The sequence below is a fragment of the Spermophilus citellus genome (genome assembly GCF_964194105.1).
Source record: "Spermophilus citellus genome assembly, chromosome: 10".
Classification (NCBI taxonomy): Eukaryota; Metazoa; Chordata; class Mammalia; order Rodentia; family Sciuridae; genus Spermophilus; species Spermophilus citellus.
In genome coordinates this window covers 35,604,954-35,749,132 of record NC_138197.1, presented here as the reverse complement: position 1 = coordinate 35,749,132, position 144,179 = coordinate 35,604,954, and the positions used below count along the sequence as shown (strand labels likewise).

The 144,179-nt window shown below is 34.6% G+C and overlaps 3 protein-coding genes and 2 pseudogenes across 8 annotated transcripts; 2 read left to right on the top strand and 3 right to left on the bottom strand.

The window, feature by feature from the left end:
* Positions 1-52,830: 52,830 nt before the first annotated feature.
* LOC308658009 (killer cell lectin-like receptor subfamily F member 1) lies at positions 52,831-89,732 on the bottom strand. Of its 3 annotated transcripts, none has more exons than XM_081310386.1 (8): positions 83,638-89,732; positions 64,845-64,910; positions 63,876-63,974; positions 62,538-62,669; positions 57,856-57,998; positions 56,963-57,075; positions 55,193-55,342; positions 52,831-53,370 (listed from the first exon to the last, which is right to left on the bottom strand). In XM_081310386.1, the coding sequence occupies exons 1-7, from the start codon at positions 83,675-83,677 to the stop codon at positions 55,204-55,206; spliced, it is 732 nt and encodes a 243-aa protein (XP_081166512.1). In that variant the 5' UTR covers positions 83,678-89,732; the 3' UTR covers positions 52,831-53,370; positions 55,193-55,203. The 3 variants fall into 3 exon arrangements, with proteins under 3 accessions (XP_081166512.1, XP_081166513.1, XP_081166514.1); XM_081310387.1 differs by lacking the exon at positions 83,638-89,732 and adding an exon at positions 80,311-83,629 and having other exon boundaries at positions 64,845-64,893; XM_081310388.1 differs by lacking the exon at positions 83,638-89,732 and adding an exon at positions 72,534-75,770.
* Positions 75,779-109,688, bottom strand: LOC308658008 (C-type lectin domain family 2 member E-like). Of its 2 annotated transcripts, none has more exons than XM_081310384.1 (5): positions 109,080-109,688; positions 101,986-102,111; positions 97,126-97,304; positions 96,458-96,564; positions 75,779-79,905 (listed from the first exon to the last, which is right to left on the bottom strand). In XM_081310384.1, exons 1-5 carry the CDS (start codon positions 109,156-109,158, stop codon positions 79,650-79,652), a joined length of 747 nt encoding a protein of 248 aa, XP_081166510.1. In that variant the 5' UTR covers positions 109,159-109,688; the 3' UTR covers positions 75,779-79,649. The 2 variants fall into 2 exon arrangements, with proteins under 2 accessions (XP_081166510.1, XP_081166511.1); XM_081310385.1 differs by lacking the exon at positions 75,779-79,905 and adding an exon at positions 93,226-94,981.
* Positions 109,689-112,697: 3,009 nt separating this feature from the next.
* Positions 112,698-120,329, bottom strand: LOC308658175 (poly(rC)-binding protein 2-like; annotated as a pseudogene). Its single transcript has 2 exons — positions 120,258-120,329; positions 112,698-113,716 (listed from the first exon to the last, which is right to left on the bottom strand). The product of its transcript is annotated as a poly(rC)-binding protein 2-like (transcript).
* Positions 120,330-129,166: 8,837 nt separating this feature from the next.
* On the top strand, positions 129,167-140,295 carry LOC308658541 (killer cell lectin-like receptor subfamily B member 1; the record flags this gene model as incomplete). Its single annotated transcript, XM_081311296.1, has 6 exons — positions 129,167-129,251; positions 135,347-135,445; positions 136,125-136,199; positions 136,836-136,990; positions 137,359-137,474; positions 140,157-140,295. The coding sequence occupies 6 exons, from the start codon at positions 129,167-129,169 to the stop codon at positions 140,293-140,295; spliced, it is 669 nt and encodes a 222-aa protein (XP_081167422.1).
* Positions 140,296-140,947: 652 nt separating this feature from the next.
* LOC308658174 (ribonucleoside-diphosphate reductase subunit M2-like) lies at positions 140,948-143,095 on the top strand (annotated as a pseudogene). Its single transcript has 2 exons — positions 140,948-141,011; positions 142,456-143,095. The product of its transcript is annotated as a ribonucleoside-diphosphate reductase subunit M2-like (transcript).
* The last annotated feature ends 1,084 nt before the right edge of the window (positions 143,096-144,179 follow it).

The window sequence follows — 144,179 nt, the reverse complement described above, 5'->3', positions numbered from 1 at the left end:
CAGTGCCCAAAGTGGGCCTGAAAGCCACATGCCTGCTAAATGATTGCCCCACGGATGGTCACTCCAGAATCTTGTGATAAAGTATTCATAGTAAGAAAAGCCTAGAGAGAAAACTGCCCTCTATTCTCTTTTATTTATTTATTTTGGTACCAGGGATTGAACCCACAGGTATTTAACCACTAAGCCATATCCCCAGTCTTTTTCTGTTTTATTTTGTTTTATTTTATTAGTGTTGTTGTTGTTATCTTTATTATTTATTATTTTGGTACTGGGAATTGAATCCAGGAACATTTAACCACTGAGCCACAACCTTTTTATATTTTATTTTGAGACAGCATATCACTAAATTGCTTAAGGCTTTACTATGTTGCTAATGCTAGCTTTAAACTTGTGAGCCTCCTGCCTCAGCTTCCTGAGCCACTAGGATTATAGGCATTTGCCACTGCATCACTCCTGCTTGTTTATTTTCATGAGACAGGATCTCACAAAGTTGATAAGAGTCTCGTGAAATTGCTGAGGCTGGCCTTGAATGTGGCATCTTCCTGCCTCAGTCTCCTGGGATGCTGAAATTACAGGTGTGCATCACCAGACCCAGTTATATATTCCCTTTTAGCTGGATCTGTCTGTAGTCAACTTCTCAGAATTCTGTATTCTTTGAGGTTATTAGTGTATAGAATAAATGGTCAAAAAAGGGCCATCTGTCATTACCAGAAGAGCAGCTGGAACAACCTAAATTTTTAGAAAGTCCTCGAGGGCCTTAGAAAAATCCGACATAGAAGGGAAAGTGGAAGCACAGGAGTAAACAACAAAACTTCCTGTAAATCTATTGTTAAACACCCTGGGCTAGAGGATTTTCTTGTTACATGAAGACAACTACATTCCTGTAGGTTATTAAAAGAGCAAACAATGAATAAGTTCTAACACAGGTCTTATACTGAAACATCAATTGCTAGACTAGACTTATTGACCATGGCAGTTAGATAATACAGAGAATGAACTGTCCTTATAAAGGGCAGAAGTGAATGACAAATGTAAGACAACAAAGAAAGGAAAACTCAAGAGTGCCAGAACTTTCCTCTTTCAGTCCTTTTATAATGCAACTAACAAAAGAGTTTCATCTCTGTGCCAAATTCCCTGGAAATTTTCCAGATAGTTCTAGTAACATGGCTATATATTTCCTACACCTGTTGTGTAGGAAAATTAAAGAAAACAAAACAAAACAAAAAGAAATAGTTCATATCTACCTTGTCCCCACATATGTTGTGTATGGTGATTAAAAAGAAAATTTAAAAGTAATACAGATGTTCTCCAGCAGATGGAGTCATTAAACAAAGGTATTACATAGGTGTCAGAAATTTTCTTCTACATTGTTTCTGGTTTTCTGAGACACTGAGACCTACTATTAACAACAATAGCCTATTTACCTAACATAACATTCTGATAGGGAATAAAAATTTTAAAAATGCAACAAGTAGACTCTACATAGGAAACGCAAAAATAAAATGAGTTTTTTGCCTCTTTTAAAAACTCTGATGTCAGCAGAGGCAAACTTATATGAAGATAGAGCATAAAAACATGAGCTGACATGTCTTCGGGTCTAGGTAGGGCACTATGATCCCTAATGACAGACAGAAATAAATGAAGGGTGATGCACCTCTTGGCGTTTTGGAGGAGGGTGGTTAGTGAAGTGGGAGGAGAATCCAAGATTCCTGTAGGAGGCAAGAAAACTCAGAAACTAAAAACTAGAACATATGAGGATTCTCAAAGAAGTCCACAAAATTCAGTGGAAGCACAGAAGCATGCCAACACAATTTTGTGTTCTTTTCCTTCACAGCATTTCTTAGGCCTATTCCATATTGCTACACAATGTCAATACTTGACATTTTACTCATATTAGATGAAAACCAAAACCTTATATTACCATTAATTTATTTTTTGAACCAGCAAATAAATGGTTCATCTAACATTCCTTTCAAATATGAAAGTGTTTTTGTAAAAATAAATGACAAATGGAGATAAGGAGAATGAATAACTGAAACTCAATAAATGGATACATAGGTTATGCAAGGTAAATCCAATGTTTTATTAATAACTTGAGAGAGATCCAGAGCAAAATAATAATATTATCTCCATGCACAATTATATGAAATATCTGGAAGTGTGAAGCTGAAAAACTTCTGCTTTTGGAATCTGACAAGGTCAAATGGCAGCCTGTAAACATGAGTGGCATCATTTGGGGACATTCTGGTCATACTATACAATGATAAAATGGATCTACTTTTAAAGAGAAAATGTATTTCCAGGAATGTGCCAGTCAGTATCTTTTGTATCCTACTTTTCAAGTTATATCTGCTACAAAAGTTGTCATTTTGAAGGGGATTTCTAAGGATTACTTGCTATTGAGATTTCAGTGTTTAGTGTATGGCTTGTATCAAACTGATCAATGCATAACTCTCAACCTTGATAATTAAATGCTTAAAAAGCTCTCTGATTATAATGGACTACATACAATGGCAGCATGTCTACCACACCACAGCATGCTATGCTTTATCACACATCACCCTTGTTTTTGTGGATGGAAAAGTTTCAAGCATAATAGGAAAAACAACGAGTTTATGATGGAACTAAAGTAGTGATCATCAAATTGTGGATCCATGTTCCCCTGGAAAATGACCCCTCTTTGAGACCAGAAAGGTTGTGGGAGACTTTATGTCATACTCATACTTGACTAAGTGCAGGTATGAATTCTACTCATCTATCTAACCCTATTATGGAGGACCTAACAGTTCTTTATTCATTCACTGGTCCATGGACTTAGGTTGTTCCCATATGTCAGCTATTGTGAATAATGCCATAATGGACATGGGGTTATAGATATCTCTACAAGATGCTAATTTCATTTCCATCAGTTTTATGCCCAGAAGATTAAGTGCTGCATCAGGTGATAATTCCATTCTTAGTTTGTAAAGGAGCCTCCATAATCTTTTCCACAACTTATATTCCCCCAAACAGTGTGCAAGGATTGCAGAATTTTCTCCATAAACTCCTCAATATTTATCTCTTGACTTTTTGAGATTGGCCATCCTAACAAGTGTGAAGTGATAATTCGTTGTCATTTTAATTTGCATTTCCTTGATGATTCATGACATTGAGCACCTTTTCATACACCTCTGGTCATTTGTGTATCCTCTTTGGATAAATATCTATTTTATTCAAGTCATTTACTCATTTTTAAGAGCAGTTTGTTTTCTTCCTCCCAAGTTGTGTGTGTCCCTCACTTATGTTGAATAGAAACCTGTTATCCAAAAATGGCTTGCAAATATATTCTTCTGATCTAGAGACTTCCTTTATATTTTGCAGTTTTCTTTGCTGTGCAGATTTTTATTGTGATGTTGTTCTTTTTTTTAGTGTTGTTTTTGTCTAAGCATTTGGTGGCACATAGATTTTCATCTTGTTGAAGTAAAATAACAATTCCTTTAAAGAAAATAAGAAAATAGTTTATTCTTTTTATTTGTTCTAATTAGTTATACATGACAGAAGAATGCATTTCAGTTCATTGTACACAAATGGAGCATACCTTTTCATTTATTTTGGTTGTACATGATGTAGTGTCATACCATATATGCAGTCATACATGTACCTAGAGTAATGATGTTCATTTCATTCCACCATCTTTCCTACCCCCTGCCCACTCTCCTCACTCCACTCTGCCCCAATCCAAAGTTACTCAACTCTTCCCATGCACCCCCCCATTATGGATCAGCATCCATATCAGAGAAAATATTTGGCCTTTCGTTTTTGGGGATTGGCTTATTTCACTTAGCATGATATTCTCCAACTCCATCCATTTACCTGTAAATGCCATAATTTTATTTTTTAATGCTGAGTAATATTTCATTGTGTATATATAACCTCAGTTTCTTTATCCATGCATCTGTTGAAGGGCATCTTGCTGATTTTAAGTTCTTTGGGTATAGACTAAGGAGTGGGATAGCTGAGTCAAATGGTAGTTCCATTCCAAGTTTTCTTTTTTTTTTAATTATTGGTTGTTCAAAATATTACAGCTCTTGACATATTATATTTCATACATTTAATTCAAGTGGGTTATGAACTCCCATTTTTACCCCGTATACAGATTGCAGAATCACATCGGTTACACATCCACATTTTTACATATTGCCATACTGGTGACTGTTGTATTCTGCTACCTTTCGTATCCTCTACTATCCCCCCTCCCCTTCCTTCCCATCTGCTCTCTCTAACCCATCTACTGTAATTCATTTCCCTCCCTTGTTTTTTCCCCCTTTTCCCCTCACATCCTCTTATATGTAATTTTGTATAACAATGAGGGTCTCCTTCCATTTCCATGCAAATTCCATTCTCTCTCACTTTCCCTCCCACCTCTTGTTCCTGCTTAGAATTGCTTTTGCTATTCTGGGTCTTTTATTTTTCCATATGAATTTCATGATTGCTTTATCTATTTCTACAAGAAATGCCATTGGGATTTTGATTGGCATTGCATTAAACCTATAGAGAAATTTTGGTAATATCGCCATTTTGATGATGTTAGCTCTGCCTATCCATGTACAGGGTATATTTTTCTATCTTCTAAGATCTTCTTCTATTTCTCTCTTTAGGGTTCTATAGTTTTCATTGTATAAATCTTTCACCTCTTTTGTTAGGTTTATTCCCAAGTATTTTTTTTTTTGAGGATATTGTGAATAGGGTGGTTGTCCTCATTTCCATTTCAGAAGATTTGTCGCTGATATACAGGAATGCTTTTGATTTATGCGTATTGATTTTATATCCTGCCACTTTGCTGAATTCATTTATTAGTTCTAGTAGTTTCTTTGTAGACCCTTTTGGGTCTTTTAGGTATAAGATCATATCATTCACAAATAGTGATAATTTAAGTTCTTCTTTTCCTATTTTTATGCCTTTAATTTCTTTTGTCTGTCTAATTGCTCTGGCCAGTATTTTGAGAACTATATTGAATAGAAGTGGTGATAGAGGGCATCCCTGTCTTGTTCCAGATTTTAGAGGGAATGCCTTCAGTTTTTCTCCATTTAGAATGATGCTAGCCTGAGGCTTAGCATAGATAGCTTTTACAATGTTAAGGTAAGTTCCTGTTATCCCTAGTTTTTCTAGTGTTTTGAACCTAAAGAGATGCTGTACTTTGTCAAATGCTTTTTCTGCATCTATCAAGATGACCATATGGTTCTTATCTTTAAGTCTATTGATGTGGTGAATAATGTTTATTGATTTCCATATATTGAACCAGCCTTGCATCCCAGGGATGAATCCTACTTGATCATGGTGTACAATTTTTTTTTATATGCTTTTGTATCTGATTTGCCAGAATTTTATTGAGGATTTTTGCATCTAGGTTCATTAGAGATATTGGTCTGTAGTTTTCTTTCTTTGAAGTGTTTTTGTCTGGTTTCAGGATCAGGGTGATGTTGGCCTCATAGAATGAATTTGGAAGAGCTCCTTCTTTTTCTATTTCCTGAAATAACTTGAAAAGTATTAGTATTAACTCTTCTTCAAAGGTTTTGTAAAACTCCACTGTATACCCATCCAGTCCCGGGCTTTTCTTGGTTGGAAGTCTTTTGATGGCTTCTTCTATTTCCTCCTTTGTTATTGGTCTGTTTAAATTGTGTGTATCCTCCTGACTCAATCTGGGCAAATCATATGACTTAAGAAATTTATGGATATCTTCACTATCTTCTATTTTTTTTTGGAGATAAGGTTTCAAAATAATTTCTAATTATCTTCTGTATTTCTGTAGTGTCTGTTGTGATATTGCCTTTTTCATCCCGTATGTTAGTCATTTGAGTTTTCTCTCTTCTTCTCTTCATTAGCATGGCTAAGGGTCTGTCAATCTTATTTATTTTTTTGAAGAACCAACTTTTAGTTTTGTCAATTTTTCCCATGCTTTCTTTCGTTTCAATTTCATTGATTTCCACTCTGATTTTAATTGTTTCTTGCCTTCTGCTACATTTGCTGTTGTTTTGCTCTTCCTTTTCTAGGGTTTTGAGATGAAGTGTGAGCTCATTTATTTGTTTTTTTTTTTCTTTTTTTGAGGAATGAACTCCAGGCAATGAATTTCCCTCTTAAAACTGCTTTCATTTTTTCCCATAGATTCTGATATGTTGGGTCTGTATTTTCATTTATCTCTAAGAATTTTTTGATTTCCTTCCTTATGTCTTCTGTAACCCATTGATCATTCAGTAACATATTGTTCATTTTCCAGGTGATGCAGGATTTTTCCTTCCTTCTTTTATCATTGATTTCCAGTTTCATCCATTATGATCAGATAATATGCATGGTATTATCTCCACACCTTTATATTTACTAAGAGTTGTCCTATGGCATAATATATGGTCTATCTTTTAGAAGGATCCATGTGCTGCTGCGAAGAACATATACCCACTTGATGATGGTTGATATATTCTATATATGTCAGTTACGTCTAGGTTATTGATTGTGTTATTGAGTTCTATAGTTTCTTTATCCAGCTTTTGTTTGGAGGATCTGTCCAATTGTGAGAGCAGTGTGTTGAAGTCACCCATAATTATTGTGTTGTGGTCTATTTGATTCTTGAACTTGAGGAGAGTTTGTTTTATGAATGTTGTAGCACCATTATTTGGTGCATACATATTGATAATTGTTATGTCTTGTTGGTGAATGGTTCCTTTTAACAGTATATAGTGTCCTTCTTTATCCCTTTTGATTAACTTAGGTTTGAAGTTGATTTTATTCGATATGAGTATGGCCACTCCTGCTTGCTTCCGAGGACCATTGAGTGGTATGATTTTTCCCAACCTTTCACCTTCAGCCCGTGTATGTCTTTTCCTGTCAGATGAGTCTTCTGAAGGCAGCATATTGTTGGGTCTGTTTTTTTAATCCAGGTTACTAGCCTATGTTGCTTGATTGGTTAGTTTAAGCCATTAACGTTTAGGGTTACTATTTATATATGGTTTGTACTTCCAGTCATGTTTATTTATTTATTTATTTTAATTTGGCTTGTTTTTTCTCTTTGCTTATTTCCCCCTCCCCGTTTACTGAGTTACCTCCCACTGTTAGTTTTGGGTGCTGCTTTTAATTTCCTCTTCTTATAGTGTTTTGCTCAAAATGCTTTGCAGTGCTGGTTTTCTGGCTGTGAATTCTTTTAACTTTTGATTATCATGAAATATTGTAATTTCATTGTCAAACCTGAAGCTTAATTTTTCTGGATACAATATTCTTGGTTGGAATCCATTATTTTTCAGCATTTAAAATACATTGTTCCAGGATCTTCTCGCTTTCAACGTCTGTGATGAAAAATCAGCTGTTAACCTAATTGGTTTACCCCTGAATGTGATCTGCCTCCTTTCTCTTGTAGCTTTTAATATCCTCTCCTTGTTCTGTATGTTGGATATCTTCATAATATTGTGTCTTGGAGTTGGTCTATTATGGTTTTGTATGTTTGGGGTCCTGTAGGCTTCCAGAATTTGGCAATCCATTCCATCTTTCATTTCGGGAAAGTTTTCTAAGATTATTTCATTCAATAGGTTGCTCATTCCTTTGGTTTGAACCTCTATACCTTCTTCTATCCCAATGACTCTTAAGTTTGTTTTTTTTTCATGACATCCCATATCTCTTGGATGATTTGCTCATGGTTTCTTACCAGCCTTTCTGCATTGAATATAGTATTTTCGAATTGATAAACTTTGTCCTCATTATCTGATGTTGTGACTTCTATTTGATCTAGTCTATTTGTAATATTCTCATTTGAGTATTTGATTTGGTTTATGGTTTCCTGCATTTCTAGGATTACTGTTTGGTTTTTTTTAAATCTCTATCTCCTGGTAGAGTTCATTTTTTGCTTCTTGAATCTGCTTATGTAATTCATTTTCAAAGTATTCTTTCATTGTTTGGATTTGCTGTCTAATGACTTCTTTAAGATTCCACTCCATCTGAGTCAGGTATGCTTTGAGTTCTTTCTCTGTCCATTTTTCTGATGCCTCTAGGTTCTCCTGTAAATTTAAGTTATCCTGCATTGTCTGTAATCCTTTTTTCCCTTGTTTTTTCATGGTACTCACATTACTTTCCAACTCTGTTTGACTGCTGTGTTTCTGTTTTCTCCTATAAATTTGTTTTGGTTTTGTATAGCTCCAAGATCTCACCTTTGTGTTGGGAGACAATTTTTAGAGATGTTGGATTTAATTGTGATTTAAGATAAATTCATTAGTTTCATTAATGGCCTACAGATTTTGATGGCATATAGAGACTTGAGGTTTGAATTTAGGATTTTATGTTAAGGTCGGGCGATTTGATGATATGGAGGTTAGTATATCTTAGCTTCTTTGGGGGGTTGCTCTAAGGCAGGCGGATATTAACAAGAGAATAGACAGGAGTACTTGGGGGTAATTAAGGGCTTAGGCAGACTATAGACCATTTCGTAATATTCATCTATTTGCATTCAGTAAATTTCACGTAATCAGAGTGGTCATGCTTGGGAGGAAAGATAGGGAAAAGGTAAGGAAGCAAACCAAGAAAGAGAGAGGGAGAGAAGAAAGAATGAGGGAAAAAAAGGAAAGAAAAAGAAGAAATGATAAAAAATAATAAAATAAAGTAAAATAAAAGTTACAATTTTAAAAAAAAAGAAAAAAGCACTGTTAGGCTTCTATTTTCTTTGCTTCCAGTAGGTGGAGCTGTGCCTTCCGAATCAAGATTTTACCCTTGGGCTGTAGGAAACAATACTTATGAGGCCGCTCCCTCCTCCCCCACCTGTGTCTCTCCAATCCTGTTCACTTAGGTTTTTTCCCAGCCTCTAGTCTCCTTGCTTCTCCTGCCAGACAGGCCTTCCCCAGTGTGATACCTCTCCGCAGTTCAAGCTACACTCTGGGCCTGCAGTTTCCTGGATGTGGAGCATGGCTATTGGGAACCGGCCCCCTATTGTTTTGATTCCCTCTGAGAGCCACGCCTCTGGGAGCTGGCGAGACAGGTTTTGTTTTCGCCTCTGGTAGGATGGGGCATTTGAAGGTCAGGTGCCTTTACCTTTCCCCACGCCTCTATTCAGGCTCACTCTGATAATCACACCCCCGGAAAGCTGGGGAGAGATTTTATTCCATTTCCCCGCTGTATGGAGAAGAGCTAAATGTCACACACCTGTTCTATCACTGAAGTTGCTGCAATGGGGTCGGATCTGTTGGAAACTGGCGATGGTGACATCAGCTCTCCAAGATGGTGGCCGCTGGCTTCCTCGGTGGGGTGTCCGGTGTGGAGGGCAGATCTGGACTGTTTCTCTCCCCCATCTCAAACCCAGAACTCAGCCTGGAGCACTGTGAGGGCACAGTTGGCAGGACCCCACAGAATCCGTAGCACCGTTTCTCTGCGTTGCTGGCACTTTGGCTCACAGGCTCTGGCTGTGGGGCTGGCCACTGATCAATCAGCCTGAATGTCCAGGTGCATGGTTCACTCTCGATTGAGCCACAGTAACTGATCCTTGGGTGTTGAAATCCTTCCTCTAGGTTTCAGTGCACCCCAATTTTGCTGGAAATTCCTAATAAGATAGCTTCTGGCCATTCCAAACTCACTAATCCCCAAGTTTTCTAAGGAATCTCCATACTGATTTCCAGAGAAAATAGTTTATTCTTAACCAAATATAAAAGATCATAGTCCAGAAACAGAAATTTAAATTACCCTAAAGGACACATTCCACTATGGAAGAGGTTATGTGAATTTTTGTAGTCAATACTAAAAAAAAGTAAGGAATATATTTATTAAATAGATAGGTAGAGTCATCAGGTAGACAGGCTACAACAAGGTGAGAAAATTCCTTCTATAGGACTCACATGCTGTTCTTATCAAAGCAGGGTAATTTCTTCTACAGGTTGCAGGTGTTATCTTTATCAACGAGGGAAACTCTTGTATAGGATTCAGATATTCTCTTTCCCGCATTCTTAACTTGTGTTGGTGAAGGATAGAGGTCTAGTGTTGGTCCAGCTTAGCATACACTCCAAAAGTTTTATTTAGTTGTCCTGAGGATGTTAGGTCAGATACTGAGGTTGTAGCAGATGAATATTTAAAGGGACTAAAGATAGACCAACATAACTTTTGCTCTTTTCTTGCAACATTCCATCTCTCCATGATCACAATATTATAGTCAGCCAAAGCCAATCCATCTGTAGGCCCTTGAATAGAGATGTGGTTTCTTCAAAAGACTTGGTTAAATATGTTCCTAAAACTTTTTATTTTATTTTATTTTTTTATGCCATGAAAAAATGGAATTGAGGTGCTAAGGGTAAAGCTTAGTGATAGAACACTTGCCAAGTACAAGTACAAGGCCCTAGATTTGATCTCCAGATTTGAAAAAAAGAAAATGAAATTAGTCTTCTAATTTTTTTCAGATAGATTGCTAGGAGTGTACAGAAATCCAACTTGATTTGTGTTGATTTAGTATCCTTCAATATTGCAACATTATTGATTTATTAGTGTGTTAGTCAGCTTTTCATTGCTGTGACCAGAATACCCAACAAGAACAGCATAGAAGAAGAAAAGCTTATTTTGGCTCAGTCTCAAGAGTTTCAGTCCATGGTTGCTCAATTCCATTATTCTGACCTAAGGTAGGCAGAATGTCATGGCAGAAAGACATGGTAGAATAATGCTTCCTTTTTGATTTGGATGTCATTTATTTCTTTTCAAATATTTCTTGCTATTACTTGGGAGTGGATAGTTTGGCTTCATCTGAATCTTATTGGAGAAATTTCTAGTTTTTCTTCAATGATTGTAATATTAACTATGGTCTTTTCATTAATTACTTTATTATATTAGGGAATTGCCTTCTGTATTCAAATTGAGAGATTTTGTCAAGAAATGCTATTGAAATTTGTTAAATGCTTTTCCTGAAACAATTGAGGTAATTATTGATTTTTATCTTTAATCATTTTATTGCATTTTGTTAATATGTCACATTGATTGATTTGCATTTGTTAAACCTACCTTGCATCACAAGGATAAATCTCACTTTGTCTTGATGTATAATATTCACATGAATATTCATATGAATTTCTAGAAAACTTCTGATAGAAACTTGCTCTTCAGTTTTCTAAAATATCATCAAAATGTGCCTTATTACATTTGGGACCTGTATCAAGTCCAAGTCCCTCCTGACAAAGTTATAACAGTAAGCTGGTAAGTTTAGATAATATTAGACAAGTACAGTAAATGTAAATTATTATCTAAGACTGAAACAGAGAATAAAGTATTTGTGAGAGCAATCACTGAATACCAGTCTCCTTCAGCATATTGCATTTTTGTACCGTTGAAAACAAATCTACAACTGCTGGAGCTTTGCACAGTACAGCTTCATCTAATCCGTAATTGGTTAAATTCATAGATATGGAACCTGTGGGTATGGAGGTACAAATGTACTGTTCAAAAAACTCCTTTTTGGCTTGGGGAATTCTACTAGTTCCCATTTAGCACACCTATTTAGGAGTGGCCTGAGGGTACATTTGCATGTCTTCTGTTCTATCATAATAATTATAGAAACCAATCCTGAATCTGATGTACCATCCATCCCATATATCAAGGTAAAGGAAACATAAGTACCTCACATAAAGTCCACTTAAAATTCCCAATTTTCATCCAAACTTGCATCTAACCCCACTAACAATTATATCTCCATAGCCTCCCAATAAAGACTTGAACAATTTGTTTCAGTCATAGGATCTCATGACAAGGAGTCCCATGAAAGTCCCCACCAACTGCCACTTTACCCATATACATTAATATACTCTCTGGTCACTAGTCAGGGCTTAAACAAGAAGACCCTTTACTCCTCATCAGTCTCTGTCTTGATTTGTGTATTTAAAAGTTTCTCTAGGTGTCTGTGTAGGATTTTTTATTGTAGTCTTTGCCTTTCCACTTTTTAAATTTCTCTAAACTGGATTAAGTGGGGCATATTTGTTTAGAGATTTTTAATGTTGAGAGAACAAGAGGTGGCCCCATTGATACACCCAACTTCTGAAAATGCTGTATTGACACCTTAGTTTTGATACCATTAATGTCTGTCATATTCTCCCCATTTTGCAATACATTTAAAGATTCCTACACTTCTAGAATAAGTCCTTTAACTCTCTACTCTGTTTCCTATTTTATTGTTAGTTTCCTTAATTGCTTTAACATCAGCAAACCCCCTGCTAGAAAACTGAGACGGCAAATCCAATAATGCTTCTTGGTTAGTTTTTTGATTTTGCAGTAGTAAGATCACACTGAGTTTCCTTGCCAAAGCTGTCCCTTAATCAAGAATTCACCATTACCTGAGTAAGGGGACTACTTACTTACTATGTAGTGAATGAAACATATCATTTACTACATATCAGGATGTTTCACTTGGCATTTTTAGAAAGAATTGAGCTATCAGCCTTCTCAGGGTAAACACACTTTATAGTATGAATTAAAGTGGCTGGTTGTTACATTAGAAATAATCTATATATCTAGGTCATGTATATCCATCTGTGATTAGTTAGTGGTGAACTGTGGTCTTGTATCAACCCAAACTACAACACTTAAAATCTAAGCTACTGTCCCTAACTCAGTCACTTCTACAATTCATTTATTGAAGTTTCTTCCGGAATCTTTTCAGACCAATACATAAATGATTCAACCCTTTCACACTACACCATCTGGTTTCAGTAGTTTCCTGGTTTTGATCTTCTGCTATAGGACTACCTTCTCAGTCACCCAAAACTCTGGAAATAGTTTCTGTTGTCATGACGTAATTTTTTCTTTTGTGGGTGGCTTTGAGGCTAAATCAACCAAAATCTGAGCTTTGAGGATAGACTGAATCTAAGCTTAGTCCGGCATCAAGATCTGATCCAGAACTTTCTTTTACTTTCACTTTAGAGAATAATAATCAAGGGACTATATGTTCAGAATGCCTTTTATTATTTTCATTTTTTTGTGTTTCCAATGAACCATTTTCTCAGGAGTCAGGTCTACCCTAATTCTAAATTTCATTGGCAACTTTTACCTTTAGAAACTTATCCTAGCACAGCTGCAGTTTCGCATCATTTAGTGACTAGGTAGCCTTCCAGGGATCAAGGTTCCTCATTCTCTACCTCCTCTTCCCTTCTCTTCCCAAACCACAGGTTCCTGTGAGCCTAGACCAATCTCACAAATCTGACTTCTGATAATACTTATGAACAATTTTTACTTCCAACACTTCTGATACCTAATAAAAGAATTGTTTTACACACAAATGACCAGTTCTCCAATTCTTTGGACATCAACTGGATGTCCAATGACCCAATTTAATTCTGACACTAGCTACCTAAAATTAGTGTTAAATTCCACATTATAAGTATCTTAAAGGCTCAGCCTCACAAAGCTTCAGATATAAATTGCAAATCCCAGAGCTCCCATACTTCTATCCAACTGGGGTTAGAAGAATCAAGGATTTGCAGCATCCCTTCTTGGCTTTGAAAATTTGCTAGAATAACTCATGGAACTCATGGAAAATAATTTACTTACTATTATCAATTTATTATAAAATATTCTAAAATAACATAAATGAATTAACAGATGAAAAGATACATAGAGCAAGGTCCGGAAGGATGCTAAGCTTAGGAGCTTTGTTCTGTCTCTGATAGTTAGTTACACCACCATCCTGACACATAGGTAGCTCACCATTTCGGAGGTTCTCTGAACCCCATTGTTGAGGAGTTATATAGAGGATCCATTATGTTAGCATGATTGACTAGATCATTGATCATTAGTGATTAACTCAATCTCTACCCCTCTCCTCTCACTTGAGGACAAGGGTGCAGGGATGAAAGTACCAACACCCTAATTTCATAGTAGGTTCCTCCAGCAAACAGCTCCTGTCCTGAAGCTATATAGGGCCCATCAAGAGTCACCTTTTTAGCACAACTCATATATGGTGGAAAGGGGCTCATTGTGAGCAACAACAGATAACCCACTCACCTTTATCACTAGTGTCGTTCTGAGGGTTCTAATAACTCTCATGTTAGAAATCAGGGACAAAGACCAAATATAACACAGAGTTCTCTTTTCAACCTTATTAGTCAAGAAATTAAAAGAAGTTTATGAGCTCTGCGCAAGAACTGAGATGAAGAATAATTATATTTTTCTTATTATGTCACAATAATACAGGATGTATAGAAGAGTTAAAATGAACAATATCTTAGATTAATTGAAAACACAAACAGAAAATAACAATGCAAAAGAATCAACTGTGCACACTTCAGATAGAGCTCTAATCTCCAGAGTATACAAAGAACTCAAAAAATTAAACAACAAGAAAACAAATAACCCAATCAACAAATGGGCCAAGGATCTGAACAGATACTTCTCAGAGGAGGACATACAATCAATCAACAAATACACAAAAAATGCTCACCATCTCTAGTAATCAGAGAAATGCAAATTAAAACCACTCTAAGATACCATCTCACTCCAGTAAGAATGGCAGCCATTATGAAGTCAAACAATAATAAGTGCTGGCGAGGATGTGGGGAAAAGGGTACACTTGTACATTGCTGGTGGGACTGCAAATTGGTGCGGCCAATTTGGAAAGCAGTATGGAGATTCCTGGGAAAGCTGGGAATGGAACCACCATTTGACCCAGCTATTCCCCTTCTCGGACTATACCCACAAGACCTAAAAAGAGCATACAACAGGGACACAGCTACATCAATGTTCAGAGCAGCAAAATTCACAATAGCTAGACTGTAGAACCAACCCAGATGCCCTTCAATAGATGAGTGGATAAAAAATATATGGCATTTATACACAATGGAATATTACTCAGCACTAAAAAACAACAAAATCATGGAATTTGCAGGGAAATGGATGGCATTAGAGCAGATTATGCTAAGTGAAGCTAGCCAATCCCTAAAAACCAAATGCAGAATGTCTTCTTTGATATAAGGGGGGCGGCTCAAAACAGACCAGGGAGGAAGAGCATGAGAAGAAGATTACCATTAAGTAGGACGAGAGGTGCGTGGGAATGGGAGAGAGAAGGGGAATTGCACAGAAGATGGTAGGAGACCCTCATTGTTATGCAAAATTACATATAAGATGGTGTGAGGGGGAAGAAAAAAGAGAGAGAAACGTGTCACAGTAGATTGGGTAGAAAGAGGGGAGGGAAGGGGAGGGGGGATAGGAAGGACAGAACAATACAATAGACACTAGTATGGCCCTATGTATAAACGTGACTGTATAACCAATGTGATCCTGCAATCTGTATACGTGGAAAAATAAGATTAAGATTATGTACCCCATTTGAATCAAATGTATGATATGTCAAGATCATTGTAATGTTTTGAGCAACTAATAAAACAATTAAAAAACAAACAAACACAGGGGCATGGGGTAATTAATGATAGTGGAATGTGATGGTATTACTATCCAAAGTACATGTATGAAGACATGAATTGGTGTGAATATACTATGTATACAACCAGAGATATGAAAAATTGTGCGTTATATGTGTAATAAAAATTGTAATGCATTCTGTTGTCATATATAAATTTAAAAATTACATAAATTTTAAAAAGAAAGAAAAAAAAGAATCAACTGTGCTTTAAACAAATCACTATCTGGGGCCACAACCTAAATAAAAACTACCACTTTTATAAGCACTTAATATTTGTTTAACATGATTCTGTGTGCCTAAAACATATATTTGAATCTCATCAAATATAACCAAGTAGATGATAAAATATTCTCATTTTAAAGATGAAGAAACTTAGTATACAGGAGAATCTGAATAGTTCTTTTCAAAGTTTCACATTTAATAAATGCAGAGCTGAAATTTAAATTCAAGCCATCTGTTTTCAGAGTCCATGTTCAGTGCCTGAGTTATATTACTCCTGGGGGCCAAATAGAAGAGTGAGTTCAGAGAAGATGTGGGTTTTGGGAGACATTAAAATCAGTATTGGTCTTTTCTGTTTATCTTTTTGTGTGGAAAAAATCACAACATCACAGACAAAATACACTGCCTATAAAATCTTCCTTCCAGAGCATTGTACATGCATGCATGTATACACACACACACACACACACACACACATTTGTATCTTAGTGCACTGATTTTCAGTGCTTTATTATTGCACTATAGTTACTCATAATGGTTGGGTTCATTTGGACATAACCATACATGCAAGGGATTTGATTTGCCCCATTTCAGTTTCTAGGGTCTCCTATTTTCCTCCCCTTCTTCCTCCCTTATTTTCCATATGCTCTAATCTAGTCTTCCTTCTATTTATTTATTTTTAATTGTTTCTTTATAGATATACATAAAGGTGGGATTCAATGTGATATATTTATACATGGACATAGTGTAATTATGCTAAATTCATTTCACATTTCCTCCTGTTTCCTGTTCCTCCCCCCCCAACCTCCTCCTTCAACTCCACTGATCTTTCCTCTGTCCTTATGATATCTGATTCTCTCTCCTTTTACCCTTACTTTCTTCTAGTTTTTGCATTGATTTTCTGAGTCTGGCTCATTTCATTTAGTTTGATGGTCTCCCTTGCCATCCATTTAACAGAAAATGTCATTATTTCATCCTCATGTATGAATTGAGTAGAATTCTTTTGTGTACATATACCCTTGTGACACAGTTTTTCATCCATTTCTCTATTGATGGACACCTGGACTGGTTTCATAACTTGGCTATTATGCGTTGTGCTGCCATAAACATTGATGTGCTGGTATCACTAAAATATGCTGATTTTAGTTCTTTTGGATAAATACTAAGATGTGGGATAGATGGGTCATGTGGGGGTTCCATTAAATAGTTTTTTGAGGATGTTCTATATTGCTTTCCAGAGTAGTTGTACTAATTTGCAGTCCCACCAACGATGTATCAGTGTACATTTTTCCCCAGATCCTTAAGAGCATTTATTATCTGTATTATTCATAATTGCCATTCTGACTGGAGTGAGACGAAATTCCAACATAGTTTTGATTTGTGTTTCCCTGATTGCCAGGAAAATTGAACATTTTTTCTTTTTTTTAAATTTCTTTTGAGAAGTGACTGTTTAGTTGTTTTTCCCATTTATTGATTGGGTTATTTGTATTTTTAGTATTGTTTTTTGAGTTCTTTATGTATTGTATATATTAATCTCCTGTCAGAAGAACAGCTGGCAAAGATTTTCTACCCTTCTGTAGCTCCCTCTTCATGTTCTTAATCATTTCCTTTGCTGTGCAGAAGCTTTCAAATTTTATTTTATTTAGGCCTAAGATATTTGTATCTGTACCAAACATGTAAAGACATAATTTTCTTGTGATTATTCCCTAGGCAATGATATATAACAACTATTTATATAGCATTTGCATTATAGTAAATATTATAAGTAATCTAGTCATGATTTAAAGTATACAGGAGGATATGATATGCAAAGTTATATAAAAATGTTACTATTATGTTTTGTGTAAGGGAATTGTCCTTGTGCAATCCTGGAATCAATCATCTGTGGATACTGAGTGACAACTGTATAGACTTCTTGATTATCAGAAAGAGATTATGATTCTGCTAGAAGCTGATGTGCTGGTACTAATGAACTCTTTGTACAATCTCTCTGTTGGGCCACTGAAAAAGGCAAATGGTTTAAAGACTAACAGTAGACTATTCTAAGGCTTAAATGAAGCTGTACTGTCCAAAGCTCTAGCAGTTATAGATTTGTATTCAACAGTACAAAAATGCAACATGCTGAAGGAGACTGGTATTCAGTGATTGCTCTCACAAATGCTTTACTTTCTGTCTCAGTCTTGGATAATAATTTACATTTACTGTAGTGCTCCAACATTATCTGAATTCACCAGCTTACTGTCATAACTTGGTCAGGAGGGACTTGGACTTGATACAGGTCCCAAGTGTAATAAGGCAACATTTTGATAATATGATAGAAAACTGAGGAGCAAGTTTCTATCAGAAGCTTCCAAGAAATTCATATGAACTAGTTATTATAAAATCAGGCAAATTACCAATTTATAGTCTCTTAGTGGAAAACCACCCCTCATTTTATGCCCTGCTGGAATGGATATAATATCTGTAAGTATTACTTCTTTGCCTGCTGGCACAATACTATATTTTGTGTGTGGAGGGTACTGGAAGTATTCTGGAAAAGGGGGCTTCTTTTTCTGATCCCAGTGTGTTTTGCTCATCAGACTCCTGCACACTTTTTGTTTTTGAGTACCCCATAACCAGAAATACATAGGACCTTTTCCTGGGCAGCTCCCAGTGGCACCTGCTCAGGTGTTTTCATAGTGGAATAGTGCCAACAGCTGTGGTACCTTCCTGTGAACAATTTTCCCAGAATTCATGGGGGCAGACTTGCAGATTTCTGTTGATATGGCACTTTATGTAACTTGTCCATGTGAGCTATTCACATTCCCTCTCTAATGAGGTGTGGACCTCATTCCTTGGTTTTGTCTAGAAACAGGCCTCTCTCTTGAGTGTTCTATCTCAACGTGGTAGTGGCTGCTTCCGGTATTTGTTGTTCCTATATGTTTTACCTCCTTTTAATGAACCTTTTATTACTCTGATGCTCTATTGATAATTTTATATTGAATATTTCAGTTCATATGTGGTTTCAACTTCCTAATTAGACTCTAACTAATAGTGGAATTAAATTACTTTAAATGGAACTTTACTTGATCCATTTCTCACTCTGATTTTCCTCTGATTCAGTGGTATTTAAACTTGTTAAGTTTAAAAAGTGTCCTTCTTTATTCTACATATAATGTCAATAAATATAACCCATAGGTAGAAAGATGCTTTGATTTAAGCATAAACAGAGATAACCCCATTCCCTACTATAAAGAGAGCTATAGTGAAAGAATATTTATCATTTTCAGACTATGCTTTATTTTCCATTTTAAATTTCATAGTTGAAAGGAGAAAGAGTTTTCTGATTACAGGCAGCATTAAAACAAATGATCTTAAGATTATCAACAGAGATCTCTACCAAAATTATGTGTAAAAAGATAAAGAATTTCCTCAAGTTTTATAATTATATTGTCATAGTCCTTACAGCCAGTATACAGTGGATTGTTATCAAATTGCTGTCTTATATGAGAAATAAAATGATGTCCTTTTAACCTGACCCAGTTATCTAATTGTGAAGCAGTAAGATGTACCTGGAGGAATTTAGGAATGAAGTGCCCTTATTTCTAACTAAACAAGAAAGTAGATACACAGTGAGGAAAGATTATGAGAAAGGATATGTATTGGATAAGATTTCTAGTCTCAACTCTCAAGATTGAGGAAAACACACTTCTTCTTTCATTTCTTGTTTGGAAGACTAAAAATCTGCTGTTGTCGCTTTGGAATGCCCCTGTTCTTACCAGGTCTAAGAGGGAAACAATACCAGTGGAACAGCTTCTCCTTTCAAAGAGGACTGTTCACTCAATAGTAAACCTACCTTCTCAGGCATCCTCCCTATGGAAATTCCTCATCCTAAATATTCTCATTAACTTAAATTCATCTAGCCTTTTACTTCAGAGAATGATCAAATATGAACTATGTTGCAGAGGTCTCCAATTTACAGAATTAATACAAGAGGATTGCATTCAGAAAAAGCTCATTAATGGGGGCTGGGGATGTGGCTCAAGCGGTAGCACGCTCGCCTGGCATGCGTGCGGCCCGGGTTCAATCCTCAGCACCACATACCAACAAAGATGTTGTGTCCGCCGAGAACCAAAAAAAAAAAATATTAAAATTCTCTCTCTCTCTCTCTCTCTCTCTCTCTCTCTCTCTCTCTCGCTCTCGCTCTCTCTTAAAAAAATAAATAAAAAAAGAAAAAGCTTATTAATATACGAAAATAAAGTGGAATAAAATTAGCCATTTATCTTCAAAAAATATTTGCTTTCCTGACATCAACACTGGTTATAATCTGATTTTCAAAATGGACATGGAGAGAGCTGAGCATATGGTGAGCCTACAATATAAGCTCTATGTTCTATAATAATTTCATGGAAGAGGGAAAATATAACATGAATACAAAATGCCACAAAAATAAAATATTATTCTCCTGAGCCTCCCAGGTGATTACTTAGTACCTGAAAATGATATATAAAAAGGTGTCATCTTGTTTATTAACAGGCTTATTATTTATATAAGATTCACAAAGCAGACCAACAGGAAAAATACTTTCCCCCCATTCCCTACTATAAAGAGAGCTATAGCAAAAGAGTATTTATCATTGTCAGACTATGCATTATTTCCCATTTTAAATTTAATAGTTGAAAGGAGAAAGAGTTTTCTGATTACAGGCGACATTAAAACAAATGATCTTAAGATTATCAAACACAAAAATCTAAAATAAAAGAAAGGAATGGGGGATATGAAAAGGAAAAAACAGGAGAATTAATTTGAAATAATTTTTCTATGTATCTATATGAATACACACAGTGAATCCCACCGTTGTGCACATGCACAAGAATGGGGTCCTAATTAGAATAAGATATATTGCATGCTTGTATAATTATATCCAAATGAATTCTACTGCCATGTGTAACTAGAAAGAACCAATACAAAATAAAATGATAGGGGAGTTTATGAGTTAAAAATATGATTAAACAGAGTTTAACATCTACAAAACTCAGGAAAGAGGAGTGTGGAAAACTGAAGAAATAACTCCTGTATCAGTGGCTATATAGAAAATTAACTGTGTCTGAGCCTCTGCAGAGAACAGGGGAGTGTGTCTATTTAAAAATGAGAGGGTTTCTAAGCATCCAGGCCTAATGATTGCTGTATTTTTTCCATTCCAGCCCTCAGATTTCATAAATTGTAAGGATGGATAATAAACACTAAAGAACAGTGGATTTTCTGCATTTTAGAACACTCAGCTTTTTATATGACAGTTTCTGATTTTCAAATATTATCAAATGTTGCAAAAATGTTTTTAAAGCATTATTTGGACATGTCTTAGGCTGAATTTTATTCACAGATTGCTGGCTAGTAATTTCTGAATTGGAGATTTTCTTCCCAAAAGAGACATAAAATATTCAAATGGAAATTTGACTTTTGAAGAGAAATGCAATAGAAATAATGTGATAATCAGAGAATTTCATCTCAGATATGTAAAGCAGTTATTTCATTTTTGGTTTCTTGTCTTTAAGATGGATATGACCTACCTATAAAGACTGAATTTTCACGATTATAGATTTTCTGGGAAACCACATTCAATTGGTTATAGCATCAGGCTTAGTTGAGGGACTCAACTGACTTCTTTGTGGCTCTGTAATTGTCTCTATCTTTTTATTCTCTTTTACTGTCTGCCTGGGCTTCATCTGCAAGTTGCTATCTCCATGAGACCAGAAAATTTCTGCAACATTTAGGCTGTTTACACCTTTTGATCCTAGTGGAAGAGAGGTATCTTTCTTCTTCCTGTGTCTGTATGCTAAATATAAGATAAGACACTAAAGAAAGACCTAGTTTTAGTACACCATCTTTTTCTGATATAATTTTTTGTTAGAGGTCAGAGAAAAATCTATTTGGTGAATATCTTTTATATGTATAAACTTTGGGCAATAAAAGGGGAGGGAGCATCATATTCAACAGTCCCAATGAGTCCAAATTAAGTTTGGGAGGGAAAAGTTTTCCCAAAGGAAATAGAAAATGCTGGAAAGCAACCAAAATTTTGCAGGTTCAAATTATTATTACCAGATAAGTTGAATCTGCCAAAAAAAAAAAAGGAGAAAGGGAGGAAGAGAGATTTATACAGAAAATAATTGAAGAAATGGCTTCAGACACTAGATGTGAAAAATAGTATGTATCCAAGATTTTCTATCATACTTTCTATGTCTACTAATAAAAAAAACAAAAGCAACTAAAATAAAATATGGAGCTTGAAGAAGAATAATTTTTTATATGAAGTATTCGTGTTAAATGAGTTTCTCTGAAAATTCGACAAAAATTTTTTAAGTTTTAGGTAACACCACTTTTGACCGCAAACTTACTTTCCTCTTTAGAAAAAGAGGAAGATGTAATGAGAAAAATCAATGGTGATGCAAGCCCGTTTCTTAACATTCAAGGCCTATTAACATCTGGACCATCTTACCTTACACTTGCACAATATAAAACTATAACCACTAGGCCAGTCAGTTTCATATTAATTTGAATAAATGTAACAATAATTATTCCAGAAATAGGGGTGGTGGTTGTCTTTGCTTGAGTCTGGGTTGAAAGAGCAATTGTCCCAGATAAAGGAAGAAATTGTTATTCATAATCAAGTGGCAGGAACATATGTTCTCCAAGAATAATGCACAACAGGAAACAAAGAAAAACTGAAACCATGAAAGAAGATTCACTGAGGAGCCCTATACTCTGTGGAACATTAATGTTAGGGTCCTCCACAGTATATGTTAGTGCTAAATTTGGGAGCCCACCAAGTTATTGAAGGAAGCAGGTTTTGGGAGAAGTGTAGGGCTTTACTGGTAATATAGCATTACAGCCCCCAGATATGAAGCAACTCAGGATGGGGAAAATAACAGGAAGAACAAAAATGCTGGTTACTTTCTCATGAAGGATCCACACATTTTTATCTTCCTGCACATTGCTGTCATCTGGTAGAATAATTCTAACTAACAAAACTCCCTGGTATAGTCAGAATCTACCCCTTAAGATAACTCAGAATTATAATATTCCATTCTTCCATCTCTAATCATGAAAACAGAAGGCTGAATCCTTGATTGTCCAAACAACAATGCTTTGTGGCAAGAAATGCCAGGAATCTGTACTAAAGAGGCAAAATTGACTCTCACTATATTACATAATAGGAAAAAATGTCTTAAAAATAAAAATCAAGCTAGTTTTTGTTTTCTTCCAAATGTATCAATTAAGCAATTTAGTGTCTTAAGTGAATTGGTAAATAGCTCTTTACACAACAAATATTTTAATGTATACTATTGAATTTCTAAAAAGTACTATAATTACTATGCAGGATGATAACTTTGGAAATTAAAGAAAATCAAAATTTGATATTCTATGTATGAGGTTTAAAATGAAATGCAGAAGAAATTACTTTACAAAATTTTTATGTGAGGAATTTATTTATGTACTTGTTTATTCTTAAATGTATAAATTAGAATTATATAGGAAAATTGCTTATGTAAAAATGATTAATTCCATATTAATAACAATTATTAAATATATTTAATATAGAGACAAAATTACAAATAAGTATATCAAAATGGAAATATTAATTATATTGTACCATAGTTATTGAATTATGTTAATGAGGATTCAACTTTCTTTATGTGCAGCTGCTTTGAAAGATTCTACAGAGCCAATAAATATAAATAAGTGATGAGATATGTGTGCTTTTTTTAGAAGAAGATTCAATTCATTTACAGATTGGAACAGAATTTTTAGAAAATATATATGGTTTAACTGTTGTTGAGTAGAAATTAGCCTTGTCCTAGTATTCACATGGAAGAAGAAATCCATACTACCTGATAAAATAAATGAGAATATGAAGAAAGAAAGACAAAAAAAATAAGACTTTGCAACATATTTGTGAAAATATGGATAGAATTTTCTTAAAATGTGAATGAAGCAGTCTTTGAACAAAAAATGTTAATTATAAAATAAGAATAATATGCTATATTATAAATACTTCCTTATTTTGCATTTTTGTTCTGCACACTATTTTCATATAATTTCTTCTAAGCCTAGAGTGCTACAGATTCAAACATACTGAGATTGTAAGTCTTTAACTTTCATTAATGTTTGTGCCTTGAGATATTGAATTTATATTCTGAACAACTACACCTCCATCTTGAGAAGAATTTCAATCTAGTACAGTTTTTACTGATGTCTACCATTTTTATATCATTATAAAGTTGAAAAAATATGAACTGAATCATTGTAAAATGGGGACCATCTGTATATGGTTCTTGAATACCTTGATATTTATTTATAATATATATTTTGTTTGGTAACTTTCTCCTTTTTAAAAAAAAATCACAATACCTAAAATACTACTAAATTGTTTAGTCTTTATTCTGGTTAGATATTAGGTGTCCCCCAAAACCTCATGTGTGAGATAGTACAAGAAAGTTTAGGAGTGAAATGATGACAGCCTCAACCCAATCAGTGAATTAATCTCCTGATAGAGATTGATTGAGTGGTAACTCTAAAGGCAGGTAGGGTATGGCTGGAGGAAGGGGTTCTCAGGGGCATATATTTTATATCTAAGTGGTGTCTTTCTCATTGCTTCTTAGTGGCCATGTCCTGACCTGCTTTCCTCTACCATACCTTTCTGCCATGATGTTCTGCCTCACCTTGGATCCAAAGGAATGGTGTCAGCCATCTGCGGACTGAGACCTCTGAAAATATGAGCCCCAAATCAGCTTCTCCTCTTTAAAATTGTTCTTGTCAGGTCATTTAGTCAGACCAGTGAAAAAGCTGAATAAAACAGTCCTCAAAAAAAGTTTGGTCTTGACTAGAACTTCCATGTTCAATATTGATGAATTTAATTCCTCTATAAAACAAAAAAATATTATCACAAATTAGAAGTATTAAAATAAAATGTCTTTGTGTTTCCCATGAACAACAACAACAACAATAAAACCCCATTCTCCACAGCAATGATTGGGCATAGTAAGCAAAGGCATTGTTTAGTTTGAAAATATGAAAAAAGCAATGTAACAAATATTAAAATTACCTCTTCTAATATTAAAATATACTTCTTATGTTTAGTAACTGGTATCTGTCTAACACAAAGGGAAGATGGTGTGGACAAACACTTCAAGAGCACTGATCTTTTTTCCTTAACATTTAATAGAAATTTTACCTGGAAGATTTAAATGTTCATTCTCTCAAGCCCTATGCATCTAGTAAGAGAACAGAAACATCTGCATATAAAAATACAAGTCATAATAAATGCTTATAAAGGATTCTAAAGATCTATTCCCACACTGAGAAAAGTTAAATATTTTAAAGTCAGATTTGAAGGAAGAAGAATGACATTCTTAATGGGATGCAAGTGAGCTGAGGTTTATGTTTCAGCTTTTCAAGGACTTGTGCATTGTCATGCTCCTTGTGCCTCCCCACTTCTAAACCATGCACTTGCTTTCATTAGATTACTATGTTTTGCCTTCTTCTTCCCATGGGCATTTAGGGCTCGGAGTTTTCTAAATCCTGAGGTTTTTGTTTGCAGGCTGTGGTCTACCTCAGAACTTCCAATTCTCTAATATGGCTTTAAGTGTGAGTCATTTCTTTACTGAAGGTGAGATCTGTAGAAGAGAAGGATCCCAAGAGTGAGAGGCTGCAGATCAAACAAAAATTTCCAGAGTGAGCATCTTCCTTTTGCAAGGTCAGTGTTCTGAACGTCTCTGGTAAGTTTCAAATGCCTGATAAAGGTATCACTGAATCAGGTTTAGTTTAAGCAGTGCTGGAAGGATCAGACAGAGGACTTACATAGAGGTAAAGGATGATTTGGAAGGAAAGTCTGTTGGATAGTTTTCTCTCAAATTTTTTGACATAATCATTGTCAAAGTCTGGGTTGAATGCATGAGCTTAAAGTTGATTTATGAAGCAGTTTCAAAGTAAAAACTGTAATAATAATGGGTAATTTCAGAATATATATATCAAGATGGGTGTTGTGTGGTGACTCAGTGATAAAATTAAGCTTGTAACCTAACAATTATTAAGTGTTTCTGGTCATTCTTTATTTAACAAGATATAATTTTCTGGCTCTTTCAAGAGAGACAAAATTTGGGATATGTCAGGAAACAATAGATCAATGAAAAATCCAGACGACTTTGTGAAAAATGAAGAGCAAGAGGAGAAAAAAAAAAACATTAGTAGGGGAGAAAATTAAAAAAAATAGTTTGATCATATTTAGGGAAACATTATCAATAACTTAGTCTATAAGAAGGCAAATGGTTGAAAACAGGATAAACAGGAACAAATCTTTATTTTGAAATTAGAACAGGTTTATTAGAAGAAATGGATAAGTCCAGCAAGACTGAATCAGAGATTATGGAAGAAGTAACTAAAATATTGATTCTGAAGACATGGGGTTTAGAAGTTTGCCACATAAAAATGGTTAAATAGATTTATTTTTCTCCTAGAACTTACAGTTTCTTAAAAGAGAGCTGAGAAGAAGCTACAGAATCTTAGTCTAGCCTAGTGAATTGAACATACATGCTGGAGAGAAAATAAACCACCATATGAAGAATCAGTCCTATAGTAACCTGTTGAGTGATCTTGAATAACTTATTTATGCTTGATAACTTTTTTAATCTATAAAATACAATAAATAGTTGGAATAGGTGATTTTCAGTGACTTTGCATCTCTGAAATCATGAATCTACTTGTATGTAATAACTTTGTATTGTGACATAACTTTATTCCTGGAAAGGTAAATTATTGTGCTCTGAGACATTTGATTTTGAAAAGTAGGATAGAATTAGTATGAAAGGATCCAGAGGAACCGAAAATGGAAAAAAGAAAGTGGTATCTTAGGAGAAAGCCTTTTTCTGGGTAACTTGGCACTTCCTCTCAGTGGGAGTAAAGGGCATTCCCCGACTCCTTGGAGGCCAGCCAGGATGTAGCTTAAGCCAATATGATACTGTTAGCAGTGATGTGCAGGGAACTGAATTGCTGGAGTCAATTTCAAGAAGCAAATAGATTACAAAACAACACTGGGTAGCTTTAACACATCTCTCTCACCATTGGGTAGATCTTCCAAATAAAAGCTAAACAAAAAAACTATAGAACTCAATAATATAGTCAATGATTTAGACTTAACATATATAGAGTATTTAATCCATTATCAAGTGAATTCACCTTATTCTCAGAAGCACATGAATCCTTCTCTAAAATACACCTTATATTACACCACAAAGTAACTCCCATCAAATACAAAAAAAAAAAAAAGATAAAGATACTACCCTGTGTTCTAGCAGATCATAATGGAATGAAACTAGAAATCAATGATATGAGAAACAATTTTCTGTGTCTGAGAAAAAACTTTTTAGTTTGAATTCATCCCATTTTTTTATTCTTGACTTTATTTCTTGCACTTTAGAAATCTTGTTGAAGAATTATGGGCCTAATCTGATGTGATGAAGATTTGGGCCTACTTCTTTTTCTATTAGGTGCAGGGTCTCTGGTGTAATTCCTAGGTCCTTGATCCACTTGGAGTTGAGTTTTGTGCATGAGATAGGAGTTTAATTTCATTTTGCTACATATGGATTTCCAGTTTTCACAGCACCATTTTTTGAAGAGGCTATTCTTTCTCCAATGTATGTTTTTGGTGCCTTTGTCTAGCACGAGGCAGGATAAGATAACAGTATTTAGGTAAGTTGGTCTCTATGTCCTCTATTCTGTATCATTGGTCTACATGTCTATTTTGGTGCCAATATCATGCTGTTTTTGTTACTATTGCTCTGTAGTATAGGTTAATGTCTGGTATTATGATGCCTCCTGTTTCACTACAACATCTCTCTCACCATTGGGTAGATCTTTCAATCTCTACTGGGTCTCTTATTTTTCCAAATAAATTCATGATTTCTTTTTCTAGTTCCACAAGGATGTCATTGGGATTTTAGTAGGAATTACCTTAAATCTATAGGACAGTTTTGGTAGTATGGTCATTTTGACAATATTAACTCTGCCTATCCAAGAGCATGAGAGATCTTTCCATCTTCTAAGTTCTTCTACAATATCCTTCTTTAGTGTTCTGTAGTTTTCTTTATAGAGTTTTTTCACCTCTTTTGTTAGACTGATTCCCAAGTATTTTATATTTTATGAGGCTATATTAAATGGGGTAGTTTCCCTAATTTCTCTTTCAATGGATTCATCACTTATGTATAGAAATGCATTTGATTTATGGGTATTGATTTCATATCCTGCTACTTTGCTGAATTCATTTCTAGAAGTTTTCTAGTGGAATTTTTGGATCTTATAAATATAAAATCATGTCCTCTACAATGGGTGATAGTTTGAGTTCTTCTTTTCCTATGCACATCCCTTTAATTTATTTTGTCTGTCTGATTGCTCTGGCTAGAATTTCAAGAACTATGTTGAATAGAAGTGGTGAAAGAGGGCATCCCTTTCTTGTTCTAGTTTTTAGAGGGAATACTTCCAATTTTTCTTCATTTAGAAGAATGTTGGCCTTGAGCTTAGCATAGATAGCTTTTAACAATGTGAAGGTATGATCCTATTATTCCTAGTTTCTCTTGTGTTTTGAAGATGAAGGGGTGCTGTATTTTACCAAATGCTTTTTCAGCATATTTAGAGGTAATCATGATTATTGTCTTTAAGTCTATTGATGTGATGTTTTACATTTATTGATTTCTGTATGTTAAATCAACCTTGCATCCTTGGGATGAACCCCACTTGATTGTGGTGCACTATCTTTTTAAAATGTTTTTGTATGCAATTGGCCAGGATTTTATTGAGAATTTTTGCATCAGAGATATTGGTCTGAAGTTTTCTTTCCTTGATGTGTCTTTGTCTGGTTTTGGAATCAGGTTAATGCTAGCCTCATAGAATGAATTTGAAAGGGATCCTTCCTTTTATATTTCATAGAATAATTTGGGGAATATTGGTATTAGTTCTTTTGGGAAGGTCTTGTAGAACTTTGCTCAGAATCCGTCTGGTCCTGGGGCTTTCTTGGTAGGCTTTTGATGGCATCTTCTATTTCCTTGCTTGAAATTGATCTGTTTAAATTGTGTATGTCCTCCTGATTCAATTTGGGTAGATCTTATGTTTCTAGAAATTTGTTGATGTCATTGAGATTTTCTATTTTGCTGGAGTATAATTTCTTCAAAATAGTTTCTAATTGTCTTCTGTATTTCAACAGTGTCATTGTGATTTTTTTTTGTCATGAATTTTAGTAATTTCAGTTTTCTCTCTCCTTCTCTTCCTTAGCATGGCTAAGAGTTTATCACTTTTATTTATTTTTTCAAAGAACCAACTTTTTTTGTCAGTTTTTTCAATTGTTTATTTTGTTTCAGTTTCATTGATTTCAGCTCTGATTTTAATTATTTCCTGTCTTCTATTAGTTTCGGTGTTGATTTGTTCTTCTTTTTCTAAGGCTTTGAAATGTAATATTAGGTCATTTATTTGTTGACTTTTTATTCTTTTAATAAATGAGCACAATTCAATGAACTTTCCTCTTAGCACTGCCTTCATAGTATCCCAGAGAATTTGATATGTTGTAGCGGTGTTCTCATTTACTTCTAAGATTTTTTTATCTCTTCCTTGATGTCTTCTGCTATCCATTGCTCATATTGAGGTGAAAAGAGAACTTATTGTATAGGAGCAAATTTTTACCACACATAAATCAGATAAAGCATTAATCTCCAGGATACATAAAGAACTCATAAAACTTAATACCAAAAACCAAACAATCCAATCAATAAATGGGCTAGGAAACTAAACAGACACTTCTCAGAAGAAGATACACAATCAATCAACAAATATATAAAAAAGCGTTCAACATCTTTAGTAATTATAGAAATGCAAATGAAAACTACTCTAAGATTTCATCTCACCCTGTCAGAATGGCAGCTATCAAGAATACAAGTAATAATATGTGATGGAGAGGATGTGGAAAAAAAGGTACACTCATACATTGCTGGTGGGACTACAAATTGGGGCAACCACTTTGTAAAACAGTGTGGAGATTCCTCAAAAAACTTGAATGAAACCACCATTTTGGACCCAACTATGCCACTCCTCAATCTGCACCCAAAGGAATTAAAATCAACATACTATAATGACATAGCCACACCAATGTTTATAGCAGCTGAATTCACAATAGCTTAAGTGTGGAAAAAATCTAGATGCCCATCAATAGATGAATGGATAAAGAAACTGTGGTGTATATACACAATGGAATATTATTCAGCATTAAAAGAGAATAAAATTATGGCATTTGCAGGTAAATGGATGGAGTTGGAGAAATAAGCCAATCCCAATATACTAGATATTGTCTCTGATTAGTGGATGCTGGTCTATGATGGGGAGGGGGCATGGGAAGAATGAAGGAACTTTACATTGGGCAAAGGGGAGGGTGGTATGGGATTATAAGGGTATGAAAGATGGTAGAATGAGACAGACATCATTACCCTAGGTACATGTATGATTGCACAAATTTGCATCTCTACACCATAAACAACCAGAGAATTGAATTGTTGTACTCTATTTGTGTACAATGAATTGAGATGCATTCTACTGTCTTGTACAACTAAGTAGAACAAATTTTAAAAAAATTTAAAGTGTGAAGAAGCTGCCCATACTTGCTTCCTCCAGGGTAGATTGCTCTGTCCAAGAGGCCCAGATAGCTGTAAAATGGGGAAGAAGTCATACTCTTGAATAAAGGATCTGCATGTTTTAATATCTAAACTTAGACTCAATTTTATTATCTAAATAGACCAGAAAGTATTTGATAAAAGAGTCATGGAGCTGCCTTTTTCTTTTTCTGAGTCATGGAAATCTAACTTCAATAAGCTAAAATAAAAGGGCATAAGAATATGAAATAAAGTTACTTTATGAAAACAAAATTTAAAAACGTATATATATATAAGTCCTAGTATAGATCTAAATGTATATGTCAATCACTTGATGTACTTTCTTTATGCAGCCAAAAGATACTGTAATATGAGACATAGGAGATGGCTGCCAGCCTAAGACAATCAAAGTTTTCCATTTTTTTAAATTTTTTTGCAAATAGGAGGCACACTCTACAATAAAGAAAAAAAGTACAGTACAATAGATAGATAAACCAGTAGCATGATCATTTGTTATCGTTATCAAGTACACTGTACTATACCTAATTGTATGTGCTGTGTTTTATATATACACCTGGCAGTGCAGTAGGTTTGTTTACACCAATCTTACCACAAATATGTGAGTGATGTGTTGCACTATGACATTAAGATAGTCACAACATTACTTGACAATAAGAACTTTTTAGTATTATGAATTTGTAGCAATGTATATGAGATTATCCTTGATCAAAATATGGACAATGGTACTTGGTATGGTGACAGGTTTTAATAGTAGTCATTCTGATACCTATGTTGTGATTTCCAAATGTGCTTTTCATTTGCATTTTATTAAGGACTAGTGATGATAAGTGTTTTTATAAGTAAAATTTCACACCCATGCATCTTCTTCAGAATATATCTGTTCAATATTTTTGCTCATAACTTTTATTGAGTCATTAATTTTCCTGTTATCTATTGAGAATCCATTATACATTCTGGACACAAGTTCTTTATTAGATATTTGGTTTGCAAATATTTTCATCCAGTCTCTAGCTTGTTTTTTCATTTTGTTAACATTATCTTTTGAAGAGAAAAAGTAATTACTTTTTTGAAAATATACTTCTATTCTAGAAGTTTTAGAGTTTTGGGTTTTATATTTCTGTGATCAATTTTGAATAAATTGTGCTAATGAATTGAAGTATGGATTGAGATCATTTTTTGAGCATGAATATATTCAATTATTCCAGTATCATTTATCAAATGATTGTCCTTTTGTGTTCTTAACAAAATCCCATGTCCACATATGTATGGATTTATTTCTGTACTATTTGTCTATTTTTACAGAAGCACCTTGCAATATTGGTAATTACAGCTTTATAAGAAATCTTTAAACCAAATAACGTTGTTCATGGACTTAATTTTTTTTAAATTTGTTTTCCCTTGCATTTTCATATGAATTTTAGAAATGGGTTTCCAACATATGTCAAAATGCAAAATAATGAGAAGAAAGTCCTGGGAAGGTATTTTCCTGGGATTGTGATGAATCTGTAGGTTAATTTGGGTAGAATTAACAGCTAAAAAATATGTGTTTTCTGACTCATGAAAAAATATCACTCTCTATTTATTTATGTCTACAATTTCTGTCTCATTTTTGTGTAGTCTTTAGTTTATATATTTATCCACAAGTATTTAATATTTTATGATAGTCTAAATGATATTTTATGTTATAAAATTTCTCTATATTGATTTTGATCTTGAATCTTATGTTATTTTAGACATACCAGTAATGAAGATCTGATTAATCTTTTATAGGAAATACTATATCTTCCAAAATTACCATGCAGTCACAAGAAGCTCCAAGACAAAATATAAGATTTTATATGTCTAAAATCATCATCCTTGTCTTCTGTTCGGTGATTCTAATAACTGTGCTAGCCACAGTTTTCACAGGTGAGTTGCCTATTTCTCAAATATACTCATGTAAACTCTGCTATGAAATATTTTATTATTTATAAATTTCTCATATTAGTCAAGAACAAGGGATGATTTCAGACCAAACTTAATCCTGACTTTTTACATACACTCCTCATCCTATGATGGGTTTATGTCCTGATAAATGCATTTTAAGTTGAAAATACCTTATATAAAATATGAACTTAATATACCTAAGTTATAGACATCATAGCTTAGCAACACAGTCACTGTAGAGTGTTCACATTTGCTCTGGTAACTCTTGTGGTTGATTTGGAGTTATGGTTCACTGCTGCTGCTAAGCATAGCAAAAGAGTATCATAACCGCAAATCACTAACCTGAGAAAAGATCAAGATTCTATAAAATATGCCAAATATTGTGAGGACAAAATAATATATGTGAAGTCTCCTTGTATTACTGATTTAGTTCTTACCAGGTAAGGGTTTTAGTGTGCACTATATTCACCATACTGCTTCCTTCGCCAAGAAAGACTCAATGGAAATAAAATACAAGAACTAAAACGTATGTTTGATGAGATAGTTAACTGACATTTAACAATATCCCCACAATTTTTACAACCTGCTGTGAGGTCCTTATCTCACTGTGGACTAGTAACAGTTTTTGGAATAGTGCCTAGATGAAACCATACACATTCATAAAAATCTTAATATTTTATTCTTAGCTACTTCTAGTTGATGGTTATGCCTGTAAGAATGAGTTTTGAGTTTGAGGTGCAAAACATTTGCTCTGTCTCTGGTTGTGCAGCGTGTGCTGATGGGGTCAGATGTCGAAGTCCTAATCACAATTGACAACTATACATACATAGATAAATGGAAGGAAAACATGGTTGCTCTCTTAATAGCCATTCTTTTTATGTGAAATATAGATTATTAATATAGATTATTTTTATATTTTAAAAGCAAAATTTCCTCTTCATGATAGTAAACTAAGAACTTATATCTTTCTAATAATTAAAAACATTTTAATGAGGTATTGAAAAACATATACATAACTACACATGTATGTAGACATCATATACAAATGTATATATGAATTTCACTTGACCACATGTATTATGTACATATATAATATAAATATATAGTAATTTATAGAAATAAATGTTCATGTACTCTTTGTTTATATATAAGTGTATACATATATATAAATTATTTTATACAGATATAGGCAAATTTATCAACTTTGTTCTATGAAATAAGTACTATGACAATATATACATGAATATATGTATCATTATATATTTATATGTACACATGTGTGTATACAAAGACACATGTATAGTATATAAATTCGTACATATATTAAAGCTGTGTGAATAGAGAGTGGGAAAGAAAATACAGTTATTCTTTGAACTAAGTGCAAAGCTAGGTATTGAAAAATAAGACAAATATGATTCTTATCCTAATGAAAGTAAACCAGCAAGAGAAATAAATGTGAGTCAAATAATAAGAATAATATTTCTATGAAGAGGATATTAAGTAAAGATGTCGAGATAAATTAATAATTTTGCCAAAGAGACCCTGGAGTATATTAAGTGAATGGGCTTTAATATTTCCATTGAAGCACTTTATAACCAAATCACTTCTTCTTAGTGATGGAACAAAAGTTATAATTTTATACCTAGCTACAAACTAGCTAAGAAAAATGTTACTCAGGTAATAATAACATGGATAATACCTATTGAACATGGAAAGACATAAATATTATTAATATTTTTACTTAGTTTAAATTATAGCATTTAAGAAAAAACAGCTATTTAATTCTTCCCAGCAAGTAATAATAATATTACATTAAGTTGTTTTATAAAATAAAATATATATTTATGAAACCTTTTATGCTTTACAAGATACTCTAATGCACAATATCTCATTTGGATTTCAAGGAGTGCAGAGAATTAAGCAAGTAAAGGATTATGATTTTTTAATTTTGTCATAAGTGAGGAATTGGCAGTCAGAGGTTTAAACTGATTATCTAGACAGCTAAGTCGTTTACAACCTGATTTTTTTTTTTTGCTGTTCTTTACTACATCAACAATTTGCCTTATTCTGAACAAGCTTATTTTCTGTGGTTTATGAAAAATGAACTCCCTTTAAGTTGTTAAAAGATTTAACTTGCTTTCAAGCAAATTTACTACTTAATTTGCTAATAAATTTGCCACAGAATTTACTATTCAGTCAGTGCAATCCATCCTCACAAGATACTCCTAATTCTCTCTCATCTCCCTCACTGGAATTTCATCAGTGGAATTCACACAAACCCTCATATTTGTTCCCTGATTCAAGTAGTATCCAAAATATTTCGTTAGGGGCTGAGTGTGGTGCATCTCCATTAATGCCAACTTCTCAGGAGGCTGAGGCAGAAAGATCATAAATTCAAAGCCAGTCTGGGCAACGTATTGAGGCCCTGTCTCAAAATATCAAAAGGGTTGTGGGTATTACTCAGTGGCAGAGTGCCTGCCTAGAATGCTTTAGGCCTTGGGTGTGATTCTCAGTACCAAAGGAGAGAGATATATTAACAACTTCATTGTTAATCAAGTCATCTGGTATCTAAGATATCAGTTTCCTTATCTATACAACAACTGATTCAACCACACAACTTTTAGGGTCACTTACAGAGCGAAAGCTCCTTGATTCCCTAAAATTATCAACTCAAATTAAAGAATATTTGCTTTAACTTGGGGAAGAAAGGATAACATAATAAGCTAATGGTACACAAATTTAATGACTGATTTTTTGCTTTGGAATAAAATCAGGCTTTTCCTACTTAGTAGATGTTGATGCTTAGATTAAAATAATCTGCAACACAATATTAATGATCTAAACAATACTAAAATAAAAATTATTCATGTACTTAAGTATACTTGAGAGGTATATGACAGTTATATACCCAGGTATGATATAATTACATACATTCATATTAATTAATAAAGAGAATAAGGTCTGAGAAATGAATTATTAGGCAATTACATGATTGTGTGAGCATTGCTGAGTGTTCTTACACTAAACTAGATGGTACAGGTCAGTTACTCAATGTGGCCTCCTGATGCAATCATGAGATAAAGTAAAGACAACATAAAATTTTATGGGATAACTATCATATATATGGCCCATTGCTGTCAAATGTCATTATGTGGAACAAGGTTTTCTCTTCCTCCACCATATACACATACATATGCAAATACATTGTTCAGATATGTTGGCTATGCAGCAAAGAGACATGAAGTAATCATCAGATGCTGAAATAGAGAACAGGAGACAAAAATGGTCATTGAAACTATAATGTGCAGATCCTGATGTTCTATCAGAAGTAGACAGCATGGAAAGGAGTAAATTCTGTCAGATTGGGGCAGGGGAAATTGATAGAAAAGATAATTCCTCAACAGAATAGATTTTATCAATATACTTGGATAGTTTATGGTTGAATGAATATGGCATTTTTTTTTTAAATTATAAGCTTAGGAAGGGAGGGTGCATTGAGGAATGCTTATCAGCATGAGCAAAAGCCCAGATGTTATATAGAGTATCATGGTGTGTATAGAAACCTCACACTATTTTTATGAAAAAAAAAATCAGATAAGCAAAAAAAAAAGTGATACAGAGAGAATAAAGCTACAAAAATAAACAGATCAAATTCTGATGCATTTTGCATTAAAGTTTAAAGAGAAAGATTATAATCATCATTTAAGCATAGGGTAAGCAAATGAATACTGGATCAGGCGTATCCTACTTACTTGACTGGTGTACTTTAATATGAACACAGGTCTTTCTCCAGAATGTGTTTTCTTCTAATATATATTTTAATGTATCAATATATCATCCATCTAACACATATGACACTATCTACCCCTAATATGTAGATAATCCTTTAGTTTAAGGTTGAAAATTTTTAGCATGCTTAAAAGCAACACTCAGCTTTTGCCCATCTCTCAGGCCTCGGTTTCCTCTTGCTCTCTATATCCAATTGTACTGGTTTTCTTCTTTTCTCAAGTGAAAAGTCAGCCACTTCAGAGACTTTGCTCATTGACTATCTCTTTGTTGATAATACATTTAACCCTTTCATGGAGTAAGTTCAATGCAAACTTTTTTAAAATATTAACTTAGAAGTCCATTCCAATCCCCACCTCTGAATTACATAAGCTCCCACTGGCACATGTTCTCTGAGATTTTATCATTATTCCATCTATATATTTTCTTGTATTTTTAAATTTATTTTTATTTGTTCTTTTTAGGTATACATGACAGTAGAATGTATTTTCGCAAATTAAGAATACATAGAGTATAGCTTATTCTATTTAGAATCCCACTCTTGTGGTTGTACATGATGCCGAGTTACCCTGCTCGTGTATTCAAATAAAAGATTAGTATGTCTGATTAGTTCTACTGGTTTTCTCCATTTCCTTCATTTCCCTAGGATAGTCATGTCTGATTAATTCTGCCATCTTTCCTATGCCCTGCTCCCTTCCTTTCATTTCCCTTTGTCTAATCCAGTGGATTTCTATTATTCCCCTACCCAGCTTCACTTGTTTTGGGTTGGCATCCACAGATAAGAACATTTGACCTTTGGTTTTTTGGTATTGGCTTATTTCACTTTGCATGATATTCTCCAGTTCTATCCATCTACCAGCAAATGCCATTATTTCATTGTTTTTTATGAGTGAATAATATTCCATTGTGTATATATACCATATTTCTTTATCCATTCATCCATTGAAAGATGCCTAGATGATTTCCATAGCTTGGCTATTGTGAGTTGAGCTGCTGTAAACATTGATGTGGCTGCATCGCTGTATTATGCCATTTTTAAATCTTTTGGGTGTAGACCAAGGAGTGGGGATAACTGGGTCAAATGGTAGTTCTATTCCAAATTTTCTAAGGAATCTCCATAATGCTTTCCATAGTGGTTGCACCAATTTTCAGGCCCACCAACAGTGTATGAGAATAACTTTCTCCCCACATCCTTGAAAACATTTAATATTACTTATATTTTTTATAATTGCCATTCTGACTGGAGTAAGATGTAATCTCAGTATAGTTTTAATTTGCAAATTTGCATTTCTCTACTTGATAAAGATATTGATCATTTTTCATATATTTTCTGACCATTCAAATTTCTTCTTCTGTGAAATGTTTGTTCAGTTCCTTTGCCCATTTATTGATTGAGTATTTCTTTTTCTTTTTTTTCTTTTTTTCAATTTTTTAGTTCTTTGTATATCCTAGAAATCAATGCCTTATATGAGGTACAGGTAGTAAAGATTTTCTCCCATTCTATAGGATCTCTCTTCACATTCTTAATTGTTTCCTTTGCTATGAAGAAGCTTTTTAGTTTGATCCCATCCCATTTATTGATTCTTGATTTTACTTCTTAAACTTTAGGAGTTTTATTGAGGAAGTTGATTCCTGAGCTGACATGATGGAGAGTTGGACCTACTTTTTCTTCTATTAGGCACAGGGTCTCTAGTTTAATGCATAGGTCATTGATCCACATAAAATTGAGTTTTGTGCAGGGTGAGAGACAGGGTTTTAATTTTATTCTACTACATATGGATTTCCAGTTTTCTGAGCACCATTTGTTGAAGAGTTTATCTTTTCTTCAATGAATACTTTGTCTAGGATGAGATAACTGGATTTACATGTGTTTGTATTTCTCTCTTCTATTTTATACCATTGGTTTTCATGTCTGTTTTGGTGCCAATATCATGCCATTTTTGTTAGTATAGCTCTTGAGTATAATTTAAGGTCTGGTATTGTGATGACTCCTGCATCACTTTTCTCACTAAGGATTGCTTTGGCCATTCTGGGCCTCTTGTTTTTCTAAATGAATTTTATGACTGCTTTTTACATTTCTATGAAGAAGAATATCATTAGAATTTTAATGGGAATTGCATTAAATTTATATGCACTTTTGGTAATGTGGCCATTTTGATAATATTAATTCTGCCTATTCAGGAAAATGGGCAAAGTTTCCATTTTCTGATGTCTTCTTCAAGTTCTTTCTTTAGTGTTCTATATTTTTTTATTGTAGAGTTCTTTCACCTCCTTTGTTAGGTTTATTCCCAAATATTTTATTTTTCTTGAGACTATTGTAAAGGACATATTTTCCCTGATTTCTCTTTCAGTTTATATATCATTGATGTATAGAAATGCATTTAATATATTGGTGTTGATTTTATACCCTGCTAATTTGTGGAATTCGTTTATGAGTTCTATAAGCTTTCTAGCTGAGATTTTTTTTTGATTCTTCTAATTACAGAATCATGTCATCAGCAAATAGGAATAATTTGAGCTCTTCTTTTCCTATTCATATCCCTTTAATTTCTTTCTTTTGTCTAATTGCTTAGTTAGGGTTTCAAGGAGTATGTTGAATAAGAGTGGTGAAAAAGGGCATCCCTGTCTTGTTCCAGTTTTTAGAAGGAATAGTTTTATTCCATTTTTTTTCATTTAGAATCATGTTGGCCTTGGGTTTAGTGTATATAGCTTTTACAATGTTGAGGTATGTTCCTACTATTCCTAGTTTTTCTAGTGTTTTGAGCATGAATGCATGCTGAATTTTTTCAACTGCTTTTTCTGCATCTACTGAGATTATCATGTGATTCTTGTCTTCACCTAGGAAAAGCCTTGAATATATGAGCAATATCAACATCTACATGAGTGGCATCTATCAAAGATTTTTTTTTCAACCTAACAGGAAAGAAAGTACAACAATTTAGGAGCTTATTCTTTGGGGAGGGGGAAAACAGAGTGTTTAATGAATTCCCCATTTTTTCAGGGTCAAATGTCATCTGGTGAATTTAACTCATCTGGAAAGATAAATGTTTTAAATCAAATTCTCCTTTTTCGTGGAGCAGAAAATTTAGGGATTTAAAATCTTCCAGTACTTAATAATTTTATTAAATTATTTTTAGTTAAAAAATGCGAATCTCCTACTGAACACCCACCATGCCTAGATGATTGGATCGGTTACCTTGGAAAGTGCTTTTATTTTTCTGAAAATACAACCACTTGGGCAGCAAGCCAGAACTTCTGTGCCTCTCATGAATCAATGCTTGTTGTATTCAACACCACAAAAGAACTGGTAAGACAATGATTTTGAAATATGAGCATATTTCAGAGGTTGTGGCTGACATGGAGAAAATACTGGCAATGCAAATGGTTCAGAAATGTCTGTCTTACACAGCTCAGAGGAGTTGCTATTTTTCACATTAACTCAATAGACCATAACAGAGAAACTGTTAAGGTGAGACCACAGGTAGTTTGAGGTCTAATCAACCTTCACGATACAAATGAAGCAAAATTCATGAGATGATTTCCCTCAATTGACTTTTTTTTTTAAAACCTTTATTTTACTTATTTCTTTTTTGTGGTACTTAGGATCAGGATCAGGACTTCGCATGTGCTAGGCTAGTGCTCTACTGCTGAGCCATAACCCCAGTCCTTTTAAATTGACTTTTTAACTGGAAGTAGGGATACTTAGAAATAAGGTACTACATGCTAGTCATTTTACCTATGTTGTATGTTTTGTCCAACTTTTCATCACTGCTACAAAAAATACTTGACAAGAATATCATAGAGGGGGAAAGATTTATTTGGGGCTCACAGTTTTATAGGTTCAATCCATGGTTGGCTGACTCTATTGCTGGGCCCAAGGTGAGACAGCACATAAGGGTCTGGTGGAAGAGAGCTGCTCAGCTCAAAAATGCCAGGAAATAGAGTAGAAGAGAATGAGGAACCAGGAAAAGAAATAATCCCCAAGGACAACCCCCCCAGTGACCACTTCCTCCAGCATGCCCCACTACTGCTCTACCCCATAATCCACTCAAATCATTCACCCATCAAATGGATTAATCCAGTGATGAGTTTACAGCTTTCACAATCAATTTTTTTTTCCACTTCTGAACAGTTACACTGCCCAGCACATAAGCTCTTTGGAGTACATTTTTTAGATCCAAACCATAATATTCTACATAGAACAATTTATATGCTACTGATAATTACCAAAAACAGCCCAACTTGTTCTTCAAAGATGTTCAACCACATAATTACAAAGCTCTACATTTTCAGGTGGAAATACAGCACCAAAATCGAGGAAAATCTAAAACCCTTTCCATTGTTCAGACCTGGAAAACTAATAAAACCTCAGTAGAAATAATTATTTACCTATCAATTTAATACCAAATGAAAGTTGTCTATTATGAAACTCTATTAGAAGTAATAATAAGAAAAGAATCATGAAAAAATCACTTGATGAATACATTGGAAGGAATAAATGAGTCAGTACAACCATGATCTGGGTGCTTTGGATGCACAGAAAAGAGTGAACAGAGAAACTTAAAAACACACCACTCAAACTTCCTCCAAAATAAAGATAATAGAAATGTACAATGTCATAGGTGATGAGACAAAAAAAGATAAGAATTCAGTGAATAGGGGGTAATATTTAATAAGTATTAAGTATTTTTTATCAAGAACAATCAAGGATGAATTGGGCAATTTTGAGATTGATTTTACAAAATATTCTGACAAGGATTTTTAAAAGAAGACATTAGGATGGTTGAAAGATGCAAATGAGTCCCACATTCCACTGAAAATATTTTTTTGTATATATATATATATATACACACATACATGCACACACACATATTCATAAAAAATGTTCAACATCTTATACAGTCAGAGAAACATAGTCAAAACTACACAAATTTCCTTTTATTACAGTTAGAATGAACATCATCCAGAAAACAATAATAAATGCTAATGAGGATGTGGGGGAAAAGGAACACTTATATACTGTTAATGGGATTGAAAAATTAATAAAACCACTATGGAAATCATTATGGAGATTCCTTAAAACACTGGGAATAGAACCACCATATGACCCAGTTATACCACTCCTTGATATTAATCCTAAAGAATGAAGTCATCATACTATAGTGATACATGCATGTTCATGTTTATAATAGCACATTTTACAATGGCCAATCATGGATCCTAGATGTCAACAGATGAGTGGTACATATACACAATGGAGTTCTATTCCGCAATAAAGAAAAATTAAATTTTTTTATTTGCAGGGAAAAATGGATGGAATGTAAGAGCATTATATTAAGTGAATTAAACCAAACTTGGAAAGTCAAGGGTTATATATTTTCTCTCATATGTGGATGTTAGAGAGAAAAAAGCTGGGGAGATCTTATGAAAATAAAAGGGAGACCAATAAAGTAGAGGAAGTGAAATTGGGTTAAAAAGAAGGGGAAAGAAAGGGGAGGTTCTGGAGAATTTAATTGGCCAAGTTGTATTCCATGCATGTATGAATATGTAACAATAATTATATATATATATATATTATATAATAATTATATAATTATAATGTACCAATAAATAAAATAAATAAATAAATATTTTTTAATAAACACAATAAAAAACAGTAGAGATGTAGCCAGGTGTAGGATTGCACACCTTTGATCCTAGCTACTCAGGAGGCTGAGGCAGGAAAATCCAAAGTTCAAACTCAATTGGGCAACTTAATGACAGGATCTTAGTGGTACAGTGCTTGCTTAGCATGTTCAAAACCCTAAGTTCAACAACTAGTATTGCAAAGAAAAAATTTAAAAGAAACAAGGAATGAAACAAACTAACTAAAAGGAAAAAAACAGTGGAGATTTTAAAACATGCAATATTAAAAATAATTTTATGCCAATATATTTTAAACAGTAGAAATGGATAATTGTTAATTATTTAAATAAATGTTGAGAAATCTATAAATTGGAAGAATAGATACATTTTTAAATAACAAAAGAGTAAAAAAATGCAGCTTATAATGTTTAAACCAAGTAAAGATATACAAAATTCAACACAATTCAGAGAAGGTAAAAGAAAAAAGACCAAAAAAAGATGGTAGTCAAAAACTTAACATTAATAAATTCAAATATAATATCAATCACAATACAGTATACACATATTTAACCCATCTCTTAAAAGAAATTATCAGATTGTTTTTAAAAGCAACAAAAAAATTCTGGCTATGGGCTACTTATAGAGATGTACCAAATCATCTGATTGCACACAGGCATGTGTATACTATACACACATATTCACATACACAGAGAGAGACAGGGAGAGAGAGAAAGCGAGAGAGGTGGGGGGGGGGAGAGGAAAGACAGAAAAGTTAGGGACTGAGTGAAGGAAAATATATGAAAGCTACTCTTATCCAAACCAAACCAAACAAAAAGCTCAGTGGAATTAAATATAGAAAGATTTACTGGCAAATTTAGTCACTTGAATCAATCTGTGAAATATGGTATATTAAGAACTATGTAATGTTTTGAACAACCAACAATAAAATATTATTAAAAAATAAATAAATAAATAAATAAATATTAAAAAAAAAAATTTAGTCAAGCCTTCAAGGAAGAGATAATCATTGTCTTATTTAAACTCTTAGAAAATTGAAGAGAAAAAAAAATAAAAACTACACAATGCAATTTACTACCAAAGTTGATACAGAAGTGGCAATATCCCTGAACTAACCCATAGACCAGATAAGGACAATGAGGCTTCTAAGATCTTTTCTATATCTGGAAGTCTCTATTTCCATGAAGAGCATAATGAATTAGGTGAAAGAAATTTCAAGAGAATCAGGCTTATTTGATATTTATCCTGAAATTACTTTATTAAAGCATTTCCTGGAGCGATATTCAGACCATTCTCAGTACTGGATTGGACTAAGCAGAAAACCAGGACGGAACTGGCAATGGACAGATGGAACCAGATACAGTGGTTGGTAAGTTTCAATATATAATTTACACAACTAACTCTGAAGCCCCTAGTCATTTCTTACCTTGGAGAAACCCAAGTTGCATTCTCTTTACACCATTCTCTTAGAAGATTCTTGGTGGTAAAACAAAAATGATCCCTGAGGGAAAAATGGTAACACAAATCATTATGCAAACAACTTTATACCTGTAACATGCCACACATAATGCTTCATAGTCATTATATTATTTGGCCACCACAATAATGCTGAGGGGTAATTAAATTTATTTTTCATTTTACATATGAATAAACATTGATGTTTAGAGATCTCAAATAACAGAATCTTTAGAATGCATATCTAAAATGTTGGGCAATGAAGCATGCACTTTCATCACATATAGATTATAGTTTGAGTAGCTACCTTTTAGGCCAGAAAAAATATGAATTTAGTTTTCTTTTTATTCAAGCAATTATTGTATTGGGTTACAGTAAAAACTCATAGCAAATGAAATTTCTCTCTAAAATTTGCAACCATTATTCACTAATTCTGTCATATTTTTCCTTATATTTTCTTTCAGGTTTAAAATTTTTGGAATTGGAGAATGTGCCTATCTACACAAAATTGGGATTAGCAGTTCCAGTGGCCATTTGTTTAGGAAATGGATTTGCAGCAAACCAGTCGCATATCTACCATGAAGTTAAGACACCATAGATATAAGGCATTATATATCAAATGTAGCTTTTATTCATACTGATATATGTTATATTAACATAAATATACCTGAAATTCATGATCACAAATTTTAATTTCTATTTCACTTCAAATCTCCAAATTCATTTTTATAAATCTATTTGATTCTTGGCATTCAATATATATATTTGTATATATATATATACATATACATGTACATATCTATATATGTGTGCATATTTTAACATACTTGAAAGCCCCTGGGGTTGTGGTATAACTCAGGGTTAGAGTGCATGCTTAGAATTCACAAGGCTCTGGATTAAATCCCAGCACCACAAAAAAGTTTCCAAATCACTTTGTAAATAAAATTTCTAATATGTAATGAATTAAAATATGAATGAAAAGCTTTAATTACATTTTAAGATATTCTGTGAATATTTTGATTTTATGAATTCAGGTTAGTGTCATTTAAAATGGCTGCTTCTTAAGACTAGAGTTATCAATACTAGTTATCTTTCAGTTTTGCAATATTTGCACTACTTTATAAGACTTAATCAAATATGTAGTGTAATTCATACACAAGAACTTCACAGCAAAGTAGAAAAAAATTGTATTCAGATTATCACATGAGAGGCCTGTGAGTAAACAGGCTCAACTATTGATGCTTTATCTGTGAATCCCAAGGATCTACTGCCTAGTGATAATATGAATGGTACAAACTGGTGTGGGTAGATAGATAGGGGAGTGTTTGGACTTCTCCTATTTGAGAAACCCTCTTTAGAGGACATTATTTTCATGTTTATTCAAGATGAATAGTATCTCTAATCTTTTTTTTTTTTTTTTTTTTTTTTTTTTAAAGAGAGAGAGAGAGGGAGAGAGAGAGAGAGAGAGAGAGATTTTATTTACTTTTTAGTTTTTTTTTTTTTTTTGGTGGATACAACATCTTTGTTGGTATGTGGTGCTGAGGATCGAACCCGGGCCGCACGCATGCCAGGCGAGCGCGCTACCGCTTGAGCCACATCTCCAGCCCCAGTATCTCTAATCTTAAATTTGTGAAGTCTATAGAATGCATCCTATGGATGTTGAATGTATACTCACTAATTATAATTAAAGTAGTGGTAATAAGAGAATGCACATTGGAGAGAGACTAATAAGAATTTAGGGGAATAACAGTAATGTCTCATTCTAGTGTTTTCTATTATACAAAATTTGCATCTTTTCATCCTCTTTCCTCATCCTCATTTTTACTTTTCTCTTATTTCTTACTTCCAACCCCTCTTCTTTAAAAACATTCTTTTGATCATTTTAATTTTAATAAGAATGTAGGAATTACTAATCACAGTTAAATAGGTGACTAGGCAGTAAGAGACTAAAACAGGAGTGTCCTTTCTAACTGAAACTCACCATCGCATGAATTGTAAAACTCAGGACTTTGTTCTTAAGGGGTTTTATTGTATTGTATTATTACTCCATTTTATTACACACACTCCCCTGTATAAAGTATAAATACAACTATTTTTTTTTGAAAACTAGATTATAAATAGTAGTGACAAGTATCTTAGCACTACATTTACACTTAGAAAAACAAAGGAATAATTTAGATGAACCTTAAGCATTTAATTACCAAATGCTGCAAAAAGTGGAAAATTAAATGCAGATGACATATGAAGAGGTTCAGAGGTATTATAAAGAAGAAATAAAATGTCCAAGGAAATTATCACAGGGAAAATATTTTTAAGTTGACAAGTAAAGAAAACAAAGGTTTTCTACAATGAAAATTCTCAGAAATAATTTTAAAAGCAAGTGAAATTCATGTGTGAGGTTTCTCACAATTGAGAAATTATGCTAGTCAGGAAAAAAAATGAAGATTGGAAAGAACAAGACCTGAACGTAATAAAAGACCAGGTAAATTTGAACAGGGCCAGATTTAAAGGGAACTATATGCCATGCTAAATTTGGTGCTCTATGGCAATCTAAAGTTACTAAATACTTGTGAATTAAATAGCAATATCTACAAATATTGTTTAGAATAAGAACGCTTGGAATTTTATGAAAAAAAAATTCTTGTGACTTAAGGAATCATTTAGAAGTCTTTTCAGTATTCCAGAAGAAAGAATAAGATAAGTGCCAGAAACAATGAGAGTTGAGACTGAAGTAGTGGATAAGGTTAGAGACTTTGAAAGATAAACCCAGAAAATATAGGATGAGAAGCCAAGAGAAAAAAATAGATAATAAGAGTAAATTCCGCATTTCTCAATGGTGCTATTGCTTGATGCCTTAGACAAACTGAATTGTAAGAGGCTATGGGAAATCTAGGTGAAAATGTTTAACCAGAAGGAGGAGGTATGGTCTAGAAATAAGGAAGTCAGGACTGGATATGTGAAACAAATGTAAACCAAGTAAGCAGCAAGAATTTGAGGTGTAAGCATACATGATGAAAGGAAAGAAGCACCTGGTAGCAAAAAAGAGACAATTATTGACTCAATGAAAATAAAATTTTCCTCTTTCTCCCATACACAGTTATTTCTTGACTTTCTTTTTTTTTATTTGATCCTGCTTCCCTTGCTTTTTAGATGAGGTCAACTTATTTTAGGTTTGTGCATTTTTGAGAGCTGGACTTGTGCCTACAGGAGCATTAGTAAAACAACATGACTTTAGAGAAAAAAAAATCTGTTCCTCTATGTTTGCAGAAGTATTAAATAAGAGTAATGAATATTTTTTCAAGAGATAAATGATATAATAGTCTAAAATACTGGCTTCACAATTCTTCTAATGCTGAATAGTTTCTGAGGTAAAGTAGGAAAGTATATGAATGTTTCTGTGCTTTTTCAAGTTATAGTTTACAATTTATATGCTCACTGTATTAGCTCTTCCTAATAATACAGCAATAATGTCAAGAATACCTTTGTATAACTCCTGGCTGTCATGCCACATAATACTGTTTAACATTTGTTAATATAGATTTTCAAATTTTTGACTCAAGTTCACTAACCAATGCTGAAATAAAATTATTTTAAAAATAAATTAAGATTGTTGATATTTTTTGAATACAGTCACAAATATCCCCATAACTCTCTTGGAAATAATGGAAAATTACAAATGAAAATACATATCTCTAAAATTCTGGAAAGATAGCATCTAAGGGGTATAACATTTTTATGTTTGGTTAGGCTTCTAATTATATCACTAGATAAGATAATCATATATAATAACATATGCTCTTAAATATAAGTTTATAAGTATATAATACTATGAAGCATAAAGTATAAAAATAACTTGTTAGTTTTTATAATGATTACTGGGAAACTCCAGGTGTTCAAAACAATATAAATGTGTCTTTTGATGGGAAATAATAATAAATAGGGGGATAATATTCAAGAATACAATCTTACTATATCTAGAGTGAATATAAGATATTTCTCTGACTTGAGATATACTCACTTGGAAATGACAACACTAACTCAATTATGTATATAGTCTCTATGTGTATATGCTCCCAGAATAGTATTTAAATACTTATGAACAATTTGAAATTGATATTTTATCAATTGATTATTTTGAAGTTCTGATTTTGATTTGGATTAAGAAATAACCCATATATATCTTACATGGACTGACTTTCAATTGCTAAATTGTCCTATGTACATTTTATCTAGTAAAATATTTTTAAAAGTATAACTAGCAAACCTTCAGCTAGTTGAAGAAAAAAGAAAAAGAGAGAGAAAGAAAGAGAGGACTGGAATAAATTAGGTTTTCCAATTTGTTGCCATAAAAAAAGACACAAAAAAACAAGGGAACAGAACAAAGAGCCCAGAAATCCAGTAGTCCTTGCATTATGGATAACTGATTTTGGATCAAAATGTCACAAAAATAATGTGGGGAAAGGACACTGTCTTCAATAAGTAAGAAGAGTTGTGTCCAAAGAGATGAAAGATAATAAGTGCTGGTGAAAATATGAAAAGGAAACACACGTTGTTGTGAGAATATAAATTACTGTGGCCATTATGGAAAACAACATGAAGTTTCCTTAGAAAATTGAAAAAATAGAACTATCATATGATCCAGCAACCCCACCACTGGGCATTTATCCAAATGAAATGAAATTATTATATCAAAGAAACATCTGTATGCTCATGCTCATTAAAGCATTACTCACAATAGCCAATATTTGGAATCAACCTAAATGTCTATCCACGGGCAAATGGTGTTAACCATGGATTTTGTCTGGATTGAAAGTTACCTAGAAAATTGGTAAACAATACTTCTGGGTGTATCTGTTAGGGATTTTCCAGGAACAATTAGTCTGTGGGTCAGGAAACTGAGTCAGAAAGTTCTACCCTGAATGTTGGTGGAACCACTAAATAGGCTGAAGGCACAGATGGGACAAAAAGTAGAAGAAAGGGAAAGCTCTTTCTACATACTCATGCTTGATTTTTCTTCATCAGGTGTGTGTTTTTTTTTCTAAAATTACCTGAGGACATAATGTATTGTCACCCCTTCTTTCACAGTCAATCTTAGTTAAGCTTTTCCAGAAATCCACACCATAATTCATCATAGGACCATCAGAAAAGAACCTCTACAAAAGAGTTCAATGTAGTTAGGCTTCCTATTTCCTGCTGCTCTATTTACTTGGCCAATGGTCAAGTGCTGAACGTCCCTTAACTCGTTTTTCACAACATTTATGGACTATCTAGTATTGTGACTAGATATAATAGTTTGTAAAAGTTTTCAAGCAGGAACTGTCTTTCCAAAGGCAAAGTGTGATAAGGAAGAAAGATTCTTTTTTTTTTTTTAATTATTTTATTGTTGGTTGTTCAAAACATTACATAGTTCTTAATATACCATATTTCACAGATTGATTCAAGTGGGTTATGAACTCCCATTTTTACCCCGTATACAGATTGCTGTGTCACATCAGTTACATTTCCATTGATTTACAAATTGCCTTTCTGGTGACTGATGTATTCTGCTGTCTTTCCCATTCTCCACTGTCCCCCCTCCCCTCCCCTCCCCTTCTCTCTCTCCATCCCCTCTACTATAAATCGTTTCTTCCACTTATATAATTTTTCTCCTACTCCTCCTTTCCTCTTATATGTAGTTGTGTATAACCCTGAGGCTCACCTTCCAATTCCATGCAATTTCCCTTAACTCTCACTTTTCCTCCCGCCTATCATCCCTGTTTAATGTTAATCTTCTTCTCCAGCTCTTCGTCTCTACCCTGTCCTTGGTTACTCCCCTTATATCAAAGAAGACATTCAACAAATGGGCCAAGGACCTGAACAGACACTTCTCAGAGGAGGACATACAATCAATCAACAAGTACATGAAAAAATGCTCAACATCGCTAGCAGTCAGAGAAATGCAAATCAAAACCACCCTAAGATACCATCTCACTCCAGTAAGATTGGCAGCCATTAAGAAGTCCAACAGGGCTGGGGATGTGGCTCAAGCGGTAGCGCGCTCGTCTGGCATGCGTGCGGCCCGGGTTCGATCCTCAGCACCACATACAAACAACGATGCTGTGTCCGCCGATGACTAAAAAATAAATATTGAAAAATTCTCTCTGTCTCTCTCTCTCCCTCTATCACTCTCTCTTTAAAAAAAAAAAAAAGAAGAAGTCCAACAACAACAAGTGCTGGCGTGGATGCGGGGAAATGGGTACACTTGTTCATTGTTGGTGGGACTGCAAAATGGTGCAGCCAATTTGGAAAGCAGTATGGAGATTTCTTGGAAAGCTGAGAATGGAACCACCATTTGACCCAGCTATTCCGCTTCTCGGTCTATTCCCTAAAGACCTAACAAGAGCATGCTACAGGGACACTGCTACATCGATGTTCATAGCAGCACAATTCACGATAGCAAGATTGTGGAACCAACCTAGAAGCCCTTCAATAGATGAATGGATTAAAAAAATGTGGCATTTATACACAATGGAGTATTACTCTGCAATAAGAAATGACAAAATCATAGAATTTGGAGGGAAATGGATGGCATTAGAGCAGATTATGCTAAGTGAAGCTAGCCAATCCTTAAAAAACAAAGGAAGACAGATTCTTTAAGAAGGCCTCTGGCCTTGGCAAGCTTCACAGAGATGTTTACATTTCAAAGATAAGAAAAGATGTTACTAATTAGGTTCCTTGGTAACAGCTCACAGCAGGAGGGAAGAAAGAGGAGAAGAAGGTTTTTCCTTCTCAGGTGCGCTCCTGGAAGGGTTAACTTGCCCAGAACAGTGAAAGAAAAAGCTGCTTTTGTGTGAACTTCTGCAGATTGTGAACTTCTGAGTCTCTCCTCCTACACACTGGGTATAAAGTTCTGAAACTGCTTAAACTTGGAGTTCAGAGGGATTAATTGTTTACATAGAAAGCTTTTCCATCTGAACCTGGTTGCAACCATAAATAAACAATAAATCTGCTTCCTGCTGTCTTTGGTGTCTTGCCTCATCTGTCCCTACAGCCATAAGACTCCAGACTCCTTTAAACATTGGATGTGAACTTGTACCAGGGACTTTCTAGGGGGTTTCCAAACCTTCAGCCCTGGATTAGAGCTACATCATTAGCCCTTATTGTTCTGAGTGTTCTATATTCTTTTTTTTTTTTAAAGAGGAATAGACAAAGTGGAGCAGAGGGTATATTTTTTTTTTTAAAGAGAGAGTGAGAGAGGAGAGAGAGAGAGAGAGAGAGAGAGAGAGAGAGAGAGAGAGAGAGAGAATTTTTAATATTTATTTTTTAGTTCTCGGCGGACACAACATCTTTGTTGGTATGTGGAGCTGAGGATGGAACCCGGGCCGCACACACGCCGGGCGAGCGCGCTACTGCTTGAGCCACATCCCCAGCCCTGTTCTATATTCTTGGACTGATCAGTTACCGGTTTCTTTGGCTCTTTTTCCTGGTCATAGCCATCATGGAATTATTCAGCCTCTTACCATGTAAGCCAATCTAATAAATCTCCTTTTATAATTTCATATATATTCTATTTTTTCTGTTTCTCTGGAGAACCCTGACTAATACTGATTTTTTGTACCAGGAGTGTTGCTAGAGAAACAGTTATGAGGACAATTTTTCTTAATTGGCTTTGTAGGTTTTAGAATTGGTATTATGGGCCAGGCTATATGGGCAATGACCAAACAGACTCCGTTTTACCCTAAGACTCCATATCATGTAAGAACTGCTTCTCCCATAGCAAAGTTCCACCTCTGTACCATTAATAATTGCCTAGCATAGTATACTTGGCAACACAAAATTCTTATACAATTTAAAATTGTTCTCTTTGGTTTCTGTTTTTCTTGGACAATGTACCTTGTCAGAGATTGTCTAGACATTAATACCCATTCTCCAACTTGTACTCAACTATGGTTATTTTGACCCACTTCCTTTCTGCTTGCTTGCTGCCAAGCCAACCCAGAAAGTCCCATGGGAAATACTAAGGTACCCATTGCATTGTCTCCCTATCTGCCCAATTCAGCTTCTGTACCTGTTTGCTTGCAGCTACATCAACCTGGATGTGGTTTTTGTGGGTTTTGCCTATAAATATCCTAAAACGCTCAGGCTCAGGGCTGTTCCTTGCAGAGAAATCATGGGTCCTGTGAGGGGCAGTCATCAGCTTGCCAGCTAAATAAAGACTCTTCAATTTGGACAAAACTGGGATTTGGAAGAGTAAGTAGATGAATAGCGAGAGGAAGAATGCTTGTTAAGCTGAGGCAGACAATGTGATCATATTAGAACTAACAGAAACTGCCCCAGGACATTGGCTTTCTAATTTAACTAAATATAAAATGTCTAAGGAGTCTCCTTCTGATAGTATAAAGAGCACTGAAAGTCCATTGTGTGAACTCTTGAAAGAGACAGGCAAAGTAAATGCATTTGATGCTCATACTTCACTACTAATAAGATGAAAGGAATTTAGTGACTCTATATATAATAGTTTAGAATACTTTTGCTTCTAACATTGCTGAAAAAAGTAAAAAAGAAAAAAAAAACAAGAGATTCAAATTCAGAGATTCAAATTCCCAGCTCCAGTTATGCATAATAACCTCCAATCTTCTAAGTGTTCCCTGGAAAAGAATCCGATTTCCTATAGCCACAGCACTGAAATTGCTTAAATTAGCCAGTTGTATGTCCTCCTCGTGTGATTGGCTAAATTACAATGCAAGTTTAACACCCCACCTTGCAACAAGGTACAGTTAGGTGAAGTCATTGACTAGAAAGGAATGGGGGATATTGTGACTTGGGATGGAGATGTGTGAGAGGACGCTGATGAGGCAGGGAATTCTAAATAAATTACAAAGAGTTTATTTTGCCACATGAAGTGGCTTTAGTTCTTACCCTCCATGGCAGCAGCATCCCCTCCTTTACTCCCAGTACCCCTGCCCTCTCCTCCTCTTCCTGAAGGAGCTGACTCTGAATTGCCTTAGGAAACAGTAATGAGTTGCTTATTAATGGGATCATCAGATCCCTTAATCTTCCATGATTTTTGTCTCCTTTTTGAACTTTTTTTTTTTTTGCGGGGGGGGGGGGTACTGGGGATTGAACCCAAGGGTACTTTACCACTGAACCACATGCCCACATGCCCAGCCCTTTTCAGTTTTTTGCTTGTTTGTTTGTTTGTATAGATAGGGTCTCACTAAGTTGCTTAGGGCCTTGCTAAATTGCTGAAGCTATCCTTGAACAACTAATGCTCCTGTCTCAGCTTCCTGAGCCACTGACATTACAGGCCTGTACCACCTTTCCAATGTTTACTCTGACAAAATAGTACGTATTTTTCATACTTATTAAACTAAGTAAGCATGGTTCCATGAAAATTCCTATGTTTATTTTATTAATTTTTTGTTCTTAATAGTGCTAAGATTCGATCCCAAGGCCTCATGCTTGCTAGGCAAGCACTCTTTCACTAAACCACATCCCCTATCTCTTTTAAAACAAATTAAAGTTTTTATAAAAATAAACTATAATTACTTCTGTGTACACACACGGATTTGAAATTAATGTGATTTGTTTTTAATTAATGTTGACCTTTCAATTTTATTCTGAGTAGATATAAGGCCTCATGATTAGATTTTGATTGGTGAACCCCATACTTAAGAACATTAATGTAACATCCCCCTATTCCAAGTTTTAATATAGATTATACATTAAAAATAAAAACAAATAGGCAAATAACCTAGAAATTTTTATTTTATTAGTCCATTTAAACTTAGCATTAACCTTTAATTAAAAAAAACATAAACAAAAAAACCCAGTTTATTTCCCTATGTGAAAGTGGACAGTACTCAAATATGTGCATAACCAATAGAAGTTGTTCTGGGATGAGTCTTAGAACATATTAAATACATGCTGGACACCACAGGTATTTATTCAAGTATTATACATCAGGTACATTGCTTTACACAATGATGAGGATTAGTGAGTCTAGAAAGCTTATGACACATTAAGAAATACGAACAACTAAACAAGCAAAACCAAAATGATTAGGATGTTGACTGTTAAAATTAGGTATGTGCAGGGAGCTGTAAAAAATATATATATGAAACCTATGCAATTTACTCTGCAGCCTCTGCTTCCTCTTCTGTCCTCTTACAGACTGATGTTCCTCAGAATTCTGCTTGAGTCTTCTATCACACACATGCTGGCTACATCCATTCCATAACATCAGTTGTTCAAGGAAGTATTTCCTCCAAATGACATTTAACTGGTGACCTGAAAAATAAGTAAGAGTTAAGTAGATGAGTAGGGAGAGGAAGAATGCTTTTTAAGCTGAGGCAGGCAATGTGATCAGATTAGAACTGACAGAAAACCTGACATGTTTGAATGACTCAGCAAAGTTGAGTGTGGCTCCATCATATGGAAGCTCAGAAGTGGGGAGGAATGAAGGGAAGCCAAGACATGAAGGAGCTGGGAAGTGTGCGTAAGGGCCTTCTACAGTGGAACCTCCCTTGGAATAAAACAGTAATGCTGTCTGATTTGAGGTTTGCAGAGAAACAATATTGAGAATAGATTTGGTGGGCAAAACTAGAAGCAATTGCAGTCATCCAGGATGATAGGTTGGGTGTGAACATCGTATAGACCAATTCCAGAAATAATTAGGTGTTAAAATTGACAAGACTTAAATGTTTGAATGTGGAAAATGAAAAGAACACAGTCATTCATTCATTGTTGTTTTTAGTTATGCATGATAGTATATTTTGACATATTTATGCAAACATGGAGTCCATCTTATTCTAATTATCGTCCCAGTCTTGTGGTTGTACATGATGTGGAGATTCACTGTAGCGTATTTATATATGTACATAGGAAAGTTGTCACATTAACACAGTCATTCTTGATTCCAATGACTCCAAGTTAAACTAGTATGAGCGTGTTTCTGCAATTCGCTAAACTAATAATTTTAATTTTTAATATGGGAAAATTTCGAGGCCTTGATAGGTCAAATAGAGATAGTTGGGCATTCAGATATATTAGTGTCAATCCTTGGAAATATGGAGTTGGGAGTTATCAAGTTGATGGCAACTGATGTTATGGAGTGGATGTAGCCAGCATGTGTATGATAGAGGACTCAGGCAGAATTCTGAGGAACATGAGTATGTGAGAGGACAGAAGAGGAAGGAGATCCTGCAGTGAAGACTGAGGAGGAACAGCTGGGAAAGTAGATAAAAGTTCTAGAGAGCATTGTGCCATAGATGCTAAGATTAGAGAATATTTCAAGAAGAAAGGATAGGTCCATAATGATCAACACTGCTGAGGGTTATAGTGAAACCTAGAAAGTTCTCATTGTCTTTAGACACAGGAAAGCCAGTATTGACATGGTAAGAATATTTTTGTGAAACAGTGTAAAAGCAGAAGACAAATTTTAAAGAACATGGAGTGAAAGTAAGAAAGTGGAAAAAGCAAGTATAAACAACTTTCAGGAAGTTTGACTTAAAATGTGGGAGAAGTTGGGCAGAAACTGGAAACCACATGTGGTTCAGGGAAATTTTTCTTGTTACTCTTGCATGTTTGGCTGTTAAAGAACAAGAGTAAAATTAGAAAGAAATAACCAAAGGGTTCTCTTTGTAAATATATATATATATATATATATATATATATATATATATATATATATATATAGGCTGCAACCCTACTATAAACTAAGATATTTGATTTTGATAGAAATGAATTCTGTAATTTAAGTAGGAAATGAATTCTAATTTAATTGGTAATTTAAGTGGTAGAAGATTTATAAAGATATCATCTAATGGCTTCTCCTAAAAATCAAGGTCCTCTGTAAGAGGCATAGAGAGTGAAGTTTTGAGAAGTCAGTGAATGTTTTCCGTCTGAAATAGCCACTATTAAGAGTGAAAGATAAGTGTGAAATTCAGTGCTAGTGTCAAGGTTGAGCTGAGGGTGAATACTTGAATTTACAGTAACATCATTATTATCTACACCTTTATTATCATCATCATGATATTTGTTAAAGAAACAAAATTTCTATAAAATATCTAAATGCAAAAAATATGAAGATTTTTTTTAATAAGAAGAATACCTATGATCAATTCAGAGATTGCCTGCTGTGGATGAAGAAATCACTTCTTGACAAATCCAGAAACTTTCCATCAAACACTTTTCAGAAAAAACACCCTTATTTGTTATCAGAGCACAGGCATTCTCTTTAATCTGGCCTGTGACTTGAAATCTGTAGAGGAAAAAGCAACTTTTTAGTGATTCCCAGATAACTGTTGTCAGTTACTATTAAAAGCACAACTATGTGAATTTTATATGCTTTTTATTTCCATTTTAAGTTATAAATTTCAGGTACTGCAATATTCAAGCAAGAAATATGCATTAAAAATATTTCTGCTGGGTATGGTGGTGCACACCTGTAATCCTTGTGGCTCAAGAGGCTAAGGCAGAAGGATAGTAAGTTCAAAGCCAGCTTCAGCAAAAGTGAGGTGCTAAGGAACTCAGTGAGACCCTGTCTCTAAATAAAATACAAAATAGGACTGGGGATGTAGCTCAGTGGTTGAGTGCCCCTGGGTTCAATTCCTAGCAACAGCCTCCTCACCCCTCAAAAATTCTTCTTTAATGAAGAAATTGCTTCAAATTATTTCTTAAACCAAAAATTCTCACTTGTATGTGATCAATGGAAATAAGCAGGTGAATAAAACAATATTCCTTTACCAATCCTATGAAATAATATGAAAAATAAAGATCTGAGAGGACAATCTGACTGACCATTTTAAGGTAAATATTTTCTTTCTTACCCCAAAATTCCTGTTTTTAGTATCTTTTTTAGTATCCACAATAATTAATTAATATCAGCTTCCATACTAAACAGTATCATATTCATCATTTTAAGTTTGGAAATATCAACACTCAAAAATATACATAGTTTTCAAAAAATATTAAGCCAACTTTCTGTATATAAAACTATTAATTTTTCATCTTCCGCCCTTAAATCTCAATTTCACACTTAATAAAAAATCTTCTCTTTATTTGATAAACCTCTTTGATTCTCTTTGATTCCTAGGTACCTCTGTTTTAAATGGTGGCAACATTACTCAAGACAGGACTGGAGGTAGAAATGAGAATTATAATGAGGAGTAGGGAAGAAAAACTCCCTTTTAATTTTTTTGAACTCATGTTGACAAGAGAATCTCTGTGCATGCAATGTATATATGGGTATATCCAAATTCTTTACCCTAAACACAAAAGATGGAAGTTTCTCTTTTTTTCCATTTTTCCATGATGTTCCAACCAAATTTTTCTTAGGCAAATAAGTTATAAGGCAATTTCATAATCTAAAAGTAATCAGCAAATAACCAGTTCTAACAATCCGATTAGTAAATTAATTACTCTAAGCAAGTTTGTGTGTCAGTTGACAGAGGTGGTAGATTTCTGTTAGAAATCATCAAAGCTAAAAAAAAATTCTTAATTTATTGTCTGATATATGGAAGGATGGCATAAATATGCAATTTATAATACAGAATATAAATTTTAATGAGAGATGTAGATCATCTGTAGGTGAGAATCTTCATTTGGATGGTGGCCTTCTATTCCAGGGAATTTTTCACTATCCTCAGCCTGCTTACCAACTCTTGCATTATTAAATTATATGGAAGTTTTAATATAAGAATAAATTAGTTTAGGAGTCTATTTCTCTAACACAGATTTTCTATTCTTCACACATTAAAAGATATCAAAATCTTCCATCTGTAGCAACCAACTGGCCATTGGAATTCCAGAGAGTCACCCGTAGTTGCACACTGCAGAGCTGTTGCATTTCCCCAATGATATTTGCATGCCAAACACTTACAACTGTAGATTTAATGGTGTGCCATCCACCCAGGTCCATGTCTTCTGTGGGTGTGTAATGTTTAACCCAATCCAAAAGTGGTTTCCAACTTGTATATTACTCTGTATGAATTCCTGTGAAAGGAACCAGTGAAAATTAACTGAATTAAGCCTCTTAAGATAGCCTCTTCTCACTTTTTCTCCTGACTGAAAATGGCCTTAGTGCTTATCTTGGTAATCAGGAAAATTATAAGAGGTGTCCATAATTTTATGGAAGAAACTCAATATAGGACAATTTTCAAACCACATGATCTTGTTGTGTGAGGTCACATGCAGCTTTCATAAAGTCATGACAATGTGAGCAGCTAATGAGGGGTGCAAAGAGATGTGAAGTCCCAACAAAGAATTAATAAACCTTCCTGATGAAGGCAGCTGTTCACTAGTTGTTTTCAATTATCAATGAGCAGTCTCAAACAAATCTGGTTCCTATGCTAAAACTATACACTAACCAAACTAAAAAGCCCGTCTCACTTACTCCAGATACTAGCAATATTCCCAGAAATTGTTAATGCTTTGATGAGTATCTCCAATCATTCCTATCTTTCCTTCCAAGAACTAATATGGAAGGCTGACATTGTAAATGGGCCTTAGTTTAAAACCTAGATTTGCCATTTACTTGTACAATGAAATTGTCTAATTGCACACCTGGCAAAGTTCCGATTTGGAAACAGGGAAAATTCTATTTATCTTACAAGTTTATCTTGAGCACTAACTTATATAAAAATTGTAAAATGCATAGTACAATGCCTAGCACATAGTAGGAATGCAAGAAATGGAAATAACTAATACTTGTATAATTCCTTTGTCATAAAATGGATCTATTTTTTCCAGTTTTGAAGACAGATTATTTCTTACCAGCTCTGCCTTGTCTTGTATCACCAAGAGATGTGACTTTTTCAGAGAACATGAGTTTTGGCTATCGATCCATGATTTGAAATTCATGAAAAATTTATAACATTTTCCTTTTTTGTGTAGCCAATCATCAGGGCATAAGTTTGCTGAAATAGGAAGACAGGATGACATAGAAATGAGAAAGAAGTTTCAATATAAAAACAATTTTTGCATTATTTTTTAAAACTTCTTCATTAAAAGTAAGAATTTTGCCCCATTTTTATGAAATGAACACACGTTCCAATGAAGAATGTCTTTAGAAGAGACAAATGCTAAACATATTCATATTTATTATTTTAGTAACGACCACACATGAAATAATTTTCTGAATTCTGAATGTATGTGAATATATGAAATTTTTGCCTAACAAACTTATGAGAGCCATAAAATTATCAATTTTGAACTCCTCTTTGTGTGTATAAAGATATTAAAGGTTAGTTAAAGTAGAAAGAGGGACAGTGAAGCAGAGATACAGTAACTGACTCAAAAGTTCAGAGAGATAATAAGTGTAAGGGCAGAGGGAAACTTAAAGCCATGGTCATATTAGTATATTTACACAAACTACACAAGAGATAAAAGGTGCTATACTCTTAAAGAACTAAAAGGGTAAATTTTCAGCAATCTGATCTCTGACTGGGTTCCTGTTCCTGTCCCTGTCGTGATTGTAAGAAACTGACTTTCAGGATGTAGATCAACCCAAGGATTAAACCACAAAACCAATGTCTTAGGAAACCATGACCAGAAATTTTAGCGATCAAAATCTGTTGAGCCCACCAACAGATCTTGAACAGAGGAGTGATTTTAAAAAAAGAGAATAAATTAAAATATTTTATTTTTTATAGCAGACAACCATTTTTAAACTTCTAACTAGAATCCTCAAGTATATTTCTGAGTAATTAAAAATCAAAGGATATGAGAGTCACCTTTGAAATCAGAGAGCATAAAAGATATCGGGGGAAAAAACTGACGAGGAAAAAAAACAATTCCTTTAAAAATTCCTTTTTGATACAGAAAAATATATTCCATACATACATTATCAGAAATTTGTAAAATAAATGATTTACCATGACCTCAGTATCTATGTGTCTCAATGACCACCAAATGTATCTATGAAAAGGGAAAAGTTAAAATGGATATTAAAATAAACCTACATTCAGAAAGGGTACATACAGGTTTCAATTAATGCCATATGTTTTTACATATTAAGCTATATAAATATTGATTAAATTTTATTTAAATTTTAATTACTTCATTATTTAAATATTATGTATTTTTAAATATCCATAAATTTGTGCATAAACTTATCTGATATATCAAATGATATATAAACATATAAACATAAAAATAGAAAGTATAAAATACTTTATACAAAAGTCCTTAAGTGCTGCATTGCTGGAGGAGGAGGAGAGCCTCCAAGTGACCTTGAGAAGCCTATGGGAGCGTAAGCATGGGGGAAGATGGTAGTGCCTAAGGTAACCTGCTGAGGGAGTGTGGAGAAAGACTAAAGTCTTAACCCAGAAGCATCATCATAAACATGCACATTAGTTATATTTTTCATATTGCATTCTTTCACTCACTTTAAAACACAAAATAACACATATACAAATTTTACTAAATCTACATAAGCCTTAGAAATTATCTTAGAATGATGCATTTAAAATGTATAAAATTTATGGCTTGGGGTAGATTTTCTACTTAGGAAATAGTTATTACATCTGAGAATTTTTTATGGTATAATAGGAACTTACAAGTAAGAAAAAAAATAGGCATCCTAATTTTTAAAAGGGGCCAAGATGATAAACATTTTATTATTTTATTATTTCTTAACAAATGGGCATTTTGAAGAATAAAAAATAAATATCTAATACATATTATTTTTATATTACTACTTTGTAACAATACAATTAAAATATATTATATGTATTTTTACATACTTTTATCATATAGAAAGAATCTTAGCTCATATGGTCAAGTTGGCTGAAATTAAACGGATTTTTTGTAAGTTTTAAACTGAATTTTGATTTTGATAGGATAGCAGTGCAAAACTAGAGTTTTGTTTTCCTTCTATTAAAATGATAAAATTTTCTTGGAAATTTTGTTTATTCTTCATAAGAGATTATAAAATATGTTTCTTTACCCTGCAAGTAATCTGTTTAGGAAACAGATTCTGAACCTTATTCAAATAAATTCTACTACTTTATGTTGTGTTTATCGTGACTGATTACTGAAAACTAAGTTTTCACAATACTGAAAAGAGCTAAGTTTTTTAATATTCATGTTAACTTCTGTATTTGCTTTTTAATTTTTTTATCATGTGGGTTAAACATATGACTAAGTATTATTTTATCATGATATATATGATTCTGTTTACCTAAGTATTCAAATTTTTGGATATTTTTGACTCCTTTCCCAAATCAAATTAAAAACAAACAATTTTGCCCAGAGAGCACCTAGAAAATCTTAAAGGCATTACTTTTGAAAAATGTTAACCTATTTAGATTCATTTGAGATTCTAAATTGTGTGGGAAGCCTTGTTAAATATGAAGGGGACTTTAATTATCCTTGTTATATTTGTATGGGGTTACATTTGTTAATATAAATATTTCAGAATTGTTATGAGGTTACTAAAATTTTAACAATGTCCCTACTATACATGAAATTTCTATGAATAACATTATCTGTCAGAATTGCAGTTATTATCTTAAAATATGTATCATAGAAACAACCAGAGATCTTTATCAATTGCATTACTCTCATCAAAACTTAAACCATACCCATTTTAAGCCCTTTGTCATTCACAGTTACTGTTTTATGCTCTCCTAAAAACATAAAATTCATTACAGTTCAAAAGGCTTTGTCTTCTAAAAGACCCATGGAAAAAGTAAGAACTTCTGGTGTCATTGCATAAATAATTTGAAGTCCACAGCGTTGGACTGGGTAAAGAATCAAAACTAATGAAGGAGCTAACTGGTAAAACTGCTATCCCAAGATAAAGTAGAACAAGAAAAAAATTATAGGAGACCAAATGAACTAAAGAAAAATGATCATGATTCCTTTTATAAAATTCTCTCAAAATGTTACTGTTTTTTTTTTATATCCTAATTTCTGAATATATAAGCAATTTTTGTCTCTTTTTTCTCAGCTGTGTGTAATTTATGTAACTGAGTATGTTATGACTTTATAAACAAAACTAAAAAATCTATCTCTTTTCCTCTCCTAATGTCTCCAAAATATGGAAATTCTAATTGAATATTTTTTATTTTCACGGTAGTTCAGTTAGCTGTTTAATAAGAACCTGTTATCCTTGCAACAGAACATAATTAGAAACATGAGATTTTACCAGAATGTCATGTTTGAGAATAATGTGTATAAAATTAGATATAACTGGACAGTTTCAAAAACTAAGGTTCAGTTTGTGGAACCAATTTTAAAAAATGACCTGAAACATGGCTTATAGTATTCTCAGACTCATATTTGAATAAGGAAGGGTGCTCCTGGGCAAGCCCAAGAATCTGAAGATGCATAAGGGCCTCTAAAAAGACAGGAATTCATTCATATCTATAGATACTACCAGTGAGGTCTGATGGAGAGTTTGTAATTTGGCTTCCTATCTTCAAGAGGTTTCTAGGAGTCCAACTTGATTTCCTTATTCCAACAAAGCAACCTTTAAAAGACTTAAATGATCAATATGCTCCCTGTTACCCTTATGAAAATAATCAGGCCAAGTTAAATGATATTTATTTTTGTAAACAAAATAATTTGACTTTGATTATCTTTGATAGAAATGGAGATGACTGTAGAGAGAAATGTTGTTTCAGTTGAGAATGAGTATCACTGAAAACTAAAACTTGACTGCCTAGATCCTTACCTGGACCATCTGAAGAAGTCCCACAAGCTAAATAAAGTTCATTGATCCTTTCTCTACACAGAAGAATTACAGTGACTATAAGACTAGTGTGCATGACACGAAATCTACTAAATTTCCCCCATTGTACACATGCCACCATCTGAAGACACTTTAGAAAATGCCAGATGAGACAAATAAAAAGGATGGTAACATGCCTTCTCAAATAATCCGGTTTTGCATAAAAATTATTTCAATTTGAGGTTCAACAGACAGAAAGAATCCTGGAGGCTCCCCTTCTCTGACCAAAGGCAGAAATTTCTAAGAAATGAGGCAGCATACTTTCCTTCTTCATGGGTCAGGTTGTGGATGGGGTGGTGCATGTGTGTGATGGGGGGGTCACTCCCAGGAAAAAGACGGGGAATAAATCTACCAACTACCAACATCCTCTCTCTGAGAAGTTAATGGCCCTAAAGAAGACAAGAAGACCATTTGCACAAGGATAAACATAAGATATTATTATAAACTTTCTTATCCCTCGTTAGTTCTTCTGAAAAACCTGTAGGTCTTTCCTAAAGAAATCTACTTTTATTCTCATAGAGGCTTCCTCCTGGTCTTTCCTTAGAAAGCTAGGTACCATGTTAGTGATTTGGCTAATTCTCTCTTTAGTTTCTATATCCGTCCTAATAAAATCTTGTCTTCTGTTAATCTTTTATCAGTTTGACTTACTTACTGACCACCCCTAAGAGGATGGAGGAAAAGACTTTCCTTCTCAACATTACAATGAAATAAAATCACGTACCTGCGGAGTTTGCATTGTTCAGTTGTTTTCTAGGAGAAGTATTCATACAATTGCAATATTTGGTTCCATTTTCATTACTAAATATCTGCTCACTGTGTTTATCACTGAAGGAATGCATGTTTTGATGACTTACTAATAAACAAAAACATTAACAGTAATTATATTTCTATAAATGGAATTTATTTATTTATTTTATTTCAATTAAACTGCAAGTGAATCCACAAATTGCTTGTCAAGAAATCTGTTTAGAGGCTGGGGTTGTGGCTCATCGGTAGAGCACTTGCTTAGCACGTGCGAGGCCCTGGGTTTGATCCTCAGCACCACATAAAAACAAATAAACAAAATAAAGGTATTGTGTACAACTAAAAAGTAAATATTAAAAAAAAGAAATCTGTTCATTTAAATTTGACAAGAAAATATGAATTTCGAGATTTGGGAAATTTCTTCCTACAAAAACTTAAGTAAAAACAAAAAGTATCATTATCCAAATAAAACTAAGTTTAAGTTTTTATCTCTTTAGTCTGATAGGTTAGAATTCTGCATGTGATCTTGAAATTCTGTGTGTGCTCTTCCCTGTAAAAAGGGAAATGCTTAGCAAACTTGCACATTCTTTTAAGTTTCAGAAATGGTGTATATAAAATGTTTACATAACTCCTAACATGTAGCAGGTAACAGCAAATAGAAACAATTATGAATATAATTGTACATATCTCGTATTTACATTTCATAGTTAAAAATCTTAAATTTAACGTGGGCTTATATTTTAAAGTAGCTGATAATTTTTTTTTCAAAACCCCAAAGCATCAGGTCACCTGTAAAGTCCAAATTTTTACTGAAAGGGCCAGATCAACTTCTACAAAATTTATAGAGCTATCACCAAAATATGTCACTTCAGTTCCTAGAACAGTGACAGTCACTAAAGATTTGCCAAGCAGGTAAATGTATGAACAAAGTAGTTTTTTATAAAATAATACATTTGCTGCTTCCTCTGTATAGGCAAAAACTAATTATAATGGAATCATAAGTGGTATCATTTAATGTCAGTATAATTAAAATAATGAAAAAAGAGTATGAGGACTTCATTAAAAAATGTATCTGTACACGTGGAAAAATGAGAATTCATACCCTATTTGAATCAAATATATGATATGTAAGATCATTGTATTGTCTTGAGCAACTAATAAAAAAAAAAGACCATGAACACAGACTTCATAAAGGTGGCCTTCTAAATACAAAAAAAAAAAAAAAAAAATGTAAGAAGTTAGAGAATGTAGAAGTTAAACTCCAAAGGAAATGTTTTTGCCTCTCTAGCTAAACATGTAAATTCAATTTACTCACCTCGAATGATTAGTCCTATCACTGTGGTCACCAATATAACAAGTACAATGCCCATCAGTCTCAGAGCAGTCTGATGCCACTTTGGACACTCTGGGTAATCTGTAATGAATAATTTTTCTTCTAAAACTTTTAGACACTAAAATGAACTTAAAAATGTGTCATATAAATGAAAAATTCTGAGTGTATACATTGTCTTTCCATGGTATAAAGGAACATACAAAGTCTGTTAGATTACCCTGAGATGAATTTGTATGTAATTATCTTTAAAAATTGGATTTATTGATTATAAAAAGTCAAAACACTTCATTCATTTAATACTTATTAAGTATCCTTCTTATATTAACACTTTTGTTCCCAAACCATAATTCATACAGAGAATGGGTGAATATTAGTTGATCAAACAAAATATTCCAACTAAAATTTATCATTTATGTTCATTTACATCTTGACTGAATTACTTGTATTATATTCAAGTAGTATCAAAATAACTGAGTGAAAGTTAGAATGATTGTCTAAAGGAGATACACAAGCTAAACTGAATGTTGTAGCCATTTTCATTTTCCCAAATATTATTTAAATTAAAACACATTTGTATTAATTCATGAAATAAAACTTACATGCTCATCTTTATAATTGTATATTTTGCTTTAATAAATAAGCATTGTAAGAATTTCATAATCTTCAATCCAGGGTAAAAATGTATTCATTATATTCATTAATAAACATTATTATTTATAAACATTATTATTGCCAGGAACTGGGATGGGTGTGTGAATTGCAGAGATAGATAACACAGTGTACCAGTAAGAAAGCTATGCAAATATATTATTTCAAAATAAGGTAGCAACATTTCTTAACACTAGGCTGTAGTTCAAGTTTTTAAATGTTCGTATTGATAACAGAATTGAAATTCTCCCCAAGAATTATAGATGCATAATTGGTAGTACAATGGGAATTATAAGTTCTTACCTTTATATGTCCACTTGTGATGACAATGATGGGAATGTTTTCTTGGCTTCTGAAATATAGATGTTTCTGTGTTTTGTCCAACCATTCCATAAACAGAAAAATCCATTTTTGAATGAGGTGGAAATAGAGACATTATTTGACAAAAACAATCAGTGCCTACAAAATGTCTTGTTGAAACAAAGCTTACCACTCTAAAACCACAGAGGATATGGTTTAAAAAGGGAAGGGACCTCTCCTTCGTACATGAAATGCCTTTTATCATAGTTCTGTATTTGTAGCAAAATTATAAAGATAATACAAAAAATTCTCATTAGGTTAATATGATACATATACCAAAATTACTGAATCAATATTGACACATTACTATTAATTAAAGTCTATATTGAAAGATCCTCAGTTTTTGCCTAATATCTTTTCTTTAAGGATCCCATATAGAATACCACAATACATTTAGTTCTTATATTCATATCCTTAGTTGTAATGTTTATTACTCTTTATTTTGATGACTTTGAAAGTTTTGAAAAAATAATGGTCAAATATTTTATAGAATATTCCCAAATTTGAATAGTCTGCTATTCTTTTCATTATTATACATGGGTTATAGATTTTTGGAAGAAGACTGCTGAGATAAATTGTCAGTCTCATCACCTTATTGAGGGTATATATTATCAATATGGGTTCTCACTGTTCATGTTAATCAACTGGCTGAGATAGGGTTTAAAGGTTTATTTAGTGTAAAGTTATTCTCCCCCTCCCCATTTCCAAACTGTACTCTTTGGAAGAAACCCAATATATGCATCGCAAGGAAAGGATTGGGTTGTGTATAGACACTGTGAAGACATTTTCAGAATTCTCCTGGGAATATTTACCTACTTTTCTATTTATTTACTCCTTTATTTTAGTATACATCTACTTATATTTATTTTATAATTCTAATCAGTACTACTTTTTTTGATGCCCACATTTTTCTATCTTTGGCCATTGGGAGCTCTATCAGTTGACTTCATGAGTTCAGTTCACACAGTTGTCTACAATTCCAATGCACATGAATACTTCTAGCCTCTTTCCTCACAATTCTATAACCTCCCCCTCCAATAATAAAAAATCAGCAGGACTATTACCATCATACTTAATTTGCTTAATTTTTTGATTTCAACATACATATTTAATGGCTTGGGAATTGTTTCCCCAAACCTCATAAGAAACTATTTATCAACTAGATCATAGTGCTTAATATGCACAATTCCTTTTGTCCTACAGTTTCTACTCATTTCTAAGTTACTTAGATCAGCAACACCCTCACCTTCAGTGAGGCTGCTTATGCATTTGTAATGAAGTTAAAGTCTTTTGGCACTTTCTGAATATCATCCTAGAATTCTTAACCCCCAAATTGATTTTTAAATTTGCATGAATTAATGTTCACTCTTTCTGTCATAAAGTCTTATGAGTTTCCACAGATATTATACCATAATTATATCGTACATGCTCAAAAAACTTCCAAGCTCTTCATCTTTCAACTCTATACCTCTCCTAAATGCTGGTAACTCCTGATATATTTGGCATCTCTACATTAGGCCCTATCCAGATAATGTATGGACTCATGCATTATAAAGCCTTTTCAGACTGGTTTCTTTCAATATGTCATACACATTTAAAATTTATAAATATGCTTTTATAGTTTGATAGCTCATGTTCTTTTATTGCTGAATCCATCATAGGAACATATGCAGCTTGCTTATTTATTCACTTATTGAAGGACATCTTAGCTATTTTTTAGTTCGGGGCAATTATAAGTAAAGGTACTATAAACACTCATATGTAGGTTTATGTATGGATTTAAATTCTCAAATATGTTGGGTAAATGCCTAGAATTTTGGCTACATGGTCATTTATCTTTGTAAGGAACTGCAAAGCTGTCTTTCAAAGTCTCTGTGTCATTTTGCTTCCCACTAACAATGATTGAGGCTTTGTCTCTCCCTCTTCTCATCAGCAATGGGTGTTGACAGCATTTTGAATGTTAGCATTCTAAAAAGGTCCTAGTGTTATCTCTGAGTTGTTTTCATTCTCATTTCTCTAATGAAAAGTGATGTGGAACACTTTTTCATGTGCTAATTGTTCCTCTATCTTCTTTGATAAAGTGTCTGTTCAGATCTTTTATTCAATTTCTATTTGGGTTTTTTTGTTTTCTTATCGTCAGAAGGTAGGTATTCTCTACATATTTTAAGAACTTTTTTCTTATCAGATGGTATATATTCCACAATTATTTTCTACTAGTTTGTAATTTATGTTTTTATTCTTTTAAATATATCTTTTGCACCCCAGAATTTTAAAATTTAAATAAAATCCATCTTATTTTCTTATGTTCATGGATTGTACTTTTGGTGTTGTGTCTAAAAACTCCTCACTAAATAAAGGTCATGTAGATTATATTCCTGTTTTGTTCCAGAAGTTTTATAGATTTTTTTCATTTTATACTTGGTTCCATGATTGCTTGAATTAAAAATTGCTTCAGATATAAAATTTGCATCTGGGTTCTTTTTTGTTTGTTTTTTGCAAGTGGATATACAGGTTTCCTGGTATCATTTGTCACATAGACATAGACATATGTATGAAATAAATGACAGATGAATAGTTAGAAAATAACTCCTTTTCCTACGAGGTCACCTTTTGCCCTTTCTCAAAAATGAGTTTACTATTTCAATGAAGGTGTTCCTATCCTGTTTTGTTGAGTTGTGGATCTGTTTGTTCACTGATAACGGAAGAAGACTTGTCTCCAAAGAAGTGTCCAAGGAGAGAGGAGGGAACTCCACTCAGGACCAGTGGGATTCTTTGTATATGTGACAGTAAAGAATTTCAACATTCACCTGTCAGAGGCATAGACTGAGGGTTACTTAGGAAAGAAGATAAAAATTCAAGGGAAAATTGGGGCAGTGTAAAGAGAGAGATGTCTTTGAGAGTGAAGCAAGGAATGCTCATTCAGCAGAGAATGTGGGCCACTTTGAGGCTGAGAGAAGTATTTTGGGGCTACCCAGCTCTTCTTTTAAAGAACATTTGGTGAGGGTTGTGAGTGGAAAAGTATGTAGGAATGTTATCAGTCCAACAATCTCAAAGACAGTTTCTGGTGGTTTCAGTCAATCTCTGGAATGTTAGACTGACAAGGTCTTTGTTATCTGATCCACAGACAGCACCAGAAATTCCCATAAATTATAGGTCTCTCATTATATCATCTCTTTTTTTTTGTTTCATCTAATTATTAGGAGGTTAATTAACAGTGGAAGGGTACATTTAGAGAGTTCTGAGGAATTTCTGAGAAAGGAACGTCTCCTTTCTACCTTTTCTTATTTCTGTATTCTACCTCAATACGATGCTATTTTGAATACTTTAGCTTACAATAAGTCTTGAAATTACATAGTATGAATCCTCCAACTTTGTTCTTCTTCCTCAGCATTGTTGTAGGTATTCTGACCATGGAAATAGGGAACTGTTCCCCCAGTGAGCAAACTCCCTGGGGTTTACTGGCAGCCTGATTCCCATGATTAAAATGCCCAGCAGTTTTCTCCTGAGGCTATTAAGATAACTACCTGGCAATGAGGGTCTCCCTTCATTTCCATGCAATTTCCCTTTTCTCTCCCTTTCCCTCCCATCTCATGTCTCTGTTTAATGTTAATCTTTTCTTCCTACTCTTCCTCCCTGCTCTGATCATAGTTGCTCTCATTATATCAAAGAAGACATTTGGTATTTGTTTTTTAGGGATTGGCTAGCTTCACTAAGCATAATCTGCTCTAGTGCCATCCATTTCCCTGAAAATTACTAATAGGGCATTATGTAAAATTGTGGATGTGTAACCGACGTGATTCTGCAATCTGCATTTGGGGTAAAATTGGGGGTTCATAACCCACTTCAATCTAATGTATGAAATATGATATGTCAAGAGCTTTGTAATGTTGTGAACAACCAATAAAAAAATTAGGAAAAAAAAAGATAACTACCTGGTTTCCATAGCAACGTCCTTGGGTTTGAGAGGCTCTGTGTTTGTATTAACTAGGACCCTATTTTAGTTAGCAGGCACTCAAAGGAATACTGATTAGAGTGTAGTCAGGTGTGATGGGTAATATGTAACCTTTTATGAGTTAATAAAACTCAGCAGGAGGGAGGAGCAAACACTTCACTTCTATACTTCTTTACCACATCACTTCAGTCATTCCCCCATCCCTCCATCCGATCTGTCTGCTCATATCCTGTGTCTGTGTCAGCTCTTTGTGTGCCTCCTCACAGGTATTCCTCCACAGGTGTTCCTTTACACATTGTGTTGACTGCTCCAGCATTTTGCCTTTCTCTATACTTAAAATCAGTTGGCCATTGCCTACAAAATAATTTGAAGTCATTTGTTTGAGAGTGCACACTACAGATAAGTCAGAAAGAACTGACACCTAAATCATCATGAGTCTTCCAACCCGTAAACATAGACTACCTATTTTTAAGATATGTGATTTCTTTCATATTTTCAGTTTATAGTTTTCCAAATAGATATTTCATGTATGTTAGATTTACGTCTAAAAATGTTTGTTGTTTTGGTGCTATTGTGAGTGGTACTTATAAATGTTAAATTTCAATTGTTCATTGATAGTACATAGGAAAATAACTGACATATTTGTATTAACATTGACTACTGAAAATTTGCTGCACTTACTACTTAGTTCCAGGAATAATTTATGTTTATACTTTTATGGAGAGGTCTACATAGCAGTCATGCCATCTGATAAAGAAAATCATTTTTTTAAATTTGTGTACCTTTTCTGTCCTTATATTCTTGCATGAGCTAATACTTACAATTCAATGTGGAAGAGAGTAGTAAGAGTGGACATTTTTGTCTTATTCCTGATCCAAAAGGGAAAAGCATTCTTCTTTAACCATGAACTATGACATTAGCAGTAGGTTTCTCTATAAGATTTTTTTAAATCGAGTTGATAAAATTCTACTTTATTTGCACAGCATTTGTACCATTGATGGGTATTAGATTTTGTCAAATTTCTTTTCTGTTGACATGATAATGTTTTGTTTTCTTAGCATATTAACATGTGGATTAAATTTATTGAGTTTTAACTGTTGAACCATCCTTAAATACTTGGACTAAAGCCCACTTGTTCATGCTCCAGTTCTTTTGTACATTTTTATTCAATTTGCTGTTGCTTTGTAGAGGATGTTGTCTGTTCATGAGAGATACCGATCTGTTGTTTTCCTTTCTTTTAATGTGTTTATTTGCTTTCTGTATAAATAATTATGCTGACTTTACAGATAGAGTTAGGAAATATTTTCTTTTCATTTCCTTTTAGAAATTGTGAAGAATTGGTACTGTATCTGCATTGCACATTGTACTAGTGTATTCACTTGAAAAGAATGTTTATTAAGCAGTTACTAAATGGAGTATTCTATAAATGTCAGCTAGTACATACCATGGATTAGGAGAAAATGGTTGTAAATTACACTTTTGAAAAAGTATTTTTATTTTGAATACATAAAGCAGGCTCACAGTTTAATAATAAATCAAAGAATATAATCTAAAACATATAAATTATACAAAATAGACATTTTTCAAATGAGATATACAAATAGTTAATAAGCATAAAAAAAGACATTTAGGATTACACTTACAAATATGACCATCAAAAATATTGCAGTAATTCTCCCCTCTCTTGTATTCTGTCCTGAAAACTCTAACAGCCTCAGTTTATCTGGTCAACAGGATTCTACTTAACTCAGGGAGAAAGCCAGAATGGGCTACCCTTGTCTGGAGTCTCCCTTGCCACACAAAAGCCTGAACACATTATTAATTTGGTAAGCTGAAAGGAAAGCTTTACTTATTTCCCATTTCTCAGAGGTCATGATTATACAGTGGCTGATGGGCTGTGTTCCTGTGAACTGTTTCTCCATTTGCTGAGAAGTCTGAGCATTTTGAGATTTTTTTTCAGACAAAAGGTTAAATGCATTCGCTATTGCTTCATCTTGGCTTAATGTAGAAACCAAATCATAATTAAAACATCAGAAATATGGGGTAAAAATGGGAGTTCATAATCCACTTGAATCAAATGTATGAAATATGATATGTCAAGAGCTTTGTAATGTTTTGAACAACTAATAATAAAAAAAATTAAAAAAGAGAAAACATTATACGTTTGACTTTTGGGGGCTGGAATTTTAACTAATCACTAGGAATTACAACCACAGGTGTGAGTTAAAAGGAAAGCAGCTGATGGCTTTTCTAGGCATTGTAGAATCTGAGTTGGTCACCCTCTCTTTTACTATGGACTGTTTATACATATGCAAAATAGTTTTAAATGTTTAAAGGAAGTTCTTATATCCAGTGGAAGTAATTTCACAAACAGTATTACAATATAAATATCCTCATTCTCACAAAGATGAAAAAAAAAAGAAAACACTGTCAATGCAAATAAATCTAAAAGGACATTTAAAAAAAATCCAGTGCAAAGATATTTATAAATACTTTTTGAGGCCATAGCAGTGGGAAAGAAATATGTGTATATTTATAATGAAGAGAACCAATGACATAGAGCAGAAAGCAAACATAAGAATGAATAATCTGCTCTCATGACAATAAAAGTGGCTTGTACAATGTTGAGTTTATAGATGTGTGAGATAATCTACATATTATATATTCACATATATATGATACATTATACACTATACATATATAGTACATATATTACTGATATAAAATAGTCTCTAAAGAGAATCTATATATAATTATATATGCATATATAAATACATATGTAATATGTTTCTGTTACATATATATAATCTACATATAATTATATATGCAATTATATGTATAATACATATATATATATTCTATTTAGAGAATTTTTTAGCTCTGAAGCAGAAATCAATATTTTTTACTGGTAGTTTGTATGGAAAAAATAGTAGGATAGAAGCCTGAGTCAATTAATGACTCAGTGAACCAATGTAAATTTACTGAGAATCACTGAACTCATACTAGATATTAAAATATCTAAGGGAGGAAAAGCTTCAACTGTTCTTCATGATGGTTTACATACAATTTGAAGCCTGAGAAATTTATTATGCTATTATGTCAACACTTAGACCATATCCCATTCATTCATGTTTGAATTTATTTTTATTTTAATCAGATGAGGAGTAAGTTTGATGCCTTAAAATCATTTTATTCTTTTTTATTTGTACTTTTTAGTTATTTGTACTTTTTAGTTATACATGACAGTAGAATGTACTTGGGCAAATTATACATACATAGAGTATAATTGATTCACTTTAGGATCCCATTCTTGTGGTTGTACATTATGAGGAGTTACCCTGGTCCTATATCCAAATACAAGACTATCAAAGTTATGTCATTTTATTTTTTTATAAATATATCAAAATAATTAAATATATCCCATCAAAACATTATTAAAAAATTATGCTACCTATATTTTTCTCTAATGAATTACAATTTGCATCACTCATAGAGGTATAATTACAGTTTATTTAATCATTGACCTAAAGTGAGGTGCTGCGCCCCTCCCCTGACCCAGGAAACTGCAAGGCCTTCCTGAGGTGGACGGCGCAAGGCGACCGACCTCTGGGGGAGCGCAGCATATTTTTGGGAATTGAATGGTTTTTGTTTGGCTTTATTTTAATTGGAATATTACTCACCTCTCATTTGACCATTGAGTCTAGGGGAATTAACATTACTCTCCAGGTAAACATAACAATCCTGGAAAATAGGTCAGCTTGCAACAACTGCAGTAATGCAGCCGATTCTCATAAACAGTTAAGCTTTATAGCAAAACTACCTAAGGGAAAAACAGTTAAGAAAGTTTATGAAAACCTTGTTAAAATTAATCTAGATAAGCCTCAAGTAACTACTCCTGAAAGCCCAAAGACCCTTCCTGCTAAAGTAGGTCATAAGGAAAAGAATAATAAAAAATATAGGCCTATGCCAACAGTCATGGGGCCCTATGGGCCGGCCTACAAGATTGGAGGTAGGTTTTGGCGTCCCCCTCCTAGTCCCGGACCAGAGCCAACTCCCACCTTGACCCCTTGGTCCTGGACAGAAAAATATGATCCCAAAGTAGGGCTGATAGTAAATGTTAATTATAAATGGGTACGCTATAGAGATTTAAGTAACTGGGAACGAATCAGACATAGGAGGACCCCTTAATGCTTAAAAACTAGAGAGGAAAGTTAATCATTAGAAAACAAATAAGTAGATGGTAGTGGACTCAGGGACCGGCTAGCAGGGCTGAATGGTATGATTCTTTGCCATTAGAGTGATTTAAAATAATAGCTAAGTCTTTCAAATTAACCACTTGCTATAACCTCGCGCTGGAAGGAAGGAAGCAGTACTCAGAGAACTGAGGCCAATTTCTGTGAAAGCCAAAATTAGCATCTCTTGTTAACAATTTTCTCATCAGAGAAAAGCAGGGCTGAGCCACAGCTTTATAAGATTTGGTTGCTGCACCTGATCACATGTTGTAAAACTGTCCTTTGTTTTATTGTGCTAATGAAAACTCAATACAATTGAGAATAAACTATGAGTTTATAGGACTAAACATTTTTTTAAATGGTGCCTCTCAATTATGATGAAAATCTCTTAACATATAATTTTGAGTTGTTGACCCCACATGATTTAGAAGGTAGCATATGGCAATATATATTGAATAAAATGTTGAAATAGCTACGGTGTTTTAACCATAGAATTTGAATTTGTAAGGAGGTGATGAAATGAGCACAAATTTATAACTTTGAAACTGCAATCTACTATAAACATAAGCATTGTTCTGAAGTTGTCATCAGTTTTTGTTTTTTTTTATAAAATTTAGATTATTGGTCCTCAATCCTAAAGTTTCTAAACCAGTAGATTTGGGATATTATGTGGAATGTCTATTTTAAAAAGAATGTTCTGGATATTATGTGTGGATTAGATATAAAATTATAAGGCAAAATAATAAATCCTTAGAAAATTAAGAGAATATTTCCATAACTTTAGGTAAAAAGATTTCCTACACAAGACACTAAAAATAAAATTGTAAAATTGCCTTTTTTATATTAAGACTCTTTTATTAAAAATCATAAAACTATTAAAATCAACAAATTAGAAAATATATTTGCAACACTTAACAATATAAAATATACTAGCATCAAGTATTTAAAAAAAAAAAAACCAACAAACTATAGGAAGTAGTCGACTCACAAGCAAAATGAATAAAAACTTGAAAAGTCCTTCACAAAAAGAGAGTCCAAATGGCTACTGCACATTTTACAAGGTGATTGTCTTCATTCATAATTAGAAAAATATGAAAAATTTTACCAACCTATAATAGCATTAAATACTTTTGGCACAGTTTAACACATCCTGATACTACCAAATGTCAATGGAATTGTTGAAGCAATAGGAACAATGGGCCATCATAGTGGGATTAGACAATCATTTTCAAGGACAGTTTAATATTACCTAGTAAAGTAGGTAAGTTGAGAAGAATTCTCAAGAAATATGCAATTCTACTCTTAGGTCTTCCTCTTAGAAATGCTAGAGTATGACTGGTGATTATATTTACCAGGATACACACATAATAACATTATTGTAGTTGTCTCTTTTAAAGACCTGAACAATAGGAAACACCTGATTTGTCTATAAAAAGAAGAAGGCTAGAAAACTATTGGAGTAATTGAAACTAATGATATATCCAGCTACCTATGGTATGGTTGGATCTCATAAACAAAATAATCATGTGAAAGAAGAAAGCTACTGCATAGAACAGATAAATGTACAGACAGATCAATAGCCAGATATATAATAAATGCAACCATAATATTTAATGAATAAAGTTAAAAATAAATCATTTAAGAGCTAAGTGGTAGGTAAAGGGAGATCAGTAGAAGAAAAAGACCAAGTGGTCAAAGGTGGGCAGGAAGGAGGTAAATGCTGGAGAGTGATGTTGACCAAATTATGTTGTTAAACTTTATGAATATTTAAATATGTCACAATAATCCTGTCAATATGTAGAAGTATAATGCACCAATAAAAATATGGAAAAACATAAAATAAAATAAAAGAGTTAAGTGGCCAAGCTATAAAAAAAGCAAGATAAAAAAACTATGAAAATTAGAATAAAATTCAGAAGAGTGCTAAATAAAAGAGGAGGCAGAGAGTTAAGGAAAATGTATTAAGTTATGTTGAACTATTTTAGCAGTTCTTAAGTCTGATTTTATTTTCTCTTAATAAATTACCTTAATATGTAGAGGAACTCTTCATTGTGTAATTGGAACTGGAAAGAGGTTTTATATATAAACCAATGTAAAAGTAGGAGTTAATAATAATTATATTATTTAATGTACATGTGGGGAAGAGGAGTTAGTGTTCATCATAAAAATCTACAAAAAAATTAAAAACAAGTTTATTTTATGCTTAAAATTTAAGATACAATTTTTTTTAAATGCAGCAATTCTTAGAAGGAAAAAATGGTGAGATTTTTATGGGGGTTATTATTTTTCCACAAAATTTTTTAGCACAACTGTACCTTGATTTTTTTTTACTTAATTCATCCATCTATGAAACATGTTTCATTCTTTGATTCTTCTTTTGATTTTCTATTTTTGAACGGAACTACTGCTTTTAATGTATATTGCTTTCTTTTTTAAAAAAAATTTATTAACTTATTCTAATTTGTTATACATGACAGCAGAATGCATTTCAATTCATAGTACATCCTATAGAGCACAATTTTTCATATCTCTGGTTGTACACAGAGTCATACCATTCATGTCTTCATAAGTGTACTTAGCATAATGATGTCCATCTCACCATCTTTCCCCCTCCCTTCCCTTCCCTACCCTTTGCCCTATTTAAAGTTCCTCCCTTCCTTCCATGCTCCTCCCCATCCCCATTATGGATCAGCTTTAGCACAATATTTTTCATGAAAAAAGTTCAAAAATATTTACAGCTATATTCTGATCAGGAGGTTCTTATGATTTTTGCTTATGTTTACAATATTGCCAACACAGTCAAACTCTCAAAGAACAATCTTTTATTTTTCATTTTAATTTAAAAAAAGTCATTAGGACTAATCAAAAATAAAAAAATATAAACTATTAATTTGTTTTATCTGGGTAACTAATAACTACAAAATAGGTATTTGAATGTCAGGAAATAGTAATGGTATTCATGTTTTGATAGAATTAGATTTTCAACTTGAATCAAGTTAAATGCATTACATATCATTACAGGGCTGTGAGGCATCTAGCCAAAAACATTAGGCTAAACTTTAGGCAATGGGCTAGGACTGGAAAATACAAATGGGACTGTCATCAACTCATAGAAGAACCAGGTAAGCCAATCTCAAGGGCTGAGGTGCTACATATTTTAGAGACCAGAAAGTATAAAAGGTATCAGCAAAGAAACCTGAGAAGCAAACAATGAAAGAAAAATCCAGAAAGAAATATATTGGCTTGTAAAGAAAGAATTTCATCAGGTGCAGTGGTGCACACCTGTAATCCCAGGAGTTCATGAGACTGAGGCAGAAGGATCGTTGAGTTCAAAGCCAGCCTCAGCAAAAGGGAGGTGCTTAACAACTCAGTGAGACTCTGTCTCTAAATAAAATACAAAATAGGGCTGGGGATGTGGCTCAGTGGTTGAGTGCCCCTGAGTTCAATCCCTGGAACACAAGAAAGAAAAGAAAGAAAGAAAGAAAGAAAGAAAGAAAGAAAGAAAGAAAGAAAGAAAGAAAGAAAGAAAGAAAGAAAGAAAGAAAGAAAGAAAGAAAGAAAGGAGGGAGGGAGGGAGGGAGGGAGGGAGGGAGGGAGGGGAAAGAAAGAAAGAAAGAAGAAAGAAAGAAAGGAAAAAAAAGAAAGAATTTCAAAGAGGGACTAATCAAGAGTGTCAAATGCTGCTGATGCTTGAATAAGTGATCATTTATCTTTCTTTTTTCTTTTTTTTTAATATCTTGCTTTTATTACATCAGAAAGAAACTTTTTCCATAGTGGCTTAGTAAAATTAACTAGTTCAGTTCTCAGTAGGTTTAATGAAATCCAACTTAACTCCCCAGCCTGCTTGTTTGATAAAAACTTTGAGATTAAGTAACCAATTCAATCTGCAAGGCATGAACAAGATGCCAGAGTGATTATAAACCAACAAATTAGGATTGTTTTTCTTTTACTTTTGTTTTGTTTTGGTTTTTATTATTTTTTTAAAATATTTTTAGTTATAGATGGACATAATACCTTTATTTATTTATTTTCATGTTGTGCTGTGGATCGAACTCAGTGCCTCAGATGTGTTATGCGAGCATTCCATCACTGAGCCACAACCCCTGCCCAGGATTGCTTTTCTTAACAGTCCTGCCTTTAATGAATGTCTGTAAATATGTTTCAAAAATTCTAATGAAATGATAAAATGAAATTATTATGTAAGACCAGATGCTAATATTTAAAAAATTATTTTTCAAAACATTTATTCTCTTTATCTTTTAAAATATCTAGATTTGTGCTATTTGCCAGGACTCTCATCTGGTGTTCATTGCATATGTACACAATGATTTTACTTTGTCATTTTACTACAATAAGCACCAGAATTTGTGAAACTCCAAATAGTTTTCCATTTTTTATATGAATAAAAATTGACCCTTATTCTTTTCTTCATATCAACTGTGATATAATTATCATAACATAGTAATGTTCACACATTCTCCTTATGGAATTCACATTCTAAAGTTATAAAAATCAAATATTACATATTAATAATATTTTAAGAACTTTGAGATTTCCATTAATTATATAATAATTTGGTAATAAATAAAATATAAAATCGAACTTCCACACTAAATAATTCATCATTGAAAACAGAGTTAAACTAAATCCATTATTTTACATGTGTGGTTTTGCAAATCCTTATTTCACCATAAAATAATCTTTAACATAACTTATAAACATTTGTATGTAAAGATAGCAAATATCAGATGTATGCTTACTTAGCTATTAATGTACCTTACAAATATAATCTTTCTTTATCCTTTTGTTGAAGCCACCATTGTAGAACATGTAAGTGATCAATAAAGCAGCAAATGAAATCAACAAAAGGTGATTATTTCTTATTGAAGGAAAAGAAAATCAATTATACCCTATCATGAAGTTCTTAAGTAAGGTAATTATAAATTATAAATATATTCTTTAGGTATTAAAAGTCATAGCACAAATTCTTATATTTTAATACTAAGTGTGTGTGTGTGTGTGTGTGTGTGTGTGTGTGTGTGTGGTGGCTGGTTAGAAAGATAGAAATCCAACATTTAATAGCTACCCCATGCATCAGGGGATATTAATCTTGATCATCCATTCATAGATACTATATATTTCAAGGACAAGTAAGTTCATTTAATTTGGCAGCAATCTCTCCAGAATGGACTGCAGGCAGAAAACTATCACATCTATCCTGGGAATGTAAATAAGTTTGGATAAATGATGGTCAAACAGCTGGCTGCAGTGATTAGTATTACTGTTCATTATAAGAGGAGCTATTTTCTTGAATTTTGGGATGTCTATTAGTTTATTGACAGAACTAGGCAGCCCTTCCTCTGTACTGACAGGAGGCTTGGCAGTCACTAGGTGAATCACAAGGAGTCATATATGTTTAACTGAAAGAATGTGACCTTTTCACTACAATGAAAGAAGAGGTACAACTCAGATACACTAATGAGGAACTGAAAACTTTCAGTGTCCAGATTTAGCACAACTGACTGACTAGTGAGAAGAGGCAGTTTTCAGTTATCAGAGGAGTAGAGATGTCTGCAAGTTTCTGACAGATGTCATCATTTTTTTTTAAAGAGGTTGTGGAACAAAGTTAATTATTTTATATAGAAAAATAAAAAGTTTGCTTTGGGGAAGCAGCATGATAACTGTCAACCCCTACACACTATTTCACAGTATTAGGAACAGTGTTGACTCTCTTGGTGAATGCAGATGGTTCTTATTTATTTATTTATTTTTTCGGTCAGGAGGAGGAAGTTTCAAATCTTCAATCTAAGTTTTAATTTCTAAATTATTGATTGTGTCCACAAATTTGGCACAGATGGGGTTGTATCAGTGTCTCTAATCCATCTGGAGTATATTTCAGAAGATCAGCCACTGCATGGTCTAATAGTGTAACTGTCCATTGCACTGTGCTGCTGATGCTCCCTCCATTCCCAAGGTGAGATTTTTTGGTGTAAGGTGAGTAATTCCAGTTCTCTGTATGTGTGCTCTTGTAATTTCTCTTGAGGGTTTTTGCTTAGATTTGTAGTCATCTGTAAAATGGATGATTCTTTATATAAGAAGCAACTGGATTTTTATCAATCCAGTTGTCTGGCCTTTGAGGTACAAGTGACCTCCTTTCCCCTGGGACTCTGAGGTAGTCCTTCTTCACTGAAGCACAACTCTGACTCCTGGGTGATTTCAGCCTTTGGAAAAGCCTGAGAGCTAAACATAACTGTCTGTAGATGATAGCTACAGTTATTTATTTGGCTCATTTTATAGAAGACAAAAATGTAATTCAAGTAGTTGAGTAGCATCCCAGGGTCAAAAAGGTAATATGCAGAGAGCTGAGGATTCCCCCCAGGCAGCCTGTTCCCTCCACCATAATTCCCAGGCCTCTGTGTTGGATGCTCTTGGCAAAGTCACTTCCTTTCTGAGCAAAGTCAGAGGAGGCCTGCCAGTCTTAAGTGGAGCTTATATAATCAACCACCCCCATGACCCTTTCACAGATTATGGTGCCATTGTTTAGGCACCCACTTCAAGTAAACCTCAGGGGCCTATGACTTGCAGGTGTCTTGCCAGATATGACTGAAGAGAGTTGGATCCTTGATTTCTGTGAACTCTGAAAGTTGGGGACAAAATCTCTTCTAGCTTTTGGTGTCCTTTGTACAAATGAGACAAAGCACCCCTGGATGCCTCTGTGCATGTTGGGAGGGTACTTCTGTAAAATAAGGTTGAATTACAGAAGGTGTCCCTTCTCCTGGATGAAGTCAGCTCCACTTCAGTCCACCCAAGAGGCAGAACTCTGTTTTTTTTTTTTAAGAGAGAGAGAGAGAGAGAGAGAGAGAGAGAGAGAGAGAACCTTCTTAATATTTATCTTTTAGTTCTCGGCAGACACAACATCCCTATTTGTATGTGGTGCCAAGGATTGAACCCGGGCCGCATGCATGCCAGGCGAGCGCGCCACCGCCTGAGCCACATCCCCAGCCCCTCGGTGTTTTCTTAAAAATAGTTTTCTACTATTATAGGGCTAGATTTTTACCTGATCCATTTTTTTTTTCATCTTGAAAATTATCTTCTCCACTTCAACAGGACAATTTGGTTTAGAAGTAACAGTATTATCTTTACAGCTGACTGCAGATTAACCTTGCAGCTTGATGGATTTTAGGGTATTGTACACATAAAAATATTAAGTGCAGCAGAAGGTTACCTCAGATGGTAATAGATATGAGCCCCCTCTTCCCACGAGTAACATCCTTATCGTGCTTCTTTCTGTTCCATGACGAAAGTAGAGGTTTCTGCAAAACAGTCAACTGAAGAAACATTCAGTTTAAGCTGGAGGAAGTGGTGCACAGTTGTAGTTTTTTGGTTTTTTTTTCTCTCCAGTCCTCTATCTCCCCGCAGCACAAGCACAGTGAGCTGTGTGCCCTCGCACGTGTTTTGTCCTCCCCCATCCTTACCATCTCGGTGCACTGGCAGTTGGACCGTTAGGCCAGGACTAGAATAGAGAAAATGGTATCATCTCAGCCCAGTGCCTCCTCCTCACCTGCAAGTGGGGTTTCCCGAGTGTTGAGCTGTGAATTCTTTCCCCAACTCTGACCCATTTTCCTTCCTGGAGTACAGACGTCTTGCTACCTCCTCCCAACCTTCATGGGGAAGTGGGGATGAGGCTGGCTGCATGTCAGTGAGGGAGGCAGAGACCAGAGAGAGGTTGAGATAGGAGGCACTCTGATTCTTATTTTGACTAAATGGAGAACATTGGTGACTTTGACAGGAGTAATTTTGAGGAAGTGGTAGAAAGAAAAGAACACAGTTATCCAGGTGGGTTCAACAAAGAAAGGAAGGAATCTGGTGCCGTGGTGAACACCAGTAATCTCAGCAACTTTGGAGACTGAGGCAAGAGTTGGATGCCAGCCTCAGCGATTTAGCAAGATCCTGTATTAAAAAGGACCAGGAATATAGCTCAGTGGTAAAGTGGCTATCCTCCCCCCAAACACACACACACACACACACACACACACAATGAAAGGAGAGTAAATGTAAAGCAGAATATGATAGACAACTCTTTTGAAGATGTTTGCTGTAAAAGGAGCATAGAAATGCCTGATACTTGCAATCACTGAAGTGCAGTTATGATTAAAGCTTGTATATTTAACCCAGAGGAATCCTTAACTTTCCAAAACACTTCTTTAGGTTGATGTAGTTAGGATTTAAATTAGCCTGAAAACCTTGATTGTTTTATTCCCACCAGCTTTTAGATAAAAGGACACAAGATTAGTGAGGTTGGGTGGAATAACTCATGATAAAGAAAAATATGAGATGTGTGACACTGTAAAAAAGATAAGCCTAGCAGAGGACAACAACAGGTCAGGAGCCTCAAGATTTTCAAGTATGAACCAGGAGGTGGAGAGAACCCCGAAAGGTGGTGCAGAGGGCTGTAGAAACCCAACATTCTTCAGAGTTTCACTCAAGTCACACCATGCTGACTTTCTTCTCATTGTCTTATTTGCCTTTTTCCACTAGAGGTCTCTAGAGCTCAATTTTGTCCATCAGAGATAAAGCCTTATGAGAAGTCCAATAATGATTTTCGAAGAGATGAAATAAAACCTAAGAGCAGAACAATCTGTAAAGAAAAACTTGCAGATGCAATGATTACCTAGCATCCAAATGAATTGGTAAAGACTTGAATACGTGAAAAAAATGCCCATAATCTTCATTTACTAATTAGAAGAGGAATTTTCTTTGCAATTATATTCTAATGCTATTCCTTTCTGTGACATAAAAAAAAAGAACACATTTTAAAAAGGTATAGGGAGGCAGCTTGATATGACTCCAGCCGTAGTGGTTATAATCAGCATTTGTCCCTCCAATTGTCCCAGGCACATATCACAAGCCATACAAAGCAAACAAAGTCATTAAGAGTCCAGGAAGCATGGTGGTCTAGGCACTAATGCCGGAAATGTTTCTTAACTGACTTTTGAATTCGTTAATAACTTTTGAAAAAGGCCAGATACATCCTGGTTGGCCAGCTCACCTATGTTTGGCTCAGCTTATAAACTCCTCCCACTTGGCTTGAGGTGCAGAAATCTGCTTGTCTTATCCCATGCCCAGACATGCCTCCATCTGTAAATCCCCAATAAATTAGACTTTCAGCAGTTCCAGATCTGTCTGCTTCTTTCTTAAGTCATAAAGCACCTTCTGCCTGTGTCAACTGGTTCTTACTCCCCAGGACCACGTTTTTCCTAAAACAGAATGGTATTTTGAGTCATTCTGTGAGCAATTTATATGCTTGCTACTCTTTTGTTTTCTGGGAAATGGAACAGACAGTTTCCTCCAACCAACTGAATATTGACCACAGAATAATTTGAGAGGAAGTTCAGGGGGTAGAGGAAGTGGATGAGGGTTTTCTGAGTGTAGAGAAGTGAATTTCTGAGAAGTCTTATCACTCATAGTCTGGCTTTGAGTAGTTTTTTTTAAACATTTGGCGGTTTTTTAGTTGTAGATGGACACAATACCTTTATTTTATTTTTATGTGGTGCTGAGGATTGAACCCAGTGCTAGGTTCGATCCTCAGCACCACAAATGCTAGGCTCTTTCCTCTGAGCCACAACCCCAGCCCCCCTCTTTTTTTTTAATAATGAAAAATTTTAAAAGATGTGAGAAAAGTCTGGAAGTAGTTTTTCAGTCAGAAGGAAGTCAAGTAGTTTCCAAATTAATTCAGCTATGATTTGAATCTTAAATATTTCTAAAAGACCCAAGTGCTAAAAGCTTAGTCCTCTTCCTGTGGCATAATGGGGAAGTGAAGTGGTAGAAACATTAATATGTAGGCCCAATGGAAGAAAGTTAGATCATTGGAGGCACACCTCTGAAGGAGGTTGTGTGATTAGAATCTCATGCTCTCTCTTTTACTTCTTGGCTACCATGAGGTGAACAGCTTTGCTCCACCACAAGCACCCAGCCCCAACGTTTTGCCTCAACAGAAGCCCTAAAGCAAAGAAGCCAACCAACCATGGAAACCATGGATCAAAATAAACTTTTCCCCTCTGAAGGTGATTGTCTCAGGTATTTTGTTACAGTAATAGAAAGCTAATCCAACCTCCTTTTCCAAATAACCTTACCCCATATTCCTCTGACAAAAATTCTGTCTCCCTTTCTTATTGCTTTCTCTAGAACTATCTTCTTCATTCCTTTCTTTTGACAGGAAATTCTCAGGCTTTTTACTCCATAGATGTATTAAACAGAGTTATAATAAAGGTTAATTTCCTAGGTCTTCTAGGGTTCTATTAGCAGGAAGTTAAATGACTTTTACTTTAAAAAAAAAAACTGCCAAAAATTTGCTTTCAAAAAACTGTCAGAAAATCTGCTATTTAAAAGGAAAACAAAGTATCACTTTACTAGAAGATTTTTCTTGTTTGTTTTCTTTCTCAAGCAGGGAGTAACCTGCTTTTCACACAGGGCATATAGTTGTATCTTCTTGGTCCTATGACAAAATACTGACTGAAATTGGTTCTTAGCCATTCCTATAAGTAGTTCTTACCTTCACCCTGCGACATCTGTGAAGCAGGACTCAACACCATTCTGACTTCCCATAACAAATAGATTCATTCCAGAGCATTAGTAGCACATGTACTCACACACATGCCACACAACGGTATCTGGAGAAGTTTGAAGGGGAAGCTCACAGTGCACAGAATGCATCATTTCTCTAAAAATATCTTCCATGAGGCATTCTGTGTTTCTTCACTACAAAGCAACAACTGTTTCCTTAATTTCCCCTCCACCCTCTAGAACTCAGCCTTAGAGATTCCTCTTTCCCCATTTCTGTATCTTCCCCCAGTTTTTCAATCTCTCCCCATTTTCACAAAGAAAAAACTTAGCTCTTTTGAAGCTTTTATTTTTATTCATAAAGAATCCTCCCACATCTCAAGCATGAAAGTCTTCAGATAATATTACAAAGATACTGTGTTACCTTGCTTGAGGGCAATGGATATTATGAATAGGAACCATTGTTCTGAATCAAGCAAGCTATTTATTTTCTCTTTTGATTTTCATAATTTTTAGTTCAAAAGTTTAAGATGTTTATTTAAATGGCAAGTCATATATTTACTGAAGTGATTTCTCTGGCATTTTTCAGAAATTTTTTTGTTTTCTCTATGACTATTTCTCTTGGCCTATTTTCAGAGATTAAAATGTACCGCAGTTCAAGGTAAACACTGTTTAGATTGAACTTTCTCCTTCATCAGTAAAGACTTGGATCTGAATAAACAGAGCTCACATTCTTTACAGTTGTGAGCATTTCTCAAAAATTGACCTTTAATAAAGTATTTCTACCCATACAATCCAAAGCTGGAAATACCCTAGAACTGGCAGGAAGAGAATACTCACAAGGGACTTCCTCAAACCATACTGATATGGGATTCCTGGGGATTCCAAAGGAGAAAGCACTGAACTCCAGGGTGAAAAGCCAGGGTACTTATTAGGGGAACTTAAAGGGTACTGCAGCATGTACTTGTAATGGATGGCAAGAGAAAACTGATCTTCTGCCTGGCTATACTATAAAGAATTTGAGCTCTGACCAGAACCAGTGCCTTTCAGTATTTTGGATAACAACTTAAAGATCTTATCAGTGCCTGGGATGTCCAAGGCCCTGGCTTGGGCTCAAGGTTAACAGAAAAAGGAGAGGAAACAAAAGTGAAAATATAAGGAAATGAACAATAATTCAGTCTAAATATAAAATTCATTACATGTGTCATCTACTTAATATTAATACTTATTCTTTAATTATTATCTGCTGGGGTTATCAGCACCCTGGTAGAGCAGATTCCTGCTTAGAGATGTGAACTGGCTTGGAAAATAAAAAGTCTGAAAATAATCAATAAGGAACAGAAGACAACAGAGAGAAAATAGTTTTAAAAGAGAGGTGCCTGGTGGGTCTTCCAGCCCTGATAGGAACTGGAACTGAACAAGGGAAAAATCCCAAATCCTTTATTTAAGGGGACATACATCAAAAGTTTCAGTGTGCCAGGGTTCTTGAGGAAAACAGAATTAGAATGGGGAAAACAAGTTGTTTGGGGCTTGGCAGGTTACGCCCATCTGCAGTTGAACTTAGGACTGTGAGCTAAGGCAGGGTGCCAGCATGATCTCAGCTTTCAGGAACTGGGGGATTTCAGCCAGCATTTCCCAGAAAAGTAGCCTCCCTGACTAATGATGTCTCAAACAAACCCATAATTTATACATGGTTTCCAGTAATTCTATCCTTTCATAGTCAAGGAAACTGGATTCTCAATGTTGCATAGCAAGTAAAACTAGCTTTCATTACTGGCCCATGAAACTACAGGGCCTAGGGGAAAGAGTGAAGAAATGCTGCCCACAATTGCCTAATTGTGTTGCTGTTGTTCATAGTCTCTGGTATTTTCCTAAGCAGTCAAAGGGCTTTGCTTAGCAGGACACAAAGCGAATGAGCTATAGGAACAAAGCAGAGTAAGTAAAAAAACCCAAGTTAGGTCTGTAAGCATGGTGCTCATTAAGCTACATCCAATGCCTCATTTGGCTGTGGTTGCTCCATTCAGTGGTCTTCTATGTTTGATAAGCTCATAGGCCTGTTTTTTCTGATATGGGGTGCTTCTGAATAATTTGATAAGTTCATGGGTGGCCATTTTTATTAGCGTTATTATCAGTTTGTGCCTTATGGATGTGCTATTCAGATGGTAGTTGTCTACCTGTACAAACAAGGTATAGAGCCATTGTACCTCAGTAACTCATGGCAAACTTCTGCTTTATAAAATGGAGTAGCTCAGGGCTAGGCACAGCCTGAGGCCTACTGTTATCATACAGATATCTGGAGTAACTCAGAGCAGGGAACAGACTGCTATCTACATCCTGTCACACATCCTGTAACAGAAACTTCAGGAAACCAGCTGGCAAAGCAAAACTGCAGAGTCCAGATATCACAAAACAGACTGTGGGAGCATTTTAGCCCTCAGGTGGAACAACCTAATGACTGGCATAGTTCTATACCCAACCCCTTGACCTTAGAAACTATAAAGTGCTGGAACAAGAAGACAGTGTGCAGTTTCAAGCTCTATCAAGCATCATGCAAGACTAAGTTCTGGCTAGCAGGTTTTTTGAGACCACGGACATGTTTGAAACAAAAGTTAATATTCACCTGAGTCACATAATGTTAAGTTCTTTGAACAAAGATCATAAAATGGAGATGGTCTATTTTGCTCAAGATTCTTATCAAGGATTGATTATATATATCTATACATATATATATATATATATATATATATATATAGTGATTATATGTATAAATATTATATGTTTACATATATGAAGATTTTATTGAACTGGGATATAGCTCAGAGGTACAGTACTTGCTTAACATGTGCGAGGCTCCAGGTTCAATCCCCAGCACTGTGAAATAATAATAATAATAATAATAATAATAATAGCTGAGCATGATGGTGCATGCCTCAAATCTCAGCAATTCAGGATGCCAAGGAAGAAAACCACAAGTTTGAGGCCAGCCTCAACAACTTTGCAAGACCCTGTCTCAAAATTAAAAAAAAAAAAAAGCTCAGTGGTAAAGTGTCCTGGGTTCAATCCCCAATAAGTCTCACAGTCTCACCTTGAACTTGTGATTCTTCTGCATCAACCTTCAGAGTGGCTGTGATTGCAGGTGTGCACCACCAACCCTGGCTGCTGTTCTGTATCCTGCCTGGATTGATGGACACAGGAATCTACAGATTTGATAGGATCATATACAACTAAATACACAAGCACGCTCAAATGAGTATAGGTAAATGGGTGAAATCTGAATAATGTTGGTGTGTTGTATTAATGTCAGTTTTCTGTTTATGTTTTTGATATTGCACTATATTGTGGCCAATGTTTCCACTGGGGGAAATCGGTGGGAAAGTATATGGGATTTCTCTGTATTAGTCAAGCACCACATAACAGTGTTTTGGTCAATGATGGACAGCATCTATGAAGTAGTCCCATGGGATCACATCACATAGTGATGTCGTGGCCATCTCTATATAAATACACTCTATGATATTTGTAAAATGATGAAATAACCTAGCACCACATTTCTTAGAATGTATCTCCAACCTTAAGTGATACATGACTGTGTTTTTTGCAAATGCAAAATTCTATATTATCTCAAAAAAATATTAATTCTGAACATATTAACAGGGAGCAGATTTCAGGTTCCTACCCAGTTTGGCAGTGGAATTGGGAGAAAGGTTGCATGGCTCTAAGGGGATTTTTATAGCTCAAGTCCTTCTGTGGCATTCTCACTAAGAATTGATACTGTATATCAATTTATTTTAAAAACAAAACCCAACAACAACGAAAAAGAAAGGCTGAAACATGGAGAATAGCTAGAAAACATGTCCATGACTCTTCTGTGCCTTCATTGTGACACAGTCACTTAGTAACTTTTATTAATTTTTTATTGGTTCTTTTTAGTTATATAAGACAGTAGAATCCACTTTGACATAATTGTAAAAGCATGAAGTACATCTAGTTCTATTTCAGACTCCAATACCTTGAGCCATCTGTTCTGTGTTTATTCATGCAACAGTTGTGTTATGGAAATAAAACCAAATATAAGCCTCTAGATTAGATAAGAAAGCCTGCACATACTGTAATTGGGTGCTTTAGAAATGAAAAGACTGAACTTTTTTTTTTAGTTGTTGATGGACCTTTATTTATTCACTTATTTTATGTACGTGCCATGCTGAGAATCAAACCCATTGCCTCACACATGCTAGGCAAGCACTCTACCACTGAGCCACCATCCCAGCCCCAAACATGTTTTTTGCTTTCCAATTTCCTGGTATTTTGTTTTTATGCTTCCCAGTTTCTTTATGCTCAGAATAGAAAATGAAACTGTTCTCAAAATCTGGACGGACACCAACAACAGTGAGAAAGCAGAATTATACACAATTCTCCGGCTAGCACAGCCTAACTAAATCCCAGGTGTATATTTCCTGCCTTTTGTCCCAGTATTCCATATCATCTCATAAAATCTGTTGACTCCCCCGAATATCCTAGGGATGGTGATTTGAGACAGACAAGTCTCTTCTATCTTCCTTCTATCTTCCTTTGTTTTATTCCACCAGCTGGTCTCCTGAGTTTTGTTTGAACATCAAATAATACAAAGGTCAATTCTGGTAATAATACTAGATGACAAACATTGCCTAAGTCCTCTTCATATTTGTTTTGCAAAATTTAAGTGTAGGTATAGAAATTGAACAATTTTTTTTTTTTTTTTGCTAAGAGTTTCTGTCCAAAGGTTATCAGAAACAATCCTACTTTCAGTATTTTAACCCAGAGTGACCATGATGGTTAAATTTTGACCCTTGAAATCTATATATCTGTAACAGATACCATTCTCTTGAAAGATGATACGAGTAACAAGAATGTTGGTTATAAACATATCCTATTTTGATATTGAAGGTTTCCTTTGTATCACATATTGATCTAAATACTTTATTTCTGTGAAATTATTTAATCCGATTAGTACCTTAATATAGTAAATTATTAATACAGAATGAATTATTCTATTATCTTTACACTATGCAGTTAAATATAAATTCTATGTGTCCTGTAAAATAATGGATAACTTTTTACAACCCAGGTCATAAAAAGCAATCTGTTGGGAAAGTACACTGAAATCATCCCCTGATGGCCTCAGAGGGTAGAGTCAACCAATTACACAACTGATTCAGAATGAGGGGAGAAGTCATTGGCAAGGGTAAAGTCTATTGAAAAGTTTTTTGTTTGTTTGTACTGAGGATCAAAATTAGGGGCCCTCAACCTCTGAGCCACATCCCCAGCCCTGTTTTGTATTTTATTTGAGACATGGTCTCACTGAGTTGCTTAGTTCCTCTCTATTGCTGAGGCTGGCTTTAAACTCCAGATCCTCCTGCCTCAGCCTCCTGAGCTGCTGGGATCACAGGCACATGCTGCAGAAGTTATTTTATGTATGCTTCATATTTAGTGATTTCTGCAAGTCTTAAAATAAGTTCTTTCCAAATATATTGAGAATTTAAAATACAGAATAAACAATGGACTACTGAGGTTTCAAAAGTAGTTCCTCAGATATTAGACAATGGTTTTACAACATATAAAAGAGACAGAAAATGACAAAAAGTTTTTCTTTTAAATATTGTATTAAGTAGGAGGCACCAGCCTACATACTTTTTGTATAATAACTTATTTATCCTCACAAGTTCATGAAGTAGATTTATCCTATCCATTTAACAGATTAGGAATTTAGGAATAAGACTTGAAGTAATTTTCTCACAGTTCTTCAGTTCACACTGGCAGATTTAGAATTTAAGCTCAGATAGCCTGGTGGTGATATGTGTATGAACTTAACCACTGCATTAAAAGCCCTTTATAACTTTTGGAAGGAAATGTCTCTCTTGGAAACTTTAGCATGGAAATCAATGGGGATAGATACTGGAAAATAAAGCCAAGATGTTTAGTATTTCATTCAAAAGAATTAAATGATGTGGAAATTTTTCAGTTAACAATTATTTATAGAACACTTACTTTGTACAAGTTACTGGGCTAAGAACTGAGAACATGGGAGATTTTTTTTCCATTAAGAAGTGTCCAACACACCCATAGCGCAAGAGTTAACAACCAGAATCAACAAATGGGACTTACTCAAACTAAAAAGTTTTCTCTCAACAAAAGAAACAATAAGAGAGATAAACAGGGAGCCTACATCCTGGGAACAAATCTTTACCCCACACACTTCAGATAGAGCCCTAATATCCGGAGTATACAAAGAACTCAAAAAATTAGATAATAAGATAACAAATAACCCAATCAACAAATGGGCCAAGGACCTGAACAGACACTTCTCAGAGGAGGACATACAATCAATCAATAAGTACATGAAAAAATGCTCAACATCGCTAGCAGTCAGAGAAATGCAAATCAAAACCACCCTAAGATACCATCTCACTCCAGTAAGATTGGCAGCCATTAAGAAGTCCAACAACAACAAGTGCTGGCGAGGATGCGGGGAAATGGGTACACTTGTTCATTGTTGGTGGGACTGCAAAATGGTGCAGCCAATTTGGAAAGCAGTATGGAGATTTCTTGGAAAGCTGGGAATGGAACCACCATTTGACCCAGCTATTCCCCTTCTCGGTCTATTCCCTAAAGACCTAACAAGAGCATGCTACAGGGACACTGCTATATCGATGTTCATAGCAGCACAATTCACAATAGCAAGATTGTGGAACCAACCTAGAAGCCCTTCAATAGATGAATGGATTAAAAAAATGTGGCATTTACACACAATGGAGTATTACTCTGCAATAAGAAATGACAAAATCATAGAATTTGGAGGGAAATGGATGGCATTAGAGCAGATTATGCTAAGTGAAGCTAGCCAATCCTTAAAAAACAAATGTCAAATGTCTTCTTTGATATAAGGGGAGTAACCAAGGACAGGGTAGAGACGAAGAGCTGGAGAAGAAGAATAACATTAAACAGGGATGATAGGCGGGAGGGAAAGTGAGAGTTAAGGGAAATTGCATGGAATTGGAAGGTGAGCCTCAGGGTTATACACAAATACATATAAGAGGAAAGGAGGAGTAGGAGAAAAATTATATAAGTGGAAGAAACGATTTATAGTAGAGGGGATGGAGAGAGAGAAGGGGAGGGGAGGGGAGAGGAGAGGGGACAGTGGAGAATAGGATAGACAGCAGAATACATCAGTCACTAGAAAGGCAATTTGTAAATCAATGGAAATGTAACTGATGTGACACAGCAATCTGTATACGGGGTAAAAATGGGAGTTCATAACCCACTTGAATCAATCTGTGAAATATGGTATATTAAGAACTATGTAATGTTTTGAACAACCAACAATAAAATAATAAAAAAAAAAGAAGTGTCCAACAAATGTATTTTAGGACATGTTTATGTTTTTAGTAATATAATCTCACTTTTAATAATGTATTTTAACTAATTTTTTAAATTTTATGAAAAGTAACACATATTGGTATGCTAAAATTATTGCCCAAATTACCATATACACACTTGCTTATTCATTATAACAACTCTCAGTAAAGTGAAACACAATTAGAGATGTCCAAAGTTCCAAAGCTTCATAAGTAATAGAGGTAGCATTCAAACCCAAGCAGTCGAAATCCACATTCTTTACTCTGTACTCAATCTGTGCTCCAAGCTAAACTCTATAATCACTAGTGTGGAATTTGGCAACTTAGTGACTAAGAGAGTTTAACAAAGGATGAGCATAATTGTGTTAAAAGTGAGAAAGGACATAAATGGAATTCTCTATGAGGGCTTTCAGAAGATAGACACAGAGAGAGAGAATACTTCTTAACTCCATCTGTGAGGTTAACATTACCCTAATAGTAAAGCCAGATAAAGGCATTACAAGAAAAGAAAACTACAAACCAGTATGTCTCATGACATATAGATACAAAACCTCAATGACAAATTAGCAAAGTAAGTGTGTGGAAAGAATTATACACCACAGTCAAGTGGGATTTACCTTAGTAATACAAGGCTGGTTTAACATTCAAAAACCAGTTTATGGAACCTATGATATCAGTTGAGTAAAAACAAAATTACTTAATCATACCAATGCAAAGCATTTGACAAAACCCAACACCATGATTAAATAAAAGAAGGTCAGGAAACTAAAAATAGAGAGACTTTCTCACTTTGACCAAGAATATGTAAAAAAACAAAAGAAATAAAAACCTATAGCTAACATTATACTTAATAGTGAAAAGCTTGAAACTATCCCCCCAATCTCAGGAACTCTTAAATGTTTCTGGGCATTTGGGGGAGATTTTGTATCACTGTTGTACTTCCCTTGACACAAAGCAGAAGTCTGTGAAGTACATTCCATGCCATAGAAGATGTTTTTAAGAAATATCTTAACATGCATGTTTTTAAGAAAATGTGCCACAAACTATTAAGACTACATATGATGTTTTAAAAATATGACAAAAAGCTGTATTCAAATAGATTAATTCATTTACTAGACATTTATGGAGCCCTTATCATCTACCAGGGACTACACAAAGCACTAAGAACATAATGAAGGAAAAGGCAGTGGCTCTTCCTGCATGTAGCTGCATTCTGATTGGGAAATGAGAAAATTGATTAAGAGAAACAATATAAAAAAAGATTTAGATTGGAGAAGTAGCACAGGGATGGGAAAAAAAGATTTAGATTGGAGAAGTAACATAGAGGTCATAAAGCACATGGGTAGAAACTGTTGGTTAAACAAAGAACAAGGAAGAGCAGAACAAAACTACTTCTCTATATTTGCAATTCTGTTTTCCACAACTAAAGTTGATCCCTAAGTCTTTGGAACCATAGTGACTAATGGGGCTTTAAAGCAACGATTTTGGGGTAGCCATGACCTGATTACTTTAAGAATTATAAAAACATCAATAGAAAATAGACATGATAGTTCAGTGGAGTTTCTGGCTTAACAAGTTGCCTCTTCTGAGACCCTTCCAGAAGGTGGGGTTCTATACATGAGCAGAAAATTAACTAGAGATAGAATTTCTTTGGTTATTTTTTTTTTGTGTGTCAAATTTAGAAGATTATGAAGGGAATGACTGAGAGAAGAAGATGGGGAAAAAAAACAGTGGCATTATATGGACTTGATTATAATTACAAATTTAAATTGTATACTAAGTGCAAAATAGGAACCTTTGAAAAGTTTTATGCAGAGAATGACCTGATTATATGTTGGATTAGAATATTAGTTCAGTTGCAATGTAAAGAATAAATCAGAATGGATTTAATGTGGGAAAATGGGTGAGTCCCAAAGTACCTGAGACTGCGTCTGTAATATGCTGTAAAGCATTTACTTGTGCAGGCTAGTTCCTGTAAAGAAGAATTTCCCACATGTGCTTTGAATGATTAATTCAACTAGTGGTGAATTCCCGGAACTAATAAAATTTTATTTGAATAGCACACGGACTTCTTGTTGCTTATAGCAGGATCATTTTGAAGGTTGAACTTTTGGTGTTAGTTTTACTTTTATTTCCACTGAGCAATAATGAAAGAACAGTTTTATCAAAAAGTTAACATAAGTCAGGTATACAGATTAGCAAGAAAGTTCCATGCACAATTTTATTTGAGTCTTACAACTCACCAGTGGCGCTGAAATTAATATATTGAGTTTTCATATGAAGAAACTCTGGTAGAGGGCTACACAACTTATCAAGATCATAGGTGGCAAATAATGTTTAGAAACTAGTTTTAAAAAGAATACTAGGTCAGTAAGTGTCATAATTTTACTCAAATTTCATTTGTGAGTTAGTCCCACACTGTTTATCAATATAAAATCTGCTTATCTTTTCTTTCTTCTTTTTTTTTTTTTTTGGAAATTAACTTTATTTTTGTGAGAAAAATACCTGAAACTAAGCCAATAAGACAGAATCTCATAGTCATGAAGACACTGCTTCATTCCACATGTATGTTTTGAACACATCTGTATTTACATGCTGTGCTAGTCTCTGGGGATAGAGAAGTACATTATGCATTAGATTATGAAACCTGAAATAAAATAAATTGTAAACCAATTAAGCCAATAAATCTTTATTAGAGCTACAGTGAAAGAATTACATGAATATAGCATATTTGGTTGATTTAATTCCCTAGACCTTCCCCACACCCTCCCCTCACCCCCCTCAATCCTCTTCCTTTATTTGTCTCCTTCTATTTTTATGAGATCCCGTTTTTCTTTAACTCTTTTTTTCCCCTTTAGCTTCTATCTAGAGAAATTTAAATTTAAAAATAATTATAAGGAGAAATCAACATATCAATAAAGTAGGAAAGATGGAAGGGATGAATTGTAACTTGTTATTTCGTCCTTTTTGGGACTCATCAGTACAGTGTAGCATATTTTGTTTTCAAAACTGAATAATAAATAAACCATTTTGAAATTAGGTATCCAGTGAATGAAGAGCTCAAGTAATTGTCTGTCTTTTGATTTTAAATTCAACCAAGATTTTCAATTCAAGGGTAAAATAAAATGACATTTGTTTATAAATATAGTATAGCATTTATTTATTATGCCAATATGAACATTGAAAATTAAAGTGTAAAAAACACTTTGTCTCTGCTTGCAATATTTTAGAATATATAATAAATATTAATTTTAGTACTTATTAAATTTTCATTTAGGGCTGGGGATATAGCTCAGTTAGAGTGCTTGCCTTACATGCACAAGGCCCTGGGTTCAATCCCCAATCCACATACAAAAAATAATAATTATAATAATGATTTATTATTAAAAAAATTTTAATGGATTTAAGAAAAGGCTAAAGGTCTCAAGCCAATTATAATTTTTTCATTGACTATTAAATAATTTGCATAATTTCAGTTGTCTACCCATTTTTATTGTCACATGCATTCAAAGCAAGTAGTGACTATATAAGAAAAGTTTAATATCAGTTCATAGAAGTAGAGTTCACTGATATTGATTATATTCCAGGTTCAAAATATAAGTTATGAACTCATACCAAAACACCTATCTAATTTAGAATCATACCCTTCCAAATCCCTGTAATATGACAGGGCAAGTATAATTTGCCACTTTGTTGTTGACAATAAATTTGCGAATACATGTTCCTAGTGCTAAGTGAAAACAAAAATGGAGCAGCAACTGTATATAACAAGTTACAAAACATTCCTCCATCCTGCTTTATTTTAAAGAACTTGACATGATTTGGCACTTGTGGAAATAGCTGTTTGGCTTGCTACAAATCCACTTCCTATCTGTGTACTGCCTGGCACTGCTGATTCCATTATCATTCAGGTAGGCACACTCGCCATCTCCTCTGATGGAAAACCTAAAACCAGACACAAAAATATTAAATATTCATAGGTTGGACATCGACATTTGCTTCTCTACTGTAGTAGAGAAGCATCAACCCTCCACGTTTTTGAATGTGAACAAGAGAAATGTGTCAGTCATTGGTAGTTTACATTATTTCTGCATTTAGTTTCCTTTACATTCTCAGGGTCTTTGCTTGAGTAACACAAGTTTGTCATTTATCTATTATCAAACCCACTTATGTTATTGATTAGGTATTTAACTGATGCTTGCTGCTGTCTCCAAACTTTTGTCACTGGTGGACTTCCCTGAAGTTTATTTTTTTTGTCTTTTCTCCAATTGTTTCATAAATGGATGAAATTTTTAAAAAATAACTTAGTACTAAATTCCTAAGAGAATTTAATTTTTTTGATGAAAGTGATTGTGCCCCTATATTTTACCCATTCCAATGTAATGATTACTTTCAAAACACCACCATTGAAATTTTCATAGTTCAAACAACAAATTAAAGGAGGTAGGACTTCTTATTGTTTCAGAGGTTTCAGTCCATGGTCAGCTAGGTCTGTTGCTTTGGGCCTGATGTGAGGAAGAGCATCATGGTAGAAGGGCATGGCAGAGGTAAATTGCTCAGCTCATGACACTCAGGGAGCAGAGGCAGGCATAGAGGAAGGGGCCAAGAACTAGGTAGAGTCCCCAAGGGCACACCCCCAAGTGTGTGCCATATATACAACTTTGGGAAAGTTGCAGCCTAGGCCTGTCATTCCAGCACAGTGCTTTTAATGCACACTTTTAATATACAACACATGCCATTGTGGATGACAAATTATCTGATTACTGTATTTCTGATTAGAAGGAGAACAGTGTATCCAATGTTTCAGGTTAGTATGTCAATGTATCTACTTCCTCTAGCCATGCCCTACCTGCCTACAGTTACCAAGTATCCATTAACATTATTAATCCATCAAGTGGATTTATGCACTGATTTCCTTCTGATAATAAAACATCATAAGATATTCCCCATGTTTCTCTGGAAACTTTGCTCTTATGAATGGATGCAGCAGTGCAAAGAGTGGACATGAGAGTCTTACAGATATCAGTCCTTCGACACTGGCTTCCTAGGATATTACAGCCCTCTCTGTTTATCAGCAAAGTTCTAAATCAGTGCGTGAGAAAGCAAGAACTATGTGGGATGCTGTCATCCTGCTAAAGATGTCAAGTGAAATCACAGTTAGGGATGTTCTTTCCAAAGTACAGGTACTCAATGGAAGAGCATAAAAATATTAACATTTTTAGGGAGTGTGGAATTCAATGGGGATTGAATCTAGGGCCTTGAGCATACTCAGCACACTGTCTACTGCTGAGTCCAGGATTCAAATTTCTTATCTGTTAGTACAATTCACTTTCCTTGTGAATACCTTTCTCACCCCATTCACAAGTTATACACATAACCACACATGAATTCAATGGAAGAAAAAGAAATCTGAAAACTTACAAAGCTTTATATTCAGTGTTGTCTGTCCACCTCCAAATGTGATGTGATGATTCTCTGTTAAGGCCAATCCAATGATCTGAAAGCCCTTTATATCTTTTCAGAAAATTCTGTTATAAAACACAGAAAGTGAAAACATGTTTCTGTTTTTCAGAAAGATCTTGATTTTATCTTCTCTTGAGACTTCTATTTTAGAGGTGGCAGCATGATATAATTGAGAAACATAGACTTCCAAGTTAGACCAGTCCTCAATTCTCAGTTAAGTCATCTAATATCTGTGATCCTATATTTCTTCATAAATTACCATATATTCAAATTTGGGAAAGTCACAGCCTATGGCTGTCATTCCAGCACAATGTTTTTAGTGCCCACCTTCAATATCCAACAATGTGTCAATGAAGATGACAAGTTATCTGGTTAGCATACTTCTGAGTAAAAGAACACTATATCTAATCTTGCAGGTTAGTATGTCAATGTATCTGAAATGACCTGCAGAGCTCCAGGCCAAGAATATATCCTCAACAAATGGAATACACTAATATGTATCTCATGCCCCAAGTTCTGTCTGAGATGGGATCCTTTCTCATAATTCAGCTTTAACTTTATGCAGTCTAAACCACTCAGAGAGCAAAGAATTCTAAAGAAAAAAGTGATCCAAAAACTTTTCTTACCAGTTCCTCCTGGCTTTCAAACTGAGCAAGATTGGATGCTAAGGAAGCACAAAAAGTCTGGCTGAATGTCCAATTCCCTACGTCTTCAGAAAAATAAAAACACTTGTTTCCAAATCCAATCCAATCTTTTGGGCAGGCAGCAAACATAAGGTTCTCTACGATTGGCTCTGTCTTTTTTGCTAAAATTGAGACAACCAAAAGGAATGACAATAAGTCAACTTTTTCATCTCTTTTATTTACTTTTTTTCTGTCTACAATCCCATGGTCTATTTTGAAGTATGCATATGGATTGTTGCTTTTCTGACTTATCATCAAGTCTTATCCCAAGTGTAATCATTATCTGTCCAGTGACCTTCAAGTTGGGAATCTGCTCCAATTTTTGGGGTCATCCTCCCTGCTTTTTACAACAGAAAGGGAAATTCCTTCCTTGTCCTGGATTTTACTATTATACATTTCTTCAGGGATGCAAAGCTTCCAGTACACAAAGTTTGACACTGTTCAAAATACTGTTTTTAATACCCAAAGTACAGTCTAGGATTTCCTGAATTTTCTGATTTTGTGTGTGTGTGTGTGTGTGTGTGTGTGTTCTGTTAAATGTATGTAAATGTGGTACGCCACCCATGAAGCTAGTTGAGTGGTCTTTTACTTGGTACCAAGCCATGGGGGACCTAGGTCTGCCCTTGGGAATGATCCTTGCATTCTAATGTGTAGACTTGAGATCTCTGCCCTCCCTCTACTAGTGGACTGCCTCTGGTAGCTCCAGAATTAGGCACAACCCATTGGGGCTGGACAGCCCACTTCATACCTTATTTGGCAGAAGAACATTCTATGGAAAAAACCTTTGATGTTTACCCCATACAAATAAACCAAACACGAGCTCTCAGCTCTTGCTCTGTCTCTTCCCAGTGTGGAAACTCTGCCCTTAATGTCAAGAAGCCATCCCACCCCCGCTTTCTAAAATTACTTTCTGTGTATTGTGGTTTTTTCCACCGCCTTCTTTTCTTAGCTTTATTCCCCAGCCAGCCCACTCCAGGCAGAGGAAACCCAAATTCCACTGCTTGTGCAGGTAAAAATATTTTGGCCATTGGCCATTGTTAGATGTCTTGAAACCAACAAGATTTCAGAGTATATCTTATTGGAAGAACAGATACTTTCATTCCATAGCTCTACCTTTTCCCTCCCTTAATGTCTAAAAATCATGCATTGCTTTTTGGAATGTTTAGTGAAAACAAAACAAAAAGAGATCAGGTAAGAGCTATCAAATATCAAAACTTATTTTCTCTTAGATTTAATAGTAGGCAATTCTTTACAATTATTCTTAATTCTTATCCCTAGAATGAGTCACTAGGTAATAGGATAAAAGCAAATAGCTGTAAGATCAGTATCACTGATATATTTTAATATAACAATTATTTTTCAGAGACTGTTAGGTATTTTAGGTGACAATAAATAAAACTTTTGGCAAAACATTTATCTGACGTTTTTAGACTTGTGCATTATTAATTGAGTTAGTTAAGGCTAATTTAATGAAATAATATGTTTTTTCATATTAAATAGTTTTATGAAATTTTTACTCCAATGATAGTCAATTCTCTTCTTATTTCTTCATATAAAATGTTTAATATATGTTTTTATTAAAAAAACTAAAATTATATGCTAACTGCTATTCCAATTAAATCTTGGGGGAGGGGTTAGTAGATTAGACAACTCTCATGTTCATAGAAAAAAATTTCATTAGAGGATTAGTTTTCTTAATGGAAAAGTCTCTGAGGTTTTATACATCATTTAATTTAATTAATATGGTGGGCAAATATCAGAATTAAGTAGACTATGTGCAGGTATTTAGAGAAGAATTAGTATACTTTTTTTGTCATATTCCCCAACTAATACATATTCATATTTTGAACTATACATAATATTACATTATGGCAAATTATTGAGAGCAGAATATGAATTAAATCACAAATTTTTTAATATATAAATTACATTTTCTTTTGATAATTATCAAAATTTATATTAAATGGTTATTAAAGTTATAATTCTAAATAATCTGGAAAATTTATTTTAAGAAAGGCTTATCATATGATTTTTTTTTTTTGGTAGTGGGTATTGAACTCAGGGGCACTTGACCACTGAACCTCATCCCCAGCCCTATTTTGTATTTTATTTAGAGACAGGGTCTCACAGAGTTGCTTAGTGCCTTGCTGTTGCTGAGGCTGGCTTGAATTCACAATTCTCTTGTCTCAGCCTCCCGAGCCTCTGAGATTACAGGCATGCGCCACCTCACCCGGTAATTTATCATATGATTTTTTAAAAATGAAATTTCAATGTATATATACATATTAAGTGAATGAAAAATATTAAACATGAAGAAATAGACTTTTAAAACTACAAAGACATTCTCACATTATGATAAAATTCTAGAAGAGAAATACTTTTGAAAAAAACAAACCAACTAGACTTTTCTAAGATTAAGAAAGTTTTGGTTCATGTATTTTTTTATTATAATATTTAATTATTCACTAATACATTCATTCACTCATTCATTCATTCATTTTATGGTGGGGGAATCAATCCCAAGTCTTCATGTAAGCTAGACAATTACTCTACTACTGAGTTACACTCCCAGACCCATGGTTGATCTTTATACAAAAAAAAAAAAAAAAAAAAATAGATAATGGTGTGTTTCAAATCATGGCAAAATTTAGATTCCAACAGATATATTTAAAAGGACAATATAAAGATGAATTTTAATACGCCAACATTTACAACTATTTAAATATCTGATTAAAAAATGTCAGGTAATATGTAGTTTTTCCAATTATTTTAGGTCATGTTTTAGAAGTTGTAGGATGGCTTGGGAGGCTGAGGCAGGAGGACTGTGAGTTGAAAGCCAGCCTTTGCAACTTATCAAGACCCTAAGTAACTTATTGAGACCCTGTCTCTAAATAAAAATATTAAAAGGTCTGGGGATGTGGCTCAGTGTTTTAGACCTTAGTTCAATCTTCCCCACAAAAAAAAAAAAAAAAAAAAAAAAAAAAAAGTATAAGTTGTAGGAACAACAATAATTTGAAAAACAATTTATAAACCAAAATACAAATATTTTCTTGTGTTAAATCATCTCTACCTGAGCAGTCCTTTAACATATCCCAAGCAAAGCTGGTGACCTATTGCCTGTGTGTATAAAGGATGAATTTTTTAAATTAATTTTTTATTTATTTTAATTAGATACACATGAAAATTGAATGCATTTATGCACTTTGATATACCATATATAGATGGGATATAATTTCTCATTTTTCTGGGTGTACATGTTGTAGAATCACATTGGTCATGCAGTCACATATATACATAAAGTAATAATGTCTGTTCATTCTACCATTTTTCCTATCCCTCCTTTCCCCTCTCTTCACTTCTCTCTACCTAATCTAAGGTAACTCTATTTTTCTCTAGTGCCCCCTGCCTTATTGTGAATTAGCATCCTTATATTAGAGAAAACATTCAGTCTCTGGTTTTCTGGGATTGGCTTATTTTGCTCAGCATGATATTCAGACTTTTGTAGTTCCCCTCACTTTCCTGTATTCTCAATCTGCTTATGTATAAGATATAAATACTTAAGGTCAAAGGATATGCCTCTACCTGAGAATATTTCAAGTAGACACCTCACTTTTTTCTTTAAAGGAATGAAAAGTCTAATTGGGAAATTTCAGGAATTAGTCACATAAATGGAATTTCTACACCCATATCTTTGCTCATATCAGTGAATTACAATGATGTTCTTTCTACAGCTCAAAAGAAAATGCTTAAAACTATTGTTGACCTTTCTTTTCCCAAGACTCTATATCCAATCTCATATGAAATACTGTTGGTTCAACCTCTAAAATATCTATGTTGCCCACACCTCCACTGTTATCATCAGGCCTAAGCCATCCTCTTTCAAGTTGGTTTCTACAAGATTTTCCTGACAAGTCTTCCTGCTTTTATCCTGGTCCCCTAACAGTGTATTCTCAGTATGGAAGTCAATTATTCAGCCATTAAAGTTCAATGCTGCCACTTCTCCCTTTCTGTTGCATTCAGAAAAAGAGCCAGTTTTTAAATAGCTTGTAAGACTCCTGCTATCCATGGAGGATATATTCCAAGTCCCCAGTGGATGTCTGCAACTATGGATAATACTAAACCCTATATATACTAGGTTTTTTCTATACATACATGCAACCACTGGTAAAGTTTGATCTTTTTACTTAAAATACAGCCTTTCTGGCTTCTCTTAGGTATGTTCAAATTGCCAATATTACTATTTTTGTGCTTTGGGGGCATTATTAAGTAAATAAGGATGAGTAGAACACAGATACCATGACAGTCAATCTGATAATTTTTCACTTAATATTTTTGGAAAACAGTTGACCATGTGTAACTGAAACCATAGGTAATGGGGGGATGCTGTACCTTCCCCTATTATATTACTCTTCTCCATTCTTATTCGGCTTTATCTACAGCACACTCCCAAAGTCTTAGGGCTTCGCTTTACATTTTTCTGTCTGGAAGAGTTCCACAGGAAACCATGATTTTTCCATTCCCTTCAAAATGTTGCTATATAACTTCCCAAAGAAGATCACATTGCTACCCTACAGATATTACAACCTGTTTCACTCTTACCCTTACTTATTCTTACCTGTATCCACCTGCTAGAAATTAACTTTGAAGACAGCAGGGATTGTTTTTTGTGTGTTTTATTTACTGATATACCTCAAGCACTTTATACAGTGCCTAACACATAACAGAGCTCAAAATTAAATAAATATTTATTGGCAATATAAATGTGTACAAGATATTGCATAGTTTGGAGGAAAAGTAACTTACCTGACAAAATAATGGAAAGTGCAATGACACTTGCAATTAGGACTGAGATAATGAAAAAGCACAAATAAATTTTGATAGGAGTTACAGGATATATAACTGCTAGAAGTTTTCTTTGAAGACTTTTACCTGCAAAACATAAATACCAAATACAATCTCAAGAAACTCTTAAGGAGGAAAAAAATTGATTAGCCACAGAATCAACTCCAAGTTTAGTTTGTACTCTCCTAGTGCAAGTCTCTTCTACAAAAGATCCTGTCCATCAATAATATCCGGAGGGCTAAAGACAAGGGAAATAGAACTTTTTCTCTATAGGATTTTTCAATTTTTGGAATAAGAGGCAATGAAAGTATAAGACAAATCAGGAAGAAGAAGAGACATATAAACAATCCAGATTTGCCTCCATAATAAATAACCTGGCTAGAAGTACTAAGGGATACATTACAAGATAAATAAAAGTAATTCATCTTTTTTTTTTTCTATTTAAAAGGCTAGATTTATTTTTTTAAAGAGAAGTGTTTCTTTTTTTTTTTTCACATGCCCTTTAAGTAAAAAAACTTATGGCCTAATTGCTTCCTTTTTAAATTTTTATCTGTTCTTTTTAGTTATACATGACAGTAGAATGTATTTTGACATATCCTATATACATGGAGTAGAACTTCCCATTGTTGTGGTTGTACATGATGTGGAGTTACAGCAATCATGAACATAGGAAAGTTATAGCAAATGCATTCTACTCTCTTTCCCATTTCCATTTCTCCTTCCTTCCCACCATTCCTCTCTGTACAATATGATGAATTTACACTCCCCACCATCATCTATTGTGAGTTATCTCTATATTAGAAAGAAAATTTGGCCTTTGGTTTTTGGGGATTAACACTAGAGTTCTCAGTTCAATCCATTTTCCAGAAAATGCCATGTTTTTATTCTTCTTTATGGCTGAGCAATATTCCATCATATTAAATATACCATATTTTCTTTATCCATCCATCTGTTGAAGGGCACCTAGGTTGGTTTCATACTTTAGCTATTGTGAATTGAGCTGCTCTGAATATTGATGTGTCCTCATCACTATAGTATGATGATTTTAAGTCCTTTGGATATATTCTAAGGAGTAGTGGTTCCATTCCAAGTTTTCTGAGGGATCTCCATACTACTTTCCAGAGTGGTTGCACCAGTTTGCAGTTCCACCAGGAATGTCTTTTTTCCCCACATCCTTGCCAACTTTTATTGTTACTCATATTCTGGATAATTGCCATTTTGACTGGATGTAATGTAGCATTTTAACAGAATAAGAAAAGAGAGCACATAGGAGCATCCCAAGAAATGCAGCAAAAAACATGAGAAAATTTTTGCTTTTTAAAATTTAAAAAAAAATACAACAAAATATTTAATGAGCAAAATTGTTGTAGCAAATATGAAACTGCCCCAGAGAGGAAGAGAGGGACAGGGGCCTGGGGATTGTGGGGGTGGGAGCCTCTTGGGGAAGGCCAAAGAGAACCAACTAAGAAACAAGGAAAACCAGAGCTGGGACTGGGGAGGAACAGAGGAGCGGGCTGTGGTACTGCAAAGGGGAGAGGGCAGGGCACTAAGGGCCAGTCAACAAAATCCAAAATAGTTTGGCCATGAAATATAAACACAGTGTGTTCCTACCATGGGGAGGAGAAAGGAGTCTAAGGTGAGGGAGGCTATTTTGGGAGAGGCCCTGGGGGTCCTACCTGCCCTGCTGTGCACCCTTATCCATCCCAACCCCCTCCCTCTGTGTCTGTGTGGGTGCTTGTCTGTGTGGGCCTGTGTGCGCTTCTGCAGTCCCTTCACTTCCTTCCTTAACCTCCCCCCACCCCCCACACTTAATTGCTGCCATTCCAGTTGCTGCTGGCTGTCAGGCTGTCATTTCGCTGTCACACCTCTTCCCATCATCTTCAGAGGGGGGGAAGGGAAGACAGGTGGGGAGACAAGCCTCCAACCAACCCTGCCCCACCCTCCCCAGGCCATCTCTACCACAAGTCTAGCTGGTGGTAAGAGTTGTGGTCGCAGTATTTTGTGACATCGTCGCTATTGGTGAATTTGAGAAGGTCCTGCATGGATTTCTGGTAGTCACACAGAGGTGAACTCCACCATGATCTTGCCGCAGTCAGGCACCTGGATACCATCTGTGGGTAGGGGACCTCCATGGACTTGAGGAGCTGTACTTGCTGCACTCATCCTGCAGGTCCCCCACGACCTCCTGTACTCCTGGTTCGCCAGGCGCGCCTCTGGCAGCACCATGTTCAGGAGGCATAGGACCTCAGTAGGGTGGCCGCCCATCTGCACCTGGGAGCTCATCAGGCTCCGCACCTGCAGCACCACGGGTGTCTGGTTGATGGTGCTCAGCATGGCCCTCTGCAAGAGCAGCGTTTTATCCCTGCAGCTGTATCCCATTCAGCCTGATCTGTGACCATGACGTCAAGGAATCGAGCAAAATGCTATTAGATGTAATAAATGAAATTTATTACATTGTATCCAAAACTGTAGGATACAATGCTAATCTTTAAAAATCATTTCAATTTTCGTATACTAGCAATTTTCAAATGCAAATTAAAATACAAAATCAGTACCATTTGTAGTGACACCAGCTAAGATAAAATACTTAATTGTAAGCCTATCAAAATATGTTCATAATCAGTATAATAAAAACTATATTCAAAAATAATAAACAGCTCAGAGAAGATTTAAATCAATAAAGAAATAAAAGATGTTCATAGATTGGAATATTTAACCCATGGATGGTATATTCAAACTATTTCCAAACAGGTTTATAAATCCAGTGCAATTCCAGTAAACACTTCAGCATGATTTACTTTATTTTTCATAGAAATCAAGAAGGTCACTTTTTAATTATGTGAAAAGGTAAAAGAGCCAATAGCCAAATTATTTTGAAAAAAAAGATCAAATTTGCAGAAATCAGAGTTCTAGATTTCATGACTTACAAAGTGACAACAATAAAGACAATATCATAGTGGTAAATAAACACATAAAATATGCTTGATGTTAAGACTTTTGAGAAATGCTTGATGAAAGACTTTTGAGAATCACCATATGATTCTCAGAGTGGCAAACAAAACTAAACAAAGTCACAACAGCAAGTGTTGGTGAAGAACAGATGCAAATGGAATGTCTTTCTACTGTGTTTAGAAAGGCAAAATGGTAAACAGTCATTTGCCATATGTCCTGTGCAGCTTGCCCCTAGGTATTCTACACAAGGGGAAAAAACTTGACTTTACATAAAAACCTATACATAAATATTTATTGCAGTTTTATTATTTTATTGATAATCCTTAAAAACTGAAAAATTTGCAATGATTCAAATATTTTTCAGCTGTAGAGAGATAAAAAAAAATCACCAGGATTTATGGGGAAAAAATGAGAAAAAGTTAAAAATAAAGGGGGGGGGGAGCGGTAAGAAAAAGCAAAGCAAAGGAAAAAAAAAAACAGTTTATTACAACCTTGTACAGACTTGACCAAATCTATGTCATGTTTCAGGTATCTTTCCCAGAGGCTCCTAAAGTCAGACTTGCTCAAAAGATTAAACAACCACCAGAGCCCCAGGGTGCAAAATGTCCTTTACAACTCACTTGGATGATCTTTTTTTTTTTTTTTTTTTTTTTTTTTTTTTTTTTTTTAGAGAGAGGAGAGGGAGGGAGGGAGGGAGGGAGGGAGGGAGAGAGAGAGAGAGAATTTTTTAAAAATATTTATTTCTTTTAGTTATTGGCGGACACAACATCTTTGATTGTATGTGGTGCTGAGGATCGAACCCGGGCCGCATGCATGCCAGGCGAGCACGCTACCAATTGAGCCACATCCCCAGCCCCCACTCGGATGATCTTAACCACAAAGCTGCTCTCTTTCATCTCATGCTCTCTCACACACATATTTTTTGCTAACATTTTTTAACCTCTTTTATAAAACCAAGGCCTTTTCCTGTTTGATTTTTGAGACACTGCATGTTTTGAAATAAGAGTATTATTCCTATATCATTGGTCTTTTTGAATTAAGTCCCTCCTTTTCTAAATCCAAATTTGTTTGTAGATGACAAACTATCCATCCATACCACAATGTGGATCAATCTCAAATGCATTACTACAGACTCTACTTGCAGGATTCTATTTATGTAACATTCTGGAAAAGCAAACAGAAAACAGACCAGCAGTTGGCAAGGGCTGGGAGCAGAGGAGGGGAATGTCTCTAAAGGGGCCTGAGGGGATTGGGAGTGGGTTATGGGATCTTTATCTTGATTGTGACAGTGACTTCATGATTATATATGTTTGTCAAAACTCAAAATCCATACACCAAAAAAGTTAGTTTTACTGAATATAAGTTATGCTTTTAGAAAAGTTCCTAATGAGTTCCATTTTTCTATGACATTATACTCATTCTGCAAACATCTCCAAAGAAACCAGGGAGCCTCAGCTTAAACCATTCACAAGGACAAAGATATGTAGGATTAGCTGATTTTAAGCACAGTGTTATGTCATTTGGAATTTAGGTTGACATAAAAATCTCAACATTCATTATTTTTAGTTCTATAGTAAAAGTATCTTAACAACTCACTGCATCCTAATTTTCGTATATTTTTCATTGTCATTAAGATAGTATAAAAATCCCTTGAATTTCCGTAAAGCTCCAACTTGCCCCTCTGACTAGTCTTCTAAAAGTTCCTCCTTTCTCTTCTCCTTTTCCTTATAATGTATCTCTTCTTGCTTTTTTTACTTACTTTTTTGACATTAAAAAAAACTCAAGTATATACAAAAAGAAAAAAAATAAGTGCCTAAGTATCTATTACCTTTTCAACAATTTTCAAAATTATCAACATATAAGCAATCTTGTTTCATATGCATTTCTTATTCACCCCATCATCCCACTCACACACATAGTCCTTGAATTAATTTAAAGCAACTCATTCAAATTTGAAAAGAATGGAGTTGATTATGACTGCTGGGTTTTGCATTGTGTTTAAATATTCTCTCCAACTCCAAGAAAGTAATACTGGCGCTTAATTTTTTTTCTAGCTGGTCCCTGTATGATCCATTTTCTTTGGTTGTAATCTAAAAAGTTTAAAGTCTATTATTTTAAAATACAAAACTTCCATGATATTACACATATGTTCAAAGTCTTGCAGTGTTTATCTTCCTGGGCCTGACATTTCACATAAAATAATGTTTTCTAGGTTCCTCTATGTTGTCACCAATTACATTATTTCATCCTTTTTGTTGGTGTATAGTAATCCATTGGGTATATGTCACATTTTCTTTAACAGTTCATCCCTTGATGTATGTTTAAGCTGATTCCATATCTGGGGTATTGTGAATAATGCTGCAATAACTTTGAAATGCTCATGTCTCTTACCAGAGACTGGGGAGAGTGGTGGGAAGAAGACAGAAAATGTACAGTGTTACAGATAGGAGGAAGAACTGCTCATGTTCAATGGCATAGCAGAGGGGATATAGTTAACAAAAGCACAGTATATGTCTCAATAGCTAGAAGAGAGAACTTTTAATATATTCATCACAAAGAACACAAAAGTTTAAAGTGATGGGTATGCTAATTGTGCTGACTTTATTATTACCAATGTATACAAGAATCAAACAACACAGTGTACCTTATAAGTGCATGTAATTATTATGGATCAATCAAAAAGCTAAAAGTCAAAAAGCTGGAGACTTTGAGGGTAATGCTAAAAAACAGGTACCTAAAATGTCTTCTACCAGATATTTCAAATATCCAATAGGACTCAACACTAGAACTTTCTTACATATTACTAACAGCTGGAAAGATACTTATTTATAATACTTGGCATTTATTCCATTTGATGTTCATATTTGACATTGAATTTTTACTTTTAATTAATGCATAGTAATTGTGCATATTTATTTTTCTTTTACCTTCCTTATACTGTGTACTTTTCTTATCTCTTTCCAAGAGATACTTTGTACCTGATAATCTTCAAATTCTTAGAAAACAGAATAGAATTTATCTCTCAGAGGAAAAAAATGAACCATGTTATTGGTTTAATTTTAACTTTATAGTTTTATGATCCAAACAACTTACTTAGCTTATAAAAGCAGTTAAGTTTTAGTAATGGGGAAATTACAAATTAGTAGCAATTTTGTAACATTTGTATTTAGAAACATAAGTTTCACATTTGAAATAGTTAATACTTGTCAATATTTGACCAATTTGATGGTTGATGAAATACTTAGTTCTCCTTATGGAAACACGAGCTTAGCTGATAAACATTAATATTCCTCAAGAATTTTCTTTTTTGTTAAGTTTAAACCTACCTCATTTTCCAGGAATCCCAAATCCTGTGCACTCAAACAAAAGAAGAAAATAAACTAATAAACTAACAGGGAGGAAGGGAATACATATGTTTAGTTCATTTTCTTCTTTTAGAAAAACAGGTATTTCACTTCATTTTTTTGCTAGATTCACTTCCCTTTTTCTGGACTGCAATAGAAGTATCCATTATGTTGTTCTTCTTTCTCATATAACATCTCATATATTTTACCATAAAGTGAAAATGACAAAGGATTTGCTGGTGGAACAGTTCAGATTCCCTCCCTCATCCTGAAATCCCTACATTTCTCTTTAATTACAAAGGATCAGCAAACTTAATGTCCCAGCTTTCTCAGGGTAAATTGTCTTGGTAAGTGTATTACAGTCATTGGCATTGGAGTCTGCCATCACCCTGGGATATAAAGAGCATATTACTGAAAGTCACAGTGTGACTTAACAGTGTGTAAATTGCCAGAGACATAGGCAAACGTGAGTACTAGAGGTCTGAACACAAGGAACAGTTTCCTCCTCCTCTTGTAATCAACTTCACTCTTCATTTGTCTTGCTTCAGAAATATTTAAGTAACATATACCATGATACAATAACTAATGTAACAATTCTATATCTATCCTCCCACCTACCCTGTCCCCCCTGCAACATATCACCTTCTATGGAGTCTGTAAAGTACTAACATGCCTGAAGTTCAGCTCCCTTTGTGATTTGGAGGCTGGAGAGTAAAAATATCCCCTTTAGTATTTTTCAAATGTCATCTTTTACTTTACCAGGTCCTGCTTTCTCCAGGCCATCTGTGAATCTAAGGTCTGTCTTTAACATTTCCACTGAAGCCTCTGCAGCTGTCATCTTGGTGCTCAGACAGGGAAGGAGATCTCTAGTGATCTCTTGGTGAAGACAGTATGCTAGTGGAGCAGAGCTGCTCAGAGCAGGAACTGAAGAGCTTTGTGAAACCGAAATCCGGCTCTGGGAGGGACTTTGAAACTACTTATTCAAGCAAATGATCAGAATAATTTACTGACAAGTTTCTGGCTCTGAGAGAAGGAACATTTCAAAAGAGAGGAACCAGGGAACCAAATTAAGAGGAATATAACAAAATAAGTTAAACTGATGAATGCTTTAAGATTTTAAAATACTTTTTTAACTTTTCTAAAATGTTTTTTTTTTTAATTTTTATTTATTTATTTATTTTAACTTCAGAGACCTCTCTCCTTCCAAGATGAAATAAAAAGGGCCAGTTTTAATCTTCTGAAATCAGCTTTTAGAGAAAGGATAGAATGTATCTAAATATCCTTTCAAGCTCAGGTATCATGCAATCAAGGAAAGTGATCTTCAGACACAGGGGGAATAGGTAAGCCTAAGGTGTCCAAGTCACTCATCCTGACCTTTCTTTTGGTCCACACTCCTGCTACAGGTCTCTGCCCTCTGGGCTGAGCCTGCCAGTCTCACTAGCACTCCGTGGTGGGTTTGCTTTCGGTTTCCATATTTTTGTGTTTCTTGTCTCTGGATGAGGAGAAAACCCTGGAAACTGGAAAACAGGGAGGCAAGGCTTTGTAGGCTGGCCAAGGACACTTAACCCTCCTCTGTCTGGCAGCTCCTGTCCCTAGATCTGCTGGACCCCTAAACCTGTGATGAGGAATGGTGTGGGGAGACCCCTGTCCCAATTTGGGGGCAGACCCTGGGAAATCAGGGAAACCAAGCAGAGGCTTAGATCCAGGCCAGATTTCTGAACTGGGAGCAGAGAAAGATGTGTATGTGGAGCACAAGGGATTGCATTTTAGACGGTGAAGCTGTTCATCTAAAGGAGGAAAATTTTATTTTAGCTTAGGTTTTCAGAGGTTTCAGTCTGTGGTCACTTACCCCTGTGACTGTGGGCCTTTGATGAAGGTTGCTGGTGGAGCACAGGTACTCACCTTGAGACTGAGAGAGAGAGCCACCAACGGTCATCTCTTCTGTGGTTTTACCCACTTCTTAATAGCATTAACTGATCACTGATCCAATGAGATCAGAGCCCTCATGATCTAATCACTTCCTGGACTCTGAAAATTGCTGCACTGGGGACAATTTGACACAGGAGCCTATCTACATCCAAAATGTAACACTACTCTAAAATAAAGCCTATTACACTTTTAAAAAAGAAAGAAAAGCAGATGTCTTTTAGTGAGTTGTTTTCAGCCCTGTGACATAGGAACCTCTAATCATCTTCTACTTTGTAGTTTGCTGCTGCTTGTAAATAGAAAAGACAGATGTCCTCTGCCACGGGATACAGTCAGATTACAGTTTCGTTCAGTGGCAATGCACTGGTTTCTGTCACATTTCAGAAGTAGCACCTCAATGACTTGCTGTAATTTTTGATTCTCTCAGGAGGTAAAGGAAAGTAAATATGATGTTAAAAACTAAATTTATTAGTTTATTCCCTATGAAATATTTTACTATTTATATGTATGTATAATATCAATTTTATCCAATAGTTGAATTCATTAGCTATTTGGAACATAGACTTTTGTCCCCGTTTTTAATTTTAAAAAAATGGTATTTAGCTATTCGTTCCTCTCCTGATTGTTTTTGGAAACGGGAAAGATACTTTTCATTATATAATACATATAAATATACCTGTTTAATTATTGCATATTAGGAATTTTTCACTTTTTTGAGTAAGAATTTTTTTTTTCAGAAATAAGAAAACTCACACATTTCTCTGTAAAAAGAATGAAATTCTATAGGTATACCTAGTATAGCATGCCTTTTATAAAGAAAAGTGTCTATGGGAACTGAATTTGAGTACATAACAATAGTTTAAAATCAACCTTTTTTGTTTTGTCTTTTTTGAAACTCCAGAAGACTGGCATAAAGGATCTGACTGCAGGCCTTGCATGTTGACTACACTTCTCAGGAACATCATCAGGGAAGGCAGTTTTAATCAATGCCTATTTTATATATTCAGAAAAAAATTTATTTCATGGGCATAGCAATATTAATTCCTGGAGCTGCATTCAGAATTCTCTTGTCCTCAGAAGAAAGGCAACGTTCTACCTCATGTATTATAATCTTTTGCTTATAAGGAGGAGGGTACATAAATGGCATGTGATCACAGTTTTTTTTCTTTTTATGACAGACCCACAAAATGTAAATGGATTTTGAGTGAAATAATTATTTGAAAAGGTTGTGGAAGCTGGCTCAAATCTGCTTTATTTCTTATGATCTAATCAAGTAAACAAATTGCAAACATATGTATGAAAGGTGATATATAAAGTGCTAGATGGTGAAATTAATAAAAAGGCCTACAAAAGAGTACATAAAAACTAAAATTTCTTTCATTGAATGAAAAAACATTTCTGGGATTTTATTGACCTGCCTATAGTAACATATCCAGAGTTACTGTGATAATTAGAGCCTCATCAGGGGCTGGAGTTGTGGCTCAGTGGTAGCAGCTCAGTGGTAGCATGCTTGTCTAGCATGTGTGAGGCACTGGGTTCGATTCTCAGCACCACATTAAGGAAAATAAACAAATAAAATAAAGGTATTAAGTCCATTTTTAAAAAAAAGATCCTATCATAGAAATAACAATTTATTTATCTCTTTTTTTTTTTTGCCTTAGAGTGATATAGTTTGAAGTATAATCGTGGACCAGTGGCAACCCATAAAACTATATTTCCAGTTAAAGATGAGTTAAATACAGAATTGAAAGTAACTATAAATAACAATTTGACATTTTCATGATGTCTAAGCCTGTGGACTCACTTTACTGAACATGATATGAAATAACACAATACTATTTTAGTCAGTGGTGGATCACTATCGGCATGAGTTTCACATGAGGCATGAGCAGTAGGCCATACTAAAAAGTGTGATGCTCCATTCCATCTTTTAAGTTTTTTTTTAAATTCCTGACATTACAGCACTAAATTGAAATGTGTTAATAGTCCACTCTTACATTTCCATGACAAACAGAAAAATTCATGAGCCAAAAAAAAGGAGAAGCTTATAAAATTAAATATACATCTCAGCATTGATGGCAGAACAGAAAAAAGAATTAAAATGCTTTAACTGGGCTGGGGATGCGGCTCAAGCGGTAGCGCGATCGCCTGGCATGCGTGCGGCCCAGGTTCGATCTTCAGCACCACATATAAACAACGATGTTGTGTCCGCCGAGAACTGAAAAATAAATATTAAAATTCTCTCTCTCTCTCCCTCTCTCACTCTCTCTTTAAAAAATAAAATAAAATAAAATAAAATGCTTTAACTTAAAAATCACAAGTGAATAATAAAGTGTGTAGAAACTGAAAATTTACAAATTATTTACAACCTGGAATCGTTGACTGTCCAGAAACTACACAGATGGATCATGGTGAACAACAGAAAGGGATTATGGATGAATCTGCATTGTTCTAGCTGCTCCTCATGCCACTCATCTCCAAGGAAAGCCTGACATTGTTTAGATACTGAGCCAAGATAGTACTGGCAGCAGATCCAGGGATGGTAACTTGCCGATCAGTAGATCCTTCCACAGGGTTTGCAATTTTGATTTGCGCCCCATACATCTGATGGATCTCACCTTGATGCCCGATTATGCAGCTGATCAAGTTGTTTGGAATGGTGACTTCATGAGAAGTAGTCTGAGCAGATGCATACAAACCTGCCCATAGCCTTTCACCTCAGAGAGCTGGGTCCAATGCCACTGAATCCGGTGTTGTCATGCGTCATAGGAAAATGAGACTGTTGTACTGCCAACTGGTGCAGCGTGGTCAAATCTGACTGTAGAATATACCGCCCTTGAATAATATAGGCCTGATCACCGGCAAAGATGATGGGAGGATTTAAGGGTTTGGGCCAATAGAAGACGGTCACGTCCTTTGGGGCGGGGACAGGGAGAGAGTCTCCAATCTGACCTTGCAGATCTGTTTTGACATAGTCAATAATGAATTGAGGAATGCCAGCAATAGTGATGGCCAGCAGAGATGAATTGGGGAGCATATCCCCCGCCACCTGGCTTGAGCCCCTGTACTCTCTCATCATTTCCTTAATCTTGCAACCACCTTTTCCTATGAGAAAGCCACACTGATTTGCAGGGCCTCAGAGTGACAGGGGTTCAACTGGCAGCTGTGCTATTGGTCAGAGAGCTGTTGATGTCCTCTTCTGGTTTGTCCACCATCATAGCAAAGGCTGTGAAGATGGTATTAGTGGGTCCAGCCAAAGTGATAATTCTCCCAGGACAATTCCCTTCTGAGATGTTGATATGGGCATCACTCTACTTGTGCATTTTCTTAACTGATTCTGCTTTCTTTCCCATGAGACTGCCAGCTTCCTTTCCAGGCATAAGTAGCCCAATGGTGAGAGTGACATTGAATCCACCTTCAGTCACACTGGTGAGCAGCGTTATGGGGAGCTGGACTTTGAGTGGTCCAGTCTTTGGTCATTGGTGGGGGTGAAAGCCAAAAACTGCGGATGAGAGACCACTGCGGGGGGGGGGGGGGGAAGAGGGGAGCTGGCCAGAAAGGAAGGCTGGAGGCCAGGAGAGGAAAAATTAGAATGAGCAGGAAGGCACAGGGGACCCACCAACAGGGGAGGGCAGAAAAGGAAGGGTGGGGTGGAGGAGAAAGGGGGGAAAGAGGCCCAGGTGGGGGAAGGCAGGAGGGAGATTGGGCCAGAGGGAGAGGGCACAGGCTGAGGCTGTTCAGGCTGCTGCCTCTGCTGGTCTCTCATTTTCTTAAGACAGTAAACATTGATTATAAAATTTAAAAGATAATTTGTTGTAAGTTGTACTTAATGTTATTAAAGACAAAATTTGAAAATACAGTATTATTTCAAATTACTTTTAATAAGATTTAAAGATAAATAATCTTAGCTTGTTGAAATTATCTTAAAGCATCTTGCTTTAGTCTCCTGGAGACATATATACATATACATATACATATATATATATATATATATATATATATATATATATATTTGAAATTGGTTCCTCTATTATAAGTGGAATTGAAATGAAACGAATACCATTGCAGAGGATAGTGACTATAGATAATAATAATAATGAATTAAATGTTTCAGAAAACTAGCTAAAAATATTTTGAAAATTTTCACCACAAAAGTTGATGAGATAAACATGCTGAAGCTGATTTAAACATTTCATATTGTATCCACGTATCAAAATATGACATAGTACAAATTAATATGTACAGTTTTTAGTTCTTAATTTAAAATAAATAATTTAAAAGTTTTTAAAATTTAAAAAGAAACTATTACTTCTGTAGTCAAACTCATTTGTCAAATTAAAACTTCACATATTTTTATAAATAAAATAAAATTCATTAAAACTGCAGAGGTATACATTTATTATGAGAAATAAAACTTCACTCCAACTTAGGAACAGTTATAGTTTCAGAATGTTAAAGTTTGGAATGTAATAGTAATTCTTCATAACAGTTATCAATAAGCATATAGTTTTATATTCCTTTCTCCCTGTATTTTTGTTCTGATCATATCTGTTGAAATATAATTTTATGACTATGAAATATAATTTTAAAATGGATTATTTTCTTGGTCTTCTTTTTTCTTTTTGAAAAATTTATTTCTGTAACAGTTCCTTTTTATTATGTTTTATAAAAGTGTCAGCCTGTGATGTATTGGAAGGATGACAAATATTTTATTACAGATAGAAGTTTGATTGCTGTTTATTAAATGTTCATAATGATATTCTTATCTCAGTTAATTCTTGCAACAATGACACAAAGTCTCATTTTATGAAAGAAATTGAAGCTTATGCTTAATAGCTTTCTTATGTTACAGATACTAACCGCACAGCTATGTATGATTCAACATTCCATCTATCTGACTCTAAAGCATGTAAGATCTACTACTATGCCATAGGAGTCACTGTCTACACCACAATTGGACTCTCCCATTTTTTCTTTAGTTTCATGCTAGTCTATTAGGTTTGAAATTAATTCTGGAAGAGGAGAGCTTTCATTGAAGCTGCAGAACTTTTGCAGAGCAAACTGTTGTCTTTATAAAAAAATGGGTCATTCATAAAATCAATTCTAGTTAGTAAAAGTCTAGATAGCTACAAGACTTGTGTTACTAAACTGAAATATATCAAACACTCACAAAACAAAATGCACTATTTATTACTGTGTATCATGTGCTGTCACATTGCTTGGAAATGCAATTCAGTTATTTTATCCATATATATTATTATGTGCTTGCTGGGTACTAGGCTTTAAAGAGCTGTGAATAAGACAGGAAATGTGCTGCTGTCTTAGAACTCTCATTCCAGCAGCTATGAAATGGGCAATACTAAAAATGCAGCAAAGTGAAGGTGATTTCAGAGAGTGTTAGGCATGACAAACATGGCTGGGATAGAACATCGTGGAAGCAACATTAGACTGAAGGGTCTGGGAAGGTTCCTTGAGAATGTAAAGCATGGAGATGTGAGCATTCCATCCCTAGAGATCAGCTGGAGCAAAGGGGAGAAAGATGAAATTCAACTCCACTGGACAAATGACAGTAGAGTCCACAAGCCCTAGGGGGTACTTATGGAAAAGTCTTGGATAATTTTAAGAGCTAGAGGAAGGGCTCCATGATTAGACCATCTGTGTTGACTGACTGGGACTTATGTAAATCAGATTCTACCCCCCTACACTGACTGACAGAGAAACTATCTTTGTTGATTATATTTCAAAGGGATGGCTTGCAGAGAAATATTCCTGCAATCTTTCTGTCCAAAGACTAAAGATTTACATTTCAAAATATAAGAGGAAAAGAATTTACAATAGTAAATTTTCTCAAGTAAATTCTCTAAGAAAAGAGATTCAGAAACCTACAGTCAGGAGGAAAACTGTCTACAGTGAAGTCCATTTTAAGGGTACCTAAGGCCATTCAGATCATCATATACATGTTTAAATCTTGCTCAGAGTGATCCTGTTATTAACTCTTCCTAAAAGTTTCTAGCTAAAGATGTGATAGACTATTTTATTTAACTCTATAAAGTCTAAATAGGGCCTGGTGATATAACTCAGTTGGGAGAGTGCTTGCCTCACATGCACAAGGCTGGGTTCAATCCCAAGCACCACAAATAAATAAATAAAGTCCAGATAGTATGGGTTACATTTTGCAGAAGCCACAGACTATTAGCAAAGCAATATAATGAATATTGTTTTAACTTACTTGAATTTAGGCTGACTATTTAAACAGAAGCCTTTCTAAGCATGAATCCCAGGCTCAGAAAAATCTTGGAAGTAGGTAATATCTATGATTTGGTATTTCTGGTATTCTAAGAGCTACCAAGTGGTACTGTAGGTTGTGAAAGAATCCAGAATTTTAGAGTTAGAAAACATAATTTACTGTTGTTATTCACTCACTGATAAAGTCAAGAAAACAATCCATAAATAATGCAGATATTTTTTCATCAAAAACAATAATGATGATTTAAATGTTTTCCCAATAACTTCAACTCTCTGACTTCAGTATACAGGTGTGTGTACAGAATGAAGGACATTGTAGCGCCCTCTGCTGGGAACTGTTGGTCTACATGTTCTGTAGAAAAGAAAAGAAAACAAGGATCTTTTGAATATCCACAAAAGAAATTTCATTCTGGGGATAACTTCTCCATTTCTCTACATACAGATACTTTCAAATGGACTGACAAACATCAACTACAAACTCTTGGGGAGCGTGTCAGTGTTCATGTCCCCCCTCCCTATCACCCATCCACCTCCTCATGTAAGCAGCCAGAGATCCCACTAAGTGAAAATAATGGACCAGATTATTTGCATCATTTTTTTATTTACATAAGGGTTCTAAAAGGTCAATAAACTTGCAAATCACTTGTAGATCTAATTTTTAATGCAGATCTATATTCATTGGGTATGGAATTCTACATTTTGAAAAACCATCCAGGTGAGGCCTACCCTGCTGGTAGGAACTTGCAGAAACTTCCAGGGTTGAAATAGACAGAAACACTTGCAGCCGGATTGGTAAAAGAAACCAATGCCCATAGACCCTAGAAGAATCACCCTCCAGTGCAGGAGGAGAAAGGGGGATCAGTAGAAATTTGCTTTGGGTAAGGAAGTGGGGTACAGCACAATATGAAGGGGGAAATACCCCCCCAGGGTGAAGCAAGCATGTTATTAGGCTCCACCTCCCTGCCTAACACCCCACATCCTAGGGCTTATGATTAGGCCCAAGAAGGGTCTCAGACCAATGACCTGGGACTGATTTAAGAATCTTTACTCTGATTTCTTCAAAGATGAAGAGTTATTCTGCTTAAAGCTTGACTTTTTCTGAGCCTGGCACTGGGGAAAAGGAAAGGAGCAACTGTGTGGCTTCAAAGATGACTAAATATGGGAAGAAACTTCCCTGACTGGGAAGGAGTGTTTTAGGAAAATAATGGAGGGGTGGGGAGCTGTCCTGGGTCTTCCCTCCTACCTCTGGTGTAGCTGAGCAATAGATAAAGAAAAATTCATCTCACAAATAGATGGAGAGAATTAAGGCTTTATGGGATTTTCAATAGATGGTGTCTCCAGGATCAGTTTACAGGACAAGGCAGGAGTTGGAGCAACCAGGACAAGGTATCTATTTAGCTCCCTGACTCCACATCATGCAGACAGAAATCAAGTTGTTGACTGTTCAAACCAGGTTTTCTGTCCTGTGATAAACATTAATGCTTCCTTTACAGAACTAAAACTGAGAAACTCCTTCCAGATTAGAGAGAGAGAGAGAGAGAGAGAGAGAGAGAGAGAGAAAGAGAGACAGAGAATATGATTTTGTATCCCACTTTACAAATTTATTGAATGATATTTTTGAATCACTGAAATGTTCCACATGTTCTGTACATGTATTATTTTACAGTGCCTGCTTAAGGTAGTGTAGCCAATATACATTGAGCATCCTAGGCACGGGCCTACCATAGGCCAGAAGCTCTATTACAAATATTGTCTCAGTTTTCCTAGAGCACTATTACCTCAGCTTGTTCTGACTAAAAGCAGATTTAAAGGGTTTCAATATCTTGCCTAAGCTAACAGAAAAAGTAAATGGGAAAACTGGGCCTTGGTCCCATACAATCGAGTCTATAAAAACTTATGGTCAGAGGATTCTTATGATACCACTAACAGTTGCAACCCAAACCAGTTGTATAGGGCTCTTTCTAGAACTGCAAACTCATTGCGCTAGAATGTCTTAGTCCATTCAAGTCAAAAGTATGTATGAAGTTGACCCCAAAAAAATAAAAAAAGGAAGTATGATTCCATGGAATAGAATGCAAAAGTTAGTAAGTAGTATTTTTGCCTGTTAAATTATGAAACTAGAGAAATACAAATATAATATTAGGAAGTAATAAAAATAGATAAGAATTGACATAGTTACAGAGGTGGTAACTTTAGCAACATAACTTTTCAAATTTTGAAAAGAAGTGTATGGAAACAACACACAATGCACACATATAAAGCAGAGATAACATACCAAAAGGTAACTAAAATACACATATGCAAACACATATATGCACCCAGACACACACACACACAAAAAAAATATGGTGATAAAATTATGGAGAAACCAAAATATCGACAACAGTAAATGGAATAAAATCACATATTAATTTAAATTGATGCTTGTGTAAACGAGACATTATTGATTATAAAATTCATTAAGCAAATCACCAAAAATATTGAAAATAAAATTACGACCAAGTACATACTTGGGACTCAAAGGAAAATAAACTACAGATAAATGAGCGATTTAAAATAATATGGCTCCCCCATATGACATGTATTCACACATTTGCCAATGTTTCCTATGTGTCAGGGTGAAAATGAACTAATAAAATTTATATATATGAATAAAGATATTTCCCCTTTACTTTTTCTCAGAAATAGTATCTAATGAGATTTTTACATATTATTTGTGTGCTTGCTTTGTATACATTTGCCATAAATATATATTGATAAACAATATAGAGGATTGTTTTATGTAATTTTCTACCTTGTATGATGTTAAAAACCAGAGCCTCTTGATGGCTTGTTCTGGGAGTTCTCTGGAGGCTTTTGTGGTAAGTATTTCCTGTTGTACATAAAGGCAAGTGACCTCCTTTTGTTCACAGTTGGAAACTTATGAACTTTAAACAGCAAAAACATATAGGCAATGTTTTTTTCTGTCAACCTAATTTTGAAATGTTCTGAATAATTACATAATTTATTACAGAACAAGCTGTAGAAGAATCATCTATTTGAAAGGATTTCCAAGAACTTGAAGGCTATTCAGTGGTGTTTGGAAACCATGAACTTTTTTTTTTTTTTTTTTTGATAGGAGGGTACTGGGAGTTGAATTCAGGGGCACTCAATCACTGAGTCACATCCCCAGCCCAATTTTGTATTTTATTTATAGACAGTGTCTCGCTGAGTTGCTTAGCACCTCACTTTTGCTGAGGCTGGCTTTGAACTCATGATCCTCCTGCCTCAGCCTTTAGAGCTGCTGGGATTACAGGCATGAGCCACTGCAGCTGGCCAGAAACCATGAACTTTTGCTGTAGGATCTGCTTATATTAATAGCTGTAAATTCAGTTATAATACCCAATCACATATGTACACAAAAATCAGCTTTTTTCAGACAAATATAATTACTAGACTGGCTTAAATGTGTAAAATTCATTTGAATATTTTATTAACTAAATCGTGTCACATTCCCCCCAAACTTCATATGTTGGTACTTCAGAATGTGCCTGTAAATTGAAATGAAGACTTCAAAGAACCTGTCCCTTAACAGCTTCATTAACTTAAAATGAGGCTAAGTTAAAATGAGGCTGATAGGGTGAGATATCACATAATATGACTGGCATCCTGACACACCAAAAAAGAGGAGATCAGGACACAGAGAGATAAAGGGAAGACCATGTGGAGACAGGCAGAGAAAATGGCCACTTAAAACCCAGGACAAAGGTGTCTGAAGAAACCAACTTTGCCCACACTCCGGTTTGAGACATCTAGACTCCAGAACTCTGAGAATTTCTGTTGCTTGAGCCAGTCCATCTGTGATACTTTTATGTAAGCCCTAGCAAACAGATAAAGAAGGGGTTTTATATCCATTCCCCACATATAAGAATATGTGCTTATCTTATGCTTCTTATTTTCACTTCCTTCCTCCTTCACATATTCCCTCACATATTTCTTCTTCTTTCAACTTGATTTGTGCAATTATTTTTGGCACTATAAAGACAGAGATGAGTCAAGGGAAATTTTTGATGTAACAGCAAATTGAATAAAAATTGAAGTTACCCTATTGCAATCATATGATGTTGTATGTGCAAAATATGTAGGAATACACAGAGAGAGAAGGAATTGTTTGCTTATAATCCCATATTTGAATGAGCTAGTTATGGTGTACACAGACTCATGGGTCAATGTCAAATGAGGTAGACAATGAGCAAGTGAGATTTCCACATACTCCTTAAAGTCTCACTCTTCCATCTCCATTGTTCTATTGCACTCCTTCAATGAGTCATTTTTCAAATATGTGAATAGGAAAGAGCTGCTGGGACTACACTGTTCTTACATCTTCAGTATTTTCAGAGAATGTGCCTATCTTCCCTTATTTGTCAATACAAAACACTAGATCTTCCTCAGTTATGAAAAATTTCATTTGTAAATCTTTTATTGTGGCAAAAATGCACAAAATAAAATTTACCATTTTAACCATTTTTCAGTGTATAGTAGTGTTGAGTATATTGACACCGCTATGAAACAGATCTCCAGAACTCTTCCATATTGCAAAACTGAAACTATGTACCTTTTAAAATATACCTCTTCACTCCACTGTAGGCAAACCCCCAGAAAGCAGTATGCTACTTTTTGTCTCTGAATTAAATTTCTCTAGGTATTTCATAGAAGTAGGTTCATACAGTGTTTGACTTTTTTTTAAGTCACTTAGCATAATGTTCTCAAGGTTCATCCATATTGGAGCAAATGTCAAAATTTCCTTTCTTTTTAAGGCCAAATAATATTCCATTCTATGTTGATGCTAATTTTTTTCCATTCATCTACCAATGAACAATACTTGGGTTGCTCCACATTTCATTTCTTATGACTAGTGCTACAGTGAGCAAGGATATGAAACTACCTTTCTGAAACTTAGTCTCTTTTTGAGCTATAACAAAATATCCCAAGCTGGGTAATTTCTAAAGAACAGAAATTTATTTGTTACAGTTCTGGAAGCTTGTAAGTCCAAGATCAGGGTGCCAGTATTTGGTGTCTTGAGAGAGCCTTTTTGCTGCATCCTCACATGATGGAAGAGGTGAAAGACATGAGGGATAAATGACGTGACCTCACATGGCAGAAAACAGAAGGGCAAAAAGAGCCTAAACTACTTTCAGCCCTTATATAAGGTATTGCCATTCATGAAGGCAAGGTCCTTATGATTTAGTTTTCATGACTAGTTACTACCATAACGGGATTACATTTCAATATGAATTTGGGGTAGGATATATTCAAACCATAACAGAGAGAACCTGCTTTCAATTATTATTAGTATCTACCTAGGGGTGGTAATCCTGGCTCCTATGGTAATTCTATTTTTAGTTTTTTTTTCTTCAACATTCATTGGCTGATTTTTTATAGATGAATTATAATTATACATAATAGTGTATAGAAACACACTTTATTACTTCATGTTGATTTTGTGTTCTGTTATTATGGTTTGGATGTAAGGTGTTTCCCAAAGCTCATGTGTGAGATGAAGCAAGATGGTTTAGAGGTAAAATGACTGGGTTATGAGACCCTTTACCCAATCATCGAATTAATCCCCTGGTGGGATTAAGTGAATGGTATATGAAAGCAGATTGGGTGTGGCTGGAAGAGGTAGGTCTTTGGGGAGAGAGTGCCTTTAGGGTATATATTCTCTATCTGGCAAGTGGAGTCAGTCTCTCTCTCTCTCTCTCTCTCTCTCTCTCTCTCTCTCTCTCTCTCTCTCTCTCTCTTCCTCTCTCTGCTTTCTGATGTGATGTCTTAAGCCACTTCTCTTCACCATACTCTACTGCCATGATGTTCTGCCTCATCTTGAGCCCCTAGAAATGAAGTTAGCTGTCTATGGACAGAGATCTCTGAAACCATGAACTCCCAAGTAAACATTTTCTACTGCAAAATTGTTCTTGTCACAGTGATATTGTTGAATTTCTTCCTTAGTTCTTTTTTTTTTACACAGAAGTTTTTGTGTATGTGTATGTGAGTGAAATCTTTAGGGTTTTATAGGTGTAAGATCATCTCTGGTGATAGAGACCATTTTTTTTTTTTTTTGCAATCTTATGCCTTTTTATCACCTTGCCTAATTTCTCTGGATGGAACTTCTAGCACCAGGTTGAATAGATGTAGTGATAGTAGGCATTCTTGCTTTGTTTCTGCTTTTAAAGGGAAAGCTATCATTTTTACCATTAATATTAATTGTTAGCCTTTCATAAATGGTCTTTATTATTTTTATATGTGGTTATTTTTCCTAGTTTTTTAAATGTTTTCATGAAAATAAGTTTAAAATAAGTTCTCATGAAAATAAGTTTAAATTTGTTAAATCTTGTCCAATGGTGTTTCTTCATCAAAAAATATGTGATTTTTGTTCTTCATTCTGTTAATGTCATGTATTACATTGAATTTCATGTGTCAAAACATCTTTGCTTTCCAGGAATAAATCCCATTTTGCTCATGTTGCATAAGCCTTTATTAAGCTGCTGAATTTGGTTTGCTAAACTTTTGTTGAGTACTTATCCATCAGCATGGCTATGGTTTGGCTATGGTTTCAGTGCTCCTCAAATGTTGATATGTTGAAATTTAATACTCATTGCAAGAGGATTGGAGCTTAGTCCAACTATGATTTAGAAGTGGGCCATTCAGGGGATGAGTAAAATTAGACAAGTTCATCAGGGTGGAGGTTCCATGATTGTTAGTAGTAGCTTTATAAGAAGATGGAGGAGAACAGAAGAGACATATACAGGCACACGGTCTGCCTTTTGTCACATGATGCCCTGTTCCACCTGGATACTTTGTATCAAATGCAACCCTCCAATCTCCAGAAGTATAAGTCTCTTTGCTTTAATACTTATACAGTCTCAGATATTTTATTGTAGTAATAACAATGTAGTAACATATCCATTTATCATGGAAATTGGTCTGTAACTTCCTTTCCTTGTGGTGTCTTTGCTTGAATTTGTATCATATAATGCTGACCTCTTAGTACTACTTGGGAACATTCCTTCCTCTTCAATTTTTTTTTTTTTTTGGAAAATTTCAGGATGTTTGATGTTAATTTTTTCTTAAAAGTTTGGTTGATTTCTTCAGTGAAGCCATTTGGTCTAGTACTTTTCCCTTTGTGGGAGTTTTTCTTTATTGATTCAGTCTTCACACTAGTAATTAGTCTATTCATATAGTCTGTTTTCCATGTTCCATTCTTGGTAGTTTGTTTGTTTCTAAGAATTTTTTTCTTCTCATTTAACTTATCCAGTTTTTCACACAATTGTTCATATAATCCTTTATATTTCTGTGACATTTGTTCCAATATCCTTTTTTGTTTGTTTGTTTCTGATTGCAGTTGTTTGCATCTTCTCTTTTTTTCTCTTAATCAGACTGTAGCTAAAGGTTTAAAGCTTTTGTAGATTTTTTCAAAAACAGTCTCAATGTTGTTGATTTTTTTCTACTATTTTTTTCTATTCTGTTTATCTCCTTATTAATCTTTGTTATTTCCCCTGCTCCCTTCTCCTAAAATTGGGTTTAGTTTGTTCTTATTTTCTAGTTTCTTGAGTTGTAAACCAGTAAGTAGGTGTTCAAGATATTTCTTCTTTCTTTTAATCTGTCCCTTTACAGCTATGAACTTCCATTTTAACACTGTTTTTACTGCAAATGAATTTTGGTATATTGGGTTTTGATTACATTTGTCTCAAGTTATTTCCTAATTGACACTGTGACTTATTCTTTGATCCTTTGAATTCTTAAGGATGAATTATATTTTAAAATACTTTTATTAGTTATTAATGGACCTTTTTTATTTACTTATTCATATGTGGTGCTGAGAATTGAACCCTGTGCCTCACCACTGAACTACAACTCCAGCTCCAAGAGTGAATTATTTCAATTCTAAAAATTTGTGGAATTTCCACTTTTTCTTAAGCTATGGATTATCAGTTTACTTCACTATCCCTGGAAAAGGCACTTTGTATCATTTCAATTTTTTTTAATATTTATTTTTTTAGTTGTAGTGGGACACAATACCTTTATTTTATGTTTTATTTATTCTTATGTGGTGCTGAGGATTGAACCCAGGGCCTTGCACATGCTAGGCAAGTGCTCTACTGCTGAGCAACAACCCCAGCCCTCATTTCAATGTTTTTAAATTTGTTAATGTTCTTTCATGGCTTCATATACGCTGTATCCTGCAGAATGTTCTAGGTGCACTAAGAAAGAATGTATATTCTAGTGGTGGTGGTGGTTGGAGTATTCTGTACCTGTCTGATAGGTCCAGTTGGATCCTAGTGTTCTTCTAGTCCTTTATTTCCTTATTGATCTTCTGTCTGGTTCTTTTGTCAAGTATTGATTATGGGGTATTGGAATTTCCTTCTAGTATTGTATCTATTTCACTTTTTAATTCTTTTAAAATTAGCTTCATATATTCAGGAATCATAGTTTTGGTACCTAAGTATTCATAATTGACATTATTCTTAAGAAACTAGTCTTATTTTCCTTATCAAATGTCCTTCTTTGTCTTTTGTAATGGTTTTTATTTAGGTCATTTGCCTGATATTAATACACCAATCTTGCTCTCATTTTGTTACAATCCACATAGAATATTTTTTAATATTCAATATATTCTTAGGTCTAAAGTAAATCTTTTAGCATTTAATTGGATCTTGCTTTTTTATCCATTCAGCAAGCTTATGTCCTATGATTTTGAAGTTTTATTAACTTATATTTAAAGTAATTACTCATGGAAAAGGACATGTTCTGCCATTTTGTTCGTTTTGTGTAGGGTTGTGGCTTTTGTCCTCACTCATTTACTCTTTTACTGATATGCTTTATTGATTTTTTTGTAGTTATAGTCTTGAATTCTCTTCTTATTTCCTGTTGTTTATTCTACAGATAATTTGTGATTATGGTTGTGATTATTTAAATCATCCTAAAGATATAATATTCTGTTTTAAACTGATAGCAATTTAATCACATACAAACACAGTACATCTTTGCAGATCCACCACTCCAACACTTCATGTTATTGAAATTGCAAATTCTTTTATGTTGTACAGCATAAAATTATACTTCTTGTATAGTTTTCTCATTTGAAACTTCTATACCAAAATGATAATTGCATGGGTTATGATATTTGCTCATATTTGTAGTTTAATGGTTTTGTTTTGCTGCTTATTATTGTTTTGATTCCAAAGAATACTTTATCATTACTTTTGAAGCAGGTCTAGTAATAATGAACTCTCTCTCTGATTCTGTGTATTTGAAAAAGTCTTAATTTCTCCTTTATTTTGAGGGGTAATTTGCTGAACACAGTATTCTTGTTTGACATTAATTTGTTTTTCAGCACTTTGGATATATCGTCTGTATTGATTCATTTTTGGTTCCTATGGTGAAAAAACTGAGGTTGGGGAAAATATAAAGAAAAGAGGTTTTCTTATCCCACAGTTTGGGTGGCTGAAAGTCCAAGTTCAGGTGCTCCCATCAGTTTGGTCTCTGGTGAAGACCTTATGATGTACAGCATCACACTGTCTAGAGCATGAAGGTTTGTGTGTGTGTGTGAGGGGGGACACAAGCCAGCACTATGGATTTGAGGCCTATTTTTGTTTTCAATGAGAAGGAGGAGCCCCTGTATGAGGTTGTTCCCCCTAGTTTCTCTGCAGTATGGTGCATAGGAGAGGTGCATGACTGAGATGCCAATTGTCACAAGTTTCTCTGCTATTTTCTTTGTAATCTCTTCTTGATTTTTATGATAGGCTGGTGTTGTAACTTCCCAACCAGTCTTTAGACTTCTCACAGAGGTCTTCTTGTCTATATAGTGCCAATGCAGTGTCTCTGGGGGAAGAAGGTCTCCTAACTTCTTAGTGTGCCATCTTCTGATGTCCTCCCTTTCTTGTGTATTTTACAGCTTGAAGTTCATTCTCTTGACTCATAATTATCATTTGCTGGCTTTGTATTTTTACATTCTTGCTCAAAATTATTTCTTTACTTCTCTTATTTTTGTGGCCATCTACTGGTCTCTTTTATATTTTTTCACATCAAGAATTATATTGTTTATATTTAAGCTCCACATTTCTATATATGCCAACTCCTGCAGTTAACTTGGCCAAGTTCAGTATCAAAATAGGTTACCTGGTCAGAAACTGTCTTTATTATTCCTTGAGATACTTGACTTTACTTTATTTCATTGCATTAGAAAGCCAAAGATTACTTGTAATAGTTGCCATTTGAATTCTTTAGCTTTGATCTCATTTTGTGTGTATAATCCCTCCTTATATTTTATAGTGACAAGATCAAAATATTCTTAAATTCTGATATATTTTGCAATAAAATATTCATTTATGCAATTAGGAGCTCAAATGAATTTAATACAGGCTAGATAAATTCTCAAGGTGTGAATTCTCAGGAGGGATTTATTTTTAGGTGTGATCCATAATATGTTTCATGCTACATATGGATGAGTGAATTGGTTAATATTCCTAATTAGCTTACATTTTTGGAGCTTAGAGGCATTTGAAAACATCTGTCTGAATCTTCTGTTGAAGAACATTTTACCTTACATCAGTTATTCTTAATATATCCTTTGTAAATGCTTACAAGACACAGTCATGCTTCAGAACCTTAATTTGAACTTCAGTGTCCCAAATGCATTATTTTAGTCTCCTGACTAGATCCCCAAATTTCCAGTCACTCTACTGATTTTTCTAACCTATCCCTCATAAGTGTGGCCTATAAACAAGCTGAAATACTTGGAGTGATTTAGCATTCTCCACCTCAGTATAACAGTATATTGGGCTTATTTGGGTTTGTTTCACAACAAATATGCATTATTTGCAAGTTGATAGGTGATTCCTTTTTTAAACTATATTTTTGTTGTAGATGGACATAATATCTTTATTTTATTTGTTTTTGTTTTTAATGTGGTGCCAGGTATGGAACCCAGTGCCTTATGCACTGGGTAGACCCTCTACCACTAAGCCATAGTCCTGGCCCCTGGAAGGTGATTCTTATATTTCCTGAAGCTTGACAATTGTCCTATAAATACATAGAATTATTCTCTGTATTTGATCCATGTTTTAGTCAGCTTTGTGTCACTGTGGCCAACAGACCTAACTGGAAAAATTTAGAGAAAGAAAAGTTCATTTTGGTTCGTGACCTCAGTGGTTCAGTCCATGATTGGCTCCCTTCATAGTTCTGTGTCCAAAGAGAAGCAGAAGAATGTGGCAGAGAAAAGCTACTCAGTTTATGACAGCCAAAAAAGCAGAGAGAGAGAGAGAGAGAGAGAGAGAGAGAGAGAGAGAGAGAGAGATCTACTCATCAGGCACAAAAGGAGCACTCCTTGTGACCTTCATCCTCCAGTCACACTCTGACTGCCCACTGCCACCTATTTAGTCCATTCAAGTGGATTTATATACTGATTAGGTTATAGATTTTATAAACTTGAACAGTTATCCACTGAAGATTCTTGCATTGTCTCACAGTGAGCACTTAGGGGACACCTCATACTCAAACTTTACACTGTGCCATAACTCCTAAAAATCTTAAAAATTCGGATGAGGTATATAGCAGAACCATTGTGCTATCATAAGTAAAATGACTGCCTATTATCAAGTAATAAGATAGTTGAAAACCTTTTCAATTGAATCATTAAAAAGTGGGTTGTGAGACACTCACACATCTCATTTAATAATGATCCATAATGATATTTAGGGAACAAGTGTGTGCCCCACAACTGACAAAATAAACATTTTCAGCTGTTTACAGGATCCTTCCTGTATTCTGGGGTTCAAGGCCTGAAGACTGCTTTCACCATCAGGTAATTTTGTGAACCTAATATAATTCTGTTCTGATCACAGAAAATGACTTTGGGGAAATACTCGAGTTTCCTCTTCCTTTTCATTGTAATGTAAGAAAGTCCGATTTGCTGGCATTTAAGTTCCTGCTCTAAGGCTCTAGGCCTGAAAATCCTTGTTGTAGTTGAAAAATGCCACAGACTCAATTCTCTAATTCTGAGAGATTTCAAATCCTTATCCTCATGTGGAGATTTATTAATCGATGTGTGCCTTTAGAACTAAGTTAAGAGGATTCTGTTGATCTTCTTCTCATTACTTTTTCTGTTGTATTATTAATAATTCTTTCCCAAATTGGTAGCTTCACTTTTTTGTATGTCATAAGTTTCTTTGGGGCACATATATTTTAGAAATACTATAGAACTTCAGTTCAATTCAAATAGTATTATGGATTTTTTTGGTATGAATTTATGTACTTAGTATTAGGCATTATTTATCTTAATTGCTTAGTACTTGGGGAATATCTTTACATTTGAATTTTACATAAGTGCCTCATTTGCTTCACTCTGGGCTTGGCCCCCAAAATAGTGGAACAAGAATAAAGAAGCCTTTCCAGAATTTTGTTATAGAACAGACCAATTATTTAAAAAGATAGATTATACATGTATAAGTAAAGTGGACACCAGTAAATGGATTAGCTCAATAGTTTATAGTGAAAACCCTCAAAGAGAAGTATGGGGGGTGGGGACATAATAGAGACAGCAAAGCATTCAGATAGGGCATTTCCTTTTCCTGAACTTGCCTCATAGAACTTCAATCTTGCCCTTCTACACAAATTTGTTCCATATTCCCCAGTCTGCAATGGACAGACAGGTGGTATATGCTGATTTAAACTTATCCAGGGGCCAAGACCCTGAAAGGTCTGTACCTCTATCTCTTCCCCAAGGTAAGTGGCTTTATGTCTCCTTTTGACTTTAATATAATCAGAGTTAGATTTTTCTTTTACGTTTATGGTTTTAAGTTATTTCTGGAAAGAAAATCAGTTTTTCTATTTTAGTGTTAGGTGTAGTATAGTTTGCTTGTAGATAATGATTTTGGACAAAAAAAAAGCGTGTAAATTTCTTTTATCAAGGTATTCAGCATGAAATATGATCCTGTGGCTTATGGAGTCTGAGATGAATGACCCTAAAACATAACATTTTACATATATGAGCAAAAGAAAGTTTTAAGAGAGACATTGTAAGCTTGCTGTAATAGCATCTTAGATTATTCTAAATCCTGCTACAAAATAATAATCCTATAATTAAGTTGCAGTGCAGTTCCATCTATAGCATTTCTGTCCGTATGCAAAGTTCAGACTTAGTAATTAACACCCTCTTCCTTCCAAAGAGAAGAGAGATAGTCATATTCAAGATCAAAGACTTGAATTATAATTCCAACCCAATAGTTTCTAACTTGAAAAGTATAACAACTTAAATGGTCACAAGATACTGGAGCATATTAGTAACAACAAGCCCATTTAAATTTTGTGAAAATTGGCACACTTCTTTATGTCAGGGGATTTAGTAATCTTAGTGAAAGAAATAGAAAGGCTAATGAGACATAATATATGATGGCTTGACCTGGGGACACATGAGGAGGCTAGAAACTGAAGCAGAAAATGTGTATAAAATTGCCGTGATGTAGTATTACCTTCTGCAGTCTAGTTTAATTTATTGACATCAATAACATTACAATTGATTTCCAAGTTGATATTTATTTCATATTATGGCAGTCATATGAATCATAATTTTTAGTAATTCTTGTTATAAGTTTGAAAGTATTAAATTATCAAAACTTTAAGTCATGAAGAAGAAAATCTTACAGTCATCAAACAAGTCGCACTATAATCAACACTTGGAGTAAGAGGAAATCAGAAGATTTTGATAACTACAGGGAGAAAATGAGTGAGCCAGGCATTTTTTTCTGATGGGACAAATCAAGTCTCTGTTTTCCTCTGTTCAGGCATGGGAAAAGTGGGTTAGTGGGCTTGTTTAAAGGGGGATCAGAAAATGAATTCAACATAGAGAAATGTTTTGAGGCTTTGTCCAAACATTACCTTTTGTAATCTTGGAAAATTTGTCTACTCTGATTACAATTGTTCTCATACAAAATATCACCCTGAATATAAATCTCAAAAAAAAAATAGTAGAATAAAACAGAGCAAACGGTGTGACTATAGAATACCGAAGTGATAGTGTGAAGATTGTTGTATTATGGACTCTTTGGCTAAACTGTTCGTGTTGTGGTAAATGTGTAACACAGTGATGAGGTAGATCAAGGCAGTCAAGGAAACCAGAAAGGGAGAGGTGAGCAATGACCTGTTTCACTTGTGGTCAAGTGGCCAAAAAGGCTTTATGTATCAGAAAAAAGCGTAAAAGTTATGGAAATTGCCTCTAGAGATTATTTATTCATTCACAAAGAAGTATCTGCACATGCCAAGAATGCTCTAAACACTAAGGACAGGGAAGAAAACAAGATAGAGAATTTTTTTTGCCACACACCGTTTCTATTACCCTGGAGGTATGCAAACAATAAACAAAAGCCAAAGTCTGTGTAGAAGACTGGATGGTGTTAAGTGCTAGTGAGAAAAAAAAGTTTCAAGTGCAAATTAGTATTTAGGTTTTTGAGATGGTGTCACAGAAAACACAAAATTTATTAACAACCTGCACTAGAAGATGATATGGAAGTCAAGATCTGAGGAAAGTGAGGGACAAAGCCATGCTCTGGGACAAAAGCCTTCCAAGAAGTTGGATGAGCAAATGCAGAAAACTTGAGATGAGAACACACATGTTCATCAAGTAGGAGGAATATGCAGGCAGCATATATGAGCAGATGGAGAGAAAATCAGGTAATGCTGACCCACATTGAAGAGGAATTTTCAAACCATTTTGTATACTCAGGTATGCTAGATGGAAAGCTATTTAAAGGTTTTGAACAATGGATATGATATAATATACTATTTATACCAAATACAAATTAGCCCTAAGCAGGTACCTTCAGGTAACTAAAGTTCACCTGGCCTCTTCCAGTGCTCAGCTGTAACTTCATTAAATTTAATCTCAGCAGAAACTCTTACTACCAGAGAGCAGGAACAAGATACTCCACTTGATTTCATAAATTTTAGCATGAATGAATAACACAATTTAAAAGTCACTTAAGTTGCCCTATTTTTTTAGACAAAACAAAAAACTACTGTTGATTGAACAGTTACAATGTCCCAGACTCTAGACTTAGAATTTTAGAATTATTTTATATAATTTTCTACAATATCTGTGATGTAGGTATTATCCAATTTTACAAGTGAGAAAATTTGTGGTTTATGAAGATTGAACATATTGTCTCAAATCTCAGGTCTGCTAGATTTGGAAAAAAAAAACTCTGTTCTTAGTCAATTCTAGACTAAGGTGATAAGCATTAGTGTAATGATCGTATGAGATTTTCTTCATTATGCAAACAAACTTGGAGTTCCAAGGAGAGATGAGTAAGGAAGAAAAAAGACAGAAATGTAAAATACTATACTTATATAAAACAAGAAGAAAATCCATCCTAGTGCTATTTTAGGCTTATTCACTGGGTTGAGTCACTCTGGGTCACAATAGCTTTTATTAGAAATTCTAGACCAGTACTGGCTCTGGGGCCTTGGAGTCTCCTCCAGTTGTCTACTCCAATCCCCACCTCCACTTATTCAACAGGTGCCAAATAGTGCCAGATGATAACTTAGATTCCACTTCTGTGAGTCTAATGTAATGTTTCCTTCCATAGCATTCCTATGTCATATTTTAAGTCTACAGCCATTCCTCATCATCCACAGAGGACTGATATGAGAATCCCTGTATATACCAAAATCTGTGGATGCTCAAATCACATTTAAAATGTTATAGTATTTGTATACATCTTATGTGCATATTCTTGCATGCTTAAGTTATATCAGATTACTTACAGTAACTAAGATAATTTAAACATTATTTAAATAGTTGCTAAGGTGCATTGTTTAGGGAATAATGACAAGGAAAAAACAGATATATATTTCCAGAATGGGTGCAATGTGTTTTGCCTGTGATTTTTTTTTTTTAAGAGAGAGTGAGAGAGAGAGGGAGAGAGAGAGAATTTTAATATTTATTTTTTAGTATTTGGCGGACACAACATCTTTGTATTGTTATGCTCGAATTCAGGACCCCCAAAAGACTACCAGAGACCCAAGATCGATGTAAGCAGCAAAGAGGTGTTTATTGCGAGCTAGCTCGGTCCTCCGTGCGCACACACAGCAACTGGTGATGCTGAGAGGCCCCGAGCCCAGGGTTTACAGCAGTTTTATACATTCTTTGGAGAAGGCAGGGACCCCCACATACATCATAGCATCTCTTAGCAAATCATCACACACCGTGTGAAAATCAAATAACAACTCTAAAACATGATTAGCACATTCACTGGCGGGAACAAGTTGGGTAGGGGTGATTGGTCAGTACAAGAGGGGGATTCATTTGAACTGATTGGTTTAAATTGTGAGGATGTAGCAAGGGGAGTACGTGCCAAACTGCAGGGCTTCTAGTTTAGATACTGGTCACCACACCTAGGTGGGGGCCATCTGGAATTTCAGATTCGTGGTTATCTTGGCCTATCTTAGGTGATCACCATCTGTGGCTTTTCTGTAGTGTTTTCCTGACTTTAGGACTACAGTAGGTCAGAGGTTAAGTTTCAGAGCAAAATGAGATCCCAAGCAGAATGAGATTGCTTAGGTCTTTCAGTATGTGGTGCTGAGGATGGAACCCGGCCGCATGCATGCCAGGCGAGCATGCTTGAGCCACATCCCCAGCCCATGGCCTGTGAATATTTTTGATCTGTAGTTATTTGAATGTGCAGATATGAAACCCAAGGATAAGGGGGACGATTGTACTAAATTCTGTTTCTTTGAGAACATTTAAAAAAAAAGCTAACTCATGTGTGTGAATGTCATAACTTTAATAGGAGAAATCATTAGTGTTTGTGTGCAATCTGAGTTATACAACTCAATTTCCCCCAGTGGCAGTATTTAAAAAAAAAAGTAGAACTTGCCATATAGGGCTTTTTGGAATATGTAATGTAATGAGAACAAAAGACAGTATTATACATATTGGATGTTGAAATTTTTTAACATTTAACTCAAAGCAGGTAATCATCTACACTAAGAAATATTAGAAAAATAGAAAATGTATATGTTGACAGCTAAAGATAAATTAGAAACTTTTACTTCTAGTGATCTTGGTCCCAATAATAATTTTAAAAAGCAATATATAAAGGAACTTATGAAATACATTATAAATCAAAACGAGGAGATCTTACAATTAAATCACATAAAGGAGGTATTTAAGTCTAAGTTTGAACAGAATAGCTTAGACAGAAACTATCAGAATCATTTCCTGCTAACTTTCCAAGCGGTATCCCAGTGTTTCTCTATATTTGTATTTTTAAAATAAGCCCCTCTTTATTGTTTTTCCCTATGAAATCCATGTTTTCAACATTGTCTTGAAGCAATATAAATTGACATTAGATTAATTTATAATCACATTTCATAAATTAATTAATATAATCTCAATGTCTGATAAACATGAGCTATTATATAGTTATTGATATGATTACTTAGAAAAACAAAGATGTCGGGTATTTTGTTTAGACCATGCAATGCTTTAGGCATAAGTACATGTTACATTTAACAACTGCAGTCTCTCCTTATCTGTAGATTTGCTTTCTGCAGTTTCAGTTTCCTGTGGTCAACATTGGTCTAAAAATGTTAAGAAAATTCCAGACATAAACAATTCATGTTTTAAATTGCATGTTGTTCTCAGTAGCAGGATGAAATCTTATACCATCCTTCCCCTGGAAATGAATCACACCTTTGTGACCCACCTGTTAGTCACAGTTCTGGTGTTCAAATTACCCTCATCTCAATTGTGGCCTCCAGATGCAAAAGTAGTGGTGTGAACAATTCAGTTGTACTAAAGACAAGCCATAAAGAGCTTCTTATAAATGGTATTGTGAAAGTCCTCTAATTAAGGCAAGAACAAATATCTTATTCTGATGTTGCTGATTTGTATAATAACAAATCTTCTACCCATGAAATTGTGAAGAAGGAAAGAGAAATTCAGCTGGTTTTGCTTTCTCATTTTAAACAGCAAAAGTTACAGCTATAATGTGTGGTGAGTGCTTGGTTAACATGGAAAAGTGAGTGTGTGTAAAAGACAGTGAATAGAGATCTTGTTACTGTTCATAGTTTCAGACATCCTTGAAGGGGCTTAAAATATTCCCTCAGATAAGGGGGACTACTGGAGTTGAAATACTGAAAATAATGTCCTCACTAACAAAATATTCTTCCTTGAATGCCGTACGTTTGGAAAGATTTGGAGATGACTATTCTAGAACAGTAAAGCAGAATGGAATTATTGTATATCATCAGTACCTAACATAGTACTTGGCACTAAATGGAGCCTCAGAAACTATATTTTGAGGGCTACAGTTGTGACTTAGCAGTAGAGTGCTCGCCTAGCATGTGCAAGGCCCTGGGTTCAATCCTCAGCACCATATAAAAAAATAAATAAATAGACTACAGGTATTGTGTTCAACTACAACTAAAAAGTAAATGTTCTCCTTAGAATGCTTTGACTTTCTGGCTACAATAGCATATGCAATTTATTTTTGTATAGCGCTTGGAAATTTTCAAAATGTCTTCACATCTATCATATTTGATTCTCATACTAATCCTTTATATAGAAAATATGTGCAAGTCTTCCTGTTTTATCAATGAGCAAACTCTCATTCGGATCTAAGAATCTATCCTGTGTAATACTACTTTGAAGATGGTTGATAACGGTTCTTTCCTGCCCCAAATACTCAACTTATATCTCATGGTTTATATGTTGGATTATACAAAGCACCACTTTTGATTTTTGTGCCAGATGTCCTCAACCTAATTTGCCAAGTTTTTTTTTTTTGTTTGCTTGTTTGTTTGTTTGTTTTAATTTCCAGATGTCTCTCAGGTTGCACCTTGGCACCAACTGGCTTGGAAATTTGGCTGTGCTGGGATAATTCTTCTTCTCTTGAGTGTGATTGGGTTGAGTGTTCTAGGTAAGTGAAGCAAGGTATTTGCTTCAGAATATCTACTCTATCTCCATCATAAATATAGGTGTATCTTATCATTATTTGGCTATTGTAAATTTATTGAAAGATGAACAAAATGAAAATTTACAAGACAACGCTTTGCCCATTTAGCCCATGTTCACACTGGAAACTTCACATTTCACATCTCTCTTTCTAATTATTCTGAGCATCATTATGTATATTACCCCATAATTGTGCTCCAGTAACGGTTGTGACCCAAAGATTGTGATAACAAAGAAAATTAAAAATTCTGATTATGTACCTTTTATTAAGTACCTACTTAATTCCAGATGGCAGCAGACAAGCCCTCCCTTGGAAATAGCACAATTACACTCATTCTGAAGATGAGAGAGTTCAGGCGACAGTATAAGCAATTTAACAGTTTTAAGTAATTCCCTTAAGCAGACTTATCTAGTAGATAATATGGAACCTAATATCTGCAGGAGTTCACTTGTTTTGTGTTTTTATCTTGTTTATTTATGTATGCTGTCTCCAAACTAGAACCCTTGGTTACCACAATACAGTTGGTTTCATCTGTTCACATTAGTTTGTTGAAATAACCTAGCTTCCTTAAAGTGATGACATATCCATTCCACCACAGATTTGGGTATCTACCCTCTTAATGTATTTTCCCTTTATTTACTAGTGATATCCTTAATACAAAAATCACCAATGGAAAAGAGCAGTGTGGATATTCAAGAGAAGAGGAATTATACAACAGGTAATATTGTGCCTTGAATTTCCTAAGAATAACAGCTAATAATCAAGAGTAAAACTAAAACAGATTCATGGACAAAGAGAGCACCAATCGATAACAGTGAGGAGTGTGTGTGGATGGGGAAGAGATAAGGAAAGGAGGACATTCCAGAAACCATAAAAAGAACAGGCAAAGGGCTGGGGATGTGGCTCAAGTGGTAGCGCCCTCGCCTGACATGCGCAGGGCGCTGGATTCGATCCTCAGCACCACATAAAATAAAATAAAGAAGTTGTGTCGATGGAAAAAATTAAAAATAAATATTAAAAAGTTCTCTCTCTCTCTCTTAAAAAAAGAACAGGCAAAAACTCCCCCACCAGATTCTTCCCCGCTCTGGGACCCCTTCTCTTTGGAGAAGTCTATCTCTGTATCTCTGTGGCTTTTGTAATAAATCTACTTCTTGTTTGCTACCTCTGTGTCCTGTTCTTCAATTCTTTGCTGAACAGAAACAACAAACCCAGCACCCTTAGATGGTAATAGTCATAATCAAAGACTTCTGAGTATTTATAACAACTCGTATATGTGCTGTTTGGGGTGCAGCAGGGACAGATTAGAAATACTTATTAGAAATACTTACTTATTTCTTCTTTGTTTTTACTATAGAGACACCACGTCAGTTACAGTGCCCTAAACATTGGCTTCAGCTCCAAGATAAATGCTTCACTAATTTTAGTTCTTCCAAAACTTGGAATGACAGTTTAGCTGACTGCTCCCAAAGAGAATCCATTTTGCTGCTCATCCAAGATCAGGAAGAATTGGTAAATTGTTAATTAAAATTCTTTATATAACTTAACACCTTTTAAAGACTGCATCAATACAGCTGGACTTCAGCCAAAGTTTCTGTGTAATGCAAGTGGAAACTTTGACTTCAAGAAGCTCATAATTTGGGAGACTGAACAGTCATATAACAATTTAATATAATATAATAAATTCAAAATAAATAGAAATATATGTAGAGAGAAATATCACAAAGAAGAAAGAAATAACTCATTGGGGAGTTGGGGAATTAGGAAAGACTTCAGAGAGGAGGTGATCCTTGAACTAGATTTTAGGGGATAAGAAGAATACAAATCATGGTTAGATAAGCAGGTTCAATAGTAAGTCACATATTTTGTTTCAATTATAGAGATTCATACAGAACCTGATAAAGAATGAAGGAATTCTGTATTGGATCGGACTAAATTTTACATTATCAGAGAAGAAGTGGAAGTGGATAAATGGCTCTTTATTAAATCATGACATGTGAGTATTAGGTGAGCTCATTTGAATATGTAGTTCACATCAGATTCACATTGCAAAGTAGTAACATTAATGAATATTGAAGACTGAATTTTATAGTTTTAATTTGGCTTAGACATTCTCCATAGGTTCAAAATAGGCTGGGAAGATGAATAACTCCAAAGTTGATTAGAAAATACTATGTATGAAAAGACCCAGCCCTTTATAAGAACATATGTTTGCATCTGCAATGGAGTGTTAAAGGACAAGGACTAACTCTTTGGGAAGGATACATAAATTTCTTTGAAATGTCTCCATGGAGACTATTGGCACATAGAATTTACAAAGCAGTATTTTTTAAATTGTGATGGAAAAGCATCATAGTGGATCATGATCCAATTCAGTAGGTCCCAACCAACATAGAAAAAATAAAAGACTATAAAGGAAAAAATAATAAATATCAGAGTATAGAACTTAGATGCATGACAGGGACTACCTGCATTGAGGCAAACATTATAGTATATTATAGTATAGTATATTATAGTATATTATATTATATAGTATATAGTATATTTAGACAGTTATTTTGGGGAATGTGATAATATATGCATAAACCACAAAGAAGCCAATTGTTATTTTCTCTTAAGTATCTCACTTTTTAATTGAATAACATTGTCAAGAGAGCCTTCAGTGTTAAATACATGTTTTTAACAGAATTCATGGATAGTTGTATAGCAAAGAGCAGAGTATTCTTTTCTTTCACAAGCAAAAGCACGTAGGGATCCAAACAAGTTTCTGTAAGGAACATCCAATGAGTTTTTCTCAAGAGATGATATTGAGTGTTAGTTTAGTGAATCTTGAACAATTTAATTAAATTTGCATACTTTCAGACTTAAAATATATTTTTTAATCATTCAGGTTTATGTAAAATACAGTGCTAATATATTAAGTATTGACAATATTAAACATTAAAAAGAATGTTGGCTTAATTGGCAAATTTTGACATTATAGAGCCTATCTTATAAAACATTTTTTGAATATTAGATTTTAAAATGAAGATTATTAAAAAATAACCCTTTTGAAAAAGAAAATATATATATATATCTGTTTAATCAAATCTATGCTGATTTTTCATAATGTTTTATGAGGCTTTTTTCTATACTTTATTTATATTGAAATTAAGTTTGAGTTGGATATGCTGGCACACAACTGTAATCCATGTTACTTGGGTAGCTGAGAAAGTTCAAGGCCAGCCTCAGCAACATACAAGACCCTGTCTCAAAATAAAAGTTCTGGGAATGTAGTTTAGTAGTTAAAGTCCCTTTAAAAAGATATTAAATTTGACTTCATTATTTATCTTTTTATACATAATAAGGATTGATTTTGATTCATTAAATATAGTTAGTGTGTGTGTGTGTGTGTGTGTGTGTGTGTGTGTGTGTGTGTTTAACTGGGCTATGATATAAAAGGCTTATTTCATTGTAGCCTTAGTAAAAATAAGATTTGAAAACATATAAGTGTTTGTGAAGAAATATATGCAGTGGATGGATTAAATTCATTTGAGCCTCCTACTTTAGCCTGAGGATAAAATTGGAGGCTTTGAGATGTAGTCATCAGGTCCACCTTAGAAGCCATCATGGTACACTAAAAGGGGATTCAGTTAAATTCTGAATTGATTTCAACTTTCCAGAACCTTGTTTTCAAATAAAGGGAAAGAAAGGAGAGGATAATATATTTCCATAGAATTATTTGGGAATTAAAGAAGGTAATGTCTGAGAATTCATCAGACATCTGGTTAGGGAAGGACCAGCAAGCCATTGAGGGCCTTTTGAAAGAGAGTCATTGACTTGGCCAGATTGGCCTTAAAGAATTTACCCCCCAAACTGAAGAAATACTTCAAAGGATGTGAGACATAAAATCTAGGGCATGTTTCCAACAGTCCAGTTAAGGAAAGTTCACAGTTTGACCAGAAAGCTGGCACTGGAATAAATCAGATTAGCTGCTCAGGCCCAATGGGAACATGAAGAAGAGGAACAAAGGAGAAAAACGAAAGCCATGATGGAGCCCTGACCACTGCCTCTACCACCTTCTGTTTGAGACAAGCATAAGTGAGCCTTAAATTCACCTCTCCCTTGCAGCCAACCCCATATTAGCCCTTCCCATTGTTCAAATGTTATTCTCATCCCCACCTACAATAAACCACAATATCCACTGTTGTTGGAACTAAAGTAGGTTGAAGCACATATCCACCAACCTCTGCTTGGAATGAGGATGAAAGGAACCCTGACTACATGCACATGAACTGTATCTCCATTCCCCTGCATCCACTTCTATAGACCTTACATAGTCTTTCTTCATCAGGTCTCAGTTACCAAAACAGACTTTTGTTTTAGCATTGTCATACATTTATGTTTCATCTCAGTGCCTCACCCAAACATGTTGTTAGAACCCATTTATTTAAGAAAACTGAGGATCAGTGAAGTCAAGAGACTTCATAGAATGTACTATAGAATTGGGAGGTTTAATTCCCAGTTTCCAAAGGTTCTATATATATGTCTGTGTTTGGTCTCAAGTTTCTTCTTAGAAGGTTTCTTTCCAAGTGAAGATGAAGTTCCAGAGATTTATATTAACTTTATCTTAAAATTTTATATTATTATGGTTTAGAAAATCCCAAACAGTAAGAGAGGTTTTTCTTTTTCTCCTCAGATTAAAAATTTTGGGTGAAAATAAAGAAAATAGCTGTGCTGCTATCTCAAAGATGAAAGTATTTTCTGAGACCTGTAATTCAGAAAACAAATGGATCTGTGAAAAGAAACTAAAACCTGTCAGAAATAAAGTATCTTGACTATGAAGCCCATCTCAATTTCTCTACTTTCCATTACAGATCTCTGTGATTTTAATTCTGTGTATTGTACAAACTGTAGATTTAGAGGCATAAAGTGAACAACTGCAGAGAATTCTAAAACTATCCGGAATCTTACAGAATGTCCAATCCATGCATTCTGTAAGTGAAGAAAAAAGACAGAGACATATTTTAAGATATAGTGATATTCTATGGAAAGCAGACCAGGACAGCTGAAAGGAAGTGAATTTTAATCCTGAAGAGAAAGTGTGGCCTTTGCTAATCCCTCTAAGCCTCAGATCAGATGAGGTTTAGTAAATGATTCCTAAAGTCCTGTGCAACTCTCATAGTCTGTCTTATTCTGTACTATATCACACAACTGAGTTGTGGAAGAACATGATGAAAATCCTTTCTCTTAACTCTGACACCAGATCCGTAAATAAAGGGGTCTGGGAAGGGGTCCACTATAGTCTGGATGTCCCCTTCAAAACTCTTGCTGAAATTTAATTGTCATTGCAACAGTATTCAAAGGTAAGCCCCTTAAGAGATTAACCCATGCAGGCTCCACCATCACCAATTAGCTTAATTCTGTTACCATGGGAGTGGTTGTTAGGAAAGTGAGCTCTCTCCATGTGGTGCCCTCCACCATGTCATGATGCAGCAAGAAGCCCTCACCAAGTGCTGGCACCTTGGTATTGGAATTCTCAGCCTTCAGAACTGTGAGAAATAACTTCTTCTCCTCTTCATGTTCTGTTATAGCAACAGAAAATGGACTAATACAGGTTTTCGTCTCTTCTCACCCTTCCACAGGCCTTCCCATTTTAATTTTCTAAACACTTCCTTTCTTCCACATCTCCTTCTTTCCATGGCTCACAAACTATACCCCAAATGTAATCATATCTTTCATTATTCTAATACAAAAATAAATGACATGTTTTCTTCAGCTCTTCAGTTGGGTGAATTAAAGTAAAACCACAAAGAATTGTTTATTTTTTTAGATCCCTTGAATGTTCACTTTTCTAAAAATATGCACATTTTCCTATGGAGACAAGTAATGATATTGAATTTACTATAAATTAATAAAACTTCTGTAAAAGTAGACATATACTTACCCTGAACATTCAATGCCAAATTGAATTATACAAATTCAAGTAGTATAATGACCAAAATATCTTGATTTTATTTCCCAAGATTGAAAATTTATAATACTTATTAATATGTTTTGACAGGTCATAAGTATATTAAAATCTAAGTATAATTTATCTTATGAAAATTACACAGGAAACAAACTATTTAGGAAAACATCTTAAGTGAAAACATCATTATAAAACAAAACAGCACATAATAATAGTGATATTTTAAAGTTTATGACACCTCTGGAATAAGATCTGTAAGAACACTAACAGAATAGAAATCTGAAGAAATGTTTCCATAACTGACAATGTGCAATCACACCTCTTGGAAAGGTGATCATAATAACATTCTAAAATGATTCAGGATAAGACTCTGTAAGTCCATTCATTTAGCTCAGAATTTATTCCACACATTGACCTTTTTAACTCCCTTCTTAGGACTAAAGGCAAATGGATCGAAAGCATATATCTATAAGATAAAGTTTTCCAGTGAAGCTAACCTAAGAAGTTAAGTAACCTATCACTGTCATTTCTATTTCAGTGTTAAATAATTAACTAAATTAATATTGGATACTATACTGCTGTGATCCCCTCAAACAATAAAGTAAGTAAAACTCAAACTATAAATGAAGTAAAATCTACATGACTTTCATGTCCAACCATCTCTAAGTAGGTTTAAAAACCATTAGGAGAAAATATTTGGCTGCAGTATTTGAGTAAATGTTCATTGAAATGAATTGGAACTCTAAGTCTCAAGGATAAGAGATACTTAGTATGGCACTCAAGGGAACACTTTACAGTGTTGGTGGGAATGAAAACTGATATAGCTTTCATAAGAAATGGTATGGAATTTCTTCAAAAAAAATATTAAAAAGTGAACAACCAAATGATCCAGCAGTTCCACTCATGGATATAAAAGAAAAATCTGAGATGCACTAAACATAATCATAAAGGCTGGTAGATTGAAGGTGGAGGAGATAAGGGAAGGGTCGGGGTCCTGCTTAGCCACTTCGGTCACTGCTGTCTCCAGGTCTGCTACCGCCTTACCATGCTCTCCTTATTGACACTTACATTAAAGACTCCAAAGAAAGGGAATTTCTCTTCAATGCCATTGAAACAATGCCTTGTGTGAAGAAGAAAGCCGATTGGGCCTTGGGTTTGAGTGGGGACAAAGAGGCTACCTATGGAGAACGTGTTGTAGCCTTTGCTGCTGTGGAGGGAATCTTCTTTTCTGGCTCAAGAAACGAGGACTAATGCATGGCCTCACATTTTCCAATGAACTTATTAGCAGAGATGAGGGTTTACACTGTGACTTTGCCTGCCTGATGCTCAAACACCTGCTGCACAAACCATCAGAGCAGAGAGTAAAAGAAACAATTATCAATGCCTTCAGGATAGAACAGGAGTTTCTCACAGAAGCCTTGCCTGAGAAGCTAATTGGGATGAATTGCACTTTGATGAAGCAGTACATTGAATTTGTGGCAGATAGGCTTATGCTGGAGCTGGGCTTTAACAAGGTTTTCAAAGTAGAAAATCCATTTGACTTTATGGAGAATATTTCACTAGAAGGGAAGACTAACTTCTTTGAGAAGGGAGTAGGCGAGTATCAGAGAATGGGAGTGATGTGGAATCCAACAGATAATTCTTTTACCTTGGATGCTGACTTTTAAATGAACAGAGGATGTGCTTTTATTTGGCTGATTTTCCCCCCTCCCTTATCACCTACCCCCCATCCCCCCAAATCAGCTAAAATGAATCCACCAGCTACACCATTGTCCACACGTTGATTAATGGCATCTAAAAAACTGTGCAGCTACCTCAGAATCCTTGTTGGCTTTTGCAAGCAGCTGTCCAGCTTCAAAGCACTAATGATGACGATCCCGGCTTCCAAGTGAGGGACCCTCAAGCAAGCCTGCCCCAGCAGGATTGAACATCAGTGACAGCCACCAGACAGTTAAGGTGTCAGTCTCACTGCTACAAAGAAGACTTTAAAGCTTACTTAACTAGTTTGTAAATAAAACTGGCACTTTACACACAAATGATCATTGTATTGTCAAGGGAAAAGCCTGATTAGTTTGGTTTCTACAACAAATGCAAAGTGTTGTATTTACCACTAATGGCCAATTCAAAATTCACTAAACAACTAAAGCTAAACTTCTGTTGACTCATATGTAATTTAGATTTTGTTTTCTTTAATGAACTGAAGTATTTAATAGATTTTTAAGTCAGTCCTGTGCATATGCAGACTTTAGCCAGCTGGTGCCAGTAGAAGACAATTTGTGTATTTTATTCTGGACCCCAGATAGGGTGTCAGCATGTCTTTCAGGGCAAGGAGCTTCTAACTTAAGTCACTGGGAATTGAGATGTGATTTGGATGACTACTAGTGACCCAGTGACATGTGAGGAACAGTATCATTGTTCCTCAGATTGTACTTTCCTCAATTTCTACTTGGTATGAAAAGACTTAAAGGGCCTTTGGATTTAAGATGCTATTACGACTTTTCAGTTCATCCTTAGACAAAGTGACCTCTCTCAGCTTTTCTATTAATAGTGGTAAAAGCAGAACTGAAATGGGCTCTCCTAGATGTTGTATTTATTTCTAACTTTGTAAATAGGTACTGTTGAGACTTGATCATTTTACCTGACTCTTTAATTAGAAAATATGTTTTACTCTATGTCTATTTAGGTTTTATTTGTTTGGGGGGAAAATCACCCAGTATTATCTTGAAGACATTGTTCTAACTATTCTAACAT

Coding starts and splice junctions, on each gene's coding strand:
- LOC308658009 (XM_081310386.1), bottom strand. CDS start 83,677: ATGGTGTTGAGTCCTGCTTCACAGATGTCGCAGGGTGAAG. Junction 63,975..64,844: donor TCACAAGTGGACATATAAAG/GTAAGAACTTAT, acceptor TATTCATTACAG/ATTACCCAGAGTGTCCAAAG. Junction 57,999..62,537: donor GAACAATGCAAACTCCGCAG/GTACGTGATTTT, acceptor TTCCTATTTCAG/CAAACTTATGCCCTGATGAT.
- LOC308658008 (XM_081310384.1), bottom strand. CDS start 109,158: ATGACAGCTGCAGAGGCTTCAGTGGAAATGTTAAAGACAGACCTTAGA. Junction 102,112..109,079: donor CCTGGAGAAAGCAGGACCTG/GTAAAGTAAAAG, acceptor TATGTTTTGCAG/GTAAAAGTCTTCAAAGAAAA. Junction 97,305..101,985: donor ACTTTCCATTATTTTGTCAG/GTAAGTTACTTT, acceptor TCTCAATTTTAG/CAAAAAAGACAGAGCCAATC.